General features: G+C 40.9%; 2 protein-coding genes across 3 annotated transcripts; one reads left to right on the forward strand and one right to left on the reverse strand.

The window, feature by feature from the left end:
* Window positions 1-31443: 31443 nt before the first annotated feature.
* On the forward strand, window positions 31444-97680 carry nlgn2b (neuroligin 2b). 2 transcript variants are annotated; one of them, XM_026181505.2, is made up of 9 exons: window positions 31444-32753; window positions 55585-56332; window positions 63622-63675; window positions 69704-69853; window positions 86784-86969; window positions 89388-89653; window positions 89954-90107; window positions 90413-90779; window positions 92826-97680. In XM_026181505.2, exons 2-9 carry the CDS (start codon window positions 55816-55818, stop codon window positions 93754-93756), a joined length of 2625 nt encoding a protein of 874 aa, XP_026037290.1. In that variant the 5' UTR covers window positions 31444-32753; window positions 55585-55815; the 3' UTR covers window positions 93757-97680. The 2 variants fall into 2 exon arrangements, with proteins under 2 accessions (XP_026037290.1, XP_026037291.1); XM_026181506.2 differs by having other exon boundaries at window positions 90419-90779.
* A 4407-nt stretch (window positions 97681-102087) lies between these two features.
* On the reverse strand, window positions 102088-103585 carry LOC113031165 (endonuclease domain-containing 1 protein). Its single transcript, XM_026183103.2, has 2 exons — window positions 103235-103585; window positions 102088-103013 (listed from the first exon to the last, which is right to left on the reverse strand). The coding sequence occupies exons 1-2, from the start codon at window positions 103529-103531 to the stop codon at window positions 102405-102407; spliced, it is 906 nt and encodes a 301-aa protein (XP_026038888.1). The 5' UTR covers window positions 103532-103585; the 3' UTR covers window positions 102088-102404.
* Between the last annotated feature and the right edge of the window lie 3308 nt (window positions 103586-106893).

Below are 106893 nucleotides of genomic sequence, written 5' to 3' on the forward strand. Positions count from 1 at the left end.
ATATTGATAGTTAATTGCAAATCTTTAATGTGTTCAAGAATGTATACAAATGCCTGCAAAGTATGTGATGTGTGTCAGTTAAATGCACAACCTTTTTATTTGTATTTTGAGGTTTATGTCATTATTTTTGATATGGTATTGATATGTACTACAGCTCCAGTGAACCCTGAAGTAGTCTCAGGTAGAGGGGTGGGAGTAAGTGGGGAGCCGTGTGCTCTCTGCAGGAAGCGAGAGAGACGAGAGCTGAACAGTGTCGAGTGAACGCAGAGTTCATAGAAGGGCGACAGACGCATTTTCGGGTTGACGGATAGTTAACTGGAGTCGAGAACTGTTGTACCCTACTGTGAGGTAAATGTGGATTTTGTCTGACACTTGTACCCAATGTTATTGTGTAAAACGGATTAGCGCTAACACAGCCGCTAGCGTAGCCTAGCATATTCGCTAAGCTCTTGTTCTGCTCTGTTTTTATTTCTTAAGCTAATGCTAAGATTGAATGTTATCGCATGTGAACTGGCATTTAGCGGAGTTGTGTGATTCAGTAGGAGGAGACGGACGTCTTGCTGGCGTGTCAGAGAGGTCCCTTCTGCTGGTGTGCTGAAGTTATGTGTTCACGTGGGAGCACGTGGAAAGGACGACTGTGAGTGCTGCTGCCGCGGCCTGCTAGTAGCCGTGACCCAGTTTCCCCGCTATCCCTTTGAACTGCCTGGAGGTGTGAGTACTGTTGTTTGCACGTGCTTTTTATTTTTACTGCTTGGCAACAAGTGAAGCGACCATATTGTTTTAGGTCCCAACGCACCCGAGCCACGACTCAGGCCTGCAACGAGGGGTTTGCTAGCAGAAAGACTGTAGCACTTGAGGTGTGTGTGTGTTTGGTGAGAGTGCGTGTGGGCCCACAATATTATTTGATTGTTTTGTTTCTGTTGAGGTAGATACCTTATCATTGTTTAACAAACTTCATTGACTTTACTTATTTTCTTTGTGTTGTTAGTTCAGCATTCACTAAAGTGGAGTTAACTTTATAATTGACCTGTTTGTGTGTGATTTATTTCCATATAGTGTAGTTTTATTGCATATTTAATACCATAAGCATTAAAAAGGGAATATCAATAGGAAAGTAACAACAGGAACCCAGGGCCCCTCTCAATAGAACGTGGGACAGGTGTTACACAATTATGGAGGCACCGCTGGGATGCTCCCGTGCTTAACTTTTCTAGTTTGTTCTTTAAAGGAGTATTTTGTTTACAGATTTTCACAGCCTAGCACACCAGCATTAGGGTTTGTATGATGACTACTCGAAAAGAGTCTAAAATTGCACCCGAGCTTAGTAGCTGGTGCAGTAAAGCAGGTATAGACCCAAACCGGGCTTTTGTACTGCATGATGTTCCTTCTGATATTGACTTATCAGACATTGAAGAGACAGCTCAGTCAGTGAAAGCTTTTGGAAGAGTAAAAGTGAGAGATAGACTAAGAGACACCCAGACAGGCAATAACCTTGTGCTGTGTGAATGCCGTCAAGCTACTCAGCCAGACCGCATACCACCACATGTACAGCCATTGAATGGAGGTCCTGTCTGGAAGATTTCCCTCCTCACTGAATCTGTGAGGTCAGTTGATGACTTCTCAGCCAAGCTTAAGAAACTAATGGTAGAAGAAGGCAAAACAATTGATGATGTTAGTGCCTTGCTGTCTACTGAAACCCCACAGGAAAACTCCCCTGAATCCATCATTCGGGCAGTCGGAGACCTGTTAGCGAAAACTATGCGACCTACCGGTGAGAATACTGCATCTCGACGTCTGTGGATATTCTCTGGACACTCTCCCACTCCAGCAGGTGAAGAGAGCCTGGATAGCTGGGTTGAGCAGGCTCGCCTGATGATTGAAGAGTGTGACTGCTCTGAGAGAGAGAAGCGAAGGAGAGTAGTTGAGAGCCTAAAGGGACCGGCATTGGAGATCATCCAAGCTGTACGACGAGATAACCCTGATGCTAGCCCGGAGAGCTATGTAGAGTCTCTAGAAAGTGCATTTGGATCCCTGGAGTCAGGTGAAGACTTGTACCTCGCCTTCAGGAGCCTGGGTCAACAGCGAGGAGAAAAGCTGTCAGACTTCCTGAGAAGATTGGAACGCTCTCTGACCAAAGTAGTGCAGAGAGGGGGTCTCCCTAGCCATCGAGTCGACCGTGCACGTATTGACCAGCTTATACGGGGTGCAACTGAGTCAGAGATAATGTTACTGCAGCTAAGACTCAGAGAAAGAAAGGAAGAGCCACCCGCTTTCCTGAAGCTGCTCAGTGAGATTCGAGAAGAAGAAGACCATGCAAGAGTGAGGCATGAGTCAAATACCACAGTTAGACAAGTGAAAGTTAGTGAAGAGACAAAAGCCAAATCGACAGAGGTTCAAGAGCTCAAAGCCGAGATCAAAGAGTTACGCTCTGAGCTTAAAGAGTTAACAAGCAAGCGCTCAGATGCCGAGCTAATGTTGAAACAAACCAAGAAAGTTGCTGAGACTGGCGCGGAGAATGAAGTCCAACAGTTAAAGCAGCAAGTTCAACAGTTACAACACCAGCTGACTGTTATGGCAGTGTCACAGGGTTCAACCCAAACTGACTCAACAAAGAGAGATGGGAGGGCCAGACGAAGCAAGGTAAACAGACCATATGTTGCAAAAGATTCAGAAAGTTACTTCTGTTACCGGTGTGGGGAGAATGGCCATATTGCCACCCACTGCATGGCTCCTGAAAACACTGCCAAAGTAATTCAGAGGCTACTCGGAGCCCTTCGTAGGAGCAAAGGGGGAAAAGGAGCTACAGGTGGCGCTTCTGAGCCCACACAGGTCGGTTCCATCCGGAAAAGTTCCGTGCACACATCCTCACAGGATGGACTCCCAGAAGGATTGGTTGGCCCGTCCATGATGACCGATGTGACCATAGAAGGACAACCATGTAAAGCTCTCCTTGACAGCGGCTCTCGAGTCACCATTATATTTGAGAGCTGGTATTCCCGTTTCATCCCCAATGTGCCCATTCTTCCTTTAAAAGATCTCGCCATATGGGGACTGAGTGATTCCAACTACCCATACAAGGGGTATGTGGCAGTTGAGGTGGGTTTTCCCCCCAACTCAAAGGAAGCTGTAGAGACAGTCACTGTCTTGGCCTTGGTGTGTCCAGATCCAAAGAGCCCAGACCCGGTTCCTGTCATCATTGGCACTAACTCCCAGAAACTGCATTCTCTGCTGAGAGATTGTGAAGAGGTAGGAGGGAAAGATGAGATTCACTCACTGAGGATAAATAGTCTCTCCTCAGAACTGCCCTCATCACTCATTAGCCAACAAACAGGCGTGGTGGGTCATGTGAAGTGGCAAGGCCCCGGGCCAATCACTATCCCTCCTTGTGCAGTACAGTATGCAGTTTGCAAGGTGGAACAACAGCAGCCATTAGACAAAAGTATTCTAATGGTGGAGGTGGGCGAATCTACAAACCTCCCAGCTGGAGTGTTGGTTCCACCTGTAGTACTACCATCTTCTGAGATGGACACTAACAGTTTCACACTTCTGCTAAGAAACGAGTCCCAAAGAGAGACTATTGTCCCCACTGGTACAGTGCTAGCTCAGGTGTACTTGATGGACACTGTCACTGAGTTAACAAAGACCTCCGCCCAAGAAAGGTTTATTAACCCTGAACTGTTTGACTTTGGAGATTCTCCTATCCCTGAAGAGTGGAAAGCCAGGTTAGCAGCAAAGTTATCAAACAGAGCGGATGTTTTTTCCCTGGAGGAGTGGGACGTCGGCTTAGCCAAAGGTGTCACTCACCACATAAGGCTGAGAGACCCTCGACCATTCAGGGAGAGATCTCGCAGAATCGCACCTGCTGACATTGAAGATGTCCGACGCCATCTACAAGAACTGCTAGCAGCCGGCATAATCAAAGAGTCACGCAGTCCGTATGCTTCCCCGATTGTCAAAGTCAGGAAGAAGAATGGCAAGGTGCGGATGTGTATTGATTACCGTCTACTGAACTCCAGAACCATCCCAGACCAGTACACTATGCCACGCATAGATGATGCACTGGATTGTCTGACAGGAAGCAAGTGGTTTTCTGTACTGGACCTGAGAAGTGGATATTACCAAGTGGAGATGTCTGAGGCTGATAAAGAGAAAACAGCTTTTATCTGTCCTCTTGGGTTTTTCCAGTTTGAGAGGATGCCTCAAGGCATCACTGGCGTACCCGCAACCTTTCAAAGGTTAATGGAGAGAGCTGTTGGAGACATGAACCTGATTCAAGTCCTTGTGTATCTGGATGACCTTATTGTGTTTGGCAGGACACTGGAGGAGCACGAGGAACGGTTACTTAAAGTCCTGGACCGGCTGGAGGAATGTGGCCTCAAAGTCCATCCATTCGCTTCCGCTTATCCTTTTCAGGGTCGCGGGGGGTGCTGGAGCCTATCCCAGCTGTCATAGGGCGAGAGGCAGGGTACACCCTGGACAGGTCGCCAGTCTGTCGCAGGGCTAACACACAGGGACAGACAACCATTCACACTCACATTCACTCGCACATTCACACCTAGTGACAATTTGGATTAATCAATTAACCTATCCCCACAAGCTGCATGTCTTTGGACGGTGGGAGGAAGCCAGAGTACCCGGAGAGAACCCACGCAAACACGGGGAGAACATGCAAACTCCACACAGAAAGCCTGATGTTGGAATTGAACTCAGGACCTTCTTGCTGTGTGGCAACAGTGCTAACCACCGTGCCACCGTGCTGCCCTGGAGAGAGCTGTTGGAGACATGAACCTGATTCAAGTCCTTGTGTATCTGGATGACCTTATTGTGTTTGGCAGGACACTGGAGGAGCACGAGGAACGGTTACTTAAAGTCCTGGACCGGCTGGAGGAATGTGGCCTCAAAGTCTCCATTGACAAATGCCAATTTTGCCAACCCCAGGTGAAGTTCTTGGGACACATTGTCTCTGCCTCTGGAGTTGCCACTGATCCTGAGAAAGTGAGTGCGGTGACTCACTGGAAGAAACCCACTGATCTGAAATCCCTAAGATCTTTTCTCGGATTTTGTGGATACTACCGGCGGTTCATCAAGAACTACTCCGCCATAGTCCGCCCTTTGACAGAACTGACCAAGGGATATCCTCCTGCACAGGGTAGCAAAAAGGGTGTCACTAAAGGAAAGCAAAATAGCTTCTTTCGAGTTGCCGAGCCTTTTGGTGAACGGTGGACCCCAGCTTGTGATGACGCCTTTCAGAGCATTGTTTACAAGCTCACACATGCTCCAGTCTTGGCATTTGCTGATCCAGCCAAACCATACATCCTACATGTTGATGCAAGTTTGGATGGTCTAGGAGCAGTCCTGAACCAAGAGTACCCAGAAGGACTCCGCCCGGTAGCGTTTGCCAGCCGCAAGTTGAGTCATGCAGAACGGAACTACCCAGTTCACCAACTGGAGTTTTTGGCTCTGAAATGGGCAGTAGTGGAAAAGTTCCATGACTACCTTTATGGGGCTAAGTTCACAGTGAGAACTGATAATAACCCACTCAACTACGTCCTGACCACTGCCAGGTTGAACGCGACAGGTCATCGGTGGCTAGCAGCACTCTCCACCTATGATTTTAGCATTCAATATAAGCCCGGCCGTGAAAATGTGGATGCCGACTCACTGTCCAGGAGTCCGCAAGACACAACAGATGGATGGGTGGATATCCCACCTTCTGGGGTAAAAGCTTTGTGTCGTCGGATCACTACAGATGGTTTTCAAGAACACACCACCAGATTTGTTGACCAGCTGGGTGTTTCGCCAGACGCCATTCCAGCTTTATATGCAAACTTCACTCAGATAGAAGTGGGCCCGCTGGAACAGCAAAGCCTGAAAGAACTGTCAGAAGCCCAAGAGTCTGATCCAGTTATAGGTGTGGTGAAACCTCAGGTTGAGAGAAACCAAAGTGTTTCAGCTTCCACGCATCCAAACCCAGATGTTGTGTTGCTGATGCGAGAAAAATCCAAGTTAAAGGTTAAGCGTGGCCTTCTGTACAGAGTCACCACAAGACCCTCTGGTCGAGAAGTGAGTCAGATCGTCTTGCCTGCTAAGTATCGGCCAATGGTACTAAAATCAGTGCATGATGATGCTGGTTCACCTGGGCACAGAACGAACTACAGAACTCATTAAAGACCGGTTTTACTGGCCCAGAGTGGCATCTGAAGTTGCAACATACATACAGAACTGTGGAAGGTGTGTAGCTATGAAGTCCATCCCACAGAAAGCTCCCCCATTACCAGTAATGGCCCTCTAGACCTGGTCTGCATAGACTTTCTTTCTATTGCGCCAGACTCTAAAGGCATAGCTAATGTGCTGGTTGTCACTGATCATTACACCAGGTATGCTCAAGCATTTCCCACAAAAGATCAGAAAGCACTGACTGTCGCCAAAGTCCTTTTTGAAAAGTTCTTTGTGCATTATGGATTGCCGGCTCGCATTCACTCAGACCAGGGTAGAGATTTTGAGAGCAAGCTCATTAAGGAGCTATTGACCCTGCTGGGCATTCGTAAGTCCCGAACGTCACCTTACCACCCTCAGGGTGACCCGCAGCCTGAGCGTTTCAACCGTACTTTGCTGGCAATGTTGGGCACCCTGGATTCAGCTAAAAAGTGGTGTTAGATGTTAGATTGTGGAGCCAGCATATAAGCCAGCTAGTACATGCTTACAACACCACTAGAAATGATGCCACAGGATACTCGCCCTACTTCCTCATGTTTGGAAGAGAGGCACGACTACCCATTGACCTGTGTTTTGGTGTGGGGTCAGATGAAGAAAATGACTTAAAGCACCACCAGTATGTGGCTAACATGAGAAAAGAACTTCAAAAAGCTTACCAGCTAGCCGCTGATGCAGCTTCCAGGAACAATGAACGAAACAAGAGACTGTATGATGCGAGAGTTCGGAATCAGACACTTGAGGAAGGTGATCGGGTGCTGGTTCGGAATCTGGGCCTCACAGGAAAGCACAAACTACAAGACAGATGGAACTCACTACCTTACATAGTGATCGCCAAGTTACCCAATCTCCCTGTGTATCGTGTAAAACCAGAGAGAGGAACTGGTATTGTGAGGACCGTGCATAGGGATCACCTGCTGCCCATTGGTTACATGGTCAGGATGTCTGCTCCATCAGAAAAGACAGCGCGACCAAAGAGACCAAGGACCAGGGCACAGCAAGTAAGGTGTGAAGATGAAAGTCAGACACAAAATTTGGAGCATCTGAGTGAAGATGATTGGTCCTCAGAGTCTGAAGAACAGTGTGTCTACTATGAACCTCCTTTAGCCTTTCGCGACAGTGTTGAACCTCGACGTGAGGAGGTTGTGAGCCTTCCTGACCATTACAGATTGATGCATATATACCATCAAAACAGTGTACATCACTGTCACAACAGTGTTTATTTTCATTCAAAGGCTTTATGATTTTTCCTATAATCGTGGGCCAGTCTCTAGTCAAAATGCCCGGGCCAATTTTCTGTCCCAGTCCAGCCCTGTATGCAGCTCATCTGCAGTCTGGTGTTGCCTACATCTTCCTATTCAGAAGGCAGAATTTCCGAGTTCTGAGTACAATCGAAAGCACCACGACTGCAGTTTTTGTGTTGGATGTAAAAGGTGCACATGACGCTGTGACGTAGGCTAGAATCATGGCAGCAGTCAATGACGGTCCAGGCGTGGGATTTCTCTCGTGGAAATATGCACATTATCTTTTCCTTTCTATTGGTAGGTGGCACAGTGCACTTGTGGCAAGTAAGCAAGCTAGAAGACTGGCAAAGTTATGGAAGCAACACATTAACAAGAGAATTCTGAGTAAAACCAAAGTTACTTTTCCTAGTAACTAGTTACTTTGAAAGTAACGAGTAACTTGAAGTAACTGAGTTACTTTTGAGAGAAGTAACTAGTAATGTAACTAAGTTACTATTTTAAAGTAACTTACCCAACACTGGTAAAGACACACGAAGTATTCTGTACCCGCTGCCATTTTCATTATTGACTAATCTCTTCTCACTATAAAAATAACTTGTAATACATCCAAGTGGAATGCCCAACCAGAGACAATAGAACACTGGACTTACTGTATGCCAATGCTGAAGAGGCATACAGTTCATCACCTCTCCCTCCCCTGGGCAGATCTGACCACAACCTGGTGCACCTTGTCCCTGTGTATGAGCCCTTAGTGTGCAGGGAGCCACCAGCCACCCGCACAGTATAGAGATGGTTTGAGGAGAGCGAGGAGGCTCTTAAGGATTGTTTTGAGTTGACTGTGTGGGAGGTGATCTGTGACGACCATGGAGAGGACATCGACAGCCTTACTACATGCATTACTGACTATATTCATTTCTGTGTGGATAACACCATACCTACCAGGACTGTGCGGTGTTTCTCCAACAACAAACCTTGGATTACCCCAGAAATTAAAGCTGTCCTCAAGCAGAAGAGGAGGGCCTTCAAATCCAAAGACAAAGAGGAGTTGAAAAGGGTGCAGAGAGAGCTGAGGGGACTGATAAGGAATGGGAAGGACAGCTACAGGCAGAAGATGGAGAACCAGCTTCAGCAAAACAATGTTGGCAAAGTCTGGAGAGGCCTCAGAACCATCTCAGGCCACAAACATCAGAACTCTCTGCCTGGGAGGGATGTGAGGTGGGCAAATGAACTGAATCATTTCTTCACCAGATTTGATTCATCCATGAGGCAGTCTTCAACACCGGCTGCAGACTCACCCACCCCCACTGCTGCTGTTCCACCTCTGACACCTCAGACACTTCACACCTCCTCTACTCACCCTGCTCACTCCTCCCCAACCCCCAACAACAGCATCCAATACACGGTCAACACAAGGCTCCAGCCTGTCTCTCTCAACCACCCAGGTTAGGAGGGAACTGAGGAGGATTAAATCCAAGAAGACAGCGGGTCCAGATGGCATCAGCTCAAGGGTCGTCAGGTCCTGCACAGATCAACTGTGTGGAGTGATGGAGCACCTCTTCAACCTGAGCCTGAGGCTGGAGAGAGTCCCACAGCTCTGGAAAACCTCCTGTGTTGTACCAGTGCCAAAGACTTCACGCCCCAAGGATCTCAACAGCTACAGGTCGACATCTGACATCTCTGACATCTCAACTCATGTTCTTTGATTTCTCCGGTGCCTTCAACACCATTCTTCCCACGGTCCTGAAGGACAAGCTGGAGAACTCAGGAGTGGACCATCACCGCACTACCTGGATTTTGGACTACCTCACCGACCGACCACAGTATGTGAGAACTCAGGGCTGTGTGTCAGACAGGGTCATCTGCAGTACGGGGACCCCACAGGGAACGGTTCTGGCTCAGTTCCTCTTCACCATCTACACTGCAGACTTCTCCCACAACTCCACCCAGTGCTTCCTGCAGAAGTTCTCTGATGACTCTGCAATAGTCGGCCTCATCACTGACACCAAGGTACCTTGGTGTTCATCTGAACAACAAACTGGACTGGACTCATAATTCAGACGCCCTCTACAGGAAAGGGCAGAGCAGGCTGTACCTGCTGCGGAGACTCAGGTCATTTGGAGTGGAGGGCCCACTCTTGAAGACCTTCTATGACTCTGTGGTGGCTTCTACTATCTTTTACGGTGTGGTCTGCTGGGGTGGCAGCATCTCTGCTGGTGACAGGAAGAGACTGAACAGGCTGATCAGAAGGGCCAGCTCTGTTCTAGGATGCCCTCTGGACCCAGTGGAGGTGGTGAGTGACAGGAGAATGGTGGCTAAGCTGTCATCCCTGTTGGACAACATCTCCCACCCCATGCAGGAAACTCTGACAGCACTGAGCAGCTCCTTCAGTGGCAGGCTGCGGCACCCACGGTGAAAGATTCTGCAGGTCTTTCCTCCCCACTGCTGTCAGACTGTACAACAAAGACTCCAACTGATCAAACACACATATCCACACATGTGCAATAACACTAAGTGCAATACTCTTTTTCTGGCATCGTTGTATTTTTACTCAGTTGTATATAGAATTTGTATTCTATTTTTATCCTATTGTATATTTTATTCTATCTTATTCTACTGTATATGGTATTTATTCTTATTATATTCTAATTTTTGCTACATAACTTTTGCACTGTCCACTTCCTGCTGTGACAAAACAAATTTCCCATGTGTGGGACTAATAAAGGTTATCTTAATAAGTATGCATCTTATATTTTCCCTTTGGTACTTGTTAAGTTCTACTTTGTTACAAAAAATACCACTATTGAGGACTAAACACCTGATGTTTTTGTAAAACAAAGCCACAGATCAAGCCCTGTATTCAGACCTTTGAGCAGTTCCTTGTTCCACTTAGGAGCTGCTCTGATAACGTCTTGCATTGACCTTCCACATATTTTAACACTCCCAATGGCAACGAGAACAACTACTTGTTCTTGTTGCCATTGGGAGTGTTGCAAAAGTCACACATTTTAGGGGCTTTAATTAATAGTGAAATTTGAAGTACACAGTAAACTTAAGTAAATCAGTTTTTATGTTTCATTTAAAAACGCCCCTCCCTACATTTTGTGTATTTATTCCTACAAATACAGATGCACTGGTTTTGGGCTTAACATTAGTTCCACACATCTTAGTAAACCTGAAAGTATTAATGAAAGTATTAATGTCAGTGTGAGATTTTTAACCCTAAAGATGCGGTATTAATATGCTCAAACACAGTGGAAAACATTACACATCCATTATTGCACCAGTATCACTCATTGCTGAAGTTCCGAAAATCCTATTCTTAGCTTTTTCCGCTTTGTGATTTTTTTTCTCAGCTCCTGCTACAGAATCACAGGGAAAATGTTTTTTGCAATGGCTCTATAAGGTTTGGGATGTCTGAACCAATTGTGACAGTAACATGATGAAATGCGATGCCATATGCGAAAGAAGGTAAGTATTTTAACTTCTGAGAAGCTAAAATTACAGAAAGGAAAAGCTTTACAAAATCCCGGACACCAACTAAGTTAGATTTTCCTTCAACAAGAGCTATTTCACTGAACCCTATTTTAATACATTATCTTAACCATGCCACAGCCTTTTTCAGTGTAATCTTGCTCTGAGTTTCCTTTTCCAACCTTGATCTCTGTCCAAGGTGTATAGCTTTCTGTTTAGAGTCACGATACAGTCTATTTCCAGCCTCTGTGTGCCTCATCTGTCACACTTATCCGGTGGTCACAGCAGCCATCAAACAAATCCACTTAAAGCCTTCCATTCTGATGTAATTATTTCTTGTGCTACTTTTGATATTCCTTGGGTGGAGTGGAGAAAAGCGATGCAAGGTGGAGGCATAAAGTAGATGTCTTATTAAGTTTTTAATCTTTTATATACCTGCATATCTCTTAGAGCAACAACGCTCACACTCATGCAGTTGCACACTTTTACACCTGGAGGCTGTCCAGCACAGCTAGACTTATCTGCTCACCAGTGAGTAACTTTATTGCAGCAGATGAGAACAGCTAAAAGCTACCTCAGCGTGGTAATGCAGGTGGGGGAGGTAAGCAGTGTTTTCTCACTTTCCCCACTTATCTGTACCCTATCTCTCAATAAGTTAGTACTTCGTTTTATCAAGCGTCATCTATCTTCAAAGTTAAAGCAATTTATATTCCATATTTAGCAAACACGGTACAAAAAGCTTTTCTATATATATATATATAGTAACAAAGCTGTAAAATGCTTGAAATGTCAAAAACATCCATGAAACAAGCATGACCTTTACAGATGTACAGATAACAGTTTAAGGGCATTGCAATGATAGAAAGAGATAAAACTAAGAGGAAAATGATTGTGTCTGATCGTTAAAGAGACAAGAATGATCTAAAAAATGGATAGTATGAACTGTACTAAATTAGACTGACAGCACCACATTTATAAGGTGTCAGCATAAACTGCATATTTTTTTAGGATAATGATTCGAGATAGAGATTAGATGAATGTAGAGAATAAAACAAATCATTATTGAATCATGATGTTTGTTCAATTTCAAGTTTGAGACATCAATTAATTTCTGCTCAATAGCCAAATAGACATTAAAGTAAGACAGCAACATATACTCCACATAATGTATTGCAAGATATGTAAGCTATTTAAAGTAAACACTGCAGATAGATTTCTCTTAAGGTATATGAGTATGGATCATTGGGGAGAACACTGATGTGGAAAGAGCCTGCATGACTCACAGGTGGAGAACATTTATGGCTTAAATGCACACAATTCCAGCTGTGTTGAGTCATTAGAACAAATTATAAACTGCTCTCTGTTAAAAAAAAAAAAAAGCATATTTTCACAGTGTCCTATCACCAAGCTTAAGCTCACACAAACACCAACTAAAGCATGATTCTCAATGTGCTGAGTGTGAGGGATGGCAGACAGACCAGCTGAAATAGTTAACGTTTTCCTTACAGAAAAGTGTCTGCAGATGGTCTTGCTATTTTATAACAATCATATTGTTAGAGATAACAGCTGTGCTTTAAATTTGATTAGTATTATCGGCCAATATTGGCTATTTGCCGATTTATCAGTGTGAGCTTTTATAATGAAAGATCAATGAAATAACAAAAGTAAAGGAAAAACACCCTTCAAACCTGAATACTGACGCTGCATAGCTTGTCCACCAGAGGGCACACTGCAAGTTCACTGTTGATGACTTTGGTACACAACCCAACAACCAGATAATCTACAGTAAGGCTACGTTCACACTGCAGGTCTTAATGCTCAGTTTCGATTTTTTGATCAAATCCGATTTTTTTGTCTGGTTGTTCACACTACAAATAAAATGTGACAGCAAACGCGCTCTAGTGTGAACCGTTCGCGGCCCTCAAAGCGGCCCGCACGAGCAAAAGAAGACGTCACACACAACGCGCTCTGTTTAGACCCAGACCAAACAGTATTGTTTGACTGATGGCCCTTAATATAAAGACTTGTTTCGGACTAATCACCAACCGTATGTCACATTCAATGAGAGGCAGTTGTACCGTTAAATTAATGCTGAAATTACTGCTGACATCATTAGAGGGCTATGAGCAGAACGAAAGCATCTTCACCCTTTGCATGCAGAGGTCATTTCAATCAAAACCAGCTGTAATTGCATCTCTTGGTGGATTCCAAACAATCTTCTGCAGCTTGGTAGATAGCTGAGTTTCACATTTTACTGCTACCCTTCATAAGAGAGCTCTCTTTGATGTTGTAGAGCTCCGCTGCAAGACAGCCTTTGAACCAGTGGGAAACTGCAGTGGATTAATGGATATTGCAGTCAAGTCTCTTGCTGGGGGCTTGCTTGCGCTATTGTGAGCAGACCATGCAGATCTTTGTTATTATCAACTTAGCACAAGTCATGCCCCGCATATGCCCCAGCCAGAGGCAATGCCATGGGATCTTATATTTGTTTAAAAAAAAAAAAAAAAGGCTGATGCAGGACATGGTCATGCCAAGAGTGACCATAAATAATGAGGTGTAGATTTCTGTATTTCACTTTCTATGGGCTTTTACAACTTTTGTAAGTTAACAGCAAATTACTTATTTGATAGAAGATGTTCTAGATAGGATCTATCCCTTCTTTACCATCATCCGTCCCCATGAATTTTGCCACTGGGCTTTGAAAAACTGAAAATCTAACATCTAACACCAAGACGTGCAAAAAGCATGACAGTTCTAATGGAAATCCTCCGGCATATGATAATTAATCACCTGCTGTGATATGAAGACAAGCACACATGCACCGTCACACACACATAGAGACCGGGGAAAAACATTTTTTTTATTTGCTGCACCAAGCAAGCCAGTGAACAAGCACTGCCCCACCTGTGTAGCACAATTAACTAACACACAAGAGGACGCTTAAAAGTTAAAGAAAACATCTATTGTTTTTTATGGATATTTCTTTTTGAATGCCCAGTAACAAATTTGAGGAAGGGCATATATTCATCATTTAAGGTAAGGGTTTTTTATGTGGCGCTTAATTTTGCTGGGTTTGATAAGTATTTATGATTATACATGCCAACTTTATTTAGTTTAAAATGCACTCTCAGCAGCCTGACCTCATGTGCTCTACTCTATGTGCTGTGTTCAGAAATGGGCACTGCACAGGAGTAGTCTTGATAAGTTTAATTTAAGGGGTCAGAGCCTGCTGTTTATCTCACGTGAACCAAATTTAAATCCGGCTTTAGAAGCAGTGAGGTACACGCCAGGGCATGATTTGAACTCAACTGTACATGTATAAATTCATAGGAGGCTTGTGCCACTTCCACTTGTGCAATTCTGGTCCTTTTAAAAAAAAAATTGGATAAATCAGTTATAGTGCTGCGTTGTAAAATTTTGAAACCCTACCTTACCTTTACCTCACAGAGGGCAACAGCTTATCCTAGCATGCCCTGGGCTGGATGCCTGTCCATCACAAGGCTAAAACAGATTAACACCATCACAGTCACATTCTCACCTCTGAGGAAACAGCTTGCTGCGAGGCAACAGAGCAAGTCAGTGACCCACTGTTGTGTTCCAAACGGTTTCAAATGCAGACTAATTAACACCTGTGCTTTAACCTGCCGATGGAAAACGCGCTTTTGTGGCAACAACTGAATTTTCTCTCCAATCCTGTTGGATTAATCAGACATTATACATGTATTTCTGAGCTAAAATGTGAAATTTCATTGCTGAGATTGCACAGTGAACCAGCATATTGTGCCTGATGCAAATGCCTTCGGTAATCAGCTCATGGATTTGCATACATGCCGCCACAGGCAAGATGCTTCTCGGCCAAAACTGAGATTTAATCCACCAACTCTGTCCTCTCAGTTCCCATGGAGGACAGCCAAAGCCTTGTTTACCCCTAACCCCTCATCTGTCACAAAATTAAGCCTGTCTCTCAACAGCACTGACACTGCCTGTGTTTAAAATATTAACATGATACCTTTCACTCACGCTATTAGACACACAGCAGTGTTCTCCAAACATGTTACTCTCTCACACTGGCACAAGTGGATGATGAGTGTACTGGATATTTATGTCAGCTTATCAGATGAGACTGATGTGTGGATGTAAATCTCCTGACTGACTCTCACTGACACTTAAATCCACCATGTTTATTTATCTCTGTGTCAACCAGCTGAGCAATGTCCACACTAAAGAAATGTAAGACTTGGCTGTATTAAGAAAATTTACTTGACAATCCTGTGAAGTGGGAGGAATCTGGAAAGTAGTAAGAAACCTATTAGTGACGTTATCATAGATGGTAAAAATGAGCTGAGTTTAAGAGTTTATATTGCAAGTGAAAAATCAACTCTTTACCTGGGTGGGTTTACCTAGACTAAAATGCAAGTGTCAGACTTGCACTAAACATAGCTGAAATGCTGTGTGGATGTACTGTTAGCCACATGAACCATGGGTTTAGCAAAAAATAACTCGACAGCAACAGACTCAGCTGTACATTTGCATCTATAGGATAAAGGTTACACTTTTGAGGATGCCAATTCTTCACATTTTGGACAGAGAAGACAGATGGAGGCCATCTACATCCACTGTGAACAACCATCATTGAACAGAGAGGCTGGGTTACGACACCGACTGTCTTCCACCTACAGTGAAGTTTTAAGATCCCTTCCCAGCCACCTCAGCCCCCACTCACATCTTGGGTCAGGTGATCTCAGTGGTTCACTTGATAGGGTGAAGCAAGGTCTCACAATGATGTCACTCGACGCCTTTTTTCACACCTTGGGCACATGATCTTCTTGCTCTTGACGAAGGCGGTCGCACTTTTCTCCTCTCCTCCTCTCCCTTAGCTTCCCTTGATATTCTAGTCTTGTGTTTTTTGTATTACTTTTCCCTGGAACATTCTCTCACAGTCTGTTCTCTAAAACCTAAAAGAGGAATTATGGATTGGATCAACTGGTCCCTAAATGCAATTGACACCCCTTTCTCAACGAGAAGTTTGGGCTTGGGTGAGCCTGAGTGCTGAAGATATCTACCTATTCGGAACCATGGTAACAGGGTTCTGGCTGATCGGAGCTGGCTTGGCCCTGACTTATCGAAGAATTAAGAAAGCGGAACCGGCTGTTCAAACCCCCACAAGGCTGCCCGCTGGGATTGAAATGATGGGAAGAGGCGTTAGGTTCTCAAAATGGGCTCATTGAGTGCAGCATGGATAAGATCTTGGAGAGGCTACGGCTGCTGTGAATACTCAGAATAAGATCTCTGACTGCAGACTGGATTACATCTCGGAAGGGCTAGCTCGAAATAACATCTCTGGGCACAAAGTGGATGACATCTCGGGGGGGCACACTGCCGTGAGTTCTCAGAAATCGGCTCCTTGAGCACAAGAATGACAACATCACAGAACGCAAGTATGGCGAAGCTCACTGCTCTCCAACGGGAGATTGAGAGACCAGTGTTGGACTGTAGAACTGCTTTGAAATTCATATGAGCTGTTCGCACTAAAGTAAAAAGCACCATCACTTCATGCGGATACCCTCTCGGCGCCAGCTGCGGTCTCAAGGCTGGAGCCGAACAAAAACATCCTGATAACGACTGTGTTTAGACTGTCCTTCCCATTCCATGCAAGGCCACCTGGGTTGGCTGGAAGACTGTTTACTTAGCCTAGCAGGGTGAAGGACACTGTCTCAGCTGAACTCTGGACACGCACACACATACATATACACTGATATGCACACACTCATCCCCCCTCCCTTTCCAAACGCCTTCGACGCTTATTCCCTTCCGATGCTGACGGTGGATCAAGGAGACCAGCCCACGCAGGCCCGGATGTACTGTCTAAATCGGCTCTCTCTCACCCTTTACCCACCCCTGTTGCTTGTCATGTGTTTCTTTGGTGTGTTAAGAATTTTTTCATGTGCTATGTGCAGAGGTGTTTTTTTCTGTTCTCAAACTGATCTCCCTGTTGGAGCTCAGTCTGGGGGGAGTTATTTTTTTCTCCTTATCTTTTCTCATGTGGTGCATTTTTCCATTGTTATACCTCTCTGACCTGTCTTCCCCATGTGATGTTTTGTGTAATGTATGTATGGTCGGAGGGTAAGATGGCGCCGCCATTGCGTGCAACAGGTCGGCAGCCTTATGAAATTTCCCCTTGTGGGACTAATAAAGGTATATCAAATAAAGATCAATAGTGGGTCAATGACCCTGGTAAGGGACAACCACTAAGGATTAAATACCTCGGACTCTCCACCTTTTGGTTTTATAAATGAAGAAGCTTATTGGATTAGAGTTGAAACATCTTCAAGAAACTTAAAGAAGTCCAGTTGCTTTATTTGTAAGCTCCTTGGACCACCATGACCTTGACTCATGACTGAGAAAGATGGACAGCAGTTGAAGCCAGTTGAGAGTCGCAACCTTCCAGCGTGTCCTGGGTCTACCCTGTCATGTTATCTCCATTGCATTTGCCTGAAAAGCCTGAGCTAGCAAGCATCTTACTCAGATGCCCAAACAATTCGACTGACTCGTTTTAATACACAGGAGTAGCTTCTCTACTATAAGCCCCTCCCATATGACTAAGCGAGTGACCCTGGCTCTGAGAGTGAGTCCAGCACCCTCAGGAGGAAGCTGATTTCTACTGCTTACATCTGCAAAATTCTTCTTTTCGTCACTACACACACAAGTGTGGATGAGCCTCTCCATGATGCCATGCCACTTTACAGTCATGGAAGGCTTTGCATACCTGAGTGATCGCAGGAGCTATGTTGTTTTGTATTTACTTTCTGGAGTCTCAGAAGAGCATGTGTTATCAGAATCAGAATTTTATCCCCTAGGGGAAATTAACAAACAACAGAGCAGCATAGATTTATGTCTGCCACCACCATAGACACTGGAAGAGAAACCTTCTTACTGTATGTTGCTTTAAGGCTAAAAACAGCTACCATGAAACTTTTTAGTCCTGCAAACTCCACATGCCATCTCGCTACTTGACTGTGATTGATAACGCTAATACTGACTCCGAAAAATGGACTGACATATCTGTTCATATGATAATGAGTAATAGCTTTCATTTTCCTCGGAGATTTCTACTCACCGATTATTATTCTAACTTGAGGTGCTGCGGCACACGAGGAGCTTGGCACAATAAGCCTTGGAAAGCCAAGACGAATATGTTAAAACGTTGTCACTTCCGTGTGCCAAACAGATGCTGTTATTTGAGGACAGCACATGTTGTAGCTCTTGCTTTAAAAATTGAGTAGTAAAAATTTACATCCTGGTAATGTGGGGGTTTAATAGGCCACTGTATCTGCCTTTAAAGCAGACGGCCTAAGCTTTTGGCAATAAGGATTTTAAACGGAGATGAATTTTAAGACACAAGTTTACTGGAGAGAGGACCCATAAAATGCATCACACTGAAGACCGTACAGTGGACTTTACAGACCTAAAGACAGCAAGTTCAGCGTCGGTTAAAACTAGCAGTGGATTCACACCATAAACATACAGTGCTCTTAGTCAAAGGAGCTTGCAAAGAAAAGCGTCTGGACTTCTTTAAGTTGCTTGAAGACGTTTCACCTCTCATCCGAGAAACTTCTTCAGTTCTAAGGTCAAATGGTGGAGAGTCCCAGATATAAACCTAGTGGGAGTATCCCCCCACAGAGGGACAAAAGGACCCCCTGATGATCCTCTAATCGCCTGAGCCAAGGTGTGAAACTGGGTGTGGGTCCCAATCAGCCAGAGTTTCGGGTGTGTTCATTGTGAAACCTGGCCCCACCTTATCATGCGAATTCCTGAGGTCAGATGGCCCAGGATGTGAGTGGGCGTTAAGGCATCTGGGAAGGGATCTCAAAACTGGATTATAGATGGCAGAGAGTTGGTGTCGTAAACCCCCGCCTCTGTTCAAAGATGGTCGCTCACAGTAACTTAAAGAAGTCCAGACGCTTTTCTTTGCAAGCTCCTTTGACTACGATGACCTGGATGACTGAGAACCTTCACAGACATATACAGTGCTCTTGTTCTTACACTGGCTGATGCAATGGCAATGCTCGTTAAATTTCTGCTCCCATATATGCCTTCAGTTACTTCTTCTGAGTATCGCTGACTAAATTCACATTTAGAAGTATGCTACTCTTACCGGATAGCGAGTGGAAAGAGGGAGAGGCCTTTTTCTCTGATTGTTTTTCGGACTGCAGCCCATCTAGTGCGTCATGGCTTAAGGCATCATTTGTCACACTCCCCTAGCAGTCTGCTTTTTTTCTTTTTCCATCTCGTCAAAGTGTTTCTTTGCGTCATCATCTGTGTGTGTGTCATTTTTCTGCGTCTGTGGGTTGTAGTAATCTTTCAGACAGCAATTCTACTAATTAGGAGCTAATGAACGTTTGAGACTCACCTCTTCGTTTATCATCGTGCCATAGCAGCTGTCACGGTGCAAATCCTTATATGAACTAAAACTGATGCGGAGCTCACCAAGTTTATCTGAATTAATTTGTTTCTGGTCGTGCACTTCAGTTCACAAAGTAATGAGAAAAAATGTTGCACCACAGACTGCTGTAGTCTCCTGGTGGAGCTGAGCAAATAGTAGGACCGAGTAAAAGACATGACGCAAGCAGGGAGAAGGAGAGTGGATGTCTGAGAAGAGCAGGAGACCAGAAGTTGTTGAAGAATGAAAAACTGATTACTTATTACCCCCTTGACTCTTAATCCAGTTTACAATAGTCGACTTCACCCAGGCAGTTTTACTTCAAAGGTTTTGAGCCACGGCCAATTTTGTTGCATCCAAGTGTTCCTTTTCGAACCTGAGAAAAAAATGTCAAAGGGAATACTAATTAATCAAGTAAAGTCAGTGCCAAAAAACTGTTTCAGCTAGTTACTAAATCCGAACAAGTGCTGTTCAACATAAGCCCTGGAAAGAATGGAGAGCTCCAGCATATTTCCAAAATGCCCTGCAAAGAGTTACCATTTTTACTCATTTTTATTATATCATTTTTAATTTGACTGTTGCCTAATTTGCACAAATCTTGTTTATGGTTACTAAGGTAACAGGTGCCATTATATTAGACTTATATTAGTCTACACACAATAAATTTATTTATACAGCGCTAAATCACAACAACAGTTGCCCCGTGGCGCTTAATATTGTAAGGTAGACCCTACATTAATACAACAGAGAAAACCTCATCAATCATATGACCTTCTGTGAGCAAGCACTTTGGCAACAGCGGGAAGGAAAAACTCAATTTTTACAGGAAGAAACCAGGAAGAAACCTCTAGCAGAGAGGCGCAGCCATCTGCCCTGACAAGTTTTGCCACGTTGCAACTACTTAGAAAATATTTCAACACTGTATAACAATTAGTCGCCCGTCCTTTCTAGACTTAAGTCACGATTGAAAAATAGCTTCACAATGAAAGTTGTGCTGACATAGACAACACTTGTAACCTGAATTTCTCTTGTATGTCCTTGTTGGACTCTCTACAGGGCAACCTTGTGGGTTTTGACACCACAATGGGAGATGACTTTGATAGGCAACAAATCATTTAAAACTTTAATAAAGTTGATTATTAAAAAGACCGATATCTTGATTAGCTAGAGGAAAGAAGAAGAATTGTTAGATTTTATTGTGATATTCATTTTGTAGACATGTGGAGGATGATTAAATGGCTGACTTAACATTAATCCTGCAAACTTCCTGCTTTCCTTTGGTGGCAACACAGAAAACAGCATTAACATCGATATACCCAGCATTTCATTACATTTCATTAGATTAGCTTGCAGATACGTTGGTCTAGATTTTTGTGTAGTTTGTTCTATAAGTTTTTTTGCCCCTTCTTTTCTTGTATTCTCCATATTTTGGTCAATTAGAACTGCTTTAACAGAACTGTACCAATCAAACACATAAGTCACTGGTGCAAAACATTTGCATCAATACAGTATACTAGTGGCATTAACAAATTCTAATAACAAGCATGAAGATAAGGATGGAACAGGAATGAGGACAGTCACGAATGCATACAAAGTAAGGAAGTGCTCAAACTGTAAATCAGTCATTTAATGACCAGTGTAATTTTCCCCAAAAGTCCCAATAGCTTCCCATTTTCATTCCTCTCCCTGAAACTATTAATACTCTTACTGTGTTAATGGAGATTAATGGGTACGAGCAACAAACAGACATAGAAGAGCAAAAGAGAAAAAGCATCATGAGTGGTGGTGGAGACAGAGCAGCCCGCTGGAAGTGGGTGCGATCAAGGACAGAGTGAAAGATGGATAGATTTCATTAGTCTGGGGAAAGGATACACTAAGTTCTGAGGTGAAAAACACCTTTGTACGCAAGCTGTTCCCCAGATAATTACAGTTTACTGTCCATTTTCAGTGTTGCGGAGTGATCATCGCATGGTGAAGTGCACCACAACATACAGTACAAAGGGGGTAAAAAAAAGCTTTGTTCTGTAAAACTAGAGAAAGGAACACGATTAGCTGGAGGGAAAAACATTCCTGTGGAATTGCATTGTTCATAGTTAACGAAAGCAGGTTGTTCGGCATCTAAGACAGTGTCAAATGGCTGAGATGCTATATGAAGCTAATTGACTGCAGACAGGCTCTCCTGCAGGCTGAGCAGTGTCAGAGCAGTGGAATCAGTGTTTGAGTGATGGGATCATGTGTTCACTGGACAGCTTTGGGGACACAAGAGAGGATGGGGGCATGCTTATGTAAGCAGTGGAAGACTGGGGCATCCTTGCTTGAGTCTAGACCCCAGACCAGTGCAGAAAGATGGAGAGAGGCAGTATTTTGTGTGGGTGGGGGATGGGAGGTGGATGTTTCGGCGGCTACAGAAGAGAATAATCCAGGAAACTCAGCGGCATAATCTCCTCAAGTGTGGCAGATTGCTTCAGTGTGTGATGTTCACATCCATGTGTGAAGATACGTCTGTGCATTAAATGTTTTGCTTCTCCTTCGTCACTGCTTCTTCTTTGTCTTTAATTTCCCTCCACTTTCCTCCATGCGTTTGACTCTAACCTTCATTCGCTCCACCTCAGCACACACACTCACACACACCGGACCAATACGCTCATTAGTGCCTCTTTTCCTTTGTGTCGGTTTGTGCTTTCCCCACGATCAGAAGATAAAAGTGACCCCAGAACGAAGTGAGGTTTCTCACCGAGTCTGCTGGTGTTCCTCTGCCCCTGGCCATGGTGAGGATTGTGAGAAGGGGGTGGTTGTATGGCGGAAGGGCAGAAGAGGCGGGGAGGGGGTGGGGTGCCGTGGACCAGATTCTGCTGATTGTAGGAAATTATACCCTCTAATTTCACCTGCAACTCCAAGAGACAAAGGGCCTCAGGGAGAGAATCCGATAAGGAAGTATTTCACAGAGTGATAAGAAGAAAACAGAGAACGAGAGGGAGGGATGAAAAAGGGAGAGAAGGTGGATGTAGGGGGCATGGGAGAGGCTGTAACACTAGAAGAAGTGTTGGTCTGAAGCCAGTCAGGGAAGACAGAGAAAGAGGACAGGGAGAGGAGAGGCAGCCACCGAGTGGTTCTGCTAAACCAAAACATGTCTTTAAGGATCACCCATCCAGCACTGCGCACACACTCCAAATACGCATCTGTGGATGTACTCACAACACTTTTGTCCCCCCCACACCACCTATACCCTCACTTTTCATCTTAACACCTTACTAAAGCACCATTTGCCTTGCCGGTCCCCGTGTATCCTCCCATCTTCCTTTTTTCGATCCCGGTTTCCCTCTCCTTCTTGATGCTCTTACTCGCAGACCGTGACTATCTCCCCCTGACAGAGCCGGTACGGGATTAGAGACCGATGAGGAAAGCCAAGCGCAGTCAGCCAGCACCTCCTGCTGTTCACAAAACGCAACTGAATCACAGGTCTGCTGCATCCTTGAAAAACACAGCAAGGGCATGTCTTCGCTCATTCCCCTGGCTGCTTTGTTCATTCACTAACACTTTTTTTTTTCCAATAGTGCACATCTCAGCATGCCTGTGCTCATGTGCAAAAGACATTAAAAAGAGGGGTATATTTAATCAGTATAATTATGGTGATTTTATGTCAAGGTTTCCACTGCGAATAACAAATGATCTGAACATCTGTGTGACTATAATCCTAGCCGTCCTGTTTAGTCTTACGAAACATCCTCATCTGACTGGTGAACACTGGAAGTGACACAAGCTGACTTATCTTTAAACAGTTAACAGATTCGATTATGTTGCAGGACCATTTTTAGTGTGAGTATGGTTACTTATGAAGAATTTAAGACCTCACAGCTGCTGACCAAAAGTGCGTTGTATAATTTTTTGTTATAAAAAGGCAAGGTTTACTTTAGCACCATGTAATGAAGGAAGGCAAAACATTTTAATCAAATGTCTCATCTACTTTGCTAAGTAGGATGTGGGATGTTGGATGACCCACATGTCCTATGTCCCATTAGTGTTGTGTTAAAACAGCCATTAACTATAACACATAGCACTTCCAGCAGCTACATATTGTAATGTGATTTCCCTATTTAATCCACTCCGAATGGGTTTCAACTCATTTAAAAGATCCTTGGCAAATTTGGATACAATGATGGGAAAACTGGGACAGGCTGTACCCTCTGTGTTTCACATTTCTGATTCCAACAGCAGCCTCAAGTCGTGCTCCTCGATACCAGACATCCCTTTCCCACCCCTTTCCAAACATTCATACTGAAACATTTTCTCGCCAGTATTTAATACTCTTTTAGATCCTGCAAACGACGTTTGCACCAGAGCTCCTTTTGAAATGTTGAACTTTTAATGTGGCTTGCGCTGAACATAAAAGTGTGAAAAACACGGTGGCACAAATAGTCAACCACTTACTATTGCTCTCTCTTTTTTTTTATTTTGCTGCGTCCTTGCTGGCCCTCTCTCATTAGTCTGGAGTCTGTGGGAGTGAACGGTGTGAGCCAGTGCTAAGTAATTCTGAGCAGGGAGAGTGTTTGAGGGGAGACAAAATGAGGAGCTGAACGACAGAGAGTGAGCTTGGCAACGCTACAGCGATTCACTGCAGAGGTTTTAAATCCTTTAACATGATTTTGCTCATCCTATTAAAGACATAGCTGTGGCTATGGAGACTGTAATGTGTTACGTACAGACGGGAGGGGGACTGAGTGAGAAGGAGTGAAAGGGAAGTAAGAGGGAGAGAGATTAAATGGGTGTTAAATATAGGGAACAAATCATCATTCCAGCCCTGTCTCTATCTGCAATCCGGCTCCTAATGTTCTCAGCATCATGTCTTGTAGATTTGACTGGATGACCTTTAATTATTTGCCCTCCTCAAATATAATTTCTTTTTCTTCACATAGTGATTTAAATATAGCCTTTCCCCCTTACCGTTAGAGTTTGTCAGAATGTGGCTTTTATTTATTTATTTTTTTCTGTACTGCAAACTTTCAAGAACTATTTTAAACCCTTTTTTAGGGGGTTACAATGACATCTATGTAGGAGCGCAAGGACAGCATGTTAATACTTGTGTTGCACACTGAAGGAAAAACTTAATGACACAATTAAGCTCCTTTTTAGTGTGTTTAAACTGCTAAATGTCAGAAACTGTTATACAGAAAAACAGAAAGCCTGAGTCAATATGATATTTGTGTGATGCTGTTATGGTTTGGGGCAGTGCTGAGGTTGTTACTCAAAAAAAAAAGAGAGAGAAAAGTAATTTATTAATAACGACATGTTACTTTCTGCAAACTAATGCAGTAGGTTACTTAATTACACACAGGAGAAAGTAATTAATTAAACTTTACTTTCACGTTACTGCGTAAAATGACTTGAAACGCATTGTTACATAATTACCAGTTAACAATGTAAATATTAGCCTACAGGGCCACACACCAACATAAGCCCCTCTCCGAATGAGCACAAAGAAACTTGAAACTACTTCTAATGTAAAAAAGTATAAAGGCAGAAATGGAGGCTACAATGCTGAAAGTCTAAATGCTCATCACTGCCTTCATTACCTCTTGAAGTTCAGGTTCTGGCTACTGGGCCGCTCAGCTTTTAACTCTGTTTTTTTTTTTTTGCTAGTTTTTTTTTTTTGCTAGCTTTGTGTTAGCATGCTATCTGTGCAGATGTTAGCAAAGACCATAAATGCCATTGTTTCTCTCCTAGAAGTAGTTTGTGTTTCATCTTCATCACTTTTATTCTTTTATGCAGTAAAAACATAAAAGTGACGTCCATATCCACGCCACTTTACGTTAATAAAAAATGTAATGTGATTTCAGTAGCATATTACACCCAACACTGGTTTGGTCTGGTTTGTATTTTGGCCTTCTTAATTGTTTTAATATTGTGTTTATTTTTGTCTTTCCTTCCATGTTTCCATGCGCATGTCTGTTTTTAGTCATTTTATGTTTTGGGGTTTTTGTTTGGTCTTACTTCCTGTATTTAGCTGCGCTGCTGTCATTGGTCTCTGTAACATCTGTCTCGTTTTAGATTTAAAGTCCTCGGTTCTTAATATTGGTCATCCATCTGTCTTCTCTTGTCCACGTGTTTCCTACACTTTGCTTCTTGCCAGTGTTCCCTGTGCAATGTCAATCTGCAGTACTGGTTTGTACGCAGTTTGTTTATTAATTCCCATCATCCAGCCTCAATCTTTGCCCTGTACTTTTGTTCTCAAGAGTTTTTGTAAGCCTCAGACTGCTGCAGGGCTTGTTTTAAGGGCTTGTAGAGGTGAGGACCTAGATGCAGGAGGCAGAATATTTCAGCAAAAAGTGAGGTTTGATGGCTGATGTGAACAAAAAAATCCAATAACAACAAAGTCTAAAAAGTAAAGGAATAGAAACCCAAGAGAAAAAAGGGTGAGGTCTGGAAACCAGGGACTAAATCCAAGAACAGGATGGCACAAGAAGTGATACAAACAGATAGTTGTCTCATTAAACAACAGGAAAGTAATTGGTACAGGTGACGATAGGTAGGATGGGGATGACGTTCTCACAGAAGGAAAAAACAACAGAAAGTAAAAATACTGAGGTACAGCAGAAAACTAACCTTCAGAGTACTAGATGTGTAAAATGCGTGGTACTGTTTAATGCATCGAAAATCTTTTGTGGATTCACTTATTCTTAACAAAGCTGTTTTCACCGTTCTCATAATTTGATGAGTCAGAAGCGTTTATTTTTTTTAAATCAACCAAGCTCGATTTTTCCAAGTTTTCAACGAATAAACAGATCTGACCATTGCATTTGGCAGCAAGTGCACTCATATTCGGAAAATGCATGCTAAGCGCCTTGAGGCAACTGATGTTGTGATGTGGCGTTATAGAATTACAGTTTTTTCTGATTGCTTAAGCACATTTATTGTAACTATTGGCTAATTTTGCAAAACTCTTCACACAAATAAGAAAACCTGTCACCCAATCATCAAAACATTGTAGTTCTCTTGCAAAAGCAAACACAGCTAGATTAACTCTTCACACCTTCGTAAAAATGGTGTTTCCGTATCAAACAGTACACACAAGCCATCATCTACTAAGCACACAATGCGCCAACTGCACACTGATGGTATGAATACAAAACACATCTGGCTTTTGCTTTCTCTGTGCACAAGGTAGGCTATGTCAGTTTGAGCTCATACTGCTGTCATAGATCCATAAGCATAGAGGGATCCAAACTTCAAGTACTGGTGTTTATTCAAACACATCAAAACAAACACAAGTGTTTATTTCCAAGTATAGGATTATTTGCAATCGCCATAATGACTATATGGGTTACTTGGTCTGCAGTGAACATGCTTCCTCTGCCCCAGCATCTGGTCATCTAGCAATTCTGTAAAGTAACAATTTCAGTATTTTTACATCAATGGTATTGGTGTGTTTCTCATTGGCATATGGCAGTGCTACAAATCTTTGTGCGAAGTGACTATACTCACCGATTCTCATTTCAAGATGTCCCTATGGTACTTGCTACAGTGTAGCGGCTCGAGTTAGGCTGGACCCGTTGGCCAGCTACCCTCAGGGTCATTCCACGGTTGATTACATGGTCCACTATTGTAGCTCTGATGTCATCAGTGATTCTATTTCTTACTCTTCCTACCCTTCCTCTCACCCCTCCTCATCTTCCTCTCCTCCCTCCTCGTCTTCCTCTTGCTCCTCCTTGTCCTTGTCGTCCTCTTCATCCTACTTCTTCACCTCCACGTTCTCTTCCTCGGCCTCCTCTACTTCTCACTCTTTCTGCTCCCTCCATTGTACTCCGCACACACAGCTTACCTGTATTATAGTGCTTAGGCTGATTGCAAAGTGAACTAATTATCTAAAAAAGTTTTCACATGTGAAAGTGTGCCAGACAGTTGGCAAATTAGTGTTAATGATAGCCATACATGTGTATACTTTTGCTAGGAGTGTGTTGGAAATTTGGTAATTGAGTGTTGTGCAGTGAATTGTGCCTACAGTTTTGCAAAGTGTGTGTTACAAAATTGCAAACTGAGTGCAAAGCAGTTTTTGTGCTTTTAGTTTTGCAAACTCAGTGAGTGGTTTTGCTATAAGTCTGAATAGTTTTAGAGATTGTGCTACAGGAATCACAGTTAGGGTTTAAGCATTCAGAAAAAACTGTAAAATGGAATTGAATTGAATTTTGCTCATGCATATTCATGCAAAGTTTTTTTTCAGATTGTCCCAACCATTAAGGAGGAGATAAGGCACATGCTCCGATCATCATAGTAAGATTATTTTTACATTATCATTATTTTAACATTAGCCCAATTACCTTCACAGTACTATACATGATTCATGATTACCTTTATGATATGACAGGGTCATCTGGATATTTCACACTGAATAATGGATTGGTAAACGAGAAGACATCCATCCTGGATATTTAACACATACTGTGTTTAGATCCTTGATGACATGCTAAATGGACATGGAAATGGTAAAACTATAGTCACCATCCTTCAGCCTTCTCTCTGTCATGAGTATTTTTCACTCCCATTTATAACCTAAAGCTCCAGAGTTTCTGTCTGACTGCTCTGACTCCAACCACAGTCGCTGATCACATGTTCCTCCCTGTTTCTTAAACAGCTAGCAGGATAAGGACCTCAGCTCCACAGCAGTGCATTTATAGCAGCAGTACAGCCGTTAACTTAATGAGAGTGGGCTCTACATTTTAGCAATGCAGTTTTATGACCTTCTTCTTTTCACAGCGCATCCAGAGTTTTATAAAGCATATCTTGCTAGCCAAAGGACACGGCTTGCTTTCCTTTACTGATTACTCTCTGCAGACACTGTAAAAACTAATTGAATGGAGGGGTTTTGTAATAAGTGAATTAGATTAAGACTGTTTAACTCATTTTGAAATGTAAGTATTCACAAAATGTTTCCACTGATGATGGAGTGCCATCCTACTACACTGGCGCTTTTCAAGTCTTTTATGAGTGTATGTACTTACTTAAGATCATTAGTAGTTTTTTTAAAGTACAAAACGGGGGTGCCGAGTTGAATTGTGTACCCTCGAAGTACTTTAAGCACTTCAAATAGACCTTTGACTGTCTTGAAATGCAATAACAGCAGCTATCCAGCAGAGGGAGGTGTTCTACAACATCTGAATACAGGAAATGCGCTGTCTCCTCATAAACCGGATCCCGTGGCTTGTCTAATTCTCTTGTGTGCTTGTTTGATGCTGCTCAGTCAGTTAGCATGGGAAGCTCAGAGTCTATTTAATGAGCACGACAGCGTTTTAATACAGGATTACAGGTTATAAATGGGATTTTAGAGAGAACGTGTACTTTGCAGCAGTCCTGACCGCTGGATACAAAGTTATCTTTTCTTGTACCTTTTTGAATCAACATCAGGGCAATTTACAAATTCTTCCAGTCATATACCACCTTTTGCAACCCATGGATGGGAGATCAGCATGCACAGCCTTGATTTACAATAGGCTTGTACCCCAGCTGAATGCAATCCAAGCCAGTCGACAGTTTAATTCAGCAGTGCAGAGTTTCACTATTCTCCCTTGAAAATCTCACTTGTGATGCAATCCAGGAAAAAAAACCTCTCTCCCACTCACAGTTTCTGACAGCAAAGGCTCCAGCTCCCAGTCTGGTCACATACTGCTTTGTTGTTGCGGTTAATAATATTTGGTAAGCAGATGATACTCTTGCAGCTGTTGACTCCCTTTAATCTCCTCCCTGACCTATGAGGAGAGGCCAGAGCCTCGGGGACCTTTGTACCTACCGTATCTCCCCTCTCGTTTTAACAAGACACCTGAGATCTGCCCTCTGCGCAAGGAATGGTGAAAAAAAAAAGATTTCCCTCTGCACCGGCCCTGAAGAAATAGTGCTTATCAGCTCCCTTTTCTAGGTTCTCTGTCCAGATTGACAACAAGACGTTGCTAACGGTCTGTGATTACTCTTCCTTGGTGCATTCTATGTCTTTATAAGACACATTTAACATACCGAAATCTTGACCTTGGAAATCGTGCCCTTTTGATATCAGCCCCCTTTATTTCATATGTCAGAATACTTCAGAACACTTCTAAGTGACAGTATTGTTTCACAGGGGTTAGAAATGAATGATTAAACACTGTACACACATTTAAGAAATGAAAGCAGAAAAAGGGATTTTGAAAACGCAGGGTCAGTTTAAACTAACAGTAATGAAGTCACAGTTTTGCATCCTAAATCAGGTGAAACTAGCTAGACCTCTTCACTTCACAATTAAACTACTCAAAGAGTCCAGTGCTCTTTGCATTTCGCTGCACTGAGCAGTCATCATTTTTGTACATAGCAAAGACATATTGCTAAGATCATCTAACATTTGCTTAAGTGAGTTACAGGATCACGGTGCAGTTCCTCTGCACTAATGGCTGTCATAATTGAAGGCTAATCTAGTGTGCATTTATCTATCTGTCCATCCATCTATCCATTTCCTGCCACCTATCTGCATTTAGTAAGTGGCTCAGACATACTTCCAGCCGCATCTTTCTTTCCATGAGACATCAAGCTGCCTTCTGAAGGCAAAATGGGATACTTCATCCCTCTAGTGTGTTCTGATTGTACGTCCAGTCACCCCGAAGACCTTGCACAAGTCATCCCGGGCTCCAAACTATATCGAATGACTGAATTCCTCACCTGACTCACTGACTGTAAAGACGCATCAACCTCTGTCTGAAAGTCTAAACTCAGAACTCAGTCATCCAGCGAAAGAGGCTTGTTTGGGTAAATTACAGAACGTCTTGGTTCATTTTTTCCTGTGACTAGAAAGATTCCATCATGAGGGTTGTAACGTTGAACTGTGGATTCAAAGCGAGCATACTGAGTGTCATCTTCACACACTGCTTCTTCTGACCACAGCTTGGTAACACCCAAAATTTGCTGTTATTAACCCCGATTCTTTTGTCCCCATGATAGAACAGAGAAAACCCGACTCATAGTGGTCAAAACATTTATATTTCTTTTTATTCAATCATCTTCCAGAAGAGAGAGCCCTGCACAGCCCCAAAAGCCAGCTGCAGAAACTCTAACATTTTTAGCTGAACATGTGTCTTACATAGTGTTATTTCGGTACTTCAGATGTCACACACGTGACACACACAGTTTCATTACAAACTCCTTCTACTCAGTTCCTCTTTTCTGTGTCTGATTTATTTGTCTGATTTAATAATATGCCTGTGCACTAAAACTTCCTGTGCAGCTTGCAATAACTTCCCCTTTCTGAGGTCCGTTACCAGGGCAACCTGTCTGAACTTAGTTTATGAGTCAAAAGTGGCTTTGCTTTACAAACCTTCATTATTAAAGTACATAAAACAATATAATAAAGAAAATAAACACTAAGGATATATTAATTGCATGACACTGTGCAATGATACACCTCACAGATTGTATGGGAAGACTCACTAATGAGTCATGAATCGACCAACAATCATCACTTGACTTGCTTGACCTCTTTTCTTTTTGGGACCCGTCTTCATTGTTTTACTTTTAGGGCCCACTGTGTCCTTGGGCAAAATTTCAGCAAGTTTCCTCCTGTCGTCTTGGTGTCTACGTGGTTAAAATGAGAGACAAAAATGCTGAAGCTCTTTGTAAAGAGCTAGGGTAAAGAGGTGCTATATGTAAGTGCAGTCCATTTACCCTCCTCAATGCTCCTATCGGCATCGCTTCCAGATGCAGCCGCAATTACTTTGATCAAAAACAGCTTTAAAGCCCCCTGCTTCATGCTACCTGTCGAGGACCAAATGACAAACAGAGAAAGCATCTAGCAGCTGAAGGGCCACATATTTCCCTCGAGGGTGAGCGAAGAACAAAACAGAACTTAATAGAAAGTTAGTATCGTGGCAAGATTCATCAAACAATTGATTGCCAACACAACTGATTCAGCTCAGTTCAATTCACAGCATAGAGGCGAACCCCAACGATTTAATTTGAATACGCTATTAGGGACACTAACTGGTCACTTTTGGCTGGCATGTTGTGCTTGTGCTGCCACCTAGTGGTCACATCAATGCAGGTAGTCTTTACTGTGTACCAGCTGAGCTCTGCATCCATGCTCATTTTCCTTGAATAATATACTCAACCAGGAAGCAGAAATTATAGGTAAGTATTTATTGTTGCTGTTATTTGTATTATTATTGCTCTATATGTAACCCGTGCATTCGTATATTACGGTGTTTCATATTTCACCCACCAAAAAAGTACCAAAAATAAATTTAAAAAAATTAAAAAGAAGAAAACAAAACTCTGCGTCAGCCTGGCACAGATCATCACCTATAAACGCTGGAAGCAAACGCGTTTTGCTTTTCCACGCGAGTATTTCAGCAGATCGAGCGCCCTTTTCCGCCGAATTATGCGTCTCGCCTCCTCGTCATGACAACTAGCAGTGAGACTGAAATATTGCGCGAGAGTCAATGAGACTGCGCTCAGAGAGAGAGCGAGAGAGGGAGATTGAAAAGCAGTGGGATCTCCTTCAGTGCGGGCTTCAAAAATAAATACCACTGCATCATCCTGATATTCACAGCCTTTCAGGTGTTGTTCCAAAAGCACCGGGCTGATCGGAAGGTGCGGGCTCTGTTTTCTCATTCCGAGCTTTCTCTCCTTAGCATCAGAGACCAAGTGAAGAGAGAGAGAGAGAGAGAGAGAGAGAGAGCACCACGCAAGCGCGCGAAGAAGAGATTGGACACCTGATTTCGGTGGGGTGTCTTCGCTGAAGCGCTGTTTCGTGTTTTAAGTCAGTCAACCTGTAATCTTTTTTTTTTTCTTTAAAGGGGGCCGTTCGGCACAGCGGGGGCGCACACCGCGGATTATTATCAGCGCGGGCAAATGGGGGGAGAGAAAGAGGACAGATCGCTGCGTTGACTTTTGAAGCGACGCGCGAGTCCTGACGCTATAGCGTTACGCATTTATTTTCCTGTGAGTTCATTTTCCCCCCTCTCTCGTTCTCCCTCTCTCCTTCCCGTGTTTGGGTCGCACTCGCTGCTGCGTCTCCGCCTGATTAAAAAAAAGAAGAAAAGAAAAAGTCAAATATTCCGTGGAGAAGGAAACATAGCAGGGGTGTTGTCAGAGAGGGATGAGAGGAGGAGGAGGAGGGGGCCAGTATGAGGTGTGCTTTTTTTTGGAAAAGCCGGAGAAAGACGGACACCGAGAAGGTGTGCTGATGTGCGGAAGCCTGCGACTGCGTTGCTCTCCTGAGAAATAATTGCGAGCCGGGGAGAAATGGCCTAGTTAGGAGATCATCGACACGCCGACGGAGGATAGAAAAGAAGAATCGTGCTTAGATGGACGGGCCATCATCACCATCATCATCCTCTTCTTCATCTTAATTCCGGTGCTTGCATCGCGTCTTTTAGGTAAGCCATATGTTCACCACCAGCACCCAAACGTGACTGGAGATTTGCTGTCTACCGCGGGCTTCATGTGTGCGCAATATGTTTGGTGACTTCGCACATTGCGCACGTTGCCCGTCCTGACGCACTGTCAATACTGAGGAATGAGATTCCCATGTAAAATCCTCGAGCCACTTTGTTGCTATAGCACACATTTTCTTCCTTTCAGTGGGAGCCTTCTATTGGCCTTGCCTGTTGATAAGCTGTGGCATCTTAACGCGATCGGTCCACTTTGCGTATCCAAGTGGTTTTAACCGCGCGGCTAGCGGGGAGATACGGCTGCGATTTAATTGGAGATCAGCTCATCACGCACGGGGACCGTCAATCAGACCGGCTTGCTATTCTCAGCCGGGGCTACCGATCCCGCTCGATTGTGGAGATATTGATTATTTTCTGATGACCCCCTTTTTTTTTTCATTACACTTATTGATGACAGCTTAATTATGCCTCTGTGCTGCAACGTAACTCATCTCAAGCACAGTGTGTGACAGGCCTTGAACTCAGAAGACGTCTCCTCTAATCAACAAATTCACAACAGCTCTGACACACACACACACACACACACACACACACACACACACACACACACACACACACACACACACACACACACACATGCAGTCAAAAAAGCCTGTGCCCTAGAAGATGCAGATAGGATTGTGAATTAAATGCACATGCTGATGATCCAGGGAAGGCTCCATTAATATTCAGCGGTGGTTGGGCAGTGCTCAGTTAATGGAAGACAACAGGACCTCTGTTCTGACAGGTCATGAGAAATGGTATATTTTCATTTTTAAAGGAGTGAATGTGTGTTGTTTTTTTCCTCTCTCTCTCTCTCTCTCTCACACACACACACACACACACACACACAGATATGGGGCCTGTAGCTACGGAGAAGTGACATTAGAAATCCATCAGAAAACCAATAAAGTGGTTTTGTAGACTTTTGAAGAATTTCGTATTACTCTTGTTGGCGTGCTGTTCAAATAGCTGTGATTGCTTTTCTTAGGCCGGCGTAACGTCAGCCTCGGCGCTGGCATTTTAGGAGGCTTACTCAAATACAGCAGAATGGAGCTGAAGACTGGGAAGCCTTGCCTGGGCTTCATCTTTTAGTGGGAATTTGTTTCACTACATATCAGACAAAATTAAAAATAAAAAAATAGCACGCTACAGTATGGCAGAATTGTAGCATGACCATTCTTCTTCATATACACCGCAGGTAATACGTGTGCTTCATCTGATTTTTTAATTTTTTTTTTAATCTTCAAGAACATACAGAGATTGCCACCATTCCCAGAGCACTACGTCCAATAAACTACAGTTAAGGGCCAATAAAGTTAATACTGTGGCAAGCTCGGTGTCAGTTGGTTTCTAGAGAGAAAATGGCCTAGAAGTGAAGATAAAAGGGACGAAAAGGAAAGAACGGCCGCTTAATGGATTGAATGAGAACACAAGGTGGGGGACTTACAATCTGGAACAAAACGTGTTAAGTCTTAATGTTTAATGAAGTATGTTTGGGTGAGGAAGGTGAAGTGCTCAGAAGTGTTCACTTTAATATTCTCTCTCCTCTCGTAAAGTCAGAGCTTTCTTGCAGCAGCACAGCTGTTGGGTTGTTTGTATAGGTGTATTTGTTTGTTTGGATGAGGCAGCCTTGTCGCATATCAGTGCTCGTTTCCATCATTATAGCCCAGAATTTTAAAGCAATATGATTTTAATTATTATTTTTCATACCTCTATTACTTTCAGGATATTGTCTTTTTTTTTTTTTTAGCTGAATTTCCTCATCAGTGCTTTCCTGTGTGACTGCAGCTAAGTGATGTCACTGCATGTCTTGAAATAACAGGTAGCATGTAGAACATGGCAGCTGGTGAACAGGCTCATGCACGTTAGCATCCTGACCTTGCAAGCTGTTCTATGGTTTATGGATTCATAACTGTAAGATTGAGGTAATAAGCGATGGTAAAATGAAGTGTCATTTGTTACTTCATGTTTGAGATTGGCACACACACACACACACACACACACACACACACACACACACACACACACACACACACACACACACACACACACACAAGATTGCTTTCATCTGGCTGCACAAGACCAAAAGCCAACTGCATTTATATTTCTTTTTTTTTTCAGTTTGAACCTACATGTTACTCCATGTGTTATTGCACTGTGAGAGACAAGGCAGGCGTTTGTGATCACTGTCATTTGATTGTCTTTGATGACAGAGAAAACACACAAAAAAGGAAAACTATCAGGGACTAAGCCTTGGATGAGACAATTTTCTTCAAATACCTTCTGGGTTTACTTTTGTATTATTTGCTTGGAATGCTCAACACTATAATTCTCACTTTAGAGCCACTTTAGATTATTTTTGGTGTCAAAATTGTATTTTAGATTAACAATAGAAAAAAAAACATAAACTAGAGAACTAAAGACATTACACACTGGGGGAAAAGCCTTAATAAGGGGATACTTTGAAATAAGATACTTTGAATTGTGCAAAAATATTACATTTCCTAATGTTTTTCTATGTTCTCATATAATCCAGTTCAAAGTGCTCCAAGCTGACCTTGAAGAAGAGGTGGAAGAGATTTACACTTCCAAAACAAACAGTATGTTTTCAGGTTATGGCAAAGTCAGCATCGTGTTTTAATCCAGAGAAGGTTTGATCACTAGTGTGAACACTAGAGTTTGTTTCTGTTAGAAATACCCAACACAAAATAGCCTTCATTAGGGTAACGCACACCCAGTGCACTTAAACTGATTTTAATTGTGCAGAGTTAACATGCTCTTATTTTAATGTTCATATTTCCATGGATACTTCCTGGGTTTGACTCTCAGTCCTTTTTTTTTCAGTTGTGAGTGAGTTCCACAACGAGAGTCTTCAGGGTTGTGCACTTAGAGAAAGTGTTTATCAAGAGTCCAAAAATTCCACAAAAGAGCCCTCATGCCGTTTACAATTGTACTGTGTGGGACTGACCTGAGCCCTTAGAGATTTATCAAGAACATTCTTCACAAGTCTGTTATTTTTGTTGTTCTGAACTTTGGGATTAGATGTAACCCATAGTCACTGCTGCAGTACACTTAATACCACTGACTAGCTGTCCATAAAGCTGCACATAGGACATCACTTCTTAAATTTGGAGTCTTTAACACTCTAATGGTGGGTTTTTAAAAAAATTGAACAATAAAAATCCGGACAAAACAGCACTAAAACCCATCTGCAGCTCGTTTATATTTGAATTGTGGGAGCTGTTGCTATCCGCTCATCGTATCCCGTACCTTAGCCAAGTGTCTTTAACCCTTCTTGATATAAAACATTGACTGTATGCTGGGTTTAAACCTGTAGCTGCTGTAATGGAGGCTCGGAGATTTTAATTTCTGCCCGAAGATGTCGAGTCAGAGGAAAGGGAGGTTAAAATGACCCAGCTCTCAGTCATATCACGACCACAGAGAGGAGAAGCTGTAGAATAGCTTGACCTGACCCATTATCTGTGAGCAAAGTAAAGCTGGAGAAAACGCCTGTGCAAATGCCATGGTAACCATCTTGTGCAACCTCCTTTGAAACAACATCACATAAGAGTGATCCATAAGATAAGCCAGGATAAGGGCCATCCTGTCTCGCGCGCTCCGAGAAGAATATCACGGCAAAACCCATTAAAATATGCACTAAGTTAATGCGTCTTTTTATTAGTGACACATGCAAAAGCCCAGTAAAAAGGGACACGTGACCTTTCCTGAAACACAAAGATCCACCTTTTAAATTCATCGCACGTGATCCATTAAGCAGCTGTAATATTTGATTAATTTTATTTTATTTATTTGTTTTTGCAGTGGTGTACAAACTCCAGCTGGCATTGAAATATGACATGTATTCTTAAAAAAATATTATAATAAATATTCCTGTCATGGTTATTATGGAGCTGTGGGCTGTGTTGACATGAATGAGACGCATTTGACATGATACTTTTTATTAGGGCGGCAGCCCATTTTGCTGTTATTTAAATGTCAGCATCTACATTTTTAGATGGGGATTTGATATCTGCTTTATGACACTGGCGAACGGTAGTCTCATCGGCTGAAGGACACTGACGACAAGTGTGAAATACAGCAGAACTGCAGGAACTGTAGATAACCACTTGCTTTCTGCCACTGCTGCAGGATTGAACTGTTGCTCGGTGTAAAGTACACAAGAGTGTGTGATTCATGTCAGCTGGTGCTTGGCAGTTCAATCACTGCTTTACAGGAGCCCAACAAATAAAGGTGAAGTCATAATTTGGGAAGTCAGTGAAAACTGATGCGGTGATTAAGAAGTCATTGTGTGTCCACTGTCCTTTTTGTCTCTATCACCAAATCAATATTTAAAGCTAAGCACAATGTAAGAACGTGGCCAACAGAAAGATGCTAGGTAATGTAAAACGCTCTCATTTAAAAATACAGAACAGCAATCATCAAACTCTGACCAGCGTTGAACAGCATACCGAATACTAGTGATGTTTAAAAATGTTTTTCAAAATTCGGACAAAAGCTGCAGACGTTCTGCATTCATTGCTGAAAAATATGAACCCCTGGGTGTGGATTTGATAAAAAGAGCAAGCTTTGAAGCATCACTTTAAGTGGCGAGCTTTAATGTGAAAATTGGAGCTTTTTCAAATTTTGTCTTCTTTTGAATCTTGGTCTCTCACCTAAAACATGCACTGTACACAACATTTAAATAACTGAACATTAAACTTGCTGCCCTGTGTAAAAATTGTCATCCCACAAGGATGATTTGTTGTGTTTTATTTATTATACATTAAGTCACTAGATGCTGTATCTTGCTCAACTTGGTGTAAAAACCCATGTTGGATGTGCAAAATACAGCCAAAATTCTATTTATGTACTCTGTTACACTTTGAGTTACTTTGTGTGTGTTTTTACTGAATATCTAGATTCGATTAGATCAGATGAAACTTTATTAATCCCTCGGGTGGGTTCCCCCCGGCATATTCAGTAAAAGGCGTTCCCTTACCAGGAATCAAACCCGGGCCGTGGCAGTGAGAGCGCCGAATCCCAACCACTAGACCACCAGGGATCTACAGTGGCTATACATGAAATTTCAGTGTTTCCTAAATACAGTTCCTCAGCATGTCACCTGTTGGAGAAGCTGCTCTGCTGACTTGCTACACATGCTAGGAATTCTACAGTACATAGTGATTTATGGGTAATTCAGCTTCATGTAAACACCTAAATCTGCATCATATTACACCATCCATATTTTCACCTGATCATCTGTATCTCCAGAGCGTGCTACTGCTTTCTACAAGCCACCCTCTATGGCGCTTGCATTGTGACCATTGTTTTACCAGAAGAACAAAGGCTGACCTTGACGATCATTTTCAGTTGAACGGAATATTCTGCTTGCATTACTAATCTTAGGACTTCCTCAACAACTGAAAATAAATTCAGCAAAAGTACAGAATAACAAGACACGGCTCAGGACACTTGAAATGATTGAACATCGAGGACCACTGTGGTAGCATAGGGAGTTCAGATGCACCCTTACAGTATGTCAGGTAGTTCAGTCAAATACTTACATCAAAGGATTCAGGGCAGTTTATTAGAAACAGCAGTCCACGTGAACTGTGTGTGTTATTCTGCTAATGATGGCGAAGCCAAGTGGCATGGCGGAGTCTCTGGTGTGCAAACTATGAAAGGAGAGAACTGAAAAATCTCAAGAGCAGATCAAATTTAGTAAACAACAATCTTCATCCAGTTAACTACTCGTATTCTCCTCATTTTTATTTTAATTTTTAAAGTCAGTACCAGCATTGAAACCCAGATTGCCCCTACCCCCATCTTTTATTCAGCTGACCTCACAGCAGTACCTTTGGAGTACAGGAAACCTCTCAACACTTTTGGGCATACAAATCATTCCAGCAGAATACATCACATACAGCAAGTCTCAGTGCTTTATGTAAGCTAACCCAGAAGATCATGACTGCAGCCATCCCATCTGTTAAGAGTACACCTTCCAGTGAACGTGACAGTCAGTGTTTAACTTTCTGTAGCTGTTTTGCGTCGTGTCACCTTAAATAGCACAGAGCGTATTTACTATGAATGATGCCCCATTGTAAGACGATGAAGCAGGCCCGCTTTCCATGCTGCTGAACTCCGTGGGACCGGCTGCACAACTTATAGACGATTGTCCTGCCCATTATCGTGCTCACTGATGATCAGATATAATGCACCTGCTCTCTCACGCATATATCGTGTGATGTTTTTTTGCTTTTTTTTTTTAGTTTTCTATTGTAAATCTATTTTAAAATCTGTCACATTTCCAATATGATGCACATCTACATTACCAAATAATAGCTGCTCTTTAATGGATGAGTTTAAAATGGCTGTAGACAAGTTATTATAATATTGATGCGCTCTGGGTATCCATCGATTTATGCCAGAGTGTAATAACACTTGTTTTACAGTGTTGCATCTCAGACAGTATTACAGATTCCCCTGGCAGCAAGTTTTCATGAAATATAGATGTAAAACATATGATAATGGCTTCCTGAAGATCAAAAGAAAAGCATATTTCTTGCAGCCGTCACCGATTGGTCTTGTGCATTACTGATAATGATTCCTCAATATGTTGAAGTCCAGATTGCACAATCTGGATTTATCTTTCAGTGTCTGGTCATTGTTACGGTGCTATTTTGAGGGCAGCAAAAGATTTGCGGGCAATTTGCAAAACCCACTGTGACTTTTATTGCAGCAAAGCCACAGGAGTAATATATTTACTAATGAATTTAGCTTTGACAGCAGTCTTTCACCAAAAACCCCTCCGCTAAACAAGATAATGGTAATTAATGGGAGATCTTTCCCTTCAGATCGTTTTTAATTTTGGCTCAGAAGCATTGGCTCTATATTTAGTTGTTTGAGGAGGAGCTGCTAAGGACCGGTGTACATTTTCAACTCCTCGGCAAGGTGACCTCCTGCTGTTCTGTGAAAAAACCTACTTGTGCCATGTGCAGTATGGAAGCAGATCGTGATTGTGCCTGATCATAAAAAGCAGATTTTTGTTTGGATCCTTATGTGAGTTGTTTGCTTGCTCTTTTAATTCACAACATTTTCCCTTTCAGTTACTTAAGTTACATTAAGCCTTATACAGTGAAAGCACTTGGTTAAAAGCAGAGACAGCTTTCATAGCTATGATTGTTATTTCAGTTTTTATTTAAGTCTAAGGGTGGATAAATGAAGGTTAAAAAAGTGAAGATCTTTCAACTACGTTATGAGTGTCAATATTGCATAGCTTGTCCACCAGAGGGCACTATGCAAATTCACTGTTCGCAACAAGTGTTTCCTACAAACACAGCAGTTGGGCAGAGCCTAGTGTAAATGAGTAATTAAATAACTACATGTAACACAGATTTGTTGTGTTTATGTTTTGTGTGTCTGAAAAAGGAATTATCAGGAAATATCGGTACTGTTGTTCGTCCTAAAAGTCCTATATCAGTCAAACAATCAGAATATACAAGAACCTTATTTAGCAGATACACAGTCCACCTAATATCAGTTTCCATGCCAACTCATCCAATTAGATGAGTGTATTTTTAATTCCTTTGAGGTAAATGTATTTTATTGTATGTATTTTAACTTTTCAGACTTTTCTGAAGAGTATGAAAATGCTACGTATTACTGCGGAAGGTGATATTTATGGTTTTCAATGCCATTTTCCCTTTTCGGTGTAATAAAGGGTAAGAAAAAAACAACCCGAAAGACTCAATTTGTTATTCTTGGGATCCCTTGCTGATATTGCAGGAGTAGCTGCATTCACACTTATAGAGTTCGCCTGGTTTAATTTTCAGAGGAAAAAGGCTGCCGCGTTGCCAAAGAGGAGAAAACGCTACGCAGGTTATCCAATCCAGCCTTGTTTTAAAAAACATTTTAATTATTCATTTGTTTGGATGTGCAGAACACAACTGGACTACAGTGCATTACCACAGCAGTTAGGGAGATGGGTTTCAGCAGCGCTGAAAGACTCCAACAACACAAACAAGAACATGCGAACAGAATGAATGCCATGTACTTAAAAACACAAGACAGTCATTGAATTCCAAACAGAGAGACAGTAATACGCTGGTGTAATTGCATCAAATGTTTCAAAGCATCTGAGCAACTAAACAAGCACCTTTGCTGGTGTAAAGACTTATTCAGTATTGAATCAAAAGGTTTATTGATGCTCATGGTTTTGGATTTGAATTGGTTACAAAATTACCGTGTATTATCCATTTCAAAATATATGTTTTTGCACCTATAGTATTATAAATTGTGTTGTGTGTAAGTAAAATCTTGCTCATGCTGAACTCTTTACCACTACTTTATTAAGAAGTTATCCGCCCAGTTGCAATACAATGCTGTTATCAGATGTTGGCCCAACATACATATTACAAGTAAGCAGGCTCCCACTATTACCTATAAATAAGCCCAGACGTTATCTGCTCATCTATTGTAATCAATAATTTATGAAAGATTATGAAGGAGACATAGTGGTTGTATGATGTTTGTGGGAATGCTATTGTAAGCTAGAGAAAAGAGCTTTTTAACCTGTACTTTACAATGTCAAAAAAATCCCTAAAGCTAATCAAGTACTTTTGGTACCTGAACCTAAACAAGCATTGTGTGGAAACCAAAGCAAATCAAAGTTTAAATTTGACATGGTAACATTTCTTCATAAAACTATGTCTATAGCTGCTGTTGTGGTCTTTTCTTTTCATTCTCACTTTAACAGGAGCCTCTGTGCACAGCGTTACATCTACTTATCACCCCGTCTTAGCATTACAGCTCAATTTTCCTGCTTTTCCAGTTGCACTTCGTGTTATGTCTTCCAATACACCTCTGGTTCTCTCCAAATACACACTGCATTCTCAGCATATGTGATCTCTGTAGCATAGCTTTTTTTTTTTAACTGACATGGTTTTACACAAGTAAGAACCGCACAATCTCCTAATGCTCCTTATGTGTATTATTTCCCCTTGGGAGTGTAACTAAATTTCAAATTGTAACACCCATTACAAAATATCATTTTAAATCCATAATAAAGAAAAACCTAATCACATTTTTGTTGTAATGTTCAAAACATAAGTGGCTAGACTTTGATTATATGATAGTAAAAAGGCAAGGCCATGCTTGTTACTGGGACAACACAGATTGCAGTAATAGTTCAATTAAGCATACGCTCAGTTCACATTAAGGTGATTTAACCCAGCAGGGGTATGTTTAGTTAGACCGGGGACAGTTTACATAGACAAGGAATTACCGAGAAATGTCAGGCCTGACTTCTTGTTGTTGTTTCTTTGAGCGAGGTCTCATTATTCGCAAGGTTACCTGAAAGCATTCAATCAAAAAAGACGAGGGCTTTCGGTACTACAGCTCCATTTTGTCGGCCTTGCAAACACACCATGAGGGAATTCTTGTCAAATCTTTCCTAACCCTCTTGACAAAAAGAGCATGTTTAAGCAAAAGCATAAATGACTAGTGTCTGGAGTGCTGGTGTTATTACCAGGTTATCCCCATATCCCGCTGTCACACATACAGTAGACCACTGTTGATGTGACATGTTTAACATCTTAATACAGGGCTGTGTTTAATTGACTGAAAACAATTATGATCGGTGAAAAACATTTTCTTTCATTCTTTTCAACATGGGCTTCTCTGTAGTTTGATATTAATTCTTTAAAATAATATTCAAAACTCATTAAAACTTTACAGACTAGTCTATCTAAGAGTCAAACAGAACTGTGGCTGCTTGGTAAATTTGAATATTAACGCTTAGTCCTTACAAGAAAAATTTAAGTTTACTTGCATATTAAACTGACCAATGCTCTAAAGTAAATAAGAACATTTTAAAAATGTGCAATAACATACTGTTCTGGTTCAGATAAGTCAAGATTGTTGCCTCCTAGAAAGAGATTTTTCTCTCTTTTCGTCCGTGGCTTATAAAATCACAGTTAACAACCATGCTACTTCTCCTTTGACACTACTGAAATTGAATTGGTTTGAAATGAGCTGCGAGGGAAACTTCATGGCAGAATGGCCATTTGAAAATATAAACAGCGCAGGCAGAAAAGTACTGACGAGTGACGTGTTATGAAGGTAGACCGCCATGTGTAAAGTGAAATGAAGCAATGACTGTGATGTAAAAGTGCTGGCCTTTGGCTTTAGGGACATTTGAGGTCCCCAGTAGGTTTGTACAGCAACAGGGTTTGTATCACTGTTTTAGATGTGTAAATCCTTGGTTAGATACAATAGAGGAAACCAGACCAGACGGAAACTATTCAACCTATGCTGAGAGTATAATTCGTTCATAGCTATGGTTCGACATGCTGTCTTCATAAACTATCAGTGTGATTTAAGACCAGGAGGAAGAGCTCTAACATGACAGCCAGCAAACCACTCTACCCTTACTACCAGCACCTGCCTGTATTGTGGCCATGGCTGATTTTACCTTTCCACCATTCTCCTCACATTATTTCCCAAGCCTTCCCCTTTGTGCTAACTTTGGCTTCATATCTTGTTCTTTCCATCTTTATTCCTTGGGATATTTTTCTTGTGCTATTATTATTATTTCCCTTTCTCCGTTTTGTTGGCAGAAAAACTATCACATCATCTGGAATCCCTTTAAGAAAGAACAGATTGTTTTTTATTATTTTATTTAAGTTGATGCTCTTAATCCAGTGAACAATGTTTTTAAGATAAAAACAGCTAATAACTATAAGACCTTTAATATTTTAATTCAGATTAGTTTTGTAATTGATATATATATATATTTTTTTATTTTAAAAAACAACTGGGAAGCCTGCAAAGTTAGTATTTAGTACCATCCTTTTGGCAAGCACTATACGCTTGTCAGTAGCAAGACTTGCAGTTCACCCTTTTATACCTACTTACGCTAATATTCCCGAGACTTTGTGCATATTTATAATCACAGTTGTCATACGCATGGAAAACCTTCAACTTATTTGGTATTTTTTAGGTAGTCCGTTGTGGATTTTGAGTTAGGATTTTGAGTTGTTGTGTATTCAGCCTTTTGACAGACACTGACTTGCTTGGTATTTAACTGAGCCTGTGCTTCCGTCTACTAGTGAAATGTTCTTGGTTTCACTGGCTGCAACACAAGCCCAAAGCATGATCGATCCATTCCCGTGTGGAACATTTGGTGAGCTGTTCTTTTCATGACATTTTGCACCCTTCCTTCTCCTGCAGGAATGGTTTTCTACTGATGAATGTTCCATAAAGGTCATGCTTGTGCAGGTGTTGCTGCACAGTAGAACAGTGCACCACCACTCCAGAGCCAGCTAAACCTCCCTAAAGGTCTTCTTTGAGCCAAATAGGGGTTTTGATTTGCCTTTCTAGCAATCCAATGAGCAGCCAACTCAACTTCCTATTTCAGTTAACTTCTATTTCTTAATAAATCTTCAGTGGGAAGAGCTTCCTAAAAATGCAGTGCTATTTTGTTTTCACATTCCCATCTCAAGTATGAGAGGGAACCGCTTAGAGGTGCACAGCTGCTGATTGTTGGGACAAGATTTGAGGAGTATTTCTAAAGCTTTGAAAATGGGATCACCTGGCCTTTCTTACTAATGACTAGTGATATATCATAGACTGAACAAGCTAAGTGAGGTCTTATGTTTCTCTTACTTTGCCCTCCTTTGCCTTTTTTCAAGCAGAAATTGTGTAAAATTGTACGAAACAAAAGTGTTATTTGACGGTAGGGCTGTCCAAAAATAGACACTCAGATACTAATTGAAATAATAATTGAAACAAAAAATTTATATTGGACCATTGATGCCAACAACAAGACACGTAGCCCCTCCCCTCACTAGCTGCCAAGTAATCGACCTTCATAACAAGAGGCCAGTAAAACTTTGATTTCAGTAACACTGAACAAGTACTAAACATTTATCATAACTGCGGAGTACACATGTAAGCGTTAGCTGTTTAACTGTTAGCAATTTACTCAATAGCCACATTATCCCTGTTTTAAGTTACCACTGAGGCAGTGGCTTTATAAAAAACAATAATATCAATGCAGGCAGCCAACGTTATCAGCCAACTGTACCCACCTGTAACCTTTTTTTGTTTTGTATTATTGTTTGTTGCAGACAACTTCAAAATAGCGTTGCTATTGATGGTGTTGTTTAATCTTCTGTTTCTTTTAAATCCTCTTCATTTTTGTAATTTTTTGCCTGTGCGATTGAAAACACTATGGAGGACTGAAGTGTCCTAGTTATCTGTATCGGGTTTGAAATGCTAACACCAAGTAAGGAGCAGATAGAAGAGAACCTGGAAGTCTGGAGGTATGTCAGTGCATACCTCCACACTCCCATGTAATCTTACATGTCTGTGAATCAGAGGGCGACAGGTGGAAAGGTCAAGAGTGAGATGTTAGTGGCATGCTGTGATGTATCAGGTTGAATGCAGCCTGAGATGGTTTGGACATGTCCAGGAGGGATAATGAATATATTAGACAAAGGATGTTGAATATATGAATATGAAAACTAATCTGTTTTCATATTCATATATTCAACATCCTTTGTTGAATATAAAACAAAAACATAGGAACAAAAGAAATGTTTCACAAGATAGTGTAGGGCTGTTCGATATAACGATATATATCGGATGACGATGTAAAAACGTCTATCGTTTCATTTTACGCTATCGTTTGTTTCGTGGTGTCACAAAATAAACTGTTTACGGCAATATTTTTTCATTGTTTTGATGGTCGCTGTAGTGGCTATATTAATTTCTTAAAGTTCTCTCTTTCTCTTATATTTAATATAACCACACTACGGACGGGCAAGCGCCTGTTTTTATGCGTTGTGGTGAGCAACAACGACGGTAACACCATCGCGTGTCCGCTTGTTTATGTTCCACATCAACCTTTCACAATAAAGCTCAAGATCCTGTTGAGACTTTTCAAAATAAACTGAATCACGTGAAAGAGCAGATTATTTACAGATGAGAAGTAAAAAAGAGCCGCCAGGTGCTAAAGGGTTAGGGCAGGGGTGTCAAACTCAAATACGCAGTGGGCCAAAATTCAAAATGGAACAAAGTCGCGGGCTAACATTAATATTTATTGAAAAAAAAAATCTTCCTCCAGATATAAGAATGAATCTTTTCTTATGGACTCAAACAAGTTTAGCTGAAAAACTGAATATGGAACAAGCAAAGCTTAATACTAAACAATATATATATTAGCTGTATAATACCAGCAGGCCAGCTCTAATAGTAATTTGATATGGCTTCGCAGGCCAAATGTAATTAGGCCAAACTTGGCCCGCAGGCCAGAGTTTGACACCTATGGGTTAGGGGTTAGGGTTAGAAACCTTAGACTCAAACGTTAGAACAGGCTTTTCCCCGCAGCACGCCGAGTAATAAATACTCACAAAGAAAACAGCGGCTGTTACAACTTATGTCTAAAAAGTGACATAGTTTCATGCATCTGTTAAAACACTCAACTCCAGCTACATGACGCGCAGCTGGAAACACTTCCCGCAAGTCGAGCTGCCCGAGATTCACAGAATTTACAGAAAATGTTACATTTTTGTGATTTATATTGTTATCGGGACGATAGAATTCTTATATCGGGATATGAGATTTTGGCCATATCGCACAGCAGATTGAGATTTAGTTTCTTTTTAGCAAAGCTTATAGTTAGGGCTCAATCAGGTAACACTGAATCCTTCCTGGCTTTACATGATGCACTGAGGATTTTTCTTCACTCATCTGTTTTCTTTTCCTGTGTGTTTATGTAGAACTACTACATTTAATCATTACCAATAATTTAAATTTAACATTTATTTTTTATAGTTTGTCTCTTGTCCTGCCCACACTGCCTCCCCCCCCAACTGGTCATGCTCAGAAGCCTGCTCCTTCCTCGGTGTGGTTCTTCTGAAGGTTTCTTCCTGTTAAAAGGGAGTTTTTCCTTTCCACTGTGACCAAGTGCTTGCTCAAAGTGGTTGTCCGATTGCTGGGTTTTTCCTCTCCAACATTGTTCTTTATATTGTAAGATAAGATTGTCTTTATCTTACAATATAAAGCACCTTAAGGTGACAGTTGTTGTCATTTGGTGCTATACAAAGGAAATTGAATTAAATTGAATCAAGTGCAATTGATACAATATGTAATATGTATTTGGATACAATATAAATACGTATTCAAAATATTAAACAGTGAGTTTGGAATATTATTCTCATGTAATGTTATTTTTATAATTGTTATATTATTAGTGATTTGTATGGGCTTTGATGGCAGTTTGTTTTACCAACTTGCTACGCATTCCATCCAGACATTCACCAAATAAAAGGAAAGGGATTTGCCTGTCAGTTGGATGTGGATGTCACAGAGGGTGATGAATTAGTCAGACGTGCACGTTGCCAGTAAAATGTTCTTAACACACCCACATCAAGAGCATGAGACAACCATTTGCAGCATTTTTATTGGGAGTCAGATGCTTTGGGAAATAATAAAATGGGTTGTAGCTTGTCGGTCTATAAACTAGAGGCTGACACATTACATGAACATTCAATGATCACATTTTAATTTGGTCAAAGTAATTGCAGGCCCATTCAGAGTTTGATAAAGTTTGAGCTTCTTGTTTTGCTACTCTGAAGTTGTTTTCTTACTTTGCTCCAGTAGAATCAAGACGAAAGCTGATTGTAGATTTGTTTTGTTTTGTTTTGTTCTTTTTTTTGGGGGGGGGAGGGGGGGTAGCATTGAACATGCATGCCCAGAGGAATGCAGGATAGTTAATTCAATTTCATTCTTAACATCTTGTAAATTTGATCCCTCTAGACACATTTTCTTTTGCACTGTTTTCAAACTTGCGACTGTATTTTTTTTTTCTGAGCTTGAAAACGATCGTCTTTCTCATCTCCAGGCACCATGTGTCAGCAAGATCGGACAGTCATTTTTAACATGGTTAAGCGGCCTTCTCTATTTAACTTAGTTCGCCATTCTGTTCTTGAATAAGCTTTAAGCCTGAGGCAAAGCAGCTGTCAGACTGCTCCTTCAAACTGTGTGTATCGCCCACAGACACTTATACACATGCTAACACAGCTAGCATTTCACCTAGATCATCGCTAATTAGTGTGTCACCAGATTGTGCTCACTACTTGGCCTCAATTTGGCACATTCTCCCCCAAACACACTTAAAAAAAAAGCGGATAAATAAAAAGTAACAGCCCCTAGAGGCAACAGCGTTCTACTATAACACATTTCTAAAGTTACGCTGCCAGTTGATGTCAAGATATCATTCTCTGTTTGATTGTTTATTTTGTTGTGTTTGTAGATCTGTAAGATAAATGGATTTCCATGTGATCCACATGTGTTAAGCGGATAGAGAAACTGTTGTTACCAACAGCAACATATTGATTTTTTGGTCCAGCGGTGACAGAGGGCCTGTTGTCTACCATCTCCTATCTGCTCCGACTGCCTGCTGCTTGATGATCCTCACCGCAGCTTTAATAACCCGCATCATTAAGGCCCCTTTAATTGACTTCTCCTTGATCATTTGTCAACATTTTCTTGCATCCTAACCTGTGTTTTCCTATTATTTATCAGGATTAGTCCATGAAGAAAAATAGAGGTGTTTAATTTGTGATCTAAAGGGCTATATTGAGCTTGGCCGTTCTTTGCCTGTCAGGATTTGTCCAGAAAGCCTTATTGCCTTTTGAAATGGATGCTTGCAGCTTGGTTTGATTACAATAAGTGTAAAGTGATATTTCCTTGAGGATATCCCTCTGATTTTTCTGGCTGCAGTGAGATGATGATGGGAGTGTAGTGGCAGATGGAGCGGCCATGGTATCTGATTGAGCTGCTGTTGGAGTCTGGAGAGCTTATGGTAAATGGAATAAATTTTAGGATGAAGTTCAAAGCCTCCATCAGCACTAACAATGCAGCAGTTCTCCGCAATTATGTGGTCGCTATAAAAATTAACACCGTGACAAAAACTTACAACCTAAAATATTTCTCTGACAGATTAACCTTTGTTTGGATCTTGCTCTCTAGACCAGATTTGTTACAGAGTGATTTAGTTTGAAATCATGGCAGACTTTCTATGAAAACATGTGCACAAAAGCTTAAGGGGAAATTAATTTACATGGCATTTATTTCCCACTTATGTTCATATGTTTCAGTCAATGACAGTGATGCTAAGGCATTATAGCAACTGACTATAAAAATTTTGTGCCTGCTGTAATGAACGCAAAAACAAAGTGCTTTTTTCAGAAGTTGCTACAATGTCATTTTCTCTTAGGGTTCTGCTTGAGGAAATGCCATCTGATTATTAAAAATGAAGGGTTGATCCCCTTGGCAGCATGAGAATACTCAGGATTGGCACGGTTGCAAAGTTGGTGTGATCTGCTCCTTAATCATCGCCAGGTGCTTGCTCATGGGATGCCACCATTGGGGTTTTTACCTTGCATCATTAAGAGCATTGAGATGGCTTTTTTCTGTGAACCAATGCTATATAAATAGAAGTTGAAAAATACAGCTGAATTGTCTTTGCTCAAATCTTCATATTGGCTGATAAGGCTGTAGTTCAGGTGGTAGAGCAGGTCAGCCACTAACTAGAAGGGTGGTGGTTCGATCCCAGGCTATTCCAGTCTGCATGCCAAATATCCTTAGGCAAGATACTAACCCCATGTTGCTCTCTGATGCATCTATCGGAGTATGAACGTTAGATAGAGCACTTAAGAGCTTATAAGAAGTGATTGGGTGAATGAGTTAGTTGTATAAAGCGCTTTGAGTGCTCAGACAGAGTAGCAAAGTACTATATAAGAACCAGTCCATTTACCACTCCATCCAGAAGAGGGACATGTGTTTGCTGAAGTTTAGAGTCAGCAAAGTAAAGCAACCTTTGTTGTTTTCTTGCTAGCAAGCTAGCTATCCACACCTGCTTCAGAGCAACGGTCATCCTACAGGAAATACTTGCCAAAAGTGTTGCAACTATTGGTTGCCCAAATTCTTTTTGAAAGTGAATGCCTGTGGCTACAAGTGTCTTTTATTTTCATTGCTGAGATGGCATTAAATATTGAGCCTGCTAGCTACATCGAGAACTTCCTAGCTTGCAAAGCTTCTCCGAGTGAGGCTTGTTTTTCCTTTTTTTGCAGTCTTTATAATGATTTCAAGTTAGTTGTGATAGGCAGGGGTGGAAACATGATTCATCTTACAACAGCTGCTAAGACCAACTTCATAGATGGTTCTGTAGAACAAACCTGAAGAGATCTGTGGCTCATTCTTTCTTTCTGTCACTAACCGGAGTTGGAATCTAGGTTAACTGGTAAATTGAAAGTGTACCAATACTATTTTGGTATTTGGCACATCTAAAAATATTATTCTGGATATTGTCTATTACCATTGTAAATATTAATACGTTTAAGAAGATGAAGAGAAAAAGAAGATTTTAGGATTAATACATTAAATTAAAGCATTTCACCACCAACTGTTTTTTAAAAAACAAAAACAGCCTGGGCATGACCCTTCTGTGTAGAGTTTGCATGTGAGTGTGTGGTTGACTGCCTCTCTGGGGTAACCCTGTGATGTAATGTCAACCTGTCCTGCCGCTCAGTTCAGCTGGGATAGACTGCAGCACCAAGAGGGCTTTAAATTGGATAAGCGGTTAAGAAAATCGATTGATAGTTGGGTCTCTAAGCAGATGAATCACACGTAATTGTAGATGACAAGAACAGCATAAAACTCACCTGTAATGACCTTTAAAAAATGGACTAACATCTTCAGTAATGAATTATCAAATCAAATGAATCTTTCTACTGGTGACTTTTAAAAAGCCACCATTAGAAAAGAGAGAGATGGAACGTCCTGGAAGAGCGAGAGCTGCAACTTCCAGGAAGTTGCAACTCTTTTTTCCCTCATAGTCTATTTACCCTGAATTACCCTGTGCACCCTGGCAAGCTGTACACAGAGGAACTGGAGTGGATTTGGGGTAGCTTCAGGACTGCATGTGAAAAGGGGATAAGGCTCTTTGGCTGAACCTACATATGCAGTCTGACAAGTCTAATCTTCTAGCCTCTCAATTCATCAACAAGACAACTTATTCTTCCCCGGTCAATTTAAGGTTAAAGACAACATTAAGCAATCGAATCATCTGGTTTTATCAGAAAAGAACAAGAACCATGGGGAGGCAGACAGCATGCATGAGTCACCTGCTTTCTTACCTTACATCATGCCAATGCGTTCCCACTTAAACCTAGTTCCCAAGATATAAAGATATATCTTATATAAGAAATACTTTGTAATTACTTAAACAGTTTTGTGTATATCTTTTTCCCAGCGCGGTGAAGGTTTTCTTGGGTTACATGTGCAAGATCTTTAAGTGCACAGGCTTTAGCATTGTAGCTTGGGTTTAGTCGAGTTCTACTTCCTTTAACCCTTTAAAGCCAAGCACAGAGCCAAGTCTGCCAGAGCTTATCTTTACATTATTACATGGTGTAGTGGCATATTTGGAGCATTTCAAGTTGCTATCCATCAATACAACCATTATGTCCCAAATTTTAATAATATGCATGCATTAATAAAACAGCTTTGTGTAAGCTATCTAATATTGGTAGAACCAAGCAAGTAATTAAATACTACAAATGTAGATTATTCAAGCCTAGATTACCACTTAAATTCCCAAAGCAGTTTCCCAAAATCTCTAAGAAAAGAGCTGGTATATGTAGCATGCTGCTAACTCGCAAAGATGCTGTTGAAGGGAATAAACAAAAGCCTCACTTCTGCGAAAAATGACTTCTCTTTCTCATCAAATAATGGTGCATTTAAAAAAAAAAGACAACAGATTGCTGTATCTACATATTGCTGGATGCAAGTGAAGACAACACACAGCCACCAGAGGTTCATTTTCTAAGCACAGAGACAGTAGATAAGAGAATAGAAAGTTTAGTCAAAAACTCAGCACTCTGTTTCTGGCTTGCTAAGCTGCTTGTCATCCACAGATGTTGACTAGCAGAGCAGAGCAGCTTGACAGCTGAAGTAGTGTATGTAGTTTTAACAGTCAAAGTGGAAACAAAGCAATAAAAAATCCCAAGGCAAGCATTTTCCTCAAACACCACCATTCAGCGAAAGTTTTCACAAACCACTCGGACCATTTCGTTAAAACATACCCATAAAAGAGTCCCACTGGCAGGGAGGCATTACCTTCTCAAATAGCTTCAGCTGACAGGACTACCTATTATATAAAACAGAAGAGAAAACAGCTTACATCAGCCTGGTGATTTGTGTGTCAGTTTATCTCATTTTATGCGTGGAGATGCGCGGTCGATGCCGTTCCAGCTCACGGATGGTTGACACGAACAGATGTTAGATGTTAGGGTACTACCATTTCCAAGCCACATGTGAGACATGTACTTACAGTAGTCTCTTCTTGCATGCAACATCTGATGCCTCATTGGATTTTACACATCTGTGTGCATATGTGTGCATATTATTGCTAGCACGTGCAGAGAGGCAAGATAGTATATAAAGAACAATCTGGCGGGCTGCTAACATTTGACCCACCTATGCAATCCTTCCCAGAAAGGACATACCTCTGTGTGCATCCTTGCTGGGCATACTAAGAGGTGCTCTGACCTTGGGCTTGTGCTATATGTTAAGTTACATTTACCGACAGAATGCAAACACAGATGGCTGTTCAAAAATCAAGATGTGTAGACAAATATAGAAAATGTAAGCAATGAGCAGTGACAGCATCTGTTGTGTAATCAGACCCTATTTAAAGTTGCAACCTTTACAAAGGCGTTCTTTACAGTGTGCATACATATTTATTTGTGTGAGCCAGTGTATGTGTAGTACTTCAGTTTCTGTCTGCATTTTGTTTTATTCTCTTGGTCTCACTAACTTCAAATATTACTGATCATTTGTACAGTAGTTTGAGACCAGTTGTCAGGATTTCCTTTTTGTTTCTGTGTTTTCTGAAGCTTGATTTGTTTGTTTGAAGCCATCTTTTTGCATCTCCCTGCAGTTTTAAAGCAAATTAAATGGAAAACTCGACTGGGTTTGTACATCAAAGTCTGTTTTGAGGTCTTAGTGACTAGAACTACATATGTGCAAAAAAGCTTCTAAACCATTTGTAGTTTCACAGAAGTCTGACAGCTTGCCTCAACCGAGTTACTGTTAGTTGGAAATAAGATTACATATATTAAAATATACATTGTGGCGTTTTAGAATTAGAAAGAGGTGAACTCACTGAACCTCAGAAGGCTGTTCCTCACCCCTGCTTCAGCATTGACTTTACTACTTCACTTACTGCCAGCATTGCTCATCTAAGACATCAGCCACACTGGACTAGAGACCAGTTGGCAACCTCCTGACAACTTCTGGTTGCTAGGGAAAAATGAGTATTCCACAACTGGTTGGCAAGTAAAATAATTCACAAAAAGGGCTCTGCACCTAAAATCTCTTTGTCATTGTTCAGTCTCTGGCATATTTCTGCCTTCGCCTGTAATTTGCATGGAAATTGTTTGTAAGAACTTGCTAACTAACCACTGAGCTAGCTCCTAGCAAAATAAGAAAAGCAGTTATGACCACTGCAGTTATTAGCCAATAGTAATCTCTCCATCTAAAAAGAAAGGACAGATGTTTGTGAATATTTAAAAAGTTTTTTATCCATTATGAAGGGGGTTCAGCTAGCTTTAGAAGTGGCAGGCACGTCTCTAAGAGACAGGTAGAAGTGCGGTGTCAAACCTTATCCTCTAAATAAGAAAAAAAAGACTAAATAAAATGATACACTGTTCCTTTAAGTGTGCTTTGCTTAGTCAAAAATGCTAATACCAAAATGAGATGAGCAATTTGGGGAATGAACACGTCTCATCCATTTCTCAGTTACTCCACAACTTTAGTGGCTTCTCCAACCACGCAGTCTTACCCCATCACAATGAGTCTTTCCAGCACAATTTAGAGTCATGTACTGTGTATAATTCACATTAATCTTTTTCTAAGTTGGATTTTCAGCTTGACTATGTCTGCACACCAACTTTTCTGATGAGGATTCAGGGTGTCCTTACAAATCATACCTCCTCCATGATATGCCGTAATAAGGCTTTAATCAAGTGGATATTTTTTCCACACAGCTTCTCCTTATTTTGTCATTATGTACATTACTAACTTTAAACATCCTATGACATTGCACCCTGTCTCTGTGCTATATTTAACTATCAATCCCTGTGCCTGCTGACTGGCAGTAGAGTGTGGATACTGTCAGGTTGTGGGCGGAGGGATGAGGTGGCGTTCAACCAACAGTTAGCACCACATAAAGCCTTTATCACACCTAAACGGCTCTGTCTCCCAAAGCCACAGTGAGATAAGCACTGCCCATTCATCTGTAATGATGTGGAAGCAAGAAGGAACTGAACTTGTGAGAAAAAGGCTAACTCTGACACATGGCTGAAAAGGGTGGAGGGCCAGTGGGGTTTGTTCATGCTTTAAAATCATGCTTTAGCCTGTGTTTACTTTTTTGTTATTTATTAGCTTATCATACAATTATTAGTTTTAGGTTTCAAAGTCCTGTGATTATTGGGAAGATGAAAACATAAAGTGTGGCAGCATTACACAATAGTGATTGAAAATGTTCCCTTTGGTATGAAATTTAAATGTTTTTGAAGCCACGTTGGTTGAATATTCTCAGAAATAACCCTGGCTTCACATGCTCATTATAAACTTCTGTTTTCAAAAACCCAAGGTTCGGAGTTTCATAGCATTTTAGAGTTCAAGTTTAAAATATTTCTAGTATTTCTGAAAGCATGTGAGAGCAGCAAAGGGGTGTAACTCTTGTGTAAATATCCTAAAAATAATGTTACTTTCTCAATTTGCGTTTGATTCACATGTCCTGTCTAACGTATGTTAACAGTCACGTAACTTAACGGTCACCGAACGAGTCAACGAGTCGCCACCAAATACAGAATGAAGAATTTGAAAAGGTGCCGCTAATTTATGTAACACAAATTCGCAACGGTGAATGTCATTGCACTTTATACTGTTAACAAAAGACTTTAGAATATGACAGACAAAAACCTCGCAGTTCCCACTGAGCAAGCACTTGGAAACAGTGAGGAGAAAACTTCCTTTTAACATGATGAAAACCCTGAGAGAATTCTAAATACAGCCTAAATCCATTAGGGAGCCATCGCACAACATGTAGCAACTGCCAAGATAATTCTGAGACTTTTCAGAGTCTATTCAGATGACACAACATAAGGTGCACTCTACACACAGTATTCTCCAATCTTATTAGCAAAGTGGTAAAAATGCAGCCTTAAAATATAAGGAAAGGGTTTAAATAGATGTTAGCCAAATGTTTATTAAGTTTAAATAGGTGACTAACATGACAGTTTCGTTCGGTGCTTAATGATTTTCATCCTGACTAGAATTATTAAATGTTGAGCTAGCATGATAACATTTTATAAACACTTATTCTAATACAGAACATGAATTGTATAGCCATGCTAGCTGCTAGCAGTGTGTTGAGCTAAGTCATGCTAATGTGTAGAAAATACAGTCGTTATTATAGCAAACATACTTGATTACTGTGATACCATAGACTGGCTAAATAGCTCTGACTTAAATACAAATGACGCACTGTATAATATCTGGTTTAAGTTCGGTGAGATAGTTAGCACAAGAGTGCATCCTTCTGTCCTGCTGTGTCTCTTGCAGCTTTATAAAACAGCCTGACCTGACAGAGCTTTTATTCACATGTCTTTACTCAAACCTGCGACCTGTCTGTGTCTTCCAGGTTTAATTGGTATCCCAGCTGCAGCTCTGGACCCTTCAGGAGCTCCAAAGAGGAAGACATATGAGACCACAGAGTCTACTGGAGAATGCTGTCTGGCCCTCAACCTCACCATGGCGCTCTAGGAACACCGTTAACCTGCCCCCTTCCACCAATCCTCTTTTTGCCTTTGTCATCCCCCATATCCCACTGAGTTTGTGATCCCTTTCTGCTCCCAGCTGAAGTCCCTTTGATATGAGTACAAGAGCTTTTATTTTGGACATGTTGTTTTTTCCATTCAGCGCTGCCAGCCACCAGGGCTATGGCGGCAAGCATCACTATTCTACTCAGCAGGTTGCTAATCACTGTCTGGTGTGGCTCTTGGGACTAGTGCTGCACCTGACGATTTCCTCGTGTCAACGAGTTGACCTGAAACACCCCATAGTATCCACGAGTTACGGAAAGGTCCGTGGTATCAGGAAAGAGCTCAACAATGAAATCTTGGGCCCAGTGGAACAGTATTTAGGTGTGCCATATGCCACCGCACCTATTGGCGAGAGGCGCTTCCAGCCTCCTGAAGCCCCAGGTTCCTGGCAAGAGATTCGCAATGCCACTCATTTTGCGCCTGTGTGTCCTCAGAATGTGCACGGGGTGCTTCCTGAGATCATGTTACCAGTGTGGTTCACAGACAACCTGGATGCTGCAGCCACCTATGTTCAGAACCAGAGTGAGGACTGCCTTTACCTCAACATTTATGTCCCCACTGAAGATGGTGAGTCCGTAATGTGAGGCGTAGCTTGTATTACATGCAAGTGGAAAGTCTTGCATTGAGTGTCTCTGTCGGCGAATTCTCGTTAATAATTTGCACCAGTTTGTGTCACAACTGTATCACAGAGAAAGAACAGATTGTACTTTTCTTGTCATTTTCACATTTTATACTGAGTGTAAGTACTCCATGAAATAGTGTCAGTTTGATAAATTTATCTGGATCGTATTCAGAGGAAGATAAGCCAAAAGACAATCAGGAGATTTCCAAAGAAGGTCTGTTTAAATTACTATTGATTGGGCCTAATTGTTTAGAAATGTTAATGCTGCAACAAAGTTATATGTTTTAGTTTTATTGCTCATGTGCAACTCATTTTAACATGGATGGATGGATATCATTAGACTTTTAAAAATGAAAGCAAAAACATTTTAGCTGCTTATTATGCTATTTTTAACAGCACTGTGTTGTAATATCCTTTAGCTTGACTGGTGCTCATTTGTTTCCAGCCATTTTCTTAACATAGGGTCACAGCTGTCGTGGGGTGAGAGGAGGGTATCACCCTGGAGTGTTCACCAGTCCATCACATGGCTAACGCAAACAGACAGATTCATATCTTCACCACTTAAACTAAATGCATGTGTTTGGAGTGTGGGAGGAAACCCATTATGCACAAGGAAACCATACAAACTCTACAGTCTAAAAACTTTTATGAAAACTTAGCGTTTGTTTGTTTTTTTTCCATTTAGTTTTTGACAAACTTGTAAGTGTAGAGCAATGTTGCTAAGAGAATCAAACCAAAGAATCCCCTGTAGCCACACAGCTGTCCTTCACACTATGACTTTATACCATTCAAGTGTTTTCAGAGGAAGGTAACTCTCTTCTTCTACCAACTCTTCACCAGCAATTATGACTATGACAGTACTGTCAATACTGTTAGCAGTGCTTTTTCAATAATGAATTCCTACTTATCAAAGTCACACCCAGTGTGGTTGCAACATAACATAATGTGACATCACATCACATCAAATGACACTGTTGCAACCATTTCCACAGTGGTTGAAACCATGTGCAGTGAACTTGCAGTCTTGTTAGCTTTCAAATGGTTATTTCAAAGACAAGGACCAGGTCCGCCACATCTCAACCTGTGTTAAGATGGTGATAAAACATCAGTAAGACAGAGTCAGTCTGCTCTTAGTTTGTAACATGCCAGAACCTCATGAATTTGAATTAAAAATTCAGAAATACACGAATAGTGACATAATTACTGCAGGATAACAATTTAACTGCAAAATGACCTTGCATTTTATATGTTTACAACCCCACAGATCAAGCCGAGTACGCTGTTGCAAAGAGACACAAATGAGTTGCGCTCATCGGCGCAGAGTAACTCAGAATGATTGCAACGTGTTCTCAACCAGTCTGCGTTTATCTATTAGATGGCAGTTATTTGGAAACCTTTAACAACCTTCCTGAGAGCGACTGCAGACAGTCTGAGTCTAACCACAACTGTTTGGAAATAGTTTGCCTTCCACCAGGCAACCTGTGCAAGCCATCGAAAGTGGTCACCCAGAGGTTGAGGGTGTTTCATACTGAACATTTGGGTCACTGTGACTGTTTGGATCTTATTGCTGAATGCGAAAAAATTCAACACAATCACTGATTTTTGCTAGTTCCATATTTTTACTCTAGCATGACTGAGCTTTTAGCTCATGTCCCATTTGCTGTCTATCACTTTATAGGTTGCTCCAGTTAAGAGTTTACATATAAAGACAATATGATTGACTTATAATTGTCAAAAATATGCCTGTATAATATTGAGCTCTGAGATTGGCATTCATACTGTCTCATGCAGTAATAGGAACTGTCTCCTCAAAGTTACGCTGCCAATATGGTGATTTTTTTATTAGGTTATTAAAATATATAACAAATACAATACATTGCCAAGCATAACCTTGTTTACTCCACATGGGCTACCTGGGTGTAGTTCTTGCATTAATGAGCCAGCGGAGAGCGTTTGTGAAAGCAGATGGGCAGGTAAGAGAACATGGGATCAAAGTCTGACTTCGGAGGCAAAGCATATGCTGCTGATGATAGTGAGCAAGGCTAATGATAAAATGTTAAAAAGCCTATGATTAATGGGTTCACCTGAGACTTACCTGAGAGTATTCAAGCAAAACACATGTTTATGCATTACAGCTGCTGCAAATATATGAAGCCTAGCCCGAAGATTAGTCTAGAGTGGCGTAAAACATTCTTGTTTCAACAATGAAGCTGGAATGAAAACTTATATATCATTGATGAGTGCTCCCATGCCCCCCCGCCCTCCCAGAGAAGATGGTAATGTTAATTTCAAGTGGAAAAAATGAGCGTTAGCGTAGTAGAAAGTGATGACAGAGATTATCAAGTGATTTAAATTCCTCTTAACATGACGGAAAGTGTGCATATTCTGGCCATAAGGACAGAATTAGTGGAATATCTAAGCTATATACATATATTTACAAAAAGGATTATTTAGACTTTTCTGTGTTATTCCCATGGGGAAAGGTGTGCAAATGAGTGAGACAGATTTTACCCTGTCTGCTTGTCAGAATCTGTCACTTATTGTCACGGGTCACCACTTACACAAGGCCAATGCCTTCCCCAAGGATATGTTTTGCCTTGTGTGTGTGAGAGAGAGAAATAGAGACGGGAGGAGAGTGATATGCCCCAGGAATCAGATACATTTTTCACATATTACCGCTGTCATAATCTCTCAAATTGCTTATATGATGTTAAACTGGTGGTTTTATCGGATGGAGCAGATTTTTTTTAAGTGTTTCACTGTGACATTTAAAGTATTATTATAATCTGAGATCATTTTTTTGGGATCACTCACTTAAAAACTTTAAAACAAAAAGATCAACCACAAACAAAGCATCCATCCTGATGTCATGAAACGTTTTCCTTTAGACATTTATAATTGGTCGACCTCTGTAAAATTAATTGTTGTCATGTTTCCAAGACAGTGCATGTCCATTTCATTAGTGATCCCATGGGGCCTCCACTGGATTTACATTTATAGTTTAGAATAGGATTTCTGGAACAATAGGATTCATTGCCATTAGATTTGGATGAAGATGAACTGCACTTTAGAATTTTGTGCTATTATTTGGCCCTGATTTTTTGTTCCCATGATAATTTGGTTTATATTGACATCAGCTGTCGTTTTTATACTACTTGTAAATACAACAGAGGGACATCGTGCTCAAAGGACCGAAAGTCTTTTCAGAAAAGACTAAAATAATTCCATTCCATTGTTTAAAAAAAGCCTAACAAAAGGTTATTTGTGGTCAAAATTAACAAAGAAATGTCAGAATTATCAGATGTGACTAGTGATTATATGCATCCAGTATTATATCCTGGTAACCACAGAAATTAAAGTTAAATTTGATTGTGTTTTTTCTCTAAACAAATGCCCAAATAAGAGCCCAGAGGCATTTTAAAGCTAAGTTTTAAGATTTACTGGTGGAAGCACATTGGCCTCACTGATCATCTGTTCCTGTAGACTCTTAGTGATGTTTCAGCCAGACTGAGCTTTTTATCTACAGGAGTAGGTTTGTTTTCTAAAGTGATGGTCAAGCATGTATAAAGGTTGGCTGCTGGGGCTGTGTTTGGCAACGAGGAGTTGCATTCCCACGCACAACGGATGTAGGTGGGCCAAAATGAATTGTCAGCACAAATTCATAAAGAGCTTTTAGAGTTCAGTGTTATGTAGTATCCTCTAGTCATGCACCTTCTGACTGGGATTTTTATTTCATACCCAGAAATACTCTTTCTGACCATGTTCGTCATGTGATTGGTTGGACATGAAGAAGCTTTATTTCTTTCTGCATCCGTTCACCCGTCCTGCTCTCTCTCCTCCCTAAAACCATCCCCTACCCCTTCTCCTCTCTGCTCTCCTCACTCCTCCATCTTTATGCAGATGGCGGTAGAAGGGGTTACTGTTCTGAATGCAAATGAGCTCAGTGCCCTTCCCCAACAGGCCACTATGTAGCCTGCTACTTCTTCAACTTTGTAGTACCATGTAAATAGCACAAATGTTTTCCCCGATTGAACAGTGAGATTTGTACTCTCACTTTATCTCTCTTTTGCTCTCTACCACCTTCTCTAGTGTTCCACCCTAACTCTTAGCATTTGGTCAGGCTGTCAGGCAAGAGCACTGTTTCATCGCATTTCCTATTTCCCCAAGACACTCCCCAGCCAAAAGCCTGAGATTCTTCATTTTTATTACCGCTAGAGCAGGCATTTACCGTGCTCTTTATTAAAAACCATATTTCAGGAGGCAGGACAGCGGAGGCAAGAATGGAGCTGGGGGCTGGGGCCACAGTAGAAGAGATAGAGAGCAAAAGGATAGGACTGCATGTGCTAGAAGCTGCAGGAAGTGGGGGTGTTGATCTGAAGCTGTGTCTGACACCTTGTCAAGCAGACAGGCCACCACAGACATGACATACTGCAGCTTCATCCCGATTACTGCACTGAGGAAATGGAGAGGGACGGGAGACAGCTTGCGTACTGGCCACTAGCTCACTGAACCGAACAGAAACGCTGTCGACTGAGAGATGGAGCTGCATTAGGTCAAACAGTACTGGGACAACCCAAGCTAAATGTTCCTGCATAGGCCGTAGCATTTCACTGACCAGTGGCCCATTACATCATGTGGCACTCAGCCTACCGGCAGGCTTCTCTGCTGATGGGAAGCAGATGGAATGGATGTTTTTGACCCAAAAAGCGTATGTTTTTCCCTTTGGCTAGGTCCTACTTTTTGTCTTGTGTAATCCATTGTAGTATTTCTTCAAACCCTAGTCAAGTCGGGCAAGACCTAGATACTGCCATGAGCAGTTATTTTAGTGCAAATTCAGTATATTAAACACACAAGCGCAGCCACTGTAGCATTTAGCCATGATGGAAAATAGCCACAATAAAACCACTACCAATGCTAAAATGATTTATCCAGTGACTTAGATAATTTAGTGATGTTTCTCATAGAGCCACTGTGGAATTTGTAGTGTATAATAAATGTCTCAACATCTGGATTGTTGTGAAGTTAAGTTCAGACTTGAGTCATTTTGGTGACTCGTTTTTTTATTCAAGTAATTTGGTTTATGAATAAACACCTGCAAAACCAGTGGCATTCCCATCAACCTCATCTGCACTGTGCTTTGTGGTTAGGCTTGTCAGTGCTAGCATGTTGACATGTAGCTTAAACCAATTAAGCCAACTTAGGTGATTTTGGGCTGGTGCAGATGAAAGATGACCACCACAATTGAATTGTGCTGGTCATCTTTGGATGATTTTCCGTTTTGGCTCCACAACAGTAGTCCAACATCCAGCTGTTATCCAGCTGTCCTTTGCAAGTAGCAAAGGATTCATAGATGCGCATCATACCCCGGGATTCAGGAGGTATTATCAGTCATACAGTCTCCGGGCATCAAACTTGATATCTTACACCAAACCATCACAGTGTGGCTCTCAATGAACTCTCAATGACATTTCAGACATCTCGGGATGTCTGAAATGTCAGTCTTTAGGGGCCGTTACAGAAATGCTAGCATGGCTGTAGCCTTTACACTGGGCTTTGGCTAGCTGTGCTAGGCTTTTAAACTGATTATTTCATAGTGAAAATAATACTAAAGAAGAAAAGATTCTTCAGTGTTTTTTCTGTTTTTTAACAAATTTACTGTGGATATCTTTGGGCGATATCTGCTCCATGACAAAGTGTGGATGTGCTGCTCATCTTCACATAAAGTTTAAGTCTTATTAGGCATGAGGACTTTGAACTGAAATCCGAGTAGTCCATCCATTAAGCGGGAAGGTGTGGTTTTAGAGTGGTGATAAGTAGTGAGGAAGTGCCGACAAGATAGGGTAGTAATGTGCCCTTCTATCCATTACTGGTCTGCTTACCTGCCTGCTCTGTAGTCCAGGACCTACGACTATACCATCTCCCGCTATGGCACTAAGTGCTCTCTGGATCAGGCGCCTGATGATGGTGTTCATGGGATGCCGCAAATCCATTCAGCATTGATCCTGTCCCATTTTAATGGAAGATAAACATTTTATACCAGGAAACCATATTCATACAGATAGAGATGTGAAAATGCTGCATTATAATGGTGGAGTGCTGGGTGTTTCCTTTGTCAATAGATGAGAACTACTGTGAAAGGTATATATGCCATAACTTTACAAGACGATTTTCAGCAAAAGGGTAGAAACAGGCATGTCAGCAGCACAGAAGCAGAGTGATAACCCTCTTGGCAATCGAGTATAGAGCAAATTTAAAAGACTGCAACAATATTTCATTGGAAAGAGGGAAATTTGCTGCTGGGTGTGTACAAGGACGACAGCACAAGTTGATTGTAAACTGTTAACATTCCTTGCGTGGTGTGTGATTTAAATGTGTGTGGGACTGCAGGTGTTTTAGTGTATTTTGTGACTTTCTTCCAAACGGGCAAGCGGCAGCTGTAGACGACACAAAATGCAGCATTAAGTGTTTGCTGATGAAAAAGCCCCACTGACAGAAGCCAAGAAAAAAAACAAATTAATGGGATCCTTATCAGTTAAGACTTACAGAGGTTGACATGCCAGGGCGTTGGCTGGTCACGGTGATAAATGCTCGTTATTGGCTCTCCCCTATAGTGCATTTAACTGGTGTCACCATTAAAGCTTAATGCAGAGCTCCTCTTTGACCTTGATGAGGCCAATTCTGTCACAAACCCATGCAGGTGGCATAACCGTCAAAAACCCCCAACTTCCTCTTGGCAAATTAGGTAGGCAAGACTTTTAAGTCATGTTTTAGGTTTAGGCTAGTGTTTCTAATATATATTCAGTCACATTTATACAGGAGTGAAGGGATGAACCTTGTGTTTTGAGTCCTCAGAGCAGGACACGCAGCATCTTGGCATTCCTTTGCTTTTTCTGACCCAAAAGAGTGATGGCTTGATTCTGTTTATTGATTTTTCTTTACAAAGCAGCAGTGTGTCAAGACTGATTGGGAGAAGGGTTGAGGAGAAGTGGCCTCTGGGGTCATTTACGAGGCAGTCCGTGACTAGATCCTAAGCAGATGAAACAGATGAGTTTGGGGGTTATATTTTTAAAGGAAACAGTGTGTAATCCTTGTACACAGCCACTGAAATGAAACCGAGAAACAGCATATTTTTTCCCTCTCTTTTAATCCTTTTCTTAATTTTTTTTCTGTTTTGTTTTTTTGTACCAGTGCAACCTTTTTGAATTTTGTCTTTTGTCTTTTTTCTAAACCTCAGGTCCGCTCACAAAAAAACACGATGAGTCTTCAATGAACAGACCCAGGGATGAAGGTATTTTAATTGCATGTTTTTTTCCCCTCATGCTCTATTTTTCAAACTCCATGGGGGTTGTGGTGTTTTCATCTGTGTTAATAACCATCTGAGCGTAATCACCCTATGTGCACATTACATTGTCCTGTGTTAACTGCCTTTATTAGCATACAAATCTGTCACTCCTTCTCATAGGCACGCATTTTGGTCGTATAAAAGCCACATACAAAGTATTTGTTTTTTATTCCACCCTTGTCACAAATGCTGCGTTTTGTGTGCTTGCACGGGGAGCTAATTAACTTTCCTTGCTTGGTTGCTGTGTGGTTGATTAACCACACTCTGATGTTCTGGCTATCCAGCGTGACGCATCACTGAAAATCGATATTCAGTCCTTCTTCACCTGCGCTTTTATTCTTGGACTAAAGTTCTCGTGAATTGCTCGGCTAAATTATCGTCCTTCATAATGTTATTGGGCTCTACCCAATCCTTCATTTTTAAAGTGGGAAAAAGTGAAGGACTTCTGCATATTTCTGCCACTGTAGTATATTTTGAAGATCACTGCAGACAAGGGGAGATGCTCGCACTACACTTTACTGGTGCACCAAAATCTGTGCAGACAATTAGTGCGTGTGTTTTTGTACACGTGCCCAGGCTTACTGTATATTGCATAGTATTATACACACATGCAGTGCTCCACATTTCCATTTGTGCATGTGTGTGTGCGTGCATGTGTGTCTACTTGAGCACAGCGCATGTGCAACTCAACACACGAGCGCGTGTGCTCCAGTTTGCGCCTCAGTGTGTGTTTGTGTGTTTTGTATTTCAGGCTCTGTGCTATTTCAGTATTGAATTCTCCCTTCCTTGCATTTCTAATTGCTGTGTTTTAAAAAGAGACAGATGTAGCTAATCCAATTGTGTGGTTTCTTAACGGTGAAAACAGAACTAAGGATCCATGCAGGATTGTAAAGGAGAGGAGCAGAATGATTGAATAGAGATGAAAGAAAAGAAAAAAGCTGAACACTGCGAGAGCACTGGCGAGGGCAGCGGTGGGGGAGAGGAGGGGGGAAAAAACAGTCATAATGAAGACAAGTGCATTATGAAATGACATTTATAGAGCTTTGAAAGTGAGAGAGATGTGGAGAAGGAGAGAGTGAGAGGGTGGATGAGTAGGAGACTGGTAGAGCTTGACATTTATGCCGACACCTGATGGATCCTGACAGGATCAGGAGGGCTAGGGCATGGCTGAATTCCTCGCTTAATTGTTTAGGTATGGATTGGACAGAGTTTCTTAAACATTGTTGTAAAACAGTAGTATTAGCGCTTTGTTGCTGGAAAGTTTTTTCTGTGAAAGTGTAGAGTCTTGGCTGTGGGTCCGGGTGCGAAAATTGTTCAAGTGCTGAGGCAGGCTGAAAACTTTTACACCCAAATCAATGAAGATTTCCATAAGGGAATGAATGAGAGAGGACCGGAGGAATGGAAAAGTGGAAAGTGGGCAGTATCTGTTGGAAACAGTAAGACATTAATGTGAGAATGTCTGTGCAGGACAAAGGTGGATATTGAGTAGGACAGTATCAGGTTAGGTGGAAATGAGAGAAGCGAATAATGTGCCAGTGTTATGGGGGGAGGAAGGGAAGACAGCCAGCTCCTTATTGGCTTTATAGGCTCAAATTTGGACTGAGTGGATCACCCTCCATCGTCTCATCATTTTTGCATTTGTGTTGAGCTTCTTTCAATTGTTCCGACACGTCCCTCTCTTAAACACATTCAAATATTCCATCTTTTTAAAACTGAAATATTGTGTGACAAAATCTCCAGAGAATGCATAGCTAGGCATTTGTATGCCTGTACCCCCCCCCCCCCCCCCAAAAAAATTATGCAAACGCACATTTTTAATTGTGACTGTGCATGCGCGTATGAGCTTTTATTCAAAATTAATGATTTTTTCATTGTTATCTTTATTTTTAAAATTTTAGCTTTATTAGGATAGTGAATATTTTCTCGCCTTTGTTGTTATTAGAAAAACAAGATAAGATCGGCAAAAATAGTTATACAGTCATGTGAAAAAGAAGGTTTTCACAGGACTGCCACTTTTGGCAGCAATAACTTGACCTAATCATTTTCTGTATGACTTTATCAGTTTGTCACATCACCGTGGAGGAATTTGGGAGCTCTCTTCTATACATAGTTGCTTCACTTTATTGAGACCTTAAGGTTGTCACAGCATTTCAGCTGGGTTGAGGTCTTAGCCATTGATTCTTTTCTTTTTTCAGCCCTTCTTATGTAGATTTGCTGCTGTGCTTGGAATCATTGTCCTGTTGCTTGACACAATTGTGTTCAAGCTCTCAAACAGGTGGCCTCAAATTTGACTAGAATACTTTAGTACGCAGAGGAGTTCATGGTCAACTCAATGTCTGCAAGGTGCCCCAGGTCCTGAGGCTGCAGAACAAGCCCAAATCATTATCCGTCCACCACCATGCTTAACAGTTGGTATGAGCTGTTATGTGGTGCATTATGGTCAAATATCGCTACGTTGGTCTCATCTATCTAAAGGAAAGTTGTTCCAGAAGTCTTGTAGTTTGTTTAGATGCAGCTTCACAAATCTAAGCCACGCTGCCATCTTCTTTTTACAGTTCCTTTTAGAGTGGAGGTTTTCTCCTGGCAACCCAACAAGATATATTTGAGTCTATTTCTAATTATACTCTCATAAACATGAACATTTAACATGTTAACTGAGGCCTATAGAGTCTGAGATGTAGCTCTTGTTTTTTATTTTGGGGGGGGGGGGGGGGGGGTATTGCACTGTCTGACCTTGGTGTGAATTTACTGGGATGTTTCTCCTTTTATGAAAATCCTCACACTGTGCTCACGCAATTAATCAAGTGCATTTGATTAGCAGTACCAGCTATAGTACTTTGCCTTTTAATTCCTCTGATTCATACTTGCGCATTAGTGTGTATTGTTATGAATTCTGTAGCTCCAGTTATCATGCTAACAATATTCATTTATTATGGTTTAACATTGCAACCTCCCCACATATATCTATTTTGTGGTTTAAGTACCACTGCAGTATTTTGAATTACCAAGCCCCATAACTATCCCTAAGCCTTTTTTCTATTAAAAAAATGTAATATTAAAGATGTAATCTGTGACACAAGTAGAAAGAAAAGAATCTGTCCTTACACAACCCCCAAAAATGTAATTTGATGTTATCTTATCTTATCTTAGTTGATATAGCTACAGAGATAGATCAACATGCTTTATGTACAGGGAGAAAAGTAAAACTTTAATAGGGATTAATGATAGATGTTGAATAACATTTTAACACACAGACAAACTTGGTGTCTGTTGAGGCTAAAAACTGCATTGTGTGTAGTAAGAAAGAGCTGAGCTTACCGGACCTCTGCAGTTTTCACCTCTGCTCGAAGCTACATTAGGCTACATTAGCTGGTGCCACGATTACATTGGATGACACCATTGACAGAAGTTACCATGTGTGCACAAGATGCACAGACACATGTCTGCTAATCAGAATCAGCGATTAAGGTAAGAGACAACTAAAATAGTAGAATTTCAATCATCAAAACTAAAGCACAGATTTCTTAGATGGGTTTTATCCCGTTGCATATTTGCCATAAAAATTGCAAAAAAAGGGACCAATATCAAAGTATATTAACAAAAGATACAGTTTAGTGACTTATTGGCAGAGGTGAGGCTTAAGACACACAACAGTCAACTACAGGTCCCTATGTTAGCACACCTGTCAATCAAAGCATCCATGGACTCTACTAACTACAGTGAGTTATGAAAATGTACACCCACCTTTGAGTTATGAATTTGCCTCCATTCAGGCAAAATATATTTTTCCTACAAGGCTATAAATCTAATTCTTTGTGCTGTTCATTTTACTGTGACAGTCTAAGGGGACTAAATCACTTTTGGAGCTCGCCTCAAGTGGCCATGTGAAAAACTGCAGTTTTTGGCATTTCTGGGTTGGGTTAATTTTTCAGAACCCGGGTGGTTGATCCCACTGTGGGTCTGAAAGTCATATATGAAAGCTGTAAAAACTTAACACTGCTAAATGGGACTTTAAAAATGTAGATAAATCATGTATTCTCTGCTTGAGAGATACGGAGTGTGGCTGTGAGCGCTGCTCGTGATGCCGGCTGAAACGTCACTCCTTTCTACTGTCCTGGTGATGCCAAGATAATTGAACTTTTTTACGTATCTTCTGGGAAATCAGCCAAGGTTCTGAATACACCGGAGAAGAGAGGGGAAAAGGAGCAGCACATCAGAGTGTGCAACTCAAAGTTTTTCTGGTTTTTTTTTTAATTTAAAGCCAGCCTGCCTGTGTCGTACGTGCTATCTATAAAACATACCTGCGTGTTTGAAGCCATACGTGCCGCTTTACCACATCCACTTGTCTGCATGTATGTGTGTGTGTGAGTCTGCACGCACGACTGTGAGTGACGCACCCAAGTGCATGTGTAACCTGAGATTCAGGTGGTGATGCAGGCGGGTGTGCAAATACGTGAGTGGAATTTGTTACCACGGCAACAGGCATTCAGTGAGTCGGTGCGATGGAATGGCTGGTGCAGTTCTATTAGCGAGAAGCAGTTTCCATAGCGACTCAACATCGCAGCTGCCTATGCAAGAGTTTGTGTGTGTATGTGTGCTTGTGTGTGTCTGTGTGAATCCTGTGTGAATGTTCATTAACGCACCTCACTGTGTATGACTTGCTTTGTAACGTTTCATAGTTTTTTTTTCCATCTATGCTATCAAATCGTATTTATTTATTTATTCTTCTTGGTGTGAAGCTCTCATGCATTTCTCTACCCCCGTCAGTTCTCTCATGCTGCCCTATTTTCATCTCCTTCCTCTGTCTCTTTCCTGCCCCCCCCCCCCCCCCCCTTCCCTCCTTTATCTCTCTTTCTCTCCTCTTATCTCCCCGTCTCCTCCATCTCTGAGTGCTGAAGCTCATCAGGGTAAACAGATGCTGTGGCTGTTATTTATGTTTCCACTTGGTCTGGCTTTCATACAAATTATCTACAGGCCCTGCACAGTGCAGACGCTCAGCCTAACTGGGCTGCACTGGCAGCTCCCTCAGCCTCATCCACACTCAGACACTCAGGCCGTACCATAGACGAGGAAGGGGGTGGTGGCGAGGCACAGAGGCTGACAGAGTGAACCATAGCAACACACTGATGGACACAAAGACACCAATAACAGTGAGGGCAACAGAACTGCCTGCACCATTTGCTCCAAACATGGAGGGGAATAGCAGTTTGGGAAGGTACCATCAGGGCTCAGGACAGGGGAAACAAACATCACAGAATAAAAAATAGAAGATGAACCCAGACACAAGTGTTTTGTGCTTTGTATTTTCACCTTCTTCTTTCATCAATCACAGGATGCCTGAGGTTAAGACAGTTTGCATGGTTTTTTTGGGGTTTTTTTTTTAACTTAAATACCTAGTACTAGAACAACCACAACAGATAAATCCTTTAATATCAGTGGATTTGTACTTTACTGTTACAAGGCAGAGGTAAAAGAAGTGTTCTTTGTTCACTCTGAACTAATAACAAGGACAAGGACACCTTTTCCTCCCCTTACCCCCAACCAGTCATGGCAGATGGCCGCCCCTCCCTCAGCTTGGTTCTGCTGAAGGTCTCTTCCTGTTAAAAGGGAGTTTTTCCTTCCCACTATCACGAACTGCACCAAGTGGTTTTATGATTGCTGCGGTTTACGCTCCATTATTGTAAGATCTTTACTTTCCAATATAAAGAGCCTTAAGGTGACTAAATTAAATTGTCATCGATAAATAAAATGTAATTGAACTTAATTATCCTTGTTACTTGTTTTTAGGTTAGATTTGTTTCTTATATATAGACAATTTGATTCTTCCATTTAGTGACTGATTTTAGAGATGCTATTTCAGGAGAAAATTTCAAACCATAGCCAGGGATTAATGGAGCTGAATTTCAACTCTTTAACATATGTTAGTGGATCAACTCTAAACTAACAAACACCTGCATTGATCTGTGCTATGCAGATATTCGGGATCGCCGTAAGAAGCCTGTGATGCTCTTCATCCATGGAGGCTCCTACATGGAGGGCTCAGGGAACATGTTTGATGGTAGTGTCCTTGCTGCCTATGGAAATGTCATCGTGGTCACTATGAACTATCGGCTTGGCGTGCTCGGTAAGTTTGATGTGTCAGATATTTGATGTAACTGTTTATACATTTGCAACCTTTGTTTTGGTCTGCCTCATTTCAGCTAGACCAGGCCTTGTGTGCCATGTTAAACTGTATTTAAAAATGACAGCATTCACATGCATGAAAAATAACATTCTGAAATTCTTTATAGTTTACTGTGTAAACGTCTTGAGTTACACACCATTTTTAAAAAATATTTTGCTTCCTATGAGCCAAAATTTACTGTAATCTGTGAAAGTAGTCATAACAAGTAGTTCTCCAGGCTTTCTGACAGTCTTTTCTTTGCTTTTTCACTCATTTTCAGTCCAGTTATTGTATTTGACCATTTTCAGAAGGGTTTTTTTTTGTTAAGCAACTCAACACTGACCTATGAATGAAAATCAGAACTCTTTCTATTGTAGTCTTGTGTGTGCTAAAGAAGTTATTTCATTGTCTCCTTTACCTGCAGACACTTAGTTTCCATTTTTTTGTTGAAACATGTGAGAACTGCCAAAGATAACATAGTTTAACAGGCATAAAATAAGATTTTTACACCAGCAAAATGATTCCCAAAGAGCTATTCACTGAACATTTGGCATTTCTCAGCATTGTGTAAAGTATGTTGTTAAAAAAAAATTTTTAAGGAAACTAGACAAGTAGAGGACCAAAGAAGTGACAGGCCTAAAAACCCATGGCAACAGGTCTTATGGAGTGATGATATGGAGTATGTTGAAAAATAAAATTGGTCATAACAAATACTAATTTTCAAGCTTGTTAGAATTGTGCGAACTCTGTTTTAGCACTATATACCATGTTTCCTTTTGTGTTTGCACATGTTTAATAAATCCCTGCACATATGTGCCATTTTCCTAGGAAAACATAACGACATGGGGGTTGGCTCATTTGCCCAGTACTGAAAAATCAGAACTCCTGTTACTGTACTCCTGTGTGCACTAAAGAAGTCCTTACATGGTCTGAGTTAATATTACAAGGTGTGTGAATTTCTATTAATGCCAGTCATGTCATATACTGTAAAGATACCATTTGAGTTTTATTTCTTTTAGCAGTGTTGACATGCCACAGTAGAAAAGACATGTCAGGGAAAATGATGGCAGCATGTGTGAAAAAGAGGCAGGTATAAATATAAATACTATCTCAAAGGAGCAACAGTGTCCCATAAAAAGTAAAATAGCACACTTCTTCCTCTGTCTTTATATTTTATTCAGTTTTTTCCATATTTTTTTGTATTTTCTTCTGAAGACACACAAATATAAAAATTATGAAAAACATAAAAAGAGTAAAACAGACATGTGGCTAAAATCCAAACATGAGAACACATAATTACAAAAAGTATAATTAAAAGTGTAAGTATGTTTTATTCTTAATTAATTGATAAAGAAAACATCTTTTGAGCACAAATTAAAAAACAAAAACAAAGCTCCTATTGTCCCTTTAACTCTTTTTTTTCATGCTTAATAGAAACCATTAGCGCTTATTTAAAAAGTGCAGGCAAATAAGTACACAGGGCAAAAAGCTTCAGTCATACAAGTCATGTTTGAGTAAGTTCTGCAGCTTTTAAGATTCTCTGAGCCATCTGCTCTTGTGTAGGAGGTACTTATTAATCTACGGCCATTTTTAAGAGCACCTCTTAAGATTAGGAAGGTTCATAAGATTAAAGTGATGTTTTGACTTGAATAGCAACTTCATGCTCTGTTTATGCGCGACTATGCCCTCAGAACAAATTGAAACGTGTAATCAAATTTTAGACCACGGAACTTATTCATAAAACTGCAGTTTACAAATTAATACATTTATTAGTTGAATTGAGTTGTGGTGTAGTGTGGTGTAGAGGGCTTGCCCATGTTTGGGGATGTAGAGGAAAGAGGATTCTGGAGGGGTTTTTTATCCAGAAGGAACCAGGCTCAGGAAACAATCTAATAAAGTTAAATAGCATGTCCTAACTCAGAGACGTGACATAAGCGTTCAGCGTTACTACTTCAAATGCCAGTGTCTTTAAGGTTTAACCTGGATCATCCTGACAGGTACATGAGCAGCAGTATTTTTGTGTGTCCCCCCCCTCTTGTGCCTCACTGGTACTGCTAAATCTAGGAACTTTAACCAACTCAAGCATTAAAGCCTAATTTCATCTATTGCAGATGATGGAATTAGCAATGCAGTGCCTACACTATGTGGAAACTGTGCCTGAAAAAATGTCGGAGATATTTTTTGACAGATTATAGCTTAAAAGAACTTCATGCAAACATATCCACAGTTTCTGATGAAGTATCAGTTCATGTAGCAGAACAATAAGATGTCTAATCTAATCTTATAGACTATCCTAAGCAAAGTGTATCCAAAGTGTATCAATCCTAAACGGCCATATTGTGTTTCCACAAGTCTTGAAACGTTCTGGCTAATCTTGGTATCATTTTGGCTACTGTTGCTCACATTTCACCAGTGACTCTATGTCTTCCTGCAGCAGGCACTTTGTATTAAAACACAAACAGGTGTATTTTCTGTTTTCTCACATCCTGGCTTTTCCTTTTTAGAGTAATTCATTAATTTTTGTATTAACATGCCTTTCTGTAAAGACGACAGCCAGGATCACAGTCTCTGTACTTCAAAAGACACAAACAACAACTTAGCGCCTTTGGTGTAACATTCAGCAACAGAAAACAGAACTGCGTCTGTTGCTGTCATTGTATTTTTGTATCAAGGGGTATTCTGTTTGTTCATTTTTATAGAGCTCATGAGCCAGTGAGTGTGGGCTGAGCTGTGTGCATGTGTACGCCTAGCCCTTTTTGCTGCTGGATATCAGTGGAGTCAAGTATTTACATTTGGTGTCATCTTTTGGAGGTGTTTGCACACAGGCTCCCTGTGTCATTCATTGCGGCTGCCAGGTTGGGTAATCAGATCTTGTTTATTGCATCACGCCTGTTTCAACATATCAGGATAATGATAAACAGAGAAATGGGAGTAGTTTAGGATGGAGTCCAAGAGTTTCTGCAAGTATTAGCAGAGGGTAACGTGAGCCACACTGTTATTGACAATGCCAGCGGAGAGGCAGAGGGACAAGGACAAACTGAGAGTTAGCGAAATGAGGGCCCGGACCTGCTGCTTTACACGGCTCAGTTTCACCTTTCTGCGTGTTCTTCTTCGCAGCTGCCTGACAAATCACGATCATTAAAAAGCCGAGCCAAAAGACTGAGTTCACAATTTGGAACTGATATTGTTGCATAAAATTACAAGCTATTCCAAATGCTCTTCATTGGCATCCTCGTTTGCTTTCCTTACACTCACTTCGACCTTGGCTCCGGACCGTAAAGGTATTTGATTTACATTGACATTTTTGCTGTGATCCACATTAGAGATGTGTGGAGTGCACTCATGTGTTGTACAGAACGTCCACATATAATCATTAAAGTATGCAAGATGCACATTGAGAGAGGTGGAGATAGATCCTGCTGAGTGATTATGACGCAGTGTCCTCGATTCCTTTAATGTTGTTGAAAATTTTGGTATGTGGGCGAATGTGTGCTCTCTCACTCTGACTCTCAGATATGCTTTAAATGGGTTACTGTACTAAGGCGATAATCCTTGTGTGTATGCGTGTGTGTGTCTTTTTGCATGTTCTGTGTGGCACAAGCATGTATGCATTTTTGTCTGTGTGCACACAAAGTCCTTCTTTTGCATGTGATAGAGTGTGTGTAGGCAATTGGTTGCGTGCCATGCGTAAAATATATATATAAATAATGCACCATCCATCTGCAATTTTAATAGCACTCCTCACTGACACTGTGCATTTGAGTCACAGTGAGAAACACAGGCATTTGGTATTTTAATAGTTTTACATTCTTGTCTTAAGTATTATCCCGTACTTACACTCACAGGAGCTTACACATGCCAACCTCATTTCATACAATGTCTGCGCCTTTAAAAGAGTGATAGGGAGTCAGAAATAGGGGAAGCAGAGAGTGCAGGAAACAGAGACAGATGAGCGAGGGAGAATCATGGAGAGACAGTGAGGGAAAAGGAAACAGAAGGGGGGAGATGGGAGCAGTCTAAAAATAAACCTTCAGAAATGCTTTTTTAAATCTGCAGTGATGCAAAGTATTCATTCGAACAAACCCTCCTGCATTGTGACCGCAGCAGCCTTGCACATGACTTAATGGTTTCATTATAGTACAACACGTGCATCTGTCAATTTCCAGCAAATGATATACTTTATGGATTTGTAATATTAATTTATCATGCGCCTCGTTGTGGTGGAATAAAATAAGTGAACCAGAAGAAAATGTCTGCAGCACACAGCCCGGTTCAGAGGTTCAGTGACAGTTGTGATTTGAGATCGCGGCTCAGCTCACCTTTTCCTACCTTCCTCCTGCTCCAGGCCCAGAGAGCCTTCTGATTTGTGTTGCATAGCCATCTGTTTAGACTAATTAACTAATTAACTAATTAATGAACTCTGGGGAAAGGCCCACCATCGTGGGCTCTGAGAGTGAGAACATTTTTCACCGCAGGAAGAGAGATGAAACGCTTCTTCTGGAAACATTTCTCTTCCCAATTTCAGCTCTTTACTTGCAAGTAAGCAAGTAACCTATTTAGGAGTAAATTCCACCATGTTTAATATCATCTTGTTCACAGCATAAAAATGTTGTATGTATATGATTTAAAGTTGCTTGAAAACATGGTAAATTTGATGTAAATTCCCTGAAAATTGTGTTTTATGTGTGCTGCCTCAAAAAAACATTCAAGTTTTTTATATACTCATCATATATCATATACTTATGTCAATTTGAGATAAGTTTAACATATTGCTTGGGCTGTCACAATAGCAGAAATGTAGGCGTCTCTAGTAGTACTTGTAGAAATACACAGATTCTGAATACGCTAGTTTGATACCAAAGTAAAAAAAAAAATCCTATGTACTTAAACACAAGCTTCTATATAACAAAATTGTTTCAAATTCTTGACACAGTGGCGTCAGACCATTTTTTAAAATGTTAGCAATATTTTTTTTTGGCAGAAGACAGATTGAAAAGTAAAAGCAGGTGCTGAGTTGGTACGAGCATTAGCTTAAACTACAAGCTAGTTACATTAGCTTGTATAATGTTTGCTATTTTAAAGTTACAGTTCATTAGCTTATTGATCAGAAAAGGTTGCTTGTTAAAGATTTAATTGGTAACACGTACAAATGGACACTGAACTGAACACTAGTGCTCAAAGAGAGATATCTGAAACCACTTACGGTACCACAGTAGTATAGCATCAAATCAGTCATTTTACAATTTAAGCTAGCAAGTCTTTACTAATGTTTTTATCTCTTGCGTTTTTGAATTGCATGTGTATTAAATACAAAAAAAATTCTAATTAACTCCCAAATGGTTGATTCTGTTCATCCGGACATAGCATTTTCAGTGGGAGAGACACTGTCACCCATCTGACTGACTTCTTCGGTCTCAGCTGACTGCAGGTTTCCCCAACTTTATAAATAGTACATTTGCACAATGACTGAAGCTAGCCCACTGAATGAATAAAATAGGTTGTGAGGTCAGTTCCTTGATCATTAGTAAGCAAATTATCATGACCATTGATAACAGTATAATTAACTGTTTAAAATGCTCTACTAATCTTACCCAGAAATGAAAAGAATGTCCTTACTTTGTATTTATAATTACAAAATGCAGAGAAAAGCCTTCATAATGTCTTACGCTGTATTATGCTTAGTTGAGTTGTTCATTAATTAGAGACTGGTAGGTAAAAATGACGTATCTAAAAATGATGTGCTCATGTACTCTGTTTGTGACACTCCTGTAATTTTATCATTTTATCTTTTATTTAATATGTTTTATTTTAAAATCTTGTGCATTGAAACATTTTTAGTGAAAGTCAAGTCAAACAGTGTCAGTGCATCCATAAATAGTGCATAGCTCAGTCAGCCTTCGGAATCACTTTACATTGTGTTGCCTGTTGTTCTCAAACACATCCTTTTAAATATGACATAAACAGTATTTTTAGCCAGTGCTGTCAATTAACTTCAGCCTGCTGCCTTCTCACCACTCAGCTCCTCTCTAAATACAAATAAAACACACCTCCCACTCTTTGCATCTAGACAAAGTCTTCTCACAACCCTCATTTTCTTTTTTCTTTTTGCCTAGTGATGATGCATTCACTGTAATAACAGAATCAAAAACTAACATTATCTGTTTGTGAGTAGATTCAGCTATAAAATCCTCTATCTACACTCTACAAATTACATATTTCTAAATATTTCACATTTCGTGTTATTTTTGTTCCTTGCAAAAGTGTGTTTAATGCTTTGCGGACATTATTTATAATGTGTATTATAACGTGCATGAGGCTCTTGACACATGGATCAGTAGCCAGAGACAGTTTTCAGTGAACCCTAAGGACTTATAGGCATATTGACTGAAACTGACACCAATCTGTGTCGCAGGCTGGTAGCCAAATACACAGCTGCACCAATCAAATAAGAGAAGGATCATTTATGCAGCTCCCCTTACTTGATGCTCTACAACCTACATGCCACACATAAGGGACCTTAAATTGTCCAGGCCTCAAGTACCTAAATTTCAGTCGATTATGACTGATTGTGATGTTGTAACCATCCAAAGTAGACTAACTATGAGCTACAACACTGTAAAACAATGGCATGTTCTTCTGTAAAAACCACAGGTCTGTATGACATCAAGCTTGTTTTTCTTTTACGGAACTAATCTACCCAGAATCCAGCTACATCTCTGATTGCTGCAAACATAGTGAATGTGAAACTTTAGAAGCCACAAGAGCGGTGTACCCTACACATATTACCAAATATATTCAAGTATATTATTTTACAGGACTACAATAATGAGAAACGATTAAATTCCAGAAGCTCAAATGTGGTTTTCTGTGTAATGTATTACATTGCATCTGCAATGTATTTTGGGATGAGTATTTCTTTCACACGTATTACAATCACACCGTAATGATGTGTTTTTGCCCTTTTCTTTTTTTTCTTTTTTTTTTTTTTGCATTTTATTTTACAATCAAATCAAATCTTTTTATGGTTATAATTCACTTCGTAGCTGATTGGCTTGGTTCAAGACATTTATACGTGTTTTTTTTTTTGTTTGTTTGTTTTTTAAACGAGGACAAAATTCACTTACAGAACTGGAGCGCTTAAAAAAGTGGGCAGTCACTGTTGTGCGCTGCTTTCCAGTGTATGCAACTGAAATCTATTCCTCTGTTTGTATCCCGTAGATGTTTATGATATAACATCAGAGATATTCAAGCTGTGTCTTTGCTCACAGTTGTTCTGAATTTAAATCTGAGATTTCAAGACTGTGCGTCTCTCCTCCCTTGGAGGAATTCAACAAGTAAGAAAGGAGGAACATTTTCTGGCAGTGAAAGACATTATTCACACATTTTCTTCTTTTCAGGGTGATTTACACATTTCAGATAAAACTTTGCTCCAGTGTCTATTATCAGTATTAACTCGTGATTTCAGGATAGAATTAACTGTAAAACTAACTGAGATATTTTTAATACTAGCGAAATGTAAAAAAGGTTCATTTATTTAAATAATTTAAATGCCCCTTTACATGACAGATAGATCTCGGTTGATGGCAAGATTTTTCATTCAGCTTGATGAATCTGTCCCCGTTTTGTGCCATAATTGGTGTTAGCATTCATTTGTGTCATCTACTCAGTGCTAAAGCCTTAATCTGACTGTTACCTAATAGTGGAGGCAGTGATTAAAGTGAAATATCCACATTTAAATACCATTATGCGTAAGTAAATGTAAAATTACATAAATGTTTGCCAATCACTTGGGCACCTGAACTGCCATATTAAGAGGCTGAGTGGATACATGTAACAAGTATGATTAATGACACCATATCATTAATTAAAATAGCTTCATGTCTGAAATATTAGCCCTGTGATTAAAATTGCGTCCCCTACTGCAGACGAGGCTCTGTTTCAAGACTCTTAATTCATTTAATTTGACTTGATTTTTTATTCAGGCAGGCTGCAGTTTTCATGAGCAATAAGGCGTTTCTGAAACAGAACTTTGAAAAGCTTTGAAAAGTCTTGAGAGGCAACATGATGTTTGAACCGCTGCTTTTCAAATTTGCATGGCAGCCTGGTGTTATTGCATGGCACGGTGCCATTTGAGTGGACAGTTGTGAGGAAAACTTGAACGAGATAAGTAAGGTAATAAATACAATGACATCAGAGGCCTATGGGCGGTGTACTGAACTAACATTAGTTCAGTGGAAGTGAAACCCAATTGCGTTATAATTTCATTTCTGGGTATACTTGACATACAGAATGATGCATAATTGAAACGGACCTGCCAGCTAGTCTTCAAATCAAACCCTTGGTGCCGACAAGGAGATTTAACAGATTTGTGTAACCAAAAAAAAAGAAGAAAAAAAAAGATAATCCAGCAAGAATGTGCAAGAGGTGAACTACAATAGCATCTCTCTGAGTTAAATAATTTTCTATTGTGATTTTCTCCTGTCATATTAATCTACTGTTACATACACACATAGCAGATAATCCCCGACTCCGGTGCACAGTATTGAGTGATCCAATCCACTCTATTCTGCTCATCTAAACAGAGTCTTCAGTGTGCAAGAGACATTCACCATCTGCTAAGGGTTTTTTTCCCCGCTCCTTTTTTTGTATAATAATGCCTCTACCTGTGCTTCATTAATTTTGTGACTCACATATACAGAGACAAGAACGCTTTGTTTCCTCTTTTCAATCACCTTTCCTGTGTGTATAAAATAAAATCTACATCTTTCCTCTGAATGTAGACATCTCTGATCATCTCCTGCGTGACGTCACAATGAAATTATATAATTCGTCCTTCACTGTATTCCTCTCTACTGTCTGTCAGTTAACATCTGACAGTAGCTTTGGGCAATATTTGATTTAATACCTGTTTCATGTCTTTCTTTCTTTTTTTTCCCTTTTTTAATCCTTCACCCTCAACTCCACCCCCCTCCCTCTCCTATTGTTCTTTCTTCTCTGTTCACAGAAATATGTTCAGTGACCTACTACAGTTATTCTGTTCAGTCCTGTAAATTGCTCTGCAGATGTTCCTATCTCTGTAAAGCAATAATATGGCTGAGCGTAGTTTTAGGGCTAAAATGTGTGAATGACTTTTACAAATATGGGTGACAACAGAGGATGTTCTGAATGGTGCAGTTCACTAAGAGAGAATTAGAGTAAAGACACAACATACCAATAACAATCTCTGTGTTGGTCTTTTTTTTTTTTGTATCTTGTCCCAAAATGAATAAAAGTCCAGCTAATGCAAATATTTCATCCTATTGTAGACGCAATACGATATCTATTGGGAATAATAGCTTTTATAATGACTCTCCTCATTGGCATACATTAGAGAAAGAGTAGATGCATTATGGAAAGAGCTTTTGGTAACAATCCCAGAGGTATTGGAAGCTCCAGTTATTATCATACAGTTTGTTTTTAAATTTCCCTCCATGGTTTCCTCACTCCTCCTCTGTTTCTCTTTCATCCATTCACTTCACTGTCTTCAACCTGTATCTTTAGAGGTTGATGACTCTCCTCACAGTTCCTTGGCTGCTACCTCAAGCAAGTGTTGAATATGCATGAGTTCAGCCTCTTAAACTGCTGTTCTCAGCACTAAAGTCAGTAGGAAACCCAACTCAGCAGATGGGAGGGGTATGGGTGGTGGATCAGAAGGAAAACTTACTGAAAGAGAAAGAAAGGAGAGGAGGGAACTTGTTTGACTTATCTTCAATGGTGGAAGATAAACCGAATTCCCTCCCTTCATGTCGGCCTTTCAAAGAGAGCGGCACTAGAGCTAGCATGCTAGCACATACTGTGAAGTTGCCTGCATGTACATGCACTGACTTTGGAGTTCACGTGCATTTGCATGCTGCTGTTTGCGTACTTGAATATGGAAGTGCTTGAATGTGGGTATCCGAGTGCCTTCGTGAGTGCCTGTCCATTTCATTTTGCCTGAAGTCCTAGACAGTTGCCAGGCAACTGTGGCAGGCAGCTCAGCACTTGGCTGGGCAGGAGACACTTCCACGTGCACATGGTTTTGATAAGCGGCACAGGTCAGTGGTAATATGTTACCAGGTCAGAGCCACATAAGGCTAAGAACCAGTCAATTGCTGGGATGATGCAAGGATAATACAATTACATAGTAACATGTGATATCTTGATTAGTGGGGTTAATCCTTTCAAAGTAATATTTCTGCTACAGCACTGAGACATGATTTCTGTTTTTTAATAATCCATCCAACACTAAACACTGCACTATAGAGACAGGCAGCAGCTGTGGTTTCTTATAAATTTGGTAATCCAATTATCTCTATATTACAGTTTAATCATACTTTTTTCTTTTCAAAATCATTATCACATTACAGCCATTTCATAACAAACATTATTGCCTGCTCAAGACGAGGTCACTCTTTGAGGTTGCATATTCTTTGCTTACTTTGCTGATTGCAGTGTTTTCTTTGAATGTGAAATATCCTGTCACAGCATTTGAGGATTAAATTCCAAAATAAAAATGAATGAAAAAACGTTTTAATTAATGCTCATTACAAGTCAAATGTTGACTTTAAGTTAACGTAGATTTTTACTTTTTTTAAGCTATGATAAAGTGACACATCAGCTGTCATCGTGGCTGGAATTTGCACTTTTTGTCCAAGGCAAACAGTCATATTGAAAGAAAACCCCCAAAAGTCAGCAAAATAACTGTGCACCCTGTAATGTGAATCACAATTAAGCCAGGTTAACCCAACACGACACTCCAGGCTTCAAGTGCTTGTTGACTGTAGTGTAAGTACAGTGAAGAGTGTGGAATGAGAGTTGTGTTGTGTCACACTGACTGTAGTAGAAAGGTCAATTTGGCAGGTTATCATCACCACTGTCATCATGGCTGCTGTTACCTTCATCAGCATCGCCATCACTTTCATTAATAATCATCAACAATAAAACTTAATTTGCTATTTAACACACTTGAAAATGTGCTTTGTCTGTTCCTACCATCTGTCCCTTTGTACTGAGCTATACCACCTTTTTTTTTTACAAACTGCCCTTTAACTCAGTTTCTTATACAGTGTGTTTCTTTTGTCCGCACGAGAAAACATCTAGAATGGGAATTTAGTTCACAAAACAATACTGCTTCAGGAGAAAGTATTATAACACAGTTTATGTAAACACACTGTGGCTGTGACCTTGTATATAGTTGCATACGCAAGGTTATGCTGTGCATTGCCCTGCGACGGTAAACATTTATTCAGCCACTATGCACGTTTAGGTGACATACTGTACAAACAATCTAGGATCCATGTGCAGCAGGGAGGTGGAAAACATGCCAATGCAATGTCATGAAACCAAAAATGGTTATTTTCAGTGTTCAGTTGCTGGAAACCAGAAAAATAATTGTTGTTTTGGGTGTGACAGTCACCAGTGGCTTATCCAAAGCAATTCACGGTTTACTACATTTCACCTTTGACAGTTGTCTGTCGGTTTTTGGCAAGATAATTTGAAACTTGATGCTGGAAGCACCGCATCACAGACCAAACAATGTTTGGCCTGGAATTAGTAATAAATCTGGAGCTCTGTCCTAAATCAGAGCAAAAGCCAGGAAGCAACAATATGTAATAACAGCTTTTTCTGAGCAAGTTATGGTGCGCAGATGCCCAAATTCTGGTTACATATTTGTGCCATTAGTTGTTCGTGACATCTGTGAAAAGATTTTTTTCTCAAAAATAGGCCAGATAGACTGTTGTCTTCTATTAAAGATGACTGGAGTGACATTGCACATCAGACTGCTTACTGAAACACTGATCACAGAGAACGATGTTTGTACTGTTCCCCTGGAAAAAAAAACCCATACCAACAAGGTTCATTGTCTTAACTTGAAAGGTGCACATATTCCTCTAATTCCAGTGCAAAGTCCAGGATTGTGGCCAGTATTTTGCTCTGGTCACTTTGTGCAGTTTAAAACCGCTAAAAAGGGTTTTACATGTAGCCAGAAGTTCCCAGTCATCTTGATTTGTGTTCAGCCTCCTGGTACATTTTGATGACGTTGCTCAGAAACCTATTTGAGACTTGGCTGCATTATGTAAAGTAGCATGTGGTCATAAACTAGTCATCTTTATTGAACTATATATGGACTGTCTCAGAGGGTAAAGCAAGCGCCAATCTGGAAAGCCAACCAGCGGATGGGGTTATTTAGGTCTGATGGTTGCTTTCGTATAATCCAGCAGGTGAAGTCACAAATTATTGTCGGATAGAAGCAGAGAGCTCCATTTTCCTTAAAGATTTCCTGTGGATGTGTGAATACTTGAATGCTTAAGATAGCCACATTCAATGACTAGCTGTATGTGTAAGCAAAGTCATACCATTTTAAAACGTAAATCAAATGTCATACTTTCGTTTGGATGAAGCCAAGTGACCCAAAAACTCTGGGAACACATTTTAGTTCATTTAGACCAGGGCTGCCCAATCCCAGTCCTCGAGAGCTACCGTCCTGCAGCTTTTAGATGCATCCTTGTCCCCACACACCCGAATCAAATGAATGGCTTGTTATCAGGCCTTTGCCAAACATGATGGCATGCTGAAGAGGTAATCAAACCATTTGATTCAGCTGTGTTGGAGTAGGGATGCATCTAAAAGCTGCAGGATAGTAGCTCTCGAGGACTGGGATTGGGCAGCCCTGGTCTAAATGAACTAAAATGTGTTCCCAGAGTTTTTGGGCTTGGCTTCATCCAAACGAAAGTATGACATTTGGATGGACCGGGATTGGGCACCCCTGATTTAGACTACCCTTTAGTATTATGCTAGCCTTCATTTTTCTCTCAGTCAAATTTAGGGATGACAAACTCATTTTACATTGTGGGAAACATGGAGCCCACTTTAATCTTAAGCGGGCCAAACCAGTAAAGCCGCCCTTTCTGTCAGTGGAAAGAACTTTAATCTTTAGATATCCTAATATAAGAAAAATAAGTTATTTTTTACAGTTTTTCTACAGAAATGAAGAGAAATGCTGCTCTGTTTAGTGAAAGACATCCAGTCCAGGGAGCTGGGTTGGAGTCTTTGCTGGGTGGATTTTGGCCCCTGGGCCTTATGTTTTGAACCCCAGGTCTAACTAGAACAAAGCACCCTGGAGCTTTTGAAAGCTTTTCCTTGACCTCTCCCTGACCTCTGACACTTTTGTCCCTTCCCAAGTGCTTGTGCCCCAACTGCCCTTGGGCCAATACCTTAAAGCTCTATTATTATTGTTATAACTCTTACTATAACTATTTGAATAGTGAATCTGGAAGGGATACACTTTCTTGTAGAAAAGGCTGTGTTGAGCTGGCTATGACCTAACAGAGGTACATACATTCTTAATGACAGAGAACATCTGACATATTAGAGGGTTGCCAAATTAGAAAGATTACTCTAAAAGTCTTTTTTAAAGCCTCCTCAGTCTTCACGTTCGCATTTTAAGTTGCACGTTTTGACAATTTGAGCCTTGCAATTGGAAATCGGAAAAGCCTAGAGCCATGAGAGCTTTACTGCCCCATTCATGCTCCGAGTCCAGCTAGTCCCTCTGAGTTCTTTCCTTGACAATTGATGTTAAAGTGGTGGACACTAAAGATCCCGCCTCCAGATGATTGACCTGCTCGTTTTGATTAGTTTAGCCGGGCAAGGCTTTGCTTTGATGTGGCAGGCCTGGTTTTCAAAGACTGGTGTTTTAATTCTTGAATGAACAGTCCTGGCTTGAAAATGGGTTATTATCATTCTAATATATCAAAGCCAACACATTTGCCACATTGCAAGTATTGTAAAACTTGTTACCGGTTAAACATTACATCTTATTGGCTGGTTTTACCTCGTCTTATGTTAGAAAGGCAGCACAGGGTTCAGAACGCCAAAAATGATATCTGCAAAATAGGCATAATGTATATTAAAATAAAATAACAGTATTCCCTTGATATATTTGATGTATTACAATCCACTTCGAAATGTACGCACTCTGATCCGCTTCATATTTTGCCCAGTAAATGTCCCACATTCAGATATAAACCATCAATGCAAAGCATCTCACACATGTTTATGCATCATATTGTGATTTTGTAGTGATGGTGGCATTCTCCTGTGGTAGGACTCAGGGCATGCAGTGGAACAATTATCTTATTCTTGTTTTATAGTACTGCTGTCATGTCTGCTTGCGTAGGCGCTTGCCTTCAGACTGCCTACAGAGTGAGGGGTTTTCAACCTTTGCAAACATGGTGTCGTGCAAGCCTCCAAAAGCTCAACGCCTCATAGATCAGCTGTACGTAGATGAGATGCTGGACTGGAGCAGGGAAGGGAGTTCACCAGTAATCGGACAAGCTTAAAGCAAAACATCTTTAACAACAAGTTAAAAATACAGCAGAGCACAGATGATGGCTGCAGTGGACACTTTTCATTGTTTTTTAACACTCAGTTTCACTTCAGCTCTTCATATGTTATGACTTTGCTCTTCTCCTGACATGTTTGAACAGCACAAGTAAGAGTAGCCCACAGGCTGGTTTTACCACAAACTTTGGACACTGTTTCCATTTGGCAGCAGATGCTCACTGCAGGTAGACGGGCTGTCCATAGCTCCCTACGGTCTACTAAGGCACTGCCAACAGGGAACCATGTTCAGCCCATTAAGCTGTCATTGGCTTTGTTTACAGACTCTAAGTTAACACAGTGCACATGGGCAGGTGGTGATGCTGTACCAGGCTCAGTGTGGATAGGTCAGTGTATTCACACTGAGTATATAATACAGTAGGTATCATAACAGTGCAGTCTGCATGCATCATGAAGTCTTAGCAAAGTGGCTTTTAAGTGTTATTAAAAAAGTTATAACATTGCACTAACAGGATTTTCTTTTAACACTACCGTAATAAGTTAGCAAGCTGGCTTCCAGACTCAGCCTGAACTGAGATCCATGTTTCAGTGATAACAGTCACTGACACAGAGTGACCAGTGGCACCAAATAACTACATTATCCTACAGGGTAATTTACTGTTTGCTAACAGTGTTGTGGAGAAAACAGTCAGAACAGAGAGCGACCACATTAGCATGACGAGATAGCTGAGCATCTTTGTTTGCCGCAGGTTACCGACTTGCACGGTCAGCCATTTTTTGTCCTTTTTTTCCCTAAAAATTCACTCCAAATTAGCCCCATTTTACATAATTGAGATCAAAACAGCCTTGTGCCTTATATGACCCTTAGATCTAAGCCATAATAAAACTCTGTCTCCATAAATCTTGCCCCCTGGTATTAGTTATAGGCAACAATCCGGTCGTTCAGTGATGACGTGACGAATCCTACTTCCAGGCCTAAAGTAGTCTGCGTTTAATATGGCTTTTGTGTTGTTAACATGTTTAATGTTTTGTATTTTCTTCTATTTAATCTCAAAAAGCTCCTAAAACAGTCAGTGATCACTGTTGACCTCCCTTGGCTTTTATTACCGCTAATCATTTATTTAAGCTCAGTTTTTAAAACCTTAGGATGTAACTACACCCCAGCCTGTGCAGTATATGAATGACTAACCTCGTATTGTGGATGGATTATCTCAATTGTTCTCTTGGCTGAAGTTTGGTCCTTTTACAGCATCCCGCCATGCGATTACATTTGTTCCTGACCACCGAGAACACTCACGTTAACTTTTATCGAGTGGAAAAAAAGTTAGCTTGTTTATATTATACTAACATAGCTGAGCCGCTAGCGGTCACGTAGCACATCAAACGTCACTGCTGTTTAGTTTTCTGTCTTCATTTATGTTGGAAGTGATAGCAGAGCTGTACGTTTTAATTTGTTTCCAAAACCCCACAGTCAGGACATGCTATATTGTATTTAGATAGAAGCTTGCAAGCTAACTTCCTGCTAACTTCTAATTCCGTTAAATGTCATAAATTCCGTTTTCATGGATGCCTGGATGTTAAACTCAATTGTTACACCTGGTAGAGCAGAACGCTGATCATTTTATTAAAGATGAAAGACTTTAGACAGTTTTTCAACTCTCAGTAATGCCATAGTGATCGTTTGATATATGGACCTGCAGCGGAGTTTAGGCCCAGACACGGCTAGTGACGTCAGACTTAACGACCGGATAGGAAATTGTATTTATTCACAGGAAGCGCCTGAGTAAATACTGCTAAGCAGACTTGGCTAAATCAAAGTCGGGTGAACATGCTTGAACACGATTTTCTTTTTCAGTATATCTTCCACCTCTACAGCCACGGCTCTGAGAAGTGTGCAGTTAACTGAAATAATTTTTAGTTGTTTCACGGGTATTGAAGTCATCCAAACAGTGGAAAATTTGAAATGCTACATTTGTTACGGAGTGAAGCTGCTTGAAACACATGTAAAGTACTTTAATTCACTCTCATAAGAACAGAGCTGTGTGTGTGTGTGTGTGTGTGTGTGTGTGTGTGTGTGTGTGTGTGTGTGTGTGTGTGTGTGTGTGTGTGTGTGTGTGTGTGTGTGTGTGCGTGTGTGTGTGTTTGTGTGTGGCATTTTGTTCAGTTTATTTTATCTTGTTGTGGGTGTGCACCAACTGTGTAAATGTGTGTCCTGGAAGTAGGTGAAACATGCCTTCTGTTGCTCTCCTCCTCTCTCTGTTGACAAGTTCTCTTAACTGTGTTGTATTTTCAGCGTGGGTATTAAAAATGAGTAATTTGGCAAGCTTTCTGTGTGAAATCTCCACAGATTTGAAGTGAGTTGGAGGCTTAGAAGTTCCTGACAATGACAGGATGCCATCTTCTGTTTGTGTGGGACACGGAAAAAGATATACACATATCCCGTCTCTTTAAATCGGGCCCTGATCCTTCATTTGGGAAAATCTATGTTTTTTCATTCTTTTCCTGTCTGTATTTGTTCTAATTTGCCCTGCAGGGTTTCTGTGCACCGGGGATCAGTCTGCTAAGGGGAACTATGGTTTGTTGGACCAGATCCAAGCCTTGCGTTGGCTCAATGAAAACATCGGCCACTTTGGAGGAGACCCAGAGAGAATCACAATCTTTGGCTCTGGAGCTGGTGCCGCCTGTGTGAACCTTCTCATCCTCTCCCACCACTCCGAGGGTAAGGTTCTTTTCCTGTCCTTGACCGATTAGTAGTCACATACTCCACTCAAAGGGGATTAATATTTCAGGACAGTGTGTGGGTAATGTATTTCTTTACAGAGCATGTTGGTGCTTTTCAGTGAAAAGCCTAAAGCAGATAAAAATGCACTGCAGTATTATTCCCACGAAGAAAGGGATTCAGAGATGAGTCACTTACAGTTTGGGGCACTATGGTATTATTTCAATAAGCAGGACAAAACTCCAAAGATCAAGTAATTTGAAAGAAAACAAGGTTGTGAGTTCTGGAGTTGACAAATGGTTTTAGACAGTAGGTTTTTGCTCTAAAAACCATTACTCCCCTTGGGACAAAAACCCTTTAATAATTCCAAATAACATCATTCCACATGAAACTACAGTCACTGAAAAAGCACTGAGATGAATGAGTGCGTCTTCTCATCACTTTTCTGTCAAATTGGGCTTTTAAATGTTACAGAGTTACATATAGTGTTGTGAATCTAAACTTTTACTATGTGTTATAGGTGCATAAACTAGCCCAAACATAGCCCATTGATAGGTGGTTGCTAGGAAGCATGGTCATAAGCATGGCCTAAGATGCACCTGTGTGCAAGCTTTGTGTAATAAATGTGTACTTTATTATTTAATGTGCTTTTAATGTTATATAAGGCTTAAGACATCCAGCATTTTATTTTATATGTTGCTGTAATTTCTTTAATTCATCTTCAGAAATAGTTCTCCAGGCTTCTTGAAGGACATTTAAAGCTCTTCTTTGGCTCTTGGCTGCCTCCCCCCCCCCCCCATTCTCTGTCAAGATCGTCCAACACTGCTTTAATAATGTTGAGGTCCAGGATCTGGGGAGGCCAATCCATGACTGATAGTGTTCCACGTGGTGTTTTTCTATCCAGGGTTAGCTGTTTGGGATCATTTTCATATTGAAAATTAAAGCCAGTACCATGCAGTACACACTTTCTGAAGGATGGTGGATCAAAATCTGATTCTATCACTTTTGACAAGCCCCCCAACACAAGTGTCTAGATGCAGCCCCAAACCATGAAAATGATTTGAGCCTGAAACTTGAAATTTAGATTCATCATTCTGTGGGACCTGTAACCATCCACATAACAGGTTCTGGATTAGGCACTAGCATCTGCACCTCATTAGTAGAAAAGGACCGTTTAGTTCTTGAATGGCGGATCTCTAAATTCTCGCCAGATGTTCTGTCATTAATACTCTCTATGATTTTGGTCTGTGGAGCTGAGAAGTCAAATAGCGTTTCATTACTTACCAAGAATTCAGATTATGATATTACTAAACTGTTAACCTTCACGCAGAGAGACTAATCTTGGACGGATTAAACAAATAAAAATACTGCATATACTGTAGGAAGCAGATTCTCGGTTGATGCAAGGGATTGAGTCAGGAAAAAAGTCAGGAGGTCATTTGCTAAGTTTTTAAGGTTCCTATAATACCAGCTCATATTGCATGGATACTTTGATAGTCCAGGTTTCCAGGTTGAACACTGAGGCTCACAGACTTTATATACTTTTTCCACTGAAAACATATATTACATCAACACTGATCACACTTTCCTTTATGTGCTTTGTGCATTGCTGAGAATTTCTTCTGTAGAACGCGACTGTAGGTCAGTGTTATGGCAGGTTTAATAGTGGGTGCAATATCAGAAAAACACAACTGGTTGTTTTGCATAGATTAGCCCAACTCCATTTTGAAAGCAGGCTGAAGCAACGCAAAGTCAAGAAAAAGTTGGAGGCTGAACAGCTTTTAAAGGTACAGTGTGTGCGTGTCTGCATGTGTGTGTGTGTGTGCGTATGCCGAGGAGAGATGAGATGAGGCGCTGGAGTTGCAGCTGAGAGGCTTCTTAATTGATTTCACAGGGAGAGGAGCGGGGGCGGGGCACACGCAGAATATGGGGGGGCTTAATTATTAATGACAGAATCTGCAGATAAAACAGAGGGACAGCAAGCCACTTTACATAACAGTGCAGCGGTGCAACAGTGCGAGCAGTTTTCTTTCTCTTTCTGTCCTTTTCGCTTTATCCAACAAGCCGTGCGCAGATTTGCCGCCATTTTTCTTGCTGCTGTCTCTCTTTGCATGTAAATGAAACACTTCATGTTTTTTACTCTGGTCTTCATAAAGATTTTCTCCAGCTAAGAAGTGCAGCAGGATATCTACTTCATCTTGCCCCTGTAATACTCTACAATTGCTCCTCCTCTAACATATGCATTATTTAACGTGCTCTCAAGGCCTTGGTGTCTTCAAGGCCTAACGTAAGGCCTTGAAGACACCATCAGCTGCTAGCAAGACTGTGTCGGGGGGGGGGGGGGGCAGCTAAGCTGATGGAGAATAAGTGTTTGTATGTTTTAATACATCTGGTGTATATGACTGTGTTTTTGTATAGGGCTGTTCCAGAGGGCCATTGCTCAGAGTGGCTCAGCCATCTCCAGTTGGTCGGTGAACTACCGACCGCAGATTTATACCAAGATCCTGGCCAAGAAGGTTGGCTGCACCACAGGGGACAATGCAGAGTTGGTGGACTGTCTGCGTAGGAAGAGTTTCAGGGAGCTGGTGGACCAAGACATCCAGCCTGCCCGATACCACATCGCCTTTGGTCCTGTGGTAGATGGGGACGTGGTACCTGATGACCCTGAGATCCTCATGCAGCAGGTCGGCTTTGAATTCTTCAATTACCGTACACTGTGTGATACTGTGAGAGACAGAATATCAAAAAGTATTTGATCCGCTGCGCCAGACAGAATTCTGGCTCCCACAGTTTGACTTTGATTTTTCAATTTCATTTTTCTCCATTATAATGAAAATCACATAAAATCAGAAATTCAAACCTACAAATTCAGCAGAGGATGAAATAATTATTTAACCTATACTATATAAATACATTCCTGACAAGCATTACTGCTCCATTCTGTTTTGTATGTCATGCTTTGTGTGTGTTTGTCGTGACACCAGGGCGAGTTCCTCAACTACGACATACTGCTGGGTGTCAACCAGGGAGAGGGCCTGAAGTTTGTGGATGACAGTGAAGGAGAAGATGGAATATCAGCTGCCTCATTTGACTATACTATCTCCAACTTTGTGGACAATCTGTATGGATACCCCGATGGTCAGATCCTATCCCTATTTTTCTAGACTATTACGATGTGTTTCTTTCTAAATGTTGTCAACAGCACTAAGCATTTATAAAAATGACATCGATTTGCTTGTGAATAGCGACTACAGTCCTTCGTAAGCCAGGCTGGTCAACAGTATTCACAGTAAATTATGTTTCGGAATCTTCCTGTGGCAAAAAACATGTTTTGACCAAAAAATCTAAAAGATTTCAGCCTTACATGCTTCCACATAATGTCGCAGACAAACATGGACTCTATCATGGCATAAATGCTCACATTAACTTCTGTTTTTTCCAAGGTAAAGATATCCTCAGGGAAACCATAAAGTTCATGTACACAGACTGGGCTGACAGAGACAACAGCGACATGCGCAGGAAGACCCTCCTGGCTCTGTTCACAGACCACCAGTGGGTGGCCCCAGCTGTCGCCACTGCCAAACTCCACGCTGAGTTCCAGTCACCTGTCTACTTCTATACCTTCCACCACCACTGTCAGACCGAGGCGAGGCCAGACTGGGCAGATGCTGCCCATGGAGATGAGATCCCCTATGTGTTTGGGATTCCCATGGTGGGGGCCACTGACTTGTTTCCTTGTAACTTCTCCAAGAATGACGTAATGCTCAGTGCTGTTGTGATGACATATTGGACCAACTTTGCCAAGTCAGGGTCAGTATAACACTTAATTTCAAGTGAATTATGAATTGTGTATAAAGTATTGATTATATTTGTCACATATAACACAATGACTAACTCAGTCAGACTTTCAAAAGACAAGCCCAGTGATATTTCTGGGGATTTTACAGATGAAACATTTTTGTGTATAAAGCTTTATGGATCAGTCCTCTGTGTTGAGATTCTGAAAGACACACAGCATACAAGAGTTTCAGTAAACACTAACATAGAACATGACATTTCTAAAACTGCCGTCCTGGAATTTTCACACACAGCCATCTCTAGAAACTCACAGAAATTCACGTTAAAAGAGTTTGGAGGAGAATTGGTGTTGTCACAAAACCTATAGTGACACAGAGGAATCCCCCACAGTGGAAGAGACTGGGTTTCCATTTCTGTGAGCCATGAACAGAAATCTAAAGCAACAGAGGGCACAAGATCATCAAAACCCGAAAATTGGAAACTGATCGTTGCTTTCTCTAAATGATAGGGTCAGAAGTTGAGGACACTTGAGGACAGCATTAATCCATAGACCCTGCCTTGTGTCAACAGTCCAGCCTGCTGGTGGTTCAGTGGTGCAGGGAATGTTTTTTGGCACACCATAAGAATTAATTATGAATTAATTATGGTTTGAATGCCACATCCTGCCTGAGTATTGTTGCAGACCATGTGAAACACTATGTCATAATCACACCCACTGGAGGGGAAAACACTTGGCCCCACATTGCGTTGCTGAGCTCTGAAATGCTGCAAATGCTCTTAATTGGTTAAAAGCATCATATTTTGCTGTATGTGGGGAGGGCACTGGTTAGTACCGTTGTCACATAACAAGAAGGACAAGGAGTTACTGTCACAATAAAAAATCAATAGAGAGCCCATGTAGCCACAGTTTACCATCTTTTAATTGCTATTTCCAGCATTATGGTAAGACTGTTTCACATGCAAATGTTAGCTAAGGCAAATCAGACTCATTGTTATAAACATGGCAGTGAGTTTAGGGGACTTCACTGCAAGAAATTGATTATGGCCTGCATTTGTATAGCGCTTTTCTAGTCCATAGGACCCCAAAGCGCTTCACACTACATTCAGTCATTCACCCATTCACACACACATTCACACACTGGCGATAGCAAGCTACATTGTAGCCACAGCTGCCCTGGGGCGCACTAACAGAGGCGAGGCTGCCGGACACAGGCACCACCGGGCCCTCTGACCACCACCAGTAGGCAAACATGGGGTTAGTATCTTGCCCAAGCAGCCAGGATGCAGCCTTTTGAGGTCTGGTAATCAATGCTTTGTTCACTGCTCTTGCAAACTGTGGCAGCCCAGTGGTTAGCAAAAAAGCAAAAAAGGTTCTAGTATGTAGTCTCTTGGTCCTGTATGTGCTACAGCTTCCTCCCACTCTCCAAAGACATGCATGATAGGTTTTGTGGTGATTCTAAACTGGCCATGAATGTGAGGTAGATAGAATGCTTGAAGTATATACAAAACAGCACCATAAAGTGCTCAGAGCGATCACTAGATCACCATATAAATGCCAGTCTGCTGCTGTTATGTCGATAACCACAGGCACCACCCCCCCAAAAACATTATGCATTAATGCCCCAAAAGAATACCATCTACAATCACGACTTCACCTCTCCAAAAGGAAGATGTCAAAACAAGTTTTCTACAGAACATCATGTTATCCAACTTTTTCTGCCTGTGTGCCTATTTTGGAATCCCTAAGCTCCTGCACTGATTCAGAGAGATGCCTGTAGAGGCCAAGTTCTTTGCTGACTTGTGCCTCCATCCCAGCTAAAATGGCAGGTTATAAACTTTAGGAGGTACATGACAACACAAAAGCACAAGGATGACAACAACAAGCATAAACCACCTGCAGTAAAGCACTTGAAGGTTATAGAGCGCCTAGTAATTTGCTATTCTTTGCTCTTTTACCCTCAAATGTCATATCAGTTCCTTTTTTTTGGTTGACTGACTTTATCAAAGCAAATATAAGGTTAGGTTTATAGCCTAATAATTGTGTCTTGTGTCTTACAGAGACCCTAACCTACCAGTTCCTCAGGACACCACGTTCATCCACACTAAGCCTAACCGATTTGAGGAGGTCATCTGGACCAAGTTCAGCTCCAAGGACAAGCAGTACTTGCATATTGGCCTGAAGCCCCGTGTCAGAGATAACTACCGCGCTAACAAGGTGGCTTTTTGGCTGGAGCTGGTACCGCACCTCCACAGCCTTCACGAGGAAATCATTAACTCCATCACCACCCGTCTGCCACCTGGAGGCACCAGCCGCTGGAAGGCCCCTCATCCTGGCACTCGCTCAACACGGCACCCTGTGGTCTCTACCTACCCGCCGGATCCTGACCCTGACAGTTCAGAGAGGCCCCGCTATCCTCCCTTCCCCAGCGAGACGAGGGACTACTCCACCGAGCTGAGCGTAACGGTAGCTGTCGGCGCCTCGCTTCTTTTCTTGAACGTGCTGGCCTTTGCCGCACTTTACTATAAGCGGGACAAGCGCCATGAACTCATGCAGAGACGCCACCGCCGACTTTCCCCGCAACGCGGCACGACAATGGGCATGGGTGTTGGCATGGGAGTCGTAGGGGCCCCACCGCACAATGACCTAGCGCTGAGTCAGGAGGAGGAGCTAATGTCACTGCAGATGAAACAGCAGAGGGTGGAGCTAGAGCATGGGACCCCCTTACCGTCCCGCGGTGTCCACGGCGACCTGGAACCGCTGCGGCCTCCCGTGTGCCCACCTGACTACACGCTGGCCCTGCGGCGAGCGCCCGAAGATGTGCCACTGATGACAGCTAACACCATTACCATGATCCCCAGCACCATTAGCAGCATGCAGCCCCTTCACCCCTTCAACACTTATCCCCCTGTCCCAGCCCCGTCTACTACACCCGTCCCCAGCCACAGCAACAATGCTCTGCCACACCAACACTCCACCACCCGTGTATAGGACCAGGCACAAGCTCTGCTACCCCACTCTGGGCTTACAGAGATGCACCACACAAACTGCTCCATCCAAACTCCACCTTCTCTTCTTCTTTACTCTACTTTTCTCTTTTCTCATTAAGCCCTCAACTAAAGCTGCAGTTTGTAAGATACGAAGCAGTGAAATACCTCTAAACTGTAACCGTAACTCAAGGTGGGGGGGGGACTTGATTAAGAAAGGTCCTTTGCCAAAACACCGTCATACTAGATGCATACCGCTTTTCCCCGTCAACGCGCTTTCAACATCTGGTGCTTTGGAGAGCCACCAAACACGCAGCTTTAAGCTTGTAGCTCTCGCAGAGGGTTCTCAGGCTCATCAACAATCAGTCAGACATGTATTGTGGTAGCTCCGTTGTTTTGCGCATGTGTTGTTGTGTCAGTGTAAAAACTATGTTTAACGCCGAATGCAAATATTCATTTTCACTCATTTAGCAAAAAAGATAAAACAGTAGCGAGCAGCTTTGTTTGAGGCAACATATGTCCCGACAAGCTGCCTGTCATGAAGCGTTGATTCCCTGAAACTTACAAATTGCAGCTTTAAAGGCCCAATCTGGAAGTGAAATTTGGCACCCTGTGTTTAGCACTCTGTCCCAACAGCTGTCCCTCCTTTGTGATTTTTGGGGATTATTGTTTAGCGTGAAATGTATTTGACGGGCCTAGAAGGAAAAGGGGTGGAATCCACTGGATGGCGAATCACGACTTTTTAATTTTAAAATGCGATTTTATTAATTAGACATATATTTACTGGTTTGTTTGGTTGAGTTTTTTCTTTTTTTCTTTGGTTGTGATGCTAGCTGAATAACATAAAGCATCCCATGGAGATTAAGTTGCCCACGCTTTAAAAAAAAAAACCCAACCAAAAACAAAAGTGCATACTCACCACTGCTGCTTTCAAAACATTTCCAGATTGAGGCCTCAACTGTGGGGCGGTACAGGAAATTACTGAATCCCACTCACTTTGTGGGATGCAACCTGGAATCCAGGCTGCCCATTAGAAGTCGCTGCATTTCAGCCACACACACTCTAATCACATCCATTACATTATTTATCTTCATACCCACAATCTCTTTTGTCTCATTTAACCGCTTCTCTCGTTCTCGCTCTGCATCTGCCCTTGTAGCTCTTTTTATTAAAACCATCGACATAATCCATCTGCATTCCTTTCCTCTTTCTTGCAATCACTTCTAGACTCTCTTTTTCCTTTTGGAGTCTTTTATACAAAAACACAAGTGTAAATGATGTATTATTAATAAATTGTAAGGATATGAATGAAAAAAAAAGATATTCTGATATCTCGTTTTTACCAGCATTCTTGGTGCCAAGTACTGTGATAAAGTTCCTCTTTTACTGGCGTCCAGTGGACCGCCTGGAGAGGTCCACCCTGACTGTATCTTACAAAAGGAATTACCATAAAAAAAAGTGCCAACCCCTTCATCTTTAGTTTTGAACCACACACTTTTTTTAAAACTTTTTTTTTAAATTCCACTCAATGTTGCACTGTGGCTGGTCTCTTCTTTAAAGAGAAATCAGATTCAATATATCCTCTTTTTCTTTTCTTTTTTTTAAGGAGTTTTATTAACAACTTTACTGTGTGGGATATTTGTTGCATGTTTGGATTTTTTTTCTGGGTTTTTTTCTAGAAGTTAGCTTGTCATTTTGATGATTTGCCATTTATTTTATTTTGAAAATCTTTTCTTTTTTCTTTTTAATATCCCGTTTCAATATCAGCTGCACTTTGTGGTACTTCAGAAAGTATTAAAGTATTAAAAGATGAATATTGTGTAAAACTATGATTATAACAAAGAGAGTAAATATTTCCTCTTTATTTTTTTCATTCCCTAACACACCGAGGCTGTGCTGCAAAAACTACAGGAAAGACTGATGAAAGCCTTTATAACCCCCACCCCCTTTTTCCCCCCCTTTTTTTTTTTTTTTTTTTTTTGCTGTTTCTCTTTATCTTTTGCAATGTCGAGCTTGCACAGTCACTGTCTCTGAATCAACCTGAAGATAGCACTTTTTTTTTAAGTTAGGGAAAAAAAGAAATGACTACTTTACACAAAGAGTATAAATAAGGTCTTTGTCTGTGACTGGACATTAACCTCCCTCCTGCTTCAAAGTCTTTGAGGACTGCCCGACAGTTATCTTTTTTCCGTCTGCTCTTTTGTTGTCCCATGTTTCTGGCTTTTGCAAAAGGCAGGAGAAAGGATAAGATGTATTTATGGTCAAAAAAAAAAAAGGTGAGAGAGCCTTGTATGCGCGTTTCACATCTTTCGCACAATCCAACACGGACACGGGTCACACTCTGGACAATGAGGAGGAGGAGGAAAAAAACAAAACAAAAAAAACAAAGCAAACTAAACAGAAACAGTGACATTAGGACAAACGCTGGACAAACACAGTGCCGATGACGAAAATAGCGACAGTACGATCCGTCAGTGCGCAGAGGATACATTCTGAAAACCCAGTTTAACAGACATTACTCACACAACATAAACCGTGAACGCAAGGTGAGCAGGATCCCCCGTCCTCTTCCTCTCTTGTCCCCCTCCTTCCTTGTGATGTCCCGTCTGCTTAGGATAACCACACTCTGGAGCCAGACTGCCATCCCTCACGCTGGACTGGAGCAAGCTGCGAGGACAAAAGAACAACAACAACAACAAAAAAAGAACCCACCCAAAAAAAAACAAAAAAAGGAAAAAAAGAACCCAACAACACATAAAAACAAACTGTACATTTTTTTAAGTGTAAGCGAACAAAACTGGAATTTGTAAATATTATGTTTGTCGTTTGGTTTGACTGACTGGCCGGATCTTTTCTTTGTGACAACAGGTGCAAGTTTTGGTGACTTACATGGTTTTCAAATATGTTCGGTTCTCCTTTGTTTCCTTGAACTCAAGGTCAGGTTCCAGTAGGTTGTATGGGCACAGCGTGGTTGAGGGCAGCATGAACATGAAAAAGGAATGTCTACGGCTCAGGTTCGCATAGATTGTGATAAAAATAGTCTTGCCTAAAATGTGACGTACAGGCCTGACACTATTCCATCAATCATGAAGGCAGCTTTTGAGTGAAATGAATCCCTTCATTGGTTTAAAAAAAAAAAAAAAGAAAAGCCAAAGAACAGCTGTGGAGAACACACGAAAAAGGAGGAAATTGAGAAGATTTGTGAAATGAGGCTTGGAAAAAACAACATGTTAGTTCTTTAAATATGCTCAAAAATAGAAAAAAAAAGATTTATTTTTTTTATTTTTCTTTGTGATGCTGTTGAATTTACTTGTTAGTGTCTCACATTGTCTCGGGCATTGTCATACAGTATAACCTGTAATTGGGAAGTTGTGAAATCCTTTGTATTCTTTTAGTCTAATTTCAAACTCTAGTAACCACGGTGGTTGTTTTGCTACCTTTTTGCAATCTTGTCTGCACATTGAATTTTGGGGATTATTGATCCAGCTGTTTGTTAGTGAGTTTAAGTTAGCCACAGCATAAGAAAATGTGTGTTTTTCTTTCCTTCTTTCTTTTTTCCTTCTTTTTTGGAAACAAGGGATTTGGACGAGCCAACAGATAACGGAAGCACACTCACCAAGTTTACATGTTTACACTACAGTTTTGATGTTGGCTTAAGGTAAGGGGAGAAAGTATTACACCGATCCAAATATCTTCTTCTTCTTATATAAGATTTAATGCCAGAAAGGTAAAGTGAAGGCTTGCACCTGTTTGTCTGTTTCATTTGATTCAGTAAAACCTGCTTGAGGCTCAAGAGACTGTGAGAGAGCATAATGACCAGAAGGGGTTGAAAGAATTAAAGTTAATATTTCTATTTCAAATAGAGGCTATTACACACTGTATGTTGTGTATCTGAACTGGAAAACATTAAAAGACATTCTTAAACAAATGCTGTGCCATCGCTTTTATGACATGGCTGGGTTTGTACTGCTAAAAAGGTGTTTGTGGTTTGGCCACTGGGTGGCAGAGGAATTCTGCAGCATGTGAACACAACTTGGCTTCCTAGTATTTAAGTATCGCATTAGCAGGCAAATTCTAATTTACAGAAAGACAAAACATGGCGTCATTTTAGCCTTAGTGTAAAAAAGATGTTAGTTACTCTGATGTGAAGTTTCCGAAGTCCATTTTGAAGTCTGGAGAGAAGCATGTCTGCTATTGTTTCCACTGTTGTAAAAATAATTGGATGTGGCAAGGACAGGCAGGTGTAACTGTAAATCTGCATTCTCATTGGCTTCCAGTTTATGATTTACAAATTAGTAGACCATGAGCAGTTTTGTTTGTTTGTTTGTTTTTAATTTGGTTTGACCCAAAATGAATGAATGAGCCAATAAATTTGCCCGGAAGGTGTTTATAGTAGTCAAGATAGAAAGGACCAGAAGCTTTTTTTGCAGCCACAGCCACCTGCTGACCTTCAGATAAAATGCGAATTTAAAGCACTTCCTCTTTGCCTTCATATTTTGAACTAAAGCTTCAAAGTTTCGTCCATGTTTTAGATCATCTATGGTTAGAGTGAGTAAAAATTAATTCCTGGATTTCAGATTTAGTCACTGCCAAGAACCTCTGGTCTGGTAAAAAAAACAAACAAGAAACCAAAAAAAGCTATTTAGCTAGTAGTTATTTAGTAAGCTAGCTTAGTTTCATGCTAGCTAGCTCAGTTTCTAGCTTACAGTACTTAATGTTTGCTAACAGATGCAGAACTCCTGCCGAAAGAATTTGACAATGGAAAGAATCTGACTAATGTAAAACTTCAAAAAGGGGTTAAGAAGGCAAGAAAAATAAAGAAAGGAAAAAATTACAGAGTTAGTTGCTAGTGTTTTTGAAGGCATGTATTGTCCCACTAGAACAATAAAATAGAACAGGTCAAACATGCCCTATAACTTCACCTGGGTCCTGCAGTCATTTGTAGGTTTTAAGAACTGTCTACAAGACCAGGGTGGATAAATATAATTTTATCTTTAACGGACTCAATCAGGAGAAAACAAATGTATGTTTGGTAAGAAAGCTACATCTAAGATGAATTTGAATGTAAGGAATGTGCTTAAAAACATTATCTTTTGCCTTCTCACTTCTTCCAGTCCAACATTTTGATTGTATTCTTTAAACTTATCAAAGTGACTATGCAAAGCATTATTTTCTGATTCTATTTGTATTATGATATATCTATATTGGACATGAATATTACCATTCGTGACCCTGTATCAGGTTTAGCGTACGGCTAGTTTTTCATCTGTAGTCACCTAGCATTTTATGTCTTCTTTTAGCTATATTTTTCAGAGTGTAAACTCTGGTTCATTGTTTCCTTTCTGTTTCTGGTACCAAGAAACTACTTGAGTTTCTTTAGGGTGTTTCAAGGTTACATAAGTATTTTATTTAAAGACTTTGGACACAACTCTGTTTCCCTGTCTCGTGTTTTTGTACTTGCAGGGTGGCCAGTTCTGTGGTGTAACTGTCCTCGGTGTCATTCAGCTGCCTCTCCAGTGAGTCATTTGTGACACATACTGACGACAGTCCTGTTTTCCACTGCACCTGATAATGCTGATGTCCTCTTTCTACACTGTAGTGTTAGTGATCTTGGCCAGGGGTATTGCAGGAGAGAGATGTTGCACTCATAGAATTCTTAATTGAAATCTGCAGAAGAATTGAAAAGTAGTAGCACTTTTTAGAATTTTAGATAGTAAGATAAGTAAGACTTGGATAAAACCAAATAGGGGAAGAGGATGAAGTCTGCTAATTTTTTAAAAGCATTTTTCGAAAAAGATTTGACAGGTAATTCTATATATGTAGAATGTCTACTCACATCATTGCCAGTATTGACATCACTCACCATGGTTGGTTGAAGTTCGTTCATTTTTTCTTTAATTTCAAAGGAGCAGTTTGTTAATTGGCATTTGTGTGCATCTCCTTTTCTGTTGTGCCTGTGTGGTCCAGTTTGTGACAAAGTTCATTTAAAAATGTGCTTCAAAATAACTGCTCAAATAAGTGCCTAGAGCCATTTCAATATGCCTTGATTTAACTTCACCTCAGAGGGTAATGTGCTTTTTCCCATCCCTTGGGGACATAGAATGCAGTGTCTCCAACTTTAAGGACTCTTTATTCGTCATATACCTTAAAACCAACCTTCAGTGTCTCCCTCCCTGCTCATTTCTCATTCCCCAACTACATCACACAGCCTCTACCTTCTTCAACCCTGATTTCTGCTTTATTCAAACATAATGATGATGAGACTATCATAACCATCATATTACTTCTTAGTTGCAAAGAAGATTTTCATTATGATAGATTACAGTGTGTGGCAGCATAGTACCCGAGTCAAAAAATAAAACACAATTCTTTGACATGTTTTAGCTCTGCCACAACACTGCCAAGCCGTGCCACACATGCACCAAAATTAGAGCTCCAGCTAATTCTGTGCATTCTGGTAGATAAACCAATGCTTATCCAGCACACATGGTGTAAAAACCATTGCCTTTCGCTGACTTGGTTTTGCAGAATGCTCATCAAGCAGAGATATGGCTCTGTGTAATATTCGGATCCTCGTGGAAATGTCCTACTGTTAGTCTGCCATTTGGAGGGAAAAAAAAACTCTGGTTCATTTTTGCAGTAATGCTTCCAGTCTCACCACGCCATCAATAGCTGATGAAACCTTCTTCTTAAAAGTATAAGGCTACTCATCATTATGTTAAATAAACAGGAATGAACACAAACTGAGCTCTGATTGTGGTTCAGTTCATTCACATCCAAATAATTCTAATTTCAAAGCCTGGCATAACTTGGCAGTGAGGGTTTCATGCTAGGAACTGTCCTCTCATCTGTTTATTCAGCTGCTGGTACACAATAATTTGTTATTACAGCAAATACACCAGACTAATGCACTACTTTAGTTGGATAAAGCTAGCGGAACGCTTTCCATTCATTCAGGTCCTTATGTGAAAATAAAACCTCCTTTGCCAAAGGTAAATTTCTTTGGTATCAGTGGTCAGTAAATGGTTTAAGAACTTGTTGCTCCTATTTTTACATCTCCCCCGTCAGATTTATTCTCCAATCAACTGATCATCTTTTTTCCAATTCCACTTTTGGCACTGTAAGTGAAACACCTCGAAATCTTTACAGTGGACAAACAAAAAGGACAGATCATTGTTGCGCATAATGCTTCCTGCAGCTGTGTACAGGCTTCCGTGTTCAACAGTTTTAGATCAATATATAGGAATTCCATAATGAAAAGCCTGAGAACTCAAACTGGTATACAATATATTTAACAGGTTTACTAAACATCATCTTCATCATTTCTTTTATCTCAAACACCACATCCTTATTTATACTTTAACAACTGCTTTAATGAATACACCCCACAAGGTTTAGTATAATTCATAAATACATATCACAGCTGTTTAGATGCACATTAATGTAATGTCAGGTCTTTTGCTCTCTGAATATACTCACTTGGATGATGTTTTCTGAACCCTAAGTTTTTTTTCTCTGCACTAGATGGCAGCATTGAGCTAGAAATTATAGAGAACACATCAAAACTTTTTTTTAAAGGGCATCTTGTACGAGGATATCTTTACCAACACAAAGACAGAGCATTGCCTTGTTTTTTGAATGTCCTCAGAATGATCAAATTTAGATTGTTATAGTTCTGGTTTTCAATTTGAGAACTTTACTACAAATGTGGGTTTAAAAAAACATATATATATTCAAAAGTCTTTTATTATTTGTAGGTTAACTAACCGATTAAAGACACTAAAACCCAACAGACACCCATAAAAGTCAAATCCAGTTTTTATATCTGGACAGACAATGAAACTTGCTCCACAATATACCACAGGGAGGCTATTTCTGATCTAACAACACCCTTTCTTTGGCATTTTACAAGAATTTCAAGTAAATGACTCCAGTGGACAGCTGTTGTAGTGTAAGAGGAGCCTTTATGTCCGAAAGCACATTTCTGATTCTTTTTGCTGTCAGCTTTAAAACAAGAGCAGTCTGATAATGAATGCCTCTGCAAAAGCTGAAAAATTCCCTCTACACCATGAATGAGTGCCGCGATCTGTCCAGGAGCAGATATTTGTGTTATAATTCTTGAGAACATCAATATCATGTATTCCAGTTGTTTTCATTGCAGTTGGATATGACATGCAGTATTCAGTGTTAGGATTCGGGTAAAGAATCCTTTTTGAAAAGTTCATGTATCTGCATCCGGATTAATGCCAAAGTTAATGATAGCCTTATTGAAAACTTTTTACGCAAATGTGTCCATATACTTTTAGTATTTTACACAAAAGCAACACAAACTCAGTTTGGGATATTAGATTAGGACAATTTATTAAATGAGCCAATTCCCATAGCCTTCCACACAAGATTACATAACTGTATTGCAATCCTTTTCTAAATAGAGTAGTCCTCCTCTAAAGCCTGAAAACCATCACCCAGAACATTTTTATTGAATGAAGAACATTTCATTTTATTCTGATACGGACTCCTTTCTTAGATAATATCTTGCAGGACAAAATTTGAATTACCTTACTTCTGCTATCATTGTTTTTATTATTGTTAATGGCTGCTGTTAGGCTACATAAACCCATATGCACACAGAGGATGTAGCTGAGATAGCATTCAGATGGTGTGCTGCAGATAAAGAGGAAGGGGTGAGGGAGAGACACAGTTGTCGTAGAAGATCTGAAGGTTGGTGTCGACTTCGATGTTATTTCTCAGAAACATTTCAAGCTCCAGGACTGTCATCTCGTGGATGCTGTTGCCCTCTTTGGCGTTTTTGGCTAGGGCTGCATGGGATGGGAAGAGAACGCGAACGTCATGGGGCGCGTTGCGGTCATACTCGGTGCAGCAGTAAGCAGACCACACATCTTCGGGGATGGCCACGCGGTTCTGATTGTTGCGACGGATCATGTTGCCCCTGGTGGTCACTCCGGTGACAATGTAGGCAGTGCCACGGCAGAAGTTGTTAAGGCGCACCCGGATCCGCTCCTCGTACTCTCGCCAAGGCCCGATGTTAAACTCTCGTATCTCTGGGACCACGTTGGTCAGTGTGTAAGTGGCAGCGCGGTCGTGTGGACTGGACTGATGCTGGTCTGGGTTCAGGTGACCTCTTTCATAAAGAACCACATCAGAGTAGTCATCCAGCACTGCCTGGCTGTCCTCAAACTTCATGTGCAGGTAGCCAGTTGGGAAGGGCAACATGTTCCCATTGCCATCGAGCTCTGCCAGCTGGGGAAATGAAATAAAACTTAAAGCAGTCTTTAACATGCCAAGAAATAGCACAAGATACCCAATAAAAGTTCTTTATGCAAGGCCTTTATGTCCCTTTTTCTTTCCAATTTTGGCTTCCTTGAAAGCTTCTTTTTTAACAAGTGTGGAATATCTCATTAGGCAATGGTTAAAATTCAAGGATTAATGAATGAAAAAAAAAGTATTTTTGAAACACTAACCTGTGGCTCGTACATCCAGGGGTAGTCCACACGTCTGTCTCCCTCAGTTTTCTTGAAGGTATAAGCCGAGTAAACTGGGATCCTCTTAGAAGGATCGTACAAGGTCACATAACGGGGTTTGTCAGCATATCGCTGGCAGATCTTCTTCAGTTTGGTGTCGACAAAACCCCGCGGCGGAGTCCCCATATAGAGGGAGTCCTTGCATCTCTCCACATGATTAAAATCTTGAACAACTGTTGCTGATGTGAGACTACTGATTATAAGAGCACAAACTAAAGGCAGCTGCAGGATCTCCATGGTCAACGTGTCTCTTCAATGTCTCGCACTGTGCTCTCTGCAGAACTATGACAGCGTAGGGTGTACGGTTAGGATTTAAATGTCACACAGCAGATAGGCAAAGCAGGAAGTGTGTGCGCCAACGACAGGCCTTCTAATGGATGGTGGCATTGATATGCAGGTTTGCTGCAGTATAGGTCAAACATACAGTGTTTAAAGCTTATGGACCTGTTGTGGTTAGGTTAAGTGCATCAGCTATATTGACTTTTAAGCTAACTATCAAAACTTTTTTAATGTTCTTAATGAAGTCGTGGCTTGATTTTTGAGACAGAGGCCAATATCATACTGATGGCCTAATCAAATAAATTCAAAGAGGATAGCTAGGATGTCACAATGACTTATTTTTCCCAAGAAAAACTGTAATTGGTATTCACTCTCGCATAAGCCCGAGGTCTGCTGAACGATAATGAAACAGAGGACACTGGAATGTATTCAGGAAGATGCTACTGGAGGAATCCTAAAATGCAAATCCATCTAATCTATGTTGGCGATGAACAAAAGGCTCACAGTCCAGAAAAAGGCACTACGTATACACGTTTCGCAGTAAAGTACTACTCACCGTGAAGCATGGATAAGCCAGAGGCATGAACAGATAAAGGATGGAAATTCAGCTACATAGTGACACTTGGTAACTATGTCATTCTCCTGTATAGCTGAAAACAATAGTTAAACTAGAGCATAATGACTTGGACAAGGATAATCGAGTGTCTATAAGCTTTGGTACCAAAGATGGTATTGTTTTTAATACATATAGCCAAGAATAAAAAATTCGAAATGCAAGTTTTGTGAGGACACTGGAGCAAAAGTACTTCATAGCAACTCAAGAAACTTCCCTTGCAGTACAGTGCAAGTATTTCTTAGCAAATGGCTCAGTGTTCTGCCAAAACGGCTTCGGCACTTATTTTGGCAGCTCACTGTGTACAGAGCGAGTAATCCATCTGAAGACGGCGTCCTTTTTCCAAAGTTTTTTTTTCCTCTTTGTCCTCTCACTTATAATAACAGCTTTTGAACCTATATTGCATATTCTTTATTTTTTACTGTATATTTTTCTTCATCCAACTTGTTGTCAGCCAGTATTTGATGACAGGCTCTCCTTATCAAGCTCACTTGAGCCTGTTTTCCACCTCATAAACATATCAAGCCACCGCCCACGTGTCCCGTCAGAGGTTGTTTGCTTTAATTAACCATGCTAGGATAAAGATTAACATTTGATTCAGGGTTACCTGTACCCACCTTTTGCAGATGGAAAGAACTGGAAAGTGTGTGAAAAGCTCAAAGTTACGGATGTGCAGCTGAGGCGTCTAAAAGCTTTGACATTTACTGTAAGCTGCCTTTTTTTATGACAATTTGAATTATCTCAAAATACCAGTCCAAGGAGCTAGATGGTGACGGATTCTGTTATAGCAATACAAAAGCATACAAAAAGAGCAATTCATGGAAAATGTTCGTTCATATTCATATTTTAAATATAGACAAGTGTATTGATTTTTTCTCTCTCATTAAAATCAGTTCAAATGAACACACTTAGGCTTTCGGGGTATGTCCAATATGAAGTGATGGGAACCACACATGTAAATAATGTGCGATGCAAAGCAAATAAAAGGAGCTACACGTCAGCAGCGGGAGTTTGTGGAGCTGTCCATACTGCCCTCTGCCAAAGTCGGTGTTATGCAAATGGAAACTGTCAAATTAGCCGGAGCAACAATCCTTCACTGCCCTAATAAGTCAATTTGAGTGACTGAGTGTTGTTATTCATTGAGGGACCAGCTTGCCTCTCTGATCTAATCTTGAGTTATGACAATCATAACTTATGTAGCCGGGGCTGATGATGCAGTTATGTGAACGGACATTTTTCAGCTGTCAGCATTTTTACCAATTAAAATTATAAATCCAGACCAAGTGTGTAGTCCCGGCTCCACTGCCCTCTGCTGCTCTTCGAGGGAAACAGAAACTCCAAAGTACCGGTCTGGTTCCCTTCATAGAAAAATGGTCAGTGTGATGAAACTGTGCTGTCAGATTGTGAATTTTGAACAAGGCTCTAGCTCAGCAGAGAAACCCATTTAACAGAGAATCTTATCAGCCAAAAATGATACTGTTAAAAAAAAAAAAAGCTTTTGAAACAGTGCTAGATCTCAGCCAGCAGGCATCCTTCCGCCTGCCTGACTGCATGTCTGTGTGTCTCTTGGGGTGGATCAAAGAGGGCAAGAGTACTTTTCATACAAAGTTCTTTACAAACATGAAGCATCACTGTTTCAATGATGCTCAGACAGGCAATGAACATGTGATCAGAATACAGGAAGATTGTGTATGGCTGTTGAGTAATTTAATTACAAATGAAGTGCTTTATGATGGCTTATTATTGATGAATAAATATATAATGCAGTACATTAAAGCAATTCAATGTATGACACACTTTTAAATACAGATTTATTTAACCTTTATGATACAGGTAATCCCACTGAGACTCAATGTCTCATTTACAAGACAGACCTGTTTTAAACAAACATAAAAAATACAAAAATAAAGTAGTTAAAAATGTTTGCACAATCATATTAAAAACAAGAGTGATTCCATAAAACATAGACACACATATATTTACTAGTGATAATGCATTTATAGCATCAAACTGCTCTAACGTACAGCAGTTTTGCCATTATGTAATACTGCATATTAGCCACATGGAGGCACTACAGACTCGTCTCTTTTGTTTCCTCGTGCCCTCTCTCATGATAACTGCATGAAATCACGTTTATATATATGGTCATATGATGACAAACTGTTTTTAATTTCCAGTCTTTGCTTTTGTTTCTCCACTTTGTGCATCAGTGTATTATTGCTCCGTTATAGTCACGGTAAACTAATGCATCACAAAGTTTAAATTACATCCACATTTACACGAACTACTTTGAAGATGACAGACAAGACTGCAAAGAAGAAAAAAAGTTACAGGACTGAGAGTTTATGCTCCCATCCACTTGAGAACAGATTGTAGACCTTCATTGAACCGCTAGGGGGCACAATTTAGCAGGTATTGCTAGCCTGTGAGACTTTCCCCGCTTAGTTCTGCAGCAAAGACCGCTCATTGGTCCAAACACCCACATGGGGTTGAGCCCTGACCAATAGACTTTGAGCTGATCAGGGACTGTTGCTAAGGCACTTCAGGGGGGGAAAGGAAGAAAAAAAAATCTTCCAGCAGTCTGATTCCACCTTTTCACTCTTTACATTTGTCTGGCTGCTCGTCCTCTTCATCTCTGCCTCTCACTTTCACTCGCAGCTGAGAGGTCTGCCTGCTCGTTATTGGTCGCCGACGGGTGAAACGAGCG

Source organism: Astatotilapia calliptera, chromosome 10, assembly GCF_964374335.1.
Source record: "Astatotilapia calliptera chromosome 10, fAstCal68.1, whole genome shotgun sequence".
Lineage (NCBI taxonomy): Eukaryota > Metazoa > Chordata > Actinopteri > Cichliformes > Cichlidae > Astatotilapia > Astatotilapia calliptera.

What these genes read in the sequence shown, in the direction of transcription:
- nlgn2b (XM_026181505.2), top strand. Translation starts at nt 55,816, where the DNA reads ATGAGTACAAGAGCTTTTATTTTGGACATGTTGTTTTTTCCATTCAGC. An exon ending in CTATCGGCTTGGCGTGCTCG is followed by an intron (nt 69,854 to 86,783) that starts GTAAGTTTGATG and finishes TTTGCCCTGCAG; the next exon opens with GGTTTCTGTGCACCGGGGAT. An exon ending in CTGAGATCCTCATGCAGCAG is followed by an intron (nt 89,654 to 89,953) that starts GTCGGCTTTGAA and finishes TCGTGACACCAG; the next exon opens with GGCGAGTTCCTCAACTACGA.
- LOC113031165 (XM_026183103.2), bottom strand. Translation starts at nt 103,531, where the DNA reads ATGGAGATCCTGCAGCTGCCTTTAGTTTGTGCTCTTATAATCAGTAGT. An exon ending in CCTGGATGTACGAGCCACAG is followed by an intron (nt 103,014 to 103,234) that starts GTTAGTGTTTCA and finishes TCATTTCCCCAG; the next exon opens with CTGGCAGAGCTCGATGGCAA.